This window comes from Echiichthys vipera (assembly GCF_963691815.1).
Source record: "Echiichthys vipera genome assembly, chromosome: 10".
NCBI classification, from domain to species: Eukaryota; Metazoa; Chordata; class Actinopteri; order Perciformes; family Trachinidae; genus Echiichthys; species Echiichthys vipera.
The window spans coordinates 19,120,402-19,264,580 of NC_139835.1; the positions used below are offsets into that span (position 1 = coordinate 19,120,402).

General features: G+C 39.3%; 6 protein-coding genes across 8 annotated transcripts in view; 1 reads left to right on the forward strand and 5 right to left on the reverse strand.

Moving 5' to 3' along the window:
• Positions 1 to 3,918: 3,918 nt before the first annotated feature.
• On the reverse strand, positions 3,919 to 43,644 carry pde11a (phosphodiesterase 11a; the record flags this gene model as incomplete). Its single annotated transcript, XM_083921045.1, has 20 exons — positions 3,919 to 4,128; positions 9,142 to 9,225; positions 10,123 to 10,197; positions 10,516 to 10,579; positions 10,665 to 10,742; positions 10,964 to 11,064; positions 14,416 to 14,506; positions 15,326 to 15,435; positions 16,884 to 16,991; positions 17,127 to 17,273; positions 19,823 to 19,873; positions 21,146 to 21,238; positions 21,342 to 21,409; positions 27,197 to 27,272; positions 28,974 to 29,106; positions 30,814 to 30,878; positions 31,043 to 31,183; positions 31,792 to 31,881; positions 42,000 to 42,158; positions 42,856 to 43,644. 20 exons carry the CDS (start codon positions 43,642 to 43,644, stop codon positions 3,919 to 3,921), a joined length of 2,733 nt encoding a protein of 910 aa, XP_083777171.1.
• A 1,544-nt stretch (positions 43,645 to 45,188) lies between these two features.
• On the reverse strand, positions 45,189 to 47,029 carry LOC310952720 (cytochrome c-b-like). The gene is made up of 3 exons (XM_083921403.1): positions 46,922 to 47,029; positions 45,903 to 46,079; positions 45,189 to 45,803 (listed from the first exon to the last, which is right to left on the reverse strand). Exons 2-3 carry the CDS (start codon positions 46,072 to 46,074, stop codon positions 45,658 to 45,660), a joined length of 318 nt encoding a protein of 105 aa, XP_083777529.1. The 5' UTR covers positions 46,075 to 46,079; positions 46,922 to 47,029; the 3' UTR covers positions 45,189 to 45,657.
• Positions 47,030 to 54,755: 7,726 nt separating this feature from the next.
• On the forward strand, positions 54,756 to 94,058 carry osbpl6 (oxysterol binding protein-like 6). Of its 2 annotated transcripts, XM_083922246.1 has the most exons (23): positions 54,756 to 54,848; positions 63,886 to 64,120; positions 73,256 to 73,378; positions 73,930 to 73,983; positions 74,911 to 75,024; positions 75,108 to 75,278; positions 77,863 to 78,007; positions 78,184 to 78,287; positions 78,736 to 78,828; positions 79,717 to 79,885; positions 81,177 to 81,307; positions 83,195 to 83,302; positions 83,721 to 83,852; positions 84,666 to 84,753; positions 86,005 to 86,258; positions 87,258 to 87,395; positions 88,741 to 88,804; positions 88,925 to 89,003; positions 89,639 to 89,783; positions 89,947 to 90,091; positions 90,265 to 90,391; positions 90,620 to 90,742; positions 91,031 to 94,058. In XM_083922246.1, exons 2-23 carry the CDS (start codon positions 63,974 to 63,976, stop codon positions 91,137 to 91,139), a joined length of 2,763 nt encoding a protein of 920 aa, XP_083778372.1. In that variant the 5' UTR covers positions 54,756 to 54,848; positions 63,886 to 63,973; the 3' UTR covers positions 91,140 to 94,058. The 2 variants fall into 2 exon arrangements, with proteins under 2 accessions (XP_083778372.1, XP_083778371.1); XM_083922245.1 differs by lacking the exon at positions 78,736 to 78,828.
• Positions 94,059 to 95,423: 1,365 nt separating this feature from the next.
• Positions 95,424 to 102,663, reverse strand: prkra (protein kinase, interferon-inducible double stranded RNA dependent activator). The gene is made up of 8 exons (XM_083922044.1): positions 102,484 to 102,663; positions 98,908 to 99,083; positions 98,216 to 98,297; positions 97,802 to 97,880; positions 97,444 to 97,561; positions 97,244 to 97,338; positions 96,974 to 97,136; positions 95,424 to 96,327 (listed from the first exon to the last, which is right to left on the reverse strand). Exons 1-8 carry the CDS (start codon positions 102,534 to 102,536, stop codon positions 96,170 to 96,172), a joined length of 924 nt encoding a protein of 307 aa, XP_083778170.1. The 5' UTR covers positions 102,537 to 102,663; the 3' UTR covers positions 95,424 to 96,169.
• A 1,469-nt stretch (positions 102,664 to 104,132) lies between these two features.
• Positions 104,133 to 111,254, reverse strand: casp10 (caspase 10, apoptosis-related cysteine peptidase). Of its 2 annotated transcripts, none has more exons than XM_083922224.1 (13): positions 111,123 to 111,254; positions 109,908 to 110,196; positions 109,374 to 109,479; positions 108,988 to 109,123; positions 107,760 to 107,833; positions 107,560 to 107,608; positions 107,124 to 107,143; positions 107,004 to 107,034; positions 106,809 to 106,904; positions 106,593 to 106,681; positions 106,344 to 106,464; positions 105,759 to 106,254; positions 104,133 to 105,261 (listed from the first exon to the last, which is right to left on the reverse strand). In XM_083922224.1, exons 2-13 carry the CDS (start codon positions 110,186 to 110,188, stop codon positions 105,099 to 105,101), a joined length of 1,662 nt encoding a protein of 553 aa, XP_083778350.1. In that variant the 5' UTR covers positions 110,189 to 110,196; positions 111,123 to 111,254; the 3' UTR covers positions 104,133 to 105,098. The 2 variants fall into 2 exon arrangements, with proteins under 2 accessions (XP_083778350.1, XP_083778349.1); XM_083922223.1 differs by having other exon boundaries at positions 107,124 to 107,146.
• A 7,751-nt stretch (positions 111,255 to 119,005) lies between these two features.
• The window catches only part of adam23b (ADAM metallopeptidase domain 23b), a 27,469-nt gene continuing 2,295 nt past the window's right edge, over positions 119,006 to 144,179 (reverse strand). Inside the window, exons 4-26 of the mRNA XM_083921720.1 lie at positions 138,447 to 138,510; positions 137,297 to 137,379; positions 137,097 to 137,160; positions 136,264 to 136,336; positions 135,567 to 135,637; positions 135,308 to 135,373; positions 135,076 to 135,144; positions 133,358 to 133,524; positions 132,028 to 132,112; positions 131,854 to 131,941; positions 130,598 to 130,649; positions 129,348 to 129,447; positions 129,189 to 129,260; positions 129,008 to 129,094; positions 127,641 to 127,721; positions 127,482 to 127,532; positions 127,329 to 127,392; positions 127,095 to 127,200; positions 125,808 to 125,927; positions 125,512 to 125,680; positions 123,995 to 124,106; positions 122,549 to 122,639; positions 119,006 to 120,692 (exon numbers count right to left, since the gene is read on the reverse strand). Coding sequence (XP_083777846.1) covers positions 120,647 to 120,692; positions 122,549 to 122,639; positions 123,995 to 124,106; positions 125,512 to 125,680; positions 125,808 to 125,927; positions 127,095 to 127,200; positions 127,329 to 127,392; positions 127,482 to 127,532; positions 127,641 to 127,721; positions 129,008 to 129,094; positions 129,189 to 129,260; positions 129,348 to 129,447; positions 130,598 to 130,649; positions 131,854 to 131,941; positions 132,028 to 132,112; positions 133,358 to 133,524; positions 135,076 to 135,144; positions 135,308 to 135,373; positions 135,567 to 135,637; positions 136,264 to 136,336; positions 137,097 to 137,160; positions 137,297 to 137,379; positions 138,447 to 138,510 — 1,981 coding nt within the window. The 3' untranslated portion in view covers positions 119,006 to 120,646. The remainder of the gene's footprint in view (positions 120,693 to 122,548; positions 122,640 to 123,994; positions 124,107 to 125,511; positions 125,681 to 125,807; positions 125,928 to 127,094; positions 127,201 to 127,328; positions 127,393 to 127,481; positions 127,533 to 127,640; positions 127,722 to 129,007; positions 129,095 to 129,188; positions 129,261 to 129,347; positions 129,448 to 130,597; positions 130,650 to 131,853; positions 131,942 to 132,027; positions 132,113 to 133,357; positions 133,525 to 135,075; positions 135,145 to 135,307; positions 135,374 to 135,566; positions 135,638 to 136,263; positions 136,337 to 137,096; positions 137,161 to 137,296; positions 137,380 to 138,446; positions 138,511 to 144,179) is intronic.

The window sequence follows — 144,179 nt, forward strand, 5'->3', positions numbered from 1 at the left end:
GACCTTTCATTTATTGTTATTGTTTAACTGTATTGTTTGCAGTGGCTGCAAAGGACCCTGGGGTTTTGTTCCAGTTGTGTATACTTTTTTATTTAACATCACTACAATGTTGTTGTTGTTGTTATTATTTAATGTTTACTCAGATTACATTTTAACTGTCCTACATTTGACTTTTATCCAAGTACATTTTTACACAAGTCTTCTAAGTAACAGAACTTTTACTTGACAATAATATTCTAGTTCTCTGGTCTCTGGGGTGGGAATCTGAGTAACTCCCGATATGATGACTTACTATCACGATACTTTGCTACAATAATGATGGTATCACAATACAGGGATACATCACAGTGCAATCCTCTACAGTACATCACAATGTCTGTGTAACTGAAGAAGAAGAAATACCCCTAAAAGGCAAAAAGCAGGTATTATTATGTATTTATTCACTGCATTGTGGTGTCAGTTTCACAGAATTTGACAACTGAGATGAAACCATTTACAACAAAGTGCATAGAGTATTAGTATTTGTGCCTCTTTAACATGCACACACACAATCATACAGTTTATCATATGAACGGTGCCCTGCTTCATCCATCTTTTGTTCTACTGTGCTGCAATAATACAATATAATATGTATAATACATATAATATGGTGTGAGTAGTACCGGAGCGTAATTGGAGCAGGAGATATAGTTAAACTTTTTAATAATCGTCTCTGCGTGCTCCGATTCGTTGTGTAGCCCATGTGCTTAACTTTCTCAAGAAGGGGATCCGTTAAAAGTGCCTGCATGTTTTAATGAAAAATATCGATATTTAGCATCAATAACATATTGCAAGAGGAAGCAATACGATATAGTCCCGTCGATATTTTGTCCCACCCCTACTCTAGTGGAGTTGGAGCTGTTGGGAAGTTTAATCTGTATAAAAATTCCTATTTTAAGAGATCATCTAATGATTTGTGAAGTTAATAGTACGCTAACTAACATTACTTCCCTCTGAATTGTAGTGGAGTAGAAGTATAAAGTAGCATGAAATGGAAATACTCAAGTAAAGTACAAGTATCTGAAATACTTAAAAAGTAAATCTATTTTTGTTTCAGAATAAAACAGAAGACATATAGCAGCATATTTTTTTATTTAAACTCTGAACAGAAACATTGCACATTTGCCTTTTCATGCCTTAGCTTTCTTTCCGTTTAGCCCGCCGTAAATAAATCCAGAGTCCAAACTGGGAGAGGAAAGAAGAAGTACAAGAAGCACAATACATTTGCAAAAGGACGAAGTAGAAGTTTCTCCACATTTGGGGACCTAATATAAAAATAGAACAGCGATATTCATAATTCACTTAACATGATGCAATAGAATTTAAATCATGCATTTCTGATGAGATAATGTGTTAACTGATGAAGTTCAAAGTACGAGGTATTTGTTGGCTCACGTTTGCTACATCCTTAGCAAGTGGTTGAATTTAATACTGCATCAAACATGCTATTCAAAATGTTTCTGGTCAATTCTGCTCTCTAACTAAAATACAGCAGAGCACACAGATCCATGCCACACAATGTGCACAGTCACGTTTTAAACTCCAATTAACAAAGCTACAACACAATTCATAAGGTATACCCCCACCTAAAAATTATAATAATAATAATAATAATAATAATAAAAGAATAGCTTTTGGCACTTCAGTACCACAAGTTTCAGTGACGTCTTTTGGAGTTTATAAAAGCTGTTTAAGTAGCATTTGTGAGCTTTGAGGAAGGGACAGAAATCAGATTAAAGCAAAAGTCAGACATTTTAGGAAATACACTTATTCACCTTCTGGCGGCAAATTGGAGAGGGGATACCAATTTCATATTAATCTACTGGTTAGCTTAGCATAAAGACTGAGAAGAGGAAGAGGTTTATGGAATGACAGTCAGGTCCATATGAAATAAATAAATGAGACAACAAACATAAATATATGAACATTTGTCAAATATACAGTATATACAATATACTCTTCCTATTGAACTAAACTTAACTCTATTAAATTAAAAGAGACGCTGCATTGAGGTGATGTATTTTAGTGCACAGCAAGTTGACTCCCCGATGGTCTTAAACAACATGTTTTGTTTTTTTGTTTTTTTACTAAAATGTGTTATAAAAGTAGCGACCTCCTTTAAGGAATAACTCAGTTGGTGCATAACATTAGCAAGTGAGAGAGAAAAAGAGAGCAAGCGTGTGGCAGTGACTATGAAGTTAGTGGTAACACTATAGCTGTGAATGTAGCAGTGCAGTGTGTTTACAGTTTATTTGCCGATGAATAAAGTTCCTGTGTCTTAAAATAAGGCTATTTACAACCTGGTACAAATCTCAATGTATACTATTTGTACCTGGGTGTCGGTAGCCAACAATTCTATTTTCTTCCCTTGTTTTTGCCTAACCATAACCGAGTAGTTTTGTTGTCTAAATCTAACCAAACTGTGAAAATAATAAGTCAACAGAATTTAAAGTTACATCCCAGGATGGATTCAAACCTTGGTCTCATGAGCAAAAGTCTGATGCTTTACCTACTCACCCACAGTCAACTATCACAGTACCAGACTTGATCACTCTTTAAGGTGGAGGATAAGGGGTCGGTATAAAGAGCCGGCTCGTGCAGCAAAGGCTATTTTCACCCAAGTGTAAATAGCCACTCTGTTGACAATGAAGCTCAGGCTCACGTGAAACAAACACACTGTGAAAACTAACTTAAACTAAAATGAAATCAGATGTTCAAAACTATTCTAACCTTGGCTGGTTGCTGGATTTTATAACCATTGGACAGAGCCGGGCACGCTGTTTCCCTGTTTATAGTCTTCGTGTCAAGCTAAGCTAACTGTTGGCTGGCTGTTTATTTAAGAAAAATAACTGAGTAAGTAAGTAAGTGTATTTCTGAAAATATCAAAACTATTCTTTTCAAAGTAGTTTACATAGTTTATAGTCAATGTAACATTAATTTATGTTTCAGCTGTCAGTGGTAAATCAGTAGATGAAATTTCTGCAGAAATTAATGCGATAACAGCTTTGTCAAGGCACATTGTGTGTGTTTGTGAGTGTGACAAGTGAGACCCTGCATTTATAAAATTGGGCAAAATAGATTTCTATATGTGTATATCGTTAATGGTTTGTGGCTAAGATGGGGTCAAGACATAACTGCAGTCATTGGTTTTTTATAAATTATGGCAAACAATATGTCATGGTTCAACACGGATTTCCATACTGTCTAAGAATCTCGGTGAGGAGGCCATGCATTTTTCATTAGGATCTTAAAACAAGGCACAGGAAGGGAGGGAGCAGAGCACTCAATTTGCATTGCAAGCGCTGTCACAGGTCCTGCTTTTCCTGCACCCCTTTATCCTTCAGAAACTCTACAGCCACATTACAATCCAGAGCTTACAGGTTCTTAAACAGCACTTGTAAATAAGTTAATAGCCTATGTACAGATTTACAAAAAAATATCCCTGTTACCCCGGACAAAATGCGAGCAACAAGGAGGTACCAAGAACAAAACGAACCACGGCAGAGACAAACATTCCTCTCTAACATTCTCCATGCCTTGTTGTGCTGAAAATCTGTGCAATGCCCACAATAGGTAGTGTTAGCTCACTGGTTGACATGTGGACACAGTGGTTTCCATTTTAAAGTTGTCATCAGCTGATTTGTAGCTTCGACAAGCTCGCAAAACACAACTCTGTCAGCCTTCAGCACAGGGAGACTGAAGGGAGCAGAAAAACCTCTATGATAGCGCCGGGCTCAAGTCTAAAGCTCATCTCTAGCAGCAAAAGCGAAGAGGAGCAGAGCCCAAGAACCTCTGCATGCACTGCACTGCCTCTGTTGCAGGCTGCATTTAACAAGAAGTAAGCCTAAAGAGAGATCAGCTCGGAGATGGCATCAAAAGCTAACTAACGGGTTTAGACGGTGTGCCGCCAGCATCACTGCTGCAGCATGGCGAGCCGCTTGTTTCGGCGCTGTCTCCACTGCAGGGGCTCGAGGGGGCAGAATCACTCTGGCCACGTTGTCTTTTCTTATTCAGTTCCTCCCAGTTGGCCCTGTTCGCTTTGATCATGTCAACCATCGGCTGAAGTTTGGGATTCAACTTGACAAGAGTCTAGAGGAAGGAGAGAAGGATGAGAATGGAAAAATACACATGAATTAAATATATAAAGACAACAACAAAAACGCCATCTGCATGTTAAGCAGAGGCCCCAGTTTGTGCCCCTTGTTTGCTATCGCTAGAGTTAAGTCACACAGCTATTTGTTTTTCTTTAAAGTAAATACCTACTGATAATTTACAAGTCTAAGGTGATGCAAGCAGTTCTGTGAGGCTGTACATAAGAACAGTGGTGCACAATGATGATGCTAACATGCTGATAACAGTTGCAAATTAGCACAAAGTACAACTGAAGCTGATGGGAATGTCATTAGATTTGCAGGTATTTAGGCAAATTCAAATTTTGGTCTGATGAAGGCGCCAGATGAAAGAATCAAAGTCTGTTTCATCCTTTGAGCACCAAAAGCGTCTGTAGTCAACAACATTTCATGGATATCCATCTGATAGTGAGATGGGTAGCCATAAATGACATAAGTCTTGCTCAATTTGCGCAACGTGAACCAAAATGTAAACATTTTTTTCTTTAATATTTTATCATAACATTTTGCTTGTGATTGACATATTTCATGTCCAGCTACCTTGATTAGAAAATGTAGTTGCAACTTCAGGAAACTAACAAGCAACCAGAACATTTTTTCACCCGGGCAGTTAGACGACTCACCGAGGATTAGTCTTGTTTACTGGATGTACATTGCGGGTATGACATCCAGCGCATCCATCTCCCCTTCCACTATCTTTGTGATACAACTGTGATCGCTTTAAAGAATTACAAACAACCAAGAGGGTTTTCCCCCTATAACAAAATGTTAACCTGTGCAGCCAGGCCATTCTGCAGCGCTGACACAACGCTGTGTGATCTGGGACAGTGAGAGCACTGACGATTATGGAAATTTTGTTAAAATGAATCGAATGGGTATTTCTTTTTTTGGGGAAACTGGAAGCTTAGCTCTGTGACTGTAATGTAAGGATAATACACGAGAGGCGCATACTGAGGCAAGAAAAGCGGCACATTATTCATCAAATGCACTACAAAACAAATGAAACAATACAGAGGACACTGCTACAATAGCAGCAACACATAGTAGCTTGATAGTTTCAGGCAATGAAATGGCTGCTCTTTAGAGATTAGAAGCACATGTATGACTGAGATAAGTTGCCTTTGTTGCTTGTTGAACTGCAAGTGGCAGTCATAGCTGCCATCCACCATTTTAATAAATTACCTGAGAGACAGTCTTCTCTGTTCTCCTCACATTGTCGACTGTGTCTATTGGATTTCCAGGGAAGTCTGTAATTAGTTGTTGTTTCATTAACCCCATCTCATATGGAAATATAACATGTGGGCATGGGTCCCAAAACATTACGCACACATACTGTGTATAAATAGGGGTAAATGGGCTACTTTTGTTATAAAAAAAATGAATTAAATAAATAGGAATGTAAGTAAGTACACCCACACTGAGTATCGTGTATTATTATATGTATGAAAGGGAAATCAAATAGCTGCCAATTAACTGAACTTTAAACACATTTACATTCAGTGGGTGTATTCACTAATTCATACGAACAATTAAAAATCCTTGTGTGGGCGGTCGACCAGAACAAGGCTCTGTAAAGTTCAGACATCAGCACTATTTGCTTTGTTCAAAATCCTTTATTCATTAGGAATTCACAATATGTCCTGAAAGTTTTAAAAGCTGCGTGTGGCTCAGTAATCATTTCTAATCATTACATCTAGTTGTAATTGCTGGAATATGTGTGCTACTGATCACAAAGCAACATTAGAGCACAATACGGATTTCCATTTCTTTCATTTGAGATGAAGTCGATGCCTATTTATGGAATCGGGCTATTTTTGTATTTTCACACACACCCAGTTTTATGTGTTTGTGTGTGTGTGTGTTTGTGTGCGTGTGTTTGTGTGTGTATGTGCGTGTGTGTGTGTGTGTTTGTGTGTAGAGCTGAAACAATTAGCTGATGGTCTAATAATGGTAATTTTAAAAGCATATAGGCCAAACATGCACTGGCTCCAGCTTCTTAAACAGGATGATCTGCTGCTTTTTTGTCTTATGTGATTATAAATCGGTTATTTGGGGGGTGTTGGACTGTTGATCTGACAAAAGAAACATTTGAAGACTTCAACTTGGGCTCCGGGAAACAAGCATTTTCACCATTCCCTGAAGTTTTTTTTAGGAAAGCAGTCTTCTGAGTTGCAGTTTGCAGAGTCATATCGGTGCACAGTCCACATAGAAAAGGAATGTTTTCATTACAGCTCAAAAATGCACCATATACACCCCCATATCGGTTATTGGGGATTTTTTTGCCTCCGAAATTGGTATCTGTATTGGTCTCAAAAACCACATATTGATTTAGCTCTAGTTCATACTGTACACATCTAAGGCCTAGTCCACACAAACACAGGTACTTTTGAAAATCAAACTTTTATGGCCCCGGTTAAAAAAAAAATACCTGTCCACACAACCAGTGTGATAAAAAAAATCTCTGTCCACATGAAACTCCGTCAGCTGGTCATGTCTAGAGTACTCTACAAGTCTCCATGGATACAACTTACAGTTTACCGATGCACACTGTGACTTCAAACAATGTTGACTCCGGTTACAAAAAACTCGGGTTTCAGGAGCCCACAACTGCAGTTTGATGTGGATGAAAGGCCAAACTGTGCAGAGAAATGCACAGTAAAAGTATGCGCATTTGTGTGGACGGCCCCGTGGTGTATTCATATCTACCTGCCACTGTACAATTCATTGCACTGCGCTGCTTTTTGCACTTCTGATTGGATTCTTAACTGCAGTTTGCTGTCTCAGTACTTGCACTTGTATAAAGTTGAGTCTAATCTAATATACTATATATATACATATATATGGTTTGACTTGTGTTTTTACATTCCATTTGTTAAAGCTGCGGTCGGCAACTTTGGCAGATCAAGTCGACTCGTTCAAATTTCCAATGTTTACAACTCTCACGCCCCTCCCCCACTACCACAGAGCTCCTCCGCTCCCTCCCATCGAGTGCTCATCAGTGCGTGTGCACCAGATTCCTGTGAACGTGCCCGTCTCTTCTGTCATCAATAAACGGCGTGGAGTACACATTACACGGAAGTAGGCTGGCTAACTTATAGTTACAAGTTAATATGTTCGTATGTTAACATTTTGCCATGTATATGAATAAAGTAACAAATAACTTTATTTAAGAATATTTAACCTTAATATACAATATATTTCTGCATTATATGTTGTGTTTTCAGTGATCGGTGGACAACATAGAGCCTACGACGATACCGACAGATACTGATCTAGTCTGCTTTAGTATAAACGGTGTGATTTGTTGCTGTACAAATGTCATTTAACAGTCTAATATAAGGTTGTCAAAAGTATCAATACTTCACCAATTCCAGTTTGTGACAGGTTCTTAACTGGAGCCGGTTCATGAGTCTCATTCCTAGTGACAAATAATAGAATTTATTACCTAATTACTCTGTTTTACATGTTTAATGTAGCCAGAACGTTCATGTGAAAGATATCTTTAATCTCTGGTTAGATAAAGTCCTAGATATATTTTATAAACCAAACGATTAACTGAGAGAATTATCTGCAGATTTACTGTTAAGGAAAATAATAGTTTATTTTTTTTATAGTTTTGTCTCGTTCGATGGTTAAAAGAAGAGATTTTTCTAAAAGAGAACAGTTTCCCTCTTTCTCCGTAGTACATATTCACAGTGGGGCATTGTCATTGGTTTGTGCAGCACTATTATTCCGCAGAGGTAGACTCTGAGGAAGAAGACGAGAGAGACTGTCATATGGTGGGGTATAAAAGATGGAAGGTTATATAATGGGGGATTAATATTCCACAAAGTAGCAAGCCACCACCAGGAGAAGGAGATCAACGAGATCAAGAAACGAGATCTCTTCCGCCCACGGACAAAAACCCTGCTGCCTCTGAACTTCCTCTGTTCTCCCCCCTCGCAAGTTTAATTGGCAGCAGCATGATCGTGAGCTCCATATCTGCATTCTCCCAACATCAGCCTTTAACATGAGGTGGAGACAAACCCCCCACGCAGACAACACACACTGCTTTGATGCTTTTTATCTACACTACACAGACTGTAACAATGGTGAAATCAGAGCCGCTAATGGATAAGTCTCCTTTAACTTTTGACACTGATCTTGGGATAATTCAATAGACCAGATGAAGTATTGCTTGTTTTTTACTCATAATGACTGAGAGTGATTTGTTTAATATAACAGTATAAGGGAAGGAGCTTACAATGGGACAAAAGCTGTAAGAATTAATTAACTATTTTATTCTTGACTCCCTTTCGCAACTGTTTTCTTTCATGAATTTAGCTGCAGAACGCCTCATCTCTTAACAGATCTGATCTCCTCAGTAAGTCGGCCTGTGTCTTACTCCCACGCAGCCGCTGCTGCCGGCTGTGGGAGGGGCAGGTAAGTCCCTTTTGACGTCATTCAGAAACACACGCACACACATTACTATACTGGCGAGGACACAGAATAGATTTCCATTAATTCCCTTAAAGATAAACGCTAGCTCTAATTTTGATCCCCTCTGAACATTTGCTACTATAAAATCCGCCTATCTATCTTTGTATCTATCTAAAATGTCTCAAAGCAAAGAGTCTGTCCTTATTTCGTTACTGTGCAGTACACCGTCTCACTGAGGGGATTTAACCCGACTAACATCACAGCTCCAGTCACACTCTGCTACCTCTTTCACAGTCAGAAAGTGCACACTCATTCTGCTATTCTCAACAGAACACGATTCAACCTTGAAGGTGTTTCAGAGCTTTCAATAAAAAAATAAATAAATCTTTTTTCAGTGAGGAATCTGTTGCTGCAAAGAAAAAGTTGAATAGTTGCTGACGTCAGTGAGGGAGACAATAGCTGAGGAAGGACAGCGACTACTGTCAGAGGCGGATGTGAGCGACGAGCATGACGCAATGAAGGCCAGAGAACAGTGAAGGCTCCGAGCATTTACCTCGTACAGCGGCGCACAAATTCCATCAATCCACTCCAGCTGAAGCCCTGGCAACTCATCCTTCCTGTTTCGATCAAAGATGGCCTGAAACACAAAAGTAAGAATTTATATACACCTACGTCTGTGCTGGAGAAGCAAAGGAGGAATGTGCTGCTGTTAGTAAGAAAAGTCTCTCAAGACAGCTGAGTTTATTTCACATATTCTACCTCATTCTTCTGCAGCCTGAACTTAAGAGGCTTCCACTGAGGCTGTGCTTCAGAGATAGTTACTGGGCTACGGCTTAGAAGTTAATATTTAATTTCCGACACCCACACACACACAGAGCGGCAAAGGTTTGACACAAGCGGCAGACCTGAGGCTACCGCATTAGTTATTTCAGAGGGGAGGCAAGGTGGCCTGGCTCGATTAGTCAACAGCCATTAATTGCACACAGAAAGCTGTTGTTTTATTTCCCCTTTAGGAACTTGTAACACAGTTCAGCCTTTAAACCTCAAAAATCAAACACAAAGAGCTCCTCTGTTGTGGTGCTGCTGATTTTCTGAGGACAGTCTGAAAACATTATGAATTGAGATCTTCATTTAGTCTTCCCTGCTATTATTATTGTGCTATTTTTACATTTACACGAGAAAAATGACAGAATTTATTATCTCGGCAAGTCAAAGCTAGTAGAGATCCAATGCACTAGCTGCATGAATAGAAAAGTCAGTGCTTGCTTTGAATGTTGTGTAGGGGTAGTTTTTCTTTTTGAGAATGATTGTTACACGGTCCACAGTTTGCTCTTGGCACAGCAGCCAGGCAGTGGAGCAGTCAAGCTGACATTTCACTTTCCTCACACTACGAGACGCAAGCTCTCATGTTTCCTACACAGTGCGTTTGGGAATGCGGAGAAAATCTTCGGCGTCATCAGCTCAGTGGGGGTCACGGAGGTGAAACCAGCTGCAAAAAAGGCACAAAACACCAGAGTTGGTTGGATGCACTCACAGAGGGTGTGAGCTTCAGCTCTGATCTCTCTCTGTCGCCCTGCTCGAAGAACTCACTGGTGACCAATTCTGCAACCTGGAGTGGGAGAAAAGATAAATGCAGAGATTATTTTCTTTTCTTAATTTATCAGCCAATTCTTTTATTCATCATTTGGTTTTTAAAATGCAAGAAAGTTGTGTGGAAAAAAATGGAAAAAGAAGCAATCCCCTACAATTAAGATGCAGGAACTATGGGATGTTTGGCTTTTTTGCTGGAAAATGGACTTTATTATGCAATCAATTATCAAAATAGTTGCCTGTTATTTTTCTCGAACCATCAGCTACTCAACCAAATTGCAGCTTTAGAAAAGTGTTTTTTTAAAAACAACTTATATATAAAGAGAGTATTTCTTACCTTGCGTGATATTTCCCAAGGTTTAGTGACAGCACCAAGATCGCACGCTGTCATCATCATGGATCTGAGAGGAATCAGACAGATTTATTTGAAATTTCATTAATGATATTAAAGATTTAGAGATAACATGTGTGTATGCAGGGCATTACCTGCACATGTCTCTATGAGCCTTCACGTTCCAGTTGTACTCTTCTTTGCTAACGAGCTCAAAGAAAGTGTTTCTGTTCCTAAAGGGGAAACAAGACATCTGTAAATGTAGTTGTAAGAGAAATAAAACCCACAAGGGGGCGGTATTACCTAAAAGAAACCTGTAGTAAACATTGTACAGAGACAGACAGACTCGACACCCAATGCTTCCTTGTAAATAAGTAGATACAGCTCTGTGGACATCTCAGTATCAGGAGATTTAACAGTTTTAACAAGCAGTGTGGTGTTTAACAGAACATACTCAAAGTAAAGTGTGAGGTCTGTGGCCAGAATCGACTGTTTCAACAGCTGCATAAGGTCGCTGTACTCTGTGGACGAGAGGTTGGAGAAGATATTGTGACCCTGTGGAGAAACATACAGAAATAACACGATAAAGAATTTTCTTACCGCAAACAAAGAACCTAAAATAAAGTACTACTAGTCCCTGGATGAATTATTCATCATGTTTCAGATGGGTACCACTTACTTAACAGAAGGTCCATATTATTTGTTACATGGGTTTATTTAGAGACGTTTTAAATAATTGAATAACAGCTTGACTGTTATATTAGACTGCTGACAATACCAGATGATACAGATCATTGGATGTGGATATTTACTATACAGTATACTGCACAATATGGCAGACATTCAGAGTGCCAAACGTATGCACTAAATAGAAACCTTAAAGGTGATATATTGTGCTTATTTTCAGGTTCATACTTGTGCGTTGGGTTTCTGCTATACTACCCTACTACTATATATCACAGTTGTGACATCACAACTGTGCAGAGGTCCTGACGGCTCATTTAAAGGCACAGTTTTTGAATACAGGCTGTGTGAATTTCTCTGTGGATTGAGTGTGTTGATACTTTTACAGTATTTATATAGCACCTTGACCTGCTTTATAATGAAATAAAAGACATGGAAAATCGCACTTATTACCAAATGGGACCATTAAAGATTCACTTCTTTCTGTTAACAATCCCACAATGCAATGAAAAATGCCTGTTTGCATCACTACTCCGTAATGGTTAAAAGCAAAAACAAAAAAACTAAATAATAGAACTGAATGGATTTGTTTAAGGGAGGACAGACGCCAGCAGCTCTTAATGAGTAACAAGCATCTCTCACTTGAGGCTCTCTATCATTAAAACAGGCCTCTCCCCATCATGTATTATACATTCTTTCACCACTTAGACACCCTCCTCTAGAGGATGGAGTGGTATGTCTGTGGAGAAAAAAGAGAGATGTAGAGTAGGACGTCGAACAGAAAAGGAGCCCAATGAGGAGATGATAATGACCGGCAATAATGAGCAGAGATCTTCAAAACTGGATGTCCTTTTTAAACGCTCAGAAATCCAAGTGCAAAGCGCCCGGTGTTCCCTTCAAGAGCTCATGTGTCCCATGAAATATTGAACTACCTAACAGCAGAAACACAAGGCACTTCTTTCCTTCTGTCTCAATTGGAGCGGATGAAGGAGGGGGGCGAGTAAATTAGGAAGTGAGAAAAACAAGAGGAAATTGATACAAAGGAAGTGAGTGAGTAAAGTTTTAAATGAATGGTTCGTGCGTACTGGTAGATTGAATCGTGATTTTTCTACTTGAATTAGCCACATTATTCATTTATATGCTAATAGGACGGCAGAAGTTCAACCCCAGTATCAACAGACACCATTATGATATCCCAAGCAAACATTTGTCAGCTTACTGTGTTGTCAGCACCACAATAATGAAGCCACTGGATCAAACCTTACTAAGCCTCGTCTCCCTCAAAATGTCTTTAATTACAACTTCATGCAAAGCCAATCACCTGGTAAAATGTCTCTCAACCAATTACCGCCAAATTTATTGCCTCTGTAATTACATTGATTGAGGACAGCATGAACTATTTGCTTACTCGCTCACATACAGAAGACTTTGAGGCATCACATGTTTGCCTCCAGGCACAGTGGGCACAAACTCCCTTAATTCATTCATATTTCAGGGTAAGTAGGGGTTTAGGATTTTGATTTAATTTAGATGGCTAGAAAGTAAAGAGATATTTGCCCCTTTTTGACCGCAGAAACTGTCCCCAGGCAATAGGAACCTTTTAAGAAACGCATTGACTTTTGAAAGGAAGAGAGCAGAGGCAAAGGGCTGTGCATGAGAAAAATAAAACTTTTTTTTTTTGATTGGTTCACGGCAGTTACATTCAAAGCACAAGTAATATTAGCCATCAAACACATGACTTACTGTGGAGACAGATGCTGCATTTATTACTTAGAGCTAGGCTAACTATTACCATGTTTCCAGTCTTTATGCTAAGCTAAGCTAACTGCCTACAGGCTGCAAATAGACATGAGAGTAGTAGCGATCTTCTCATCTAGCTCTTTGCAAGAAAGCCTGTGACTTCCTGCTTGAGTCGAAGATTTTACATTGGGATGACTTCCCAGGTTTTTACATCGTTTTTCTGGCAGAGGAAGGTTTTACAAATGTGAAAACTCCATTGGTTAAACATTCATAATAGAAAGAGTCATAATTGACCTTGTTTGCAGTTCAGAGCGTCCTGTTAACAGTTTTACAGATATCTCTTTTACAATGGTGGCTTATGGGTTCAATGCTTTTTAGGAGAATTTTCGTAGCAGTACCGCAAGTGGCCACTGGAAAAAATTGGCTGCAAGAAGATACCATGATTCATACTGTACACTGATGGCAGAGGGTGCCATGCAAGTGCCAATCTGCTCATCTGGATATAATCTAACTACTCATGCACTGATAGCACAGCCTTTAGGAGCAATTTGGGGTTTACTATTTTTCCCAAGGACACTTCAGGCTCTATCTTCCACCTGGCACAAACAAGCGCACAGCGTGTCTGAAACTAGCAACTGTAATTGCTAGGTGTTGTATTTCCCTATTTTAAAGGCGCAATATTCATAGTAAGATTAGTCATGTGCAGACTCCAGTCATATACGTGGTCCCACAGTTAATTAACGGTGGATGGGTTGCGAGTGGGTGCAATGATAGACCGTTAATGAGCAAAATATTAATTATATTCTCTAAAATGTGGACAGTGTGGAGCTGGAGAGCAATAGCAATTTTTAAAAGCAATAGCCTATAGAGACCGGCAGAGGGAAGGAGATAATAATTAATTTGGTTGGGTAGTAAGAGGATGTTTTAAGGGTACAGGTGGATTCAAGTGGCATCAGAGCTGGTCAGCGCATCATGCTTGTTCACACAGGATGTGCAGCGCTACTCCTCCTAAGTTAAATAAGTTACAGTATCAGTGTATTCGCTCATATGCAGTCAAATAGGGCTGATGGGACTGTGTGATGTGAAGGGTCTGCCGCCTAGGCACAAGCTGATCTGTTTCCTCAACAGAAAACCAATTTCCTGAATCTGCTGATTAAATAGCATTGTGCGAGCTGCAGATTACCATTTCTACTTGCTTATTATAGGTACACCTAGCTTAAACTAATGCAGTCTAATACAACAGTCCTGCAATAACTCCTCCCCTCATGAAGACTGCAGTTTGTGGTACTGTGGAACTGTATTGTGTTATACTGAGATATTTCTATTATTTGTCCACCCCAACTCTCAGCATCTAGTTAAAGATGATAGAGGTGTTTGAAATGACCTGATATGCAGTTGAATGTGTTGCACAGCATGTACAGGTTGGCAATAACAAAACTTTCATGTTGACTGCACTGCAGCAGATATTAGAACATAGTGCACCTCGCTCTGCAGGATCATAACAGCATGGTTGAAGTGGTGGTGCTCCAGCGTAGCAGAGGTCCCATAAAGCAGAGAAAGGGCTGATCCCGTCCTGACACACACACACAAAAACAAAAAAGCACACACAAATACACACAAGGATAAATAAGAGAGATAGCATAATCCGAATTCTGAGAAACAAAGAGAATGCAAAGTGCAGTTGAGTCTGTTGTAATTCCCTTACCAGTCCTCTCTGCACTAGGTTGCCAACTTATGATTCAATACATACAAAAGAAACTGGAGAGCCATAACCTAAACTAGAGCTGAAAATCAACGTCATCTGATCGTCATTTAATGTGAAGGCACAATAACTCAACTACAGTGCACTGCCTGATGGAGACAAAATAACCAAACTAAAGGCTCTCCAACTCTGATGTGTTCAGACGTGTTCCTGTGAAAATAGCCTTATTTGCTACGAGAACTTCAATGCCTCCTTTTGTGGGTTGTAACCCTCAATTCATTTAGCACTAACCGGGTCAACGGTTATTTAAATTCAGACCATTTAGCTTAAATTATTGAAAAAATATAAAACAGACTCAGTATTTTAGACAGTTGATGTGATGACGCTGAGCAGATGAAGATACAAAGAATATGTCCGTCCTCCATCAAGTCTCCCTCTTGGTTTCAGATTCAGTTTACTATAATAAATGAGGTGAGGGCAGAGAATCAATTTAATAATAATTTCAGCCACTGATCTAAATGTGCTCGGTCAGCAGTGTTTACAGTCTCTTCGTTAAGCAGACCCTTATATAAGCCGTATACAATTTGCCACTTGACTCTTGCTGCTCTGTGCTGGACTACTGCAGACTGCTGTAGGTGGTCAAAACACTATAAACGGTGTGTAGGATGGAGAGAAAGCGTGTTCACTTACTTGGCCTGAAAAGCGTTGTTGGTGCCCCTGTGGTCCAAGTCATGGCACACACAACCAACAATGAGCGCTAAGGTCTCCACCTCTGTCAGAGTCTCCTGGAAGCCCGCCGTCTGATTATCACAGAGGAGATGAGGCCAATGAGAAAACAAACACACAATTAAGAGCTGCACCACTTATTCTAGGAAACAGTGAGGATTACACTGAATAAAAATGAAACACCCTCCAATAGTAGAAGCATTCTAAAAAAAAAAAAAACAGTATCTCCCTATAGCCAGCGGGACTGCAGTTACACAGTCACACAGAGAGCTTTATGGGTTGGATGAATGGCTTTTGGCTGAGTGAGTCACTATAGGTCATTGTGGGGATAGTGGTAAAGATAGCATGGCCCTCAACCCCCTCATTAAAACGGCAGGAGAGCAGGAGGGCCCAGAACAGCTTACACACTACTATTTCATCTCCCTCTGCCAATAATCAATTCAGAGAGGACACCATGCATTAATACTGTGCTTGATTAAAGGAACATCACTGTGGTGTTTGTATAAGAGCATCGTGTGTGTGTGTGTGTGTGCGCGTGTGCGTGTGTGTGTGTGTGTGTGTGTGTGTGCGTGTGCGTGCGTGCGTGTGTGTGTTTATGTGTGTGTGTTCCCCTAAGGACCAGATAGAGCAAAGGCTTGCTGAAGTAATTCTCTTGGGGATCTCTATTCAAACATCTGTAGTTTGACTTTTCACAGAAGTGGCTGTTTGTATAGTTAGTAATACCATGAGTCGTCATTTGAATTTCAAGATATGTATCATATTCTAGCCACCATTCTTTTTCAAGGAGCGATTAAATCAGGCTGCATCACTTGATTCATTCATGCTCCACAATCTCATTCATCAGCTGCTCTGCAACCAGCTGACTAGTAACGTCCAATCATAATCATGCATGTGTACGTCTGTTATTATAACCTCCTGACTTTCATTCTGTTTCCTTCATGGCAACACCGTTTGCTGCTGCATCTCCCTCCACCACCCAGCTTCCAGTGGTGGAGGAAGTATTAAGATGCTTTACTTAAAGGCATAATGAATAGGATTTCCTTAAAACAAAAAAAGCAATGTAAAGACTCACACATGCAATCAGCACAATATCAAAATTCATTATTTATTTGATTTGAATGTCATTATATATGTAATTTAAATGTTATTTTATGTGTTTCTTGTCAATGTTTTTAATGTTCTGTGTGAAGCATTTTGAATTGCCCTGCTGTTGAATCGTGCTATATAAATAAACTTGACTTGACTCGACTTGACAAGAAGTGTGTGGGGGTGTCTGTATCTGCGGAGACCCTTGCGGCCTGTCTTTATTTTCTGTGTACATGCGATTCTGGGCGTTAACGTTTTCTAAAAACCTGGCAAACAGGTGCCAGATCTTTGGTACGTATGTAAGCGGAAGCTACGAAAATGCTGGGCACACCACCTAAAAAAACGCAAATATAAAAAAAATAAAAATCCTAAATGAACTGAGAAGTTCTAGACGCCAGACTATGTCATGATCTGCAGTTATAGCAGCATTATTTACCGTTAGCATGGCAAACATGCACTGGCAGACGTTGAAGGCATGTCTCCAGTTGTGATAGAGAACCATTCTGTAATTTTTTCTGACAGTCAGCAGCCATCTGCACAGTGTCTGGAGGGGAAGACACAGAGAGAGAGGGATGAGCACACGGGTCAGCAGTTGTCATGAGGACACATTCGGCGACCAAAGGAACAAAATTCAGTCAAGCATTCAAAGGAAATAGATAAAGGCCGTCAGTTGCCTCACCTCATAGTCAATCTTGAATTTCTGCACCATTCCCAACTCCATAAACATTCTCAGAGCAGCTGTTATCATGGCGTCAACATCCAGGGAGAAGTCGTCAAATGAGAGCTTATCTATGCCCAGCTCGCAAACCAGGGGAATGTTAGCAGCCTGTTTCATCGTGGAAAAGAGACAAAGACATTAAGCAGGCAAGAAAACATGAGAATATGAGTTCAGAGAGCAGAAGAAGAGGATGGAGAGGTCAGAGGATGCTTTGCCACTTTGAGATGGTACATGGAAATATGGAAACCTGCTAATTAAGACTCTGAGGACTCATTTGGAGCGGGTTAAGATTAATGAGGGAGCTTTACCGGAGGATTTCACTGTTGTTTACTTTCAGAGCTCATTGACGAGCGTAGTTGTTGCAGTAGTAATCAACAGCTTTTTTTCCCATTATTATTCAAACAACACGTGTGATTCCAATTAACCCTATTCAGACTGAAGCATCCGTGTCTGCCATCATCGATGTTGTCTAATGCAGCAGATAATATGTTATAATATGACCATTTCATGCTGTCTAACCTGCATTTCCTTCCAGTGAGTCAAAGCTCTCTCTCTCTCTCTCTCTCTCTCTCTCTCTCTCTCTCTCTCTCTCTCTCTCTCTCTCTCTCTCTCTCTCTCTGATCTGTTCTAGTTTCAGTACAGCCATATTTCTCTCCCCCCCTCTCTCCTTTCTAACAGCCGCCAGAGCACCATGTTTCCCTCACAAATGTTTGCCTGTCAGGTCAGCAGGTATTCTCTCTGTTAATTCACAGCCCCAGGTTGCGAAATGTCAGCTGAGTTTGTTTTGCCGCTGCCATTTGCACTCCGGTGGAATCCCAGTCAAGTGTTCTCCGTGAGGCTCCATATGTAGAGCAGTTATGAAAGAAAGTGGGGGAAAGGCAGGAAGCAGAGTGCAGTGCTGGATGAGGGGGCTGAGAGATCACAGAAGCACACTGGGAAGCGGGGTTCCTACTTTGCGGTGATGGCCACAGGGGAAAATCCTACACATGAAAGTGCAGGAAAATAGGTCATATCTATATTTCAGAAGTGTCATGCCAATTAAAAATGTAGATATTTTCATTTTTTTCACTCTTTATAAATAATGCATTGAGGATGATTGCCTATTGATTGGAGTAATCCATTTCAAATACCGCAATTAGTTTATTTTCATTGGGGAATTCTTGGCCCATGGTTATATTTGCATGCTACCGCAGTCTTTGAAGGAAGGGGAAAATGAAGTCTTCAAGACAGGCTGCCAATAATTCCTCTCTGTTGACATATATTTCCTCTTTCCCATTAAAGTTAAAGAGAGATTGCTATTTAATTAGAAAAAGATATCTTAATTAAAGGCCCCTGGAGTAAAATAAATGCATTATGAGCTACATTTCTAAGACTTTACCTTCTTGTAAACAACAGATACCTTTTAGCCATCTGAGAAACCAAAGAGTGTTTTAGTGCTGATGACTGTTATCATACTTTTGTTGAATGGAGGGGTTTAGCAGAGGCATAATGGACCTTTAGTATTGTCATTTTCTTTGTCTTAATTGAACTAAATGAAAAGCAGAGACATTAAGGGACGTATCTACAGAAGTAGGAAAACAATCAAATTATTATATGGCAATTACCTGCACCACCAGAGCAAACGGGATGATCATAAAATTGTAATCCACACCCAGCGTGTGTGTATACACTGCTGCAGTATATAAAGGAGACATTGTGTTCACCAGAAAACGACGGATCAGAAAAAACAAACAACCTGTTTTGGCATTGAGGTATATGACTTGTTGTTGTATTCCAGGTAAAGGGAGGTAAGTAATGACTCCATAACAAATCCCATCCACCTACTTTTTGGAAGATGTAATATGGTGACTCTGAGCTAAAGTGAATTCAATTTGAATATGCGCTCCGTTGATCTTGGTCTTATCTTACAGGTTTCCTTTAAAGAAAAAGGCTGACATTCTAAATTTTTCTTTCTTGTCAATAAACCCCATGAAAAGATCAAAACATACCAATTTAGTCAGTTTCTTACTACTTAACAACAACCCTACTCTGTCTGTGACACTCAAGACTATTCATTCCTACTTGAGATGTAAATCTTTAAAAATGGGTCACAAATATCAGCTTTAATTCATTCACATTTTGTGTAAGTGTTGTGTTTAGGATTGCAGATGTTTGTGGAATGAAGCTTACCTAATGTATTTAGCAGCAGGAGACATTTTGTTTCCTCCGCACAAGTACTGTATAGTGATTTTACAAAACAGTGTTATGTTTTCTCCCCCTTATAGAGGTGCCACTGCTGTTGTAAAATATTACCTGTTTGTAAATTAGAAACCATTCCCTTCAATGGAAGCCAAACTTTATTCCACTTTTATACCATAGACAAAACAAAAAGCAGCAAAGATAATAAAGATCCTACAAAATAGCCTTTGAAGTTGTGTGTGTGTGTATGTGATTCATCCTGGCTTCATATAGAACGTCTCCAGCTTTTTCCATTAACAGTAATGCTACTGTTAAAAGGATGATGCTTTAAGAACAAGGGAGACAGCGTCTTAAGGGAGTTGTGATTTTAATATCTGTGTTGAGCTCAGAGTTTAAAACACGGACTACTACTGTCAGTATTGAGAGAAAGAAATGGGTTTGCCGAGACAAATGTAATGACAACAGTGAACGTCAGTTACCTTGAATTTGTCAACTTCAGTCTTGGAGCAAGTGGCATGGTAAGACAGAACCTGCAAAAATAATGACACTGTGTCACTCAGTGTATTTTTCAAATCATTAAAACAACCAGAAGGGCTTTAAGAGAAGTTACGGCTGAACATACTGCACACTGGTGTTGCAGCATTTCAGTCGATCTTTCAGACGAGGAAGTTAACAATCGCCCCTAGACCAGTACAAGAACAGCCCCGATCTCATCACCATGTTCCCTTAATTTCCTGAAAGAAATACCTCGCGCAGACTTCCAGTTGCTTATTTGATCACAAACACTCAGTTCTGCCAGAGGCAATGCATCTACATATTAGTTAATTCTGTGCTTAGCCTTTAAATGCTCCATCTCTCTGTTCTCTGTGAGTGGTGCTAACTACTATAATGCACCTGAATCTCCCCAGTGTAATGTAGGGATGTACTGTAAAGGCTGAGTATTGCTGAATGTCTACATACTGCAGGGCAGATGAGGGATTGCTTTTCACTGCCTCTCATTAATTTTCAATAAAACCTATGTGAGAAGGTTATCTAAAAAAGAGAGATCAGCACTTTTTTTTCATATGTACATTCATGTGGAAATATGAGATTAAAAAAGGAGCCAAGCACAAAGACCTCTGAAAGAGAATAATAAGAAGAGGTTCTATATTAGCCATGCAGCAGCCGGTGTTTCCAATGAGCATATGTGGACTGGAAAGGGAAATAAAGATATCATTTTAGCAAATGGAATACAAGAACAGGTAGGACGCACAGGGATATATCATGTGAGGGAGGCCATGAAGCTAACAAAGGCATGACAAAAGGAAGCTGGAGAAGGTAGTGTAACATCAACTAAAGTCAACACTGAAGCCGCATTAAAGTTTGCAGTAATGTGAGTAAATGTAAGTGGATAAGAAGAGATCTGGTGCAAAACATGGAAACTACACACTTTAATTTTCAACTAGCGTGCTGCAGAAATGAGTTATCATTTTTGCAATTCCAATTCCCTCTTGTCAGTTTGCTTTTGGTTAGAATCCTGAAATAAGGTCCGTGGTCAACACAAGCTTAAGAGATTTTGTTCTACAACAAAAAGTATGTCAGTAAATAACCATCTCATGAATTTTAAAGCTTTTGCTTGTTTATTTGTATCTTGCTGAACAAAACACATTAAGTATAACCTTGTCTATTTTCTGCAATAATCAAAGATTTTGTCTCTGGAACCAGGGTGGTGCTAACTTTCACGTCAGCCTCCAAAAATATGTCAACCCTGCAGCACTATTGTGACGCGAGGCAGGAAATCGTACGACACAATGTGCTCTTACATCCAAAGCAACAGACTGCTTGGCCCAGGACTTCTTCACCTGGTCGTACATGATGGTGTTGTTGATGCCTAGTCCACAAAAGATCACAAACGCCTGAGAAAAGCACAAAAAGACAGACATAATCAACTACAACAGTGTCTAATACGCCCACAAGCTACTGTGCGTTGAGAAGACATAGAAGAAGCAAGTGTGATACCTCAAAGAGACGCTGATCTGCGTCACCGAACGGTTGTCTATCGAGCCTGTTCAGCACCTGGGCTACACCTGTTACACAAATCATACAATAAGAACATCACAGTGTGAAATGTTTAAAACTTGATGTTTGTATATTTTATTTCATAACCTTCCTCCAATTAAAAGAGGATCAAACCCAGACTCTCCATGTCATCAGCTAACATGCATCATGAATGGAAATTAGACACACAGCATCCTAGCAGTACTCAATACTCTGCCTTCTCAGGACGTCTTTATGCTTTCTGTCCCAAATGTCCATACGGAAATAGACAAGAGGGCTTTTGTGTATTCCTTGGCATGGAATATGTTGCAGAAGGTCTTGAAACTCAATGAATTAATTCCACTAAATGCCTTTAAATCTAAAAGAATTAGAGACTGTTTCATTAAGATGCCAATGTTTTTAATTTACCTAGTTACAAAATGACTGTTTTCATTTCTCTTTCGAAATGTGACGTCCCTATGCTTGATTTTTGGTTTCTTTGTTAATTTTGTCTCCCTTGATAAATGTATTTTTAATAGGATTCGCCTGGTTTAATAGACATTAAATTACAATATAAAGTATTTTTAAAAAGTCAATAAATAATTATATATATTTAAAGAAATATGAGTATGACACATGGTTATACAATATGACAAAAATGTGGCACTGGTGAAACTGGCTTTCAATTCATGTTATCTTTGACAAGACGTCCAGTTATTGTACACAGTGCTGCAGTAGGATTGAAACCTTTTTTTTTTTCATTTGACAGCAGTGTCCCATGTCTAAATGGCTTCTCTCGTCATCTAATTAAAAACAGAGAAAGGCTTTGTTGATTAAAAACATAAACATTTAATTGATGGAGACTGACTTTTACTGTCACTGAGAAATTATGCTAAAAAGTAATTACACAATACATTACCATTTTTATTTATCTCTGGGAGGTCAAACAAACCTGCCAAAGTGACGTTTTAATTTCAAAGCATAGCTGTGAAATCCACAGAGGTGAAACAGGATTAGTACGGTGGCTAAGAACAATTTTCATTATGGTGTCATTAAATCTAAAATACAGGGCTGATCTCAGATCTATTATTGCTCCCTCTGTAATGAGCATGTAATTTGCGATGAGTTGCAGCACAGGTGGCCCCAAGCATAAGTGAACTAAATGACTGCTTAGAGCCCTGTGGCCACCACATAACCTTTAACTACACATTCCTAATGTCACTAGTGTTATTTTTTTGTATGATCACAAGAAAATGTATCTTTTTAAAAAACAAAAGATAAAGATTTTCTGCTGTATTATGAGTTTTTACATAAATGACCCTCGCCTTGTGTGACAGTGTTTGTCCACCAGGGGTTTTGTGATGTGGAAGTGTGTGTGAAATGATGCCAAACAAGCGAGGTAAAGTCAAAGTAATACAGGAGCTGTTAATCATAATGGGACATGGCGCTTTTAGATTAAATGTAATTTCCCGTCTTTAAGGGACCCTCTACTGATTTTATACACGTCAGTCAAAGCTATACACAGGAGATGCCTAAAAACTGCACTGTTAATGTCCTGGAGTGGACGAGTCCAGATCTCCCTAACCAACTAGGGCTCAGTGTCACACATTTACTGAATCAGTCAAGCCCCCTGCAGTCAGGTTTCTCTTATTGCTTATCCATCCATTCATCATCTGTACCTCCAGGTTAGGGCTGTACCGTATACAGTAGTTCCAAGCTTCGAAGCAATCAATAACATTCGATTGTTGCACAGCTGTTTTTTGCATGTCTATTTATACTGTTTGAACCCAGGATTTCTGTACAGTTGCAGATGAAGTTGCACTGATATAATTAGGATTATTCTATTTGTACAGATAGATATCAGTGGTGGCTGTGTAGGATTATTATTATTATTATTATTATTATTGTTATTATTATTATTATTATTATTATTATTATTGTTGTTGTTGTTGTTGTTCATCATTTTACTGGGTTAGTGCAGAAGCCCTGAGAGGCTTTTATTTACAGGTGATCCATTTTTCTTGTTTTCTCTCCTGTGGTAATGAGTGTAAAATCATCCCATGGTCTTTTTCAGCAAATACACTCATCAAATAAGCCATAGAGCCAATTTTTTTGGGGTAACAACTATTAACGGAGAAATCCTGCACAGTCGCTAACAACTGCTAATAGTCGCTAACAATCGCTAACAGCCGAATGCGGCTAACATTGATTAGCTCGGGGCAGCACAGTGAACGCATTAAAATGGCTTTTTAACCACTAATGCTGCTCATGATAACACCAAACCTCTGCAGTAGCATGATAAGACTCCTTACACATTAACCGAAGCATCAATGGGCTCCCTCCTTTTTCATTCTCAAGGCTGACGAGTTATATTCCTTAAAGACAGTTGATTTAATTATTGAATCAAATGAATCGCTCAAATCCATCATTTCAATACACAAATTGTGGATTTTGTTTGAGGATTTTCTTAGGGCGTTGATGTCATAAAATGCTCATTGGAAAACCTCAATAGAAGCTACAAACATAACACTGGTCTGATGCTGAGCCAGCAGGTGAGAAATCTGGATCTTGAGCCCAAATACTACAAGATACTACTATGAGTGATCAGTAAAGGCTTGAAATCATCTGTCCAAACCGAGCTGTAGTGTAATGATGGTGCTTTAGCGTGTAATCATTTGGAAGTTACATAGCTCTGAGGAAATGGATGTTCCTCCACCAACAATCTCCAATTCAGAAATTCAAACAGAATAAAAAGAATAGCAATCAAGGCTACATGTTTTATGATCTTAGGTAACTGAATTTGAAAAAGGAATTATCCAACAAACACCTTGGATTACCAGCTACAAAGAGCTTAATGGCATATTCCTAAAGGAAGTGCTAGTGTGATTTTACTCACGTTTCATATTTAACATTAAACCTAATTGTTGTTGTGGTCACAAGAGTATTTCTTGTGATGGTATTTTTGAAGGATCTGGTTCTAACCTTGGCAGATGACACAAGGACATTAGTTTTCTACCTGAATGTATCCTCGGCTTGAGAATTTCCTCTCCTGCTGCTTTGTTTGTATAATGTTTTTTTTTCACTCCAGATCCTCAGGTGCCACCCACACACACTGCATTTCTTTCTCTCCTCACTCTCTTTCTGTTCTTCCTCTTCCCTCTCCCCTCCCCGACAAATGCACTTACACCTACGCAAAAAAATAAATGTGAGCACACACACACAGACACAAACACACAGGTCTTAACCAACCATCTGCGGCAGATATGCTGATCACTTTGAATTCAAATATGACTTCCTGCGTCAGATCTCAGTGGACTGAGAGGAGCTGCTATCATTGCTCCTCCCTGAAAATATCCGGCAACAAAACCAGACGAGAGATCAATGATTTATCAGCGTGTCAGTGTGGCGTTGGCCCGGGGCTGATCCACATAAACAAAGCACACAGCCAGAAGAAGGGAACTCCACCTCTGAGTGTGGAGTGATGGTGCAGCGTGGATCTAATCACACACATGCAGCCTCAGCTGAACACACGCTCAAGCTCCTCTATTGTCTACTATGCAGCAGAAAGGGAAAAACACATTTGAACGCATTCAGAGTGCTACCTAATGTTAGTGCTGAATATACATCTACCTCATCGATACACTATGTGACCAAATGTATATCAGGTATGTATATCATAATTTCATAACTTTTCCATGAGCCATAATAAAATTTCCATGACCGTTCACAACATGCAAAAATAACCAGCAACCTTCGTCGATGTCTAAAAGTAGGTAACTCTCATATTCACTTAAAATATTTCTGAGCACTTCTGGGGAAATTAACGTATGTACGTTTTTAAAACATTTAAAAAATACATTTGGTGTTATTTTACATTGTGGGGAAGGTTATCCACGGAAGATCACTGTAACAATTAATTTCATTAAACATAACAAAATTTCAAATGACACGGTAGTGTAGTGGTTAGAACTGTCTCCTCACAGGGTTCAGGTTTGAATCCGCCAGCCAGCTCGGGTATTTGTGTGGAGTTTGCATATTCTACATCAACTTGGATTTTCTCTGACTTCCTCCGACGGTCCAAAAACATGCAAGTGTTAGGTTAATTGGTGACTCTAAATTGCCTATAGGTGTGAATGTTGTCTGTCTCTATAGACCTTTTCAACGGAATTCCATTGCTAGGCAACAGCCATGGTCCTTGTTAACTTCCTGTCAGCTGATGTCATTGACATACACTGCAACAGGAAATAAACCAGGGGATATTTAGAATGTTTGTGTTTACATCTTTGAACAGGTCTATACAATCTCGGGACCAATCGGCTATGTGTCCCCTCCAGGGGGACAGGTAACATTTTTGGTCCGATAAGCAACTTAACAACAACAACCAGCTAATGAAAAGCTAAATCTTCGTCAAACAATAGCGGATAGTTTCCATGATTGCATTGCAGCCAATGCGTTGCACTTTGTTTGCTCGCCACACGGAATGTTTACCTGCATGCAACCAAAGCCTGCTGAAATGTGATTGGTCAATACTACTCCGACTACAAGCGAAAACCGGACCACTTCCGCTACCCGAATCGTGTTGCGTTGCCCACAGAGTCTACATTAATATTCAGAATCTGTTTAGAGAGATTACTCTCTATTAGTGATCAGTGATAGTTTGGCATCTTTCCAGTGTGTACTCTGCCTCTCGCCCAATGTCAGTTGGGTCCCGACTGGAATAAGTGGTTACAGATTATGGATAACAAAATTCCATGAATTTTCAAAAACTTTCAAGGATTATCCTAAATCCATTTCTTTGTAATCTATGGACACCTCTGTCGTTTGGTTTGGGGCTGATTTTTATAATTTGAGCTAGTCCCATTAGTTGCGTTTAGGGTAAATCTTAAATCCACATCACACACTGAGGTTTCAGATCATTCTGTGCTTCCAACATTGTGGAAACAGTTTGGGGAAGGCACTTCCTGTTTGAACATAACATTGCTACTGTTTACAGAGCCATCAACATGAAGAAAGATGCTACCGTACTATGAATATCTAGAGTCTGAATGTTTATGTGGATATGAAAACAATGTGGAAAACACTGTCAGGATTGTCACCGTTTCAGGTTAACAATTCTCTCTCTCTCTCTCTTGCTGTCTCTCTCTCTCTCACTCTCTCTCTCTCTCTCTGTCTCTCCCCAAGTCCACTGGTCTGAGCCAAGAAGGATGGAGCTTATGCTGACAAGTTATTCAAAACATTAATATAGCAGCAAACAACAATTTTCTATGTAAAGATATAGTTGAGTAATAACGTCCTGAGCAGAGAATGAAGTCACTCTCCCTCTGTGTGTGTTGTAATCTCAGCTTCTCTGTGGTTTGTTGTGATAGCCGGTCCGGCTGCGCATGCATGTTAATTCATTTAGCCGTTAAAGTACCGTGTGGAGGCACTTTCTTTCAGTCCTTCGAGTAAAGCACTGAAACGGTTCATTCTGCACACTAAGTGAAGAACTTGTACTGACCTCGACCTGCAAAACCTTTGGCATGAACTAAGCACCAACCACAAGTCAGACCGTATTGCCCAACATCAGTGCCTGACCTCACTTACGCTCTTGTGGAGAGCCATCCCTGTAGGGGGAAATCTGTTATTTCAGCATATTAATAGCTACAGGCTTTGAATTAGATAACAAATGGGTGTATTAGTCAGGGGTACACATACTGTTGGCCACATACTATATAATACCTTCTTTTTTTATAAACCCATGCAAAGTAAAGTAGTTTTATAATTGATGTATTCAATGAAAAACTTCAAGTACAAACATCAAACAAGTTTAAGAGAAAAGGAATCTCCTGTTAACTTACCAATGATTTGGTGGTTGCTATTCCATATGGGAACACAAAGCACAGAGCGGATGTGGAAGTCTGAAAACTGGTCTGCCTAAAAAGAGTGGAAGAACGAGTCGTAAAATGAGGATTTCTATCCATCTGCATCCAGCCATAGAACCAATAATGACATATACAAATAGAATGACATTGAACAGAAATAGGACAAATAGCAGCAGTAAAAACAGAGTTTAGTGTTGACATGTGTATGTATTTATCATCCATTGTTTTAGTTGTCTGATGGGAATTGGACTTTTATATCTCATACTACTTTTATGCAACGGAATTGAACTCTTCCACTACAACGTAACAACATACGGGTATGGTGGAGTGCTCTTTTTACTATGACTGTAACATTATAAAAAATATATATCATGATGCACATTGTATCACCGGAGTCTTGCCAATACACAGCCCTAGTTGGAACCTCAAAACTTTTTTATTAGGAAATGTATCCATATGACCAAACCGGCAAATATATATAGTTCTCTTTAGTGCAGCCTTACTAGTTTGCTTCCTCTTTAAATTTCATAACTAAATCATGACTGTACTGACATAGCAGAACCATTTGAGAGACATATACAAATATATATATATATATATATATATATATATATATATATATATATTCTTCAACATAAGGTGATGTAAAGTAAAGTATTGAAATAACGTGGCCATTCTAGTATTATTGGAAATTATAAAGTGATATCCAGCTCTCTAGCACATTATATTTTCATCACTCGAGTATTAAGTATGCACACATGCCTCACCTCTAATGGAAGAGCATGGCTACATGGAAGTATAGTAACAACCCTTGAAAAGAAGTAGCAAGTATTCATTTCAGAGAGAGCCTGCTGGTAGCTTTTCCAGCCTAGTACACACTTTCCATTTTTCTGTCACTGCTGCTTAAGGTTGACCATATCAAACGCTTGCTGCTTGTAGCTGGATGCAGAGCGGACTGCTGTGCTAGATGTTGTGGGATTCTGTTTGGATCTATCCGGCCAGTGCGGTTGGTTGGTTGGTTTGAAAGGTCCTTTTTTATCCTATGGAGATCAATTAACAGCTAACAAAATGGAAAAATGGGTAGTGTGGAAATCCTCACCATGTGGTGCCAATATAGCAAGAAAAAAATGTCAAAGACAACTGAACCGGTTTGGAAGACATTTCCAAGAGGCTTCATCACTTCTGTTGGCGAGCTATTTTTATCTTCACACCCGGATGAGTCTTTCAGGCCATGTGTGAGTCGACAATCACATAAGAGATCACAGTCCAGTTAATTAACCTGTGAATTGTTCTGATGACATCTTGAATGTTAAGACAGCCACATAAACTGATAAACAGCTCAGGAACGGATGTCGTAGTTTGACATTAATGTTATCCTACATTACTGTTTCAAACCATCTGTCCCCTGATCAAAATGCGTACTTACAATGCCATCCTGACATCCGTCCGCAGGCGGTTTGACAGCCATTAATGAATTCCATGTGACCTCATTGACTAAAATGTGACATCGACGTGTTAACATCCCATAGAGGATTAAAATGCCTGGGACTCCACACTCGTTAGTGGAACTGAAGATGCCTCTTGGATGAGCGGTGGAACATCTTCAAAACCAAGGCTTCATTTGATTAAGCGCTTCTAGAAATACTATGACCTGCATCATAATTGTCACGGGCACAGTTTATACTGATTTGTCTGATCTGTTAGTCATTTTACTTGGATGTCAAATTCTAAAGAAATGTTATTGTGTGTTTACCTCAGCATCAAAGCGAGGATCCTGATAGGCATCGCTAATGTTCACGGGGAGTCCTGTGGATGCGACCAGCTCTGCTATACTGTTGTTGATGAGCCAGTCTGAGTAAGAAGATTTATCCATGCTGTCTTTGAAACTGGGGTTAAAAAGGAACAGAACGGATCAAAAAGAACATACTGGCTCCAATTTTCCCACTTGCCTTTTCTCAGGAGATGCTTTATGCTAGAAACACACCCCTTTAGCTGATAACTTTATCATAACAACTATAAAAAACCTTTTGTTTGTTGTATTCAAGTAAAAAAAAAAAATTAGATTGTATTCTCTTTCACACCTGAATTGCAAGCTTGCAAAAGACCAATCTTATTTTTCCTTGTGGACCCTTTTTTGCATTGACTTGCATTTAATGAACTTATCATACAATAGAGTAGATATCAGTTTGCCTCTCCTGCAGACCTACAAACCTCATGGGTGTGGTGGCGAGATGCCTTGCCTTACTTTCTCTTGTCTCATGTCTGTCATTTAACCGCCACAGACACACTAGCAGCACTGTACAATTGTGCAACATTATCCTCCCCATGGGGGCAACTGGGGATCGGATATACTTACATATACATACAGTACAGTAATGACATACCGTACATACATTTAGTGTTATCCTACCAAACCGAACCTTCATCACAGCCCTTCCTCCTTCTACCTCTGGAAAACAATCCCCCTGTACATCCTCTTGAACTGAGTAATGTTTCTGCTTTACTTGAGCTCCACTTTCAAATTATTCCACAGTTTTACCCCACGGATTGAAATACACATACTCTTCATAGTTGTACGAACACAACTTTTCTTTAAATTAATCTTTAAACTATACCCACACTCTCTGTCAAACCTCAGTTTGGATTGACCGTTGTTTAGTTTTCTTACTTCAAATCACACATTTGTTTAATATGTCACACATGAAACTAGTGTCTAGTTGTCAAAGTACAGATAATTTTTCACGTTTTTCAAACAGAAGCTATATAAAGAAGCAAATCCACACTCAGATTTTTAGCCCAAGGCTGCACAGATGAAGGGAAGAAAATCAACTGTGTGTTGGTGTGTTTTCAATGACACTTTCTGAACCAGCACAGTGTGCAAAAAATTTAAAAAGTTATTTTGTGTGCCAAGGACTTTTTCTCTCTTTGCCGTGGTATCAAAAGATGTATTGAGTATCATTTTTTTTAATACTACAGTAGTATTGTATCAAAGTTTAAAATGATGGTACTGTGACAACCTTACGAGAAACACAGATCAGTGTGTTGTGTCAGAAAGACTAAGCTGGCCACCCAAGCATATTTATTTGATAACTACTCATTTCTAACTATTGATATTTCTTGTGTTAGGTTTATTTTTTAAATGACTGTGGTTACTGTATCTCTTCTGCCTTGAAGTGACCGTACCAGCTATGGCAAGTGCAGGACTTGGGGAATAATGTTTCTTCCTTTCAGCGTTGTTTTTTTATCCATAAACATCCCACACAATATTAAGCCTCTCTTTCTCCACTCAGCCATTCCTAGCAGCGGAGAGTAGCAGCCAAACCCAATTAAGTAGGGCTCCTACAGTATGCCTTCTATTCAGCATCAGCATAATACTCCCACAGCACTGCAGAAAACTTCACTTTTATACTTCCCTTATTGTTTGTCCTTACGGATACAAACAGGGCTCTGTTACAGGTGTCAAATGCAAACAAAGATGGGAAGTATGACCAGTTAAAAAGTCACTGGTGTGAGAAAAGGAGGGTAAAGCTACGTTTTTCATTAGATGTTATTGAGACCCAAAGTAGATTTAAACACTGAATCACCATACATACCTGCTATCCGTGTCTGCACTACACTTAGGGGACAGCAGCTCAAACGATTTGGTGAACTTCACCACCTGAAAGATTTTAAAAAGGGAAGAAATCACTCAAACTCCTGGACAATCTGCATGGCGGTACACAGTACTCACTGATGAAAATTGAGGCAGACAGAGACAACAGAAATGCGTCTGCACAAATGTACAGACAGACACATACACAGCAGAAAAAGAAAAAAAAGTACCGGTGACTCAATGTCCTCCAGCAACTGAACAGAGCAGCGCTCGCACTTTAGCAATGTCTGGGCACGGTGCATGATCTTCCTGACTATCTTCTCCAGGTCAGTCTGCTCTTCAAACAGGTCATTGACTACCTCCAACAGTGCCTGAACACCAGTGACAGAAAAATAAACCACTGCCATTATTCCAAACAATCTGAACCACGCGCTGCTGTAAGACCATCTTTAGATGAATATGTTTTGCCTCGCTCAGCTGTTAGAGCGCGATTATTATTATCATCCCCAAACAATAAACCAACCGGATGATATAACATGATCAGTTCCCCCAATAAAAGTAAATTAGGCCCTTTATCTAAGGCAGTGTCGATCCATTTTCATACACAAACACATAAAAATCATACGGTGCAAAGGGAGCACTCTTCATTTCTCTTCCATTCATTCACTGAGCTGTGTTCTAATTATGTTCTTTTCCATCACAGATCAATGTGTGACATGAATTAGTGCATCTCTTAACATTCCCCAGGAGATTTAGATCATGGACCAGGCACAGTTTGCATACAGGCCCATCCCCCACCACAGAGCCACAGAAAATGTCCATGCAGGGCTGCATGCTGCTCTGCAGTGGGAGCAAGTGGGCTGCTGCTGATCGATACTCAGCCTCAATGTCAAAGTCGGGGGGGGGGGGGGGGGGGAAGTAATGCTGATCCCAGGGATGGGGGGTCAAGGGGGGGGGGGGGGGGGGGGGGCATCTTTACCCGACTCCTGTCATACTCCTTCCTTGAGGCCGCGAAGAGTTGGGCATTAGAGATCGCAATACCACAGAAAGGCAGGTACATCTGCAGCACCTGTGGACACATTGAACAAGCTTCTGTCATCACTGAGCTACATACAGACAAACAGGATTATTTACCAAAAATATTATAAATATACATACGTGCGTTTCTTATGAGCTGCTCAAAAACCTACAACTTTATGGTTTTGGTCACTTTATTTTTCAATGTAGTTATGAAACGAAATTGAAAATGTGACCTTCCTATCTTTATCTTTAGAGGTTCCCTGTAGTGTCAGCTGTTTTTATAAGTCGGTCACTGTTTTTTCTGTATTGTGAACACCAATGGTTTCATGACACCTACAGATGTCAGCACCACACAAGGACGCACAGAAATTAGCCAAAGAAGGCAGAAGCGATTCTAGAGTCTGTCTTGGGGCCCAAGGCAAAGATTCATAGGGGGCCCCTCGAACCAGCGTTCATCACCATTATAGGTATGCTTCAACTGAAAAAAACTTGCAACCAGAGCGGGTGGAGTCATGTCTCAACTGTCATTGCAAACTTTGAGCATTGTCACTCCTATAGTTCAAAGTTTGTCAGTCCTTGGGGGGTTACTGGCCAGGGGCCCCAAGCAGTTGCCTGCCTTGCCTCTGGATAAATGTAGTGAAGAAGAAGGTTGCAGGCTGGTAAACATGACTGTAAACAATGTAGGATTAAAAAAACAGCTTTTTAAAATATTTTATGAGGAGGGAAAACATTCAACATATTTTGTTTAGTCAATTTTAGAACTGGCTATAATATTAAAGCTATCTGTAAAAGAAAGCAAATAAAAAGTGATATTTTCATCTAATAAAAACTCTGATTTCAAATTGGAACAAATAAGAAATGGCCTTTCATTGGCATCATTACCTGCTAGGACGAATAAATCAATTCAACTGACATTTTACCATTTGACTGAAGAGTCTGACTTTCTGTGCCTTGGGCTGATGACATACATTCCTTATTTCATTCATATTTTCTTCACATAAATAATGTAATCACTTGATGTGGCCTAATGACTTTATGTAATATGTATCCTGAAATCGAATCAACGTCTTACTAGTTTGGAATCGAACTGCATTTATTTTTACCTCCCCACTGCTGAATCTAAATGAAGACCAATATGCAGGAAACAAAGAAGTGGCTGCAACCGCGTACTGTTAAGACAGCTGCGATGTGAATGCACGATGAATTCTATTCAACTACAATTAGCCTTATCTGAGAGACCCTCGGCCCCCTGTAACATGGAATCAATACAATTTAGGGTGTGTGCTTCCTTACTCTGCCTCTTTGTTTAGTTATCTATCTGTAGCATCTGGCTGCTGTGTAAACCATACAATCAGTACAACAAACCCACTAATATTTACCAGCCTTCAGCGAGACCTGGGGGTACGGACACTACAACAATACATGAATGGGAAGTTACTCAGCTGTGTCCGCTGATACAGCCATATCTCTTTCACCTTTTAGAGAAAATAATACATCAGTTACTCATCAGCCACGCATGAACATGTAAAGAACAGAACCCTATAGCGTTGTGTTGATAACTGGGAAGCTGGGGACTCCATGTGGAGAGACGTAACATGTAGGAAATTAATACAAAATTGACTAAATATTTGTCTGATGTGCTTTAGTGGAATAGATATAACATGTATTTTAAAGACATACTATAAATTTCAAGCTTCTTCACTGCGCTTACAATTGATCACATGACACCTTGACAGCTCTAATTGCTGGGGTCATGATAATTGTAGGCCTAAAAATGGCATCGCAGACTGGAAAAGGTTGAGAAACCCTGCTCTAATTGCTACTATTTCTCTTTACAATCATACAGCTCTCTTGGGTTAGCGACATATCTTTACTTCTCAGTCTATATTTTAATGATAGTAAGGCCATCTGAATTTAAAGAGCATTTTGGCTACGGCGAAAATGGATAGTTTATACTAAAAAGACACTAGAATGAGGGAACATGCACATACAACAGTGGAGTGGGAAAGCGTACATGTTCATACATATAAACCCAGCTACACGTCCTCATCCACCAGAGCTTATAAATAGCGCTTGAAACATACAAGCACTCTTCTGTTGAATGTATGTGTTTTTTGTAGTTTTATGTTTGTTGTATTTGACCACAATGGGGCCAGCTATTGTGTTTTAATCCTGACTGATGTGAAGTTATATTGTGCTTGTAGTAGTTCATTTTGAATCACCCAATAAATTAAATCAATCAATACAGTGACAGATAGCATTCTCCTACTCTCTAGCACTGATGTGCATATTATGATACCCTTTCTGCTAAGTGTAAATTAAATCACTAAATTAAAAAACGATTCTAATCATAATACAGCATGAAATATTACTCTGTCATGCTAATGAGTACACATGCACTTCATTTAGTCACTTACACATAATCATGCACCTCATGCAATTGTTTTCAGACACGGAAAATAGAGGAAGCTCAGCAATAAGCTCATACATAATACTATTTCAGCTGTCCTATGGAATTCTCTCATAATGATCTTCCAGAAAGGCAGCGGCCATCAATAGCCCCAGCAGGAGCAGATTCATTAGTGAGCAGGACTTTGGGGATCTAACTATGGATCTACAGGCAAACCCAAGAAAAGCACTGCTCTCTCTAATTACGTTCTGTCAGGCAGGCCATTATACAAGGTTGCATTACAAACAAGACGTTTTTGCCCAGAGACCTGTGGACTGACCAGTAAAGAGCGGTTTAATAACGAAACTAAATAACGTACAGTCAGTCCCTCTAACCTCAATGACTTCCGCTTCCACTGCTGGAATTCCATACGATGCAAGCCAGCGCTGTTTTTCTGCACTCTCCGTAACAACTAATGCTGTGTTCCTGTGTTCACTTTGCATGTGTGGTAAAATGAAGCCATAGTTGTTTTGCCAAGAATTGTACTCAGGAATAGAACTGGAGTGCTCCATTTTCTCTGAACTCATATGGGACTCCCTAGCTCGTGGCAAAGCGTTTTGCAAATATATAGTTTTGCAAATATAATAAGCAATGATTGCTTTTTTTGAAGGTGATATAAACTATTTATGCAACAGGAATCTACACCCCAATATTTTTTACAAAGCAAGTCACTGCTATACATCATCATTATTTACATAAATAATAGAAATGATTACCATGTAATAAAAGACACTTGATGATTCTGTTTCCTCCATTTATGCCACCATATAGATTTACAAATTAACATTTCATACAACCAAAAATATAAATATACTGAACTGACTGGCTGTAATTTATGTGCACTGAAACAACACAGCTAATAAACACTGTACCTCACATGAGTGCTGCTCAATACCTATTACCCATAAATAATTAAATTGTTCTACACATTGCTAGTACATGGAAAAACGCCAGGAGCAAAGCGAGGTCACAATAACCACGCTGCAGATATTGCATGAGCCAGATCAAATCTTTGTAAACATGTATTGCTCCTCAGACAGATATTCTTTTGAACATTATAAATGTATGAAACTGGACAGATGGAACCTTTCTGACCTCCTTTACTCACTACTCTTTTGAGGTTTTAAATGTCCTTCTTTCAAAAGATGAACTATAATTGATGATGCGGGACAAGCGTGAAAACCAAGCCTAACATGTCAATAATTTACAACAAAGTCTACAAATTCAGTATAATCTATATGGGTACATTTAAAATAATAGCACAATGTCACAAAGCAACACGGAGTCACATTCCAAGCTACGAAAATAGTTTGATTTCAGTCTAATGTCTTTATCTTGTGTTAAAACCAGACTTTGGGAAGGTTGATTTAGAGCATCAGTGGTATCACATTAACATCAATGTACTGCCATCAAATTTGGCAGTGTTACAAGGTTGTTTACACACACTGGGTTGGGTTGTTTCCCAACTGAGAAAATGAGTGTAATCAATTTCCATGAATAATTGTGAATGAATTTACTAATTGAGTGTAGTGCCAGTGTGCTTATTGTGACAGTTATTGACTTATTTGCACGTTAAAGATGTAGAAATTTAATCAATGAGGGTAACTTTATATTCCATTCAGAAATTTGAGAAGCTAAATCTGGTCTGTGTTAGATATAAAGATAGTAATTGAAACAAGCTGTACTCAAAATACTGGGGGGGGGGGGGGAGTGCCTCCACAGGGCTCTCAAGAGCGTTCCCAGAGAAGGAGTGACTTCATTCTCTGTTTCTTCTCTATACAGTTCCTAATCAAGTAGCATATTGTATTACTTTGTTTATGGAATATTAATGTATGTAGGGTTATATACAGTTTCTCCTATATGGAGACAATTATGTTTTACTTGGAAGAACTGGAGCTAACAGGAGAAAATGCAAAACTTAAACTTTAGTTAGCAATTTGTAATGATTTGACATTACCTCTAGATTTCACATAGATGTTTTTTGTGTGATTATGGCAGTCAAAATTAACATAAGCCATCATGATTTTCCTAATATATTTATGTGATGATTTTTATTTTATTCTGCTGTCATTTGTAGAGATATTTATAAAGGTCATGTTAATTAAACAATCATTATCATCATCATTATCATCAAGAAGTTACAATGAGAGTGAAAACAGTTTAGAGTTTCATGGGCATTTACGTCACCATTAACTTGTACATTTAGCTAGCAATGAAGTTATATGTGTTTCTTACGTGACTTATGTTCAGAGTGTTATTTCTTAAGATTTCTTATTGCATTTAAGGGAACTAAACTGAAATGAACTGTAGAATTTCCTCACTGATGTAGAGTCAAAGAGCTGGGAAAGAAGGCCACAGCCAATTGTAAAATACTAAAATCTTCATTGGGAACATTTGCACTGTTGGTTGAATGGTTACATACCTTACCCCTTATAATGATCATCACATCAAGCCCAAACTGGCAGTAAGTACTTGTTTTTCCCAAGTAGCTGCTCCATGGGCAGTGAGCCACAGTCACAGCCACTATATTATGAAGGAGTAGCCCAGATAGCTCCTATGACGTCTTTCAGACACTCCAACCAGGTTATTAATCCCTACTCTTGGGTCGTACTTTTTTTATATACACCACAGCTTTGAGGTGTTCATAAAGTAAATAAAGTAAATTTCAGTTTCATTTAGATTTCATTCACAGTGAGGAAATTCAGTCAATACTGGATTTTTACAGCTGCTACAAACAGATAAAAGTAAGAAAAATAATCATGCTTAGTAATGTATTGTAATCTGTCAAGCTTTCATTCAGAAGCTCAACTTGGCAATGACACAACACAGTTAGGATCAGATCTAAGTGGGTCAAAGTTTGGTGTTCTCGTTTTAGGAGTGTATTTGAAATGGTTTGTACCTTTGTGTGAATATCAGTGTTCTAAGATAAGGTCAGTGGTGGTGAACCACACTGGTATGAATCACTGCATTTTAACACTCGCTTATACTGTAATACACATTTTTTTCTGTTGGACACACATACTTCTGTTAATTCAAAGGGCCAAACATCCAAGCTATCCTATATGTATTGAAATGGCTTTGGTAGAGGCAACCATAGCTCTCTGTGTCTGCTTTTGTCTTGCGTCAGTTAGTATTAACTTGTTTCGAGAGTTATCCACTCAGATATCACAGTTTGTTGCAGTGGGTGTAAATATCTTATTTTTGCATCCCCCAAGGAAAATTTTTAGATCCTCTTATTATTTTTTGAACAAGGTCCTCTTTCTATTATTTGCATATACTAAAAACTGATGTTGCATATTGCATCAGACTGCAAATAACCCAAGTAAACTATGCAGTTAAATTGCTTACTGGTTGTGCACCTGCTCCAAATCAAAGAATCCAAAGTAGCATAAAGGCACCCATCTAATTTCTTCAAATATCAAAAACAGGATAAGGGACAAGGAGTCAGGATTGAAAGTTGTACTCCATAAAATTTGAGATACATTGTTTCTAGTAGCCTCTTTGGCAGTAAGCTGTAACTGTAGGCGAGCATGTTCTTTCAAATCCCTCCATCTTGTCATGTTCACGATCACTACAGTATGTGTGACTTTCACTACTAAAAAGTCACTACGGTCACTATTTTCTTTTTTTTGCTCACCTCTCTACTTCCAGTCTTTCCCCTATATGTCACCCTCTTAAATCCATACACACACACATTACACTTCTGGCCTTACTACAAGCCTGACTCAGAAGTTGGAAGTTCCCTATTTACGATTACAGGTGAATGCAGCATTTGTGATGAGCTGGGCCGGCAGACAAACCGCTGTCAGCTGCGTCACTGACATGGCTGCCTATTTACATCTAGCGAGGGAATGTCGCCACAGACACACCGATTGTAATTCTCAGTAAAAAGGCAAGTAGAAGTGCTTTCATTAGTGGGTCATATGAACACTCCCCATTGTGTTAACTCACTCTTTGATAGAGAGGAACTTAAAAGACATTTAAATAGAGGAAAATCTTACGGAGTACAACTTGAAGTTCAGACTCACTTAACAAGCATAGAGTTCAAGTCAAGCCCTTAATCACCCCATCATGCCCTCTGTCTGTTCCTCTTTGGGATGCAGGGTCTGCCTTTATAGTCCGGGGTCCCCTAGTATCTTTCATATTACCCATATTGAAAATGTTGTTTGCCTTGATTTATGTGGACTTTTGTGACTTTTTATATGAGGAGTAAGGAACCAGTTTGGTATGATGCACTGTATAAGTTCGATTTGATCTGATATCCTGCAGGAATGTATTAAAACATGCGGCTCCAAGCAGAAATTGTGTTCTCTCTTCTTTAGCTGTTGAGTTACATCGGGAAATTGTGTGAACGTGGTTATTACAGTATGGCTTTGAGCCAATTTGACAGGGACTTTGGCAGTCAGAGGGAGCACAGCGGTGAGGTTAGAATGATATTTGACAATCAACACACAGATGAAAAAACTATATTGGCAAACAGAACCTACGTGGTGGGACATGAATCTTATTAAGAGAATCCTAATGAAAATATACACCTGAATAATACATTTCATGTAAAATGTATTAGAAACATACAAAATGAAAGAATCAAGAAAATTAAGCAAGATGTAGAGATAGTAGGATGAGGTTAGACCATACGCTTAAATTAAGTCAATAGCAATATTCCTCTACAGAAGATAATGACACAATGCAATTATTCACGGGTTGAACCATTATCCAAGCTCCCAAAAGGACTCCCATCATGCAGGGTATCAACACAACACAATTAAGGCAGCGTGGGATTTAAAACCAGCCTCATAATGTCTTTAAATATCTTTCAGGAGAGAGAGAACGACATTTGTTGTATTAAAGTTTCTAATGACATCTACTGCAGTATTATCTCATGCTTTGAAAGTGTGATACATTTTCTTATTACAAGGTCTTCCATAAAAGCAGAGCTGCAGCTGTGCTGTGCAGGGAGTGTACTGTGTTCTCTGACGCTAGCGTTGCATTTCATTACTAATTCAGCTGTAGCCATCCCGGGCATTAGTGTGACGTTAATGCAATGTGAAACGAACTCAAAACATCAGATAGAAAAAAAAAGAATTCGTAATCTGCATTTATTATGAACAATGGATGTTATTTTTATGACAATAGAGCTCCAATGGAGAAAAAAACATATATAAAAAAACTATAGTCTTTTGCAGGGAAACCTAATCCTAAAACAAAAGCACGGCTAGCTTTGTGCTTTCATGTTTCATCTATTCTCCCATTTAGGGGCTCACAGCTGCAATAAGAGAAGAAGCAAGTGGGTCGGCTTGTCACCGCCTTTCAGTTACATCTATTCATGTGTCTCTGTTGACGGTAATAAGTCAAATAAACATTCAATTGGAAACAGAAGATCTATCTGGATCGGTGATATAACACCCCCACCTTCTGCTTTGATATATTATTTGTGCATAATATATTCATTCACTAACGTCTCTGAGTTTGTTGTAACTGCCAACTGATCTGGTTACGACTGAACTGATCCACAATGGGGTAAAATACTAAATAGTAGTTATCCAAGAGCATGCTTCAGTACTCTTAGATCATATGTCTAATACAAAAGAAAAGATGTGGATAATTCATGACAACCCTCTCCATTTTTACCTTGTACACACAGGTACACACATTCACACCAGGGTGACCTAGTACCAGTCTGATCTGTTGGCCATTGGGCAGCTCCAGTTGAGATACCCTTAACTCCAACCAACGCCCTATTTTGCTGGTATTAAGTCAACTTAAGTCAAAATCATCTCAGTTATGGTAGTGGTAAATCTAAATGGTGACAGTAAAAGAAAGACTGACTGGATGTCTGACTAGGCACAAAAGTAAAGCACTAACTAATTGGGAATTCTGAGCAGCTTATATAAAGTTGTTGTTCTTGATGACACTACATCAAGGTCCTGGCCCTTTGGAAGATACTGCCTCAGGAAAATGTAATGATGCTGAGAGACGAGCTATGACCTCGCTAGAAACTGAGCGCTGGGACTCCAGGCAAGCTTCACGTCAGACTGAGCTGGAGGAGTTCTTTAAATAATAAATATTGGCTGAATTCAGCTTGGACACAGAAACAACCAGATAAAGTGAAACATTACTGGCTGTTCATCAGACAAAAAGATACGCAGTTAGTGTTGCTTGGGAAATATTGAGAAAGGATGCAAGAGGAAACGATGTAAAAGCACAGCATAAGCTATGTTCAAACTCTTCAGACAATATCTGATGTGGGTAGCACTGACGTCTCCAATTTGTAAAATGTAAAGTCAGTCTGAGCATCAGGTCAGAAAACGAATCCCCCAACAATGCATGAAATCTTCCATAACATGTTCCATGCTTTATGAGAAGAATCCCCTTTATACTTGTAAGCCATCTTGTTTATAATATATCTGAAATTTTATTGTATAACATATCACACATAATCAAATAAGACACCACTAGAGCCCTGCTATGCTTGTGTACCACTAACACCACATGCCTTAAACAAACAGAGCGGCTTCCCTTAAATGCCACAAAATGAATCACGGAGCCTATGAGCATTTTACTTCAGGCTTATTCATCCTTCCACACTACACTTCACTGTGCTGCAAAAATAACAAGACTACGAGTCTGAAGCTAGGGTAAAGGTCAGCTCTGCCAAACAAGATGATTACAATGACCATGTTCACAGTCTCAGTTTAGTGTGTTAGCATGCTGACATATGCTAGTAAGGTCTTTAGTTTTGTAGAGATTTGTTCATAAACAACTTGAAACTTTGACCTGATGACGGCACTAAAGGAAAAGTCAGGGTATCTCCAAAGTTCTTCCATGTCATCCAGTGAGGAAACTTAATGTCTGTACCAAATTTGATTGCAATTCTTCCAACACTTGTCAAAACATTTTACTCTTAACCAAAAATGTTAAGTTAGTCAGAGGCTCAATAAAGTGATAAGGAGGATACATTATCCGGGCACTGTGAAATGTCTGTACCATATATTGTGCCAATCACAGAGGGATATGCAGAGACTGAAAAACAGACATTTTGCGTACAAAAATGTCATCCTTGTGGTGGTACTAGAGGAAAGTTCAACCTCTGGGTAGCATGTCTCTACACAATGTCTTTGCTCTGTGGACCAACCAACCACCATTGCCATCCCTAGTGCCCTGTTGCAAATGTAGTAAAGAAATTGTGACCAAACTACAAAATTGCTATGGACCCATGTGGCGGTTTGGTTATTGGTCTCTTTAAATAAATCACTATTATGTAAGCATTATTAATGTGTGAGTGCATCCCTCTTTTCATTCATTTATTCAAATAAGTAAACATAAAAATACATTGCTGAGCTAAAATGCCTGATATAACTTACTACCCCTTTAATAAGTATACATTGTTCACACAAATGAGAAATGAACGACCCTTACTTTTTTAACGGTTTTGTGCTTGATAGAGTTGTTTGATTCAGACATACAAAAACTCTATGGGTTTTGTGTTTTTGTGAAGATGAATAGTCTACCCTCTACATGTGCAGAAAACAGTGGTGGGCTGAACTGATATTAACTGGTTGTAATTCAAGACATCATATTAGAATCAAACAAAGAAAGAATAAAACAATTATCTTTAATCTATTCTGCATATGCCAAGTACGCAGCAGGATACTGCGTTTTGACAGCAGGCAACCTTCACTCTTCATTTATATGCACAACTATGATAATGGAATTACCTTTTCATCATCTTCAGTAAAGAGTTCTCCACTTGAAGTCTTGTTGATGGCCTGAGCAACTCCAATGATCTCTCCATCGCTGCTGCGAATGGGCATGCACAAGAGTGACTTGGTTTTGTACCCTGTCAGCTTGTCAATTTCATCACTGAACCGACGATCCTGCAATCCATAGGGACAGTGCACAATTAAGACACAATGTAAGCACTTATCTTAAAAAAGAAGCAAAAAGGAATTGCAGTTTTCCCTTTTCACTTTTAGATGACGGTGCAGTAAAATGTACAACTCACCAGGACTCCATGTCTCATAAAACAAAAAGGTCTAATAAAGGCAAAATGATAGACAAATGTGAGACTTTAAAAAGTGGTGTTTATGAACATTGAAGCAACATAACTCCTCATTTAGATTACTAATTTCTACTGTAAACGTTTGGTCTACCCTCCTAGACCTTTCTTCTACATTGACAAAAAGCAACTGGCACCATTCAGCAAATTGGTGTCCTTGCAGCTTTAATGTAATCTAGTAAGCTCTTACTTTCTTAAAACAAAGCCAAAAAAAACAAAGTGGAGTTTGAAAAAACTACAACAGGGAGAGAATGGGACCTCTCCTTCATTGCCTTATTTGTGTTACTCTGTATGTTTTTTGGTGAATCTGTGGTTTGACACAAGCTTTGTCCACAGGAGTGTTGCTGCGGGTGTCCAGGCTCTCAGCTGTGTTACACAGTTTGATCGATGATCAATTAACTGTGTCAGCTACAATGACAGAGTGAAAGCAAATGATCTGTCTCCCTATCCGACTCTCTCTTCCTGTGAGTCATGCAAACGCACACACGCATGCATGCACAAAGAGGAGCAGGCACCTGATAAGCGTCAGAAATGTTCACTGTCTCTCCGTGTTCAGCCACATATCCAATGATTCCTTTCCCCCATGGCACTTGAACTTCATCTAAATTCTTTGAGGGTAAAATGGTGGTACCTGCGTGCACGTCAAAGAATTTTGACACTAGTGTCTGCTTGTTGCCCGTCCCCTCCACTAAAAACAAGGAGCACCGGTCCGCGTCGACCATTATGCAAACAAACACAAGAATTTTGTAGCTAAGACTCGTTAGATCCAAGTCGTTAGAGATGTCTTTCACGAGCTCCAGGAAAAACTCTCTTTCGTTGTGTTCTTTGAGGTAATATTTAAAATCCACGGCTGTGGACGGGTACTGGGGGATGTTGACTCTGGACTCCAGCAGCGCGCTCAGTATGTGCGCAGTGGTCGGGGGCAGAGAGCTCGCTTTCCTCAGCAGAGCTCTTCTCCTCATGCTCGTCAGGGGCTCCTGGGCCCTGGAGTTAACGTGTTCATCGTATGTCCTGTTGACATTGATGACCTTTGATCTGGCGAAAGTTTTGCGCAGCTCCCTCTGCGAGACTCTCCTTTGCAGACCATCGCATTTGCTTGCCCAGCTGTTCTTACACGCGTTGCTCTTCTCCTCTCTGGGCTCGGATGGAGCCGCGGCAGCCGGGCTTTTGCTCGCCTGGTGATTCTTGAGCCATTTCTCCACCATGCTATAATTCCCCTTTCTGTTAAGGTAGTCCTCGAATAACTCGGGATGCGAGTCCAGAAAACTTTCCACGTCGGAGAACACCATAGTTGGCACTGCCATGTCTGTTCTTCAGAGGGTCCCCGGTGAACCAAAGCAGTGCAATCGGGCAGAGTAATATCATCTATGAGGCTTTACAGGGAGTTAGATTGGAGAATCATTTCAATACCATAACTTCCAAGATGCATTATGCTGGGAACACCCCTGGAGCTCTTGCTACATATCCAGTTTCCACTGTGTGAAGGATGGAGACTCCCTTTGCGCACCAGCATAATTCCTCCACAGCATCTCCGCGCCGCTCACATAATTTAAGGGCATTAAAAGCAGATCCAAGCAGGAGGAAATTGAGGCTCGCGTTGACTTATCACAGGAGTTGGAAATCTCACAGCTCACAGAGAGCCACTATGCCGAGCATCACCGTCGTATGTGCAAATGACGCCCGGCTGTGGTTGGCTCGGTCCCGCTGACGCTCACCTCGTCACACAGACAGGAGCTCAGGGTTGCTTCAGCAGTCAGCCCTCAGGCCATTTAGACCGCTTTCCCCAAGTACGACGATGAAGGTGGTGATGATAATTAGAGTGGATTAATCTATAATCGTCTCAGCATGCATTATACAAAGAAGTAAGAATGGTCTATTACAGTGGATCTTTTATCACTTTCAGGCATTTTCAGCCCCTGACCACCACTTGTGGGTGGATTATAATTTAATGAAATTATGCTTCAGTAGCGTCAAACGTAATGGATTCCTATGCAATCCCTGAAAGACTTTGGTGAAGGCTCTGCTTTCTGACAAGTGTAATCCAATTGACTGACTGTCGCCTAAAGAACAATGTATATAATAATATAAAATACTGCAACTCTACAATATACATCTATTTCACAAGCCACAGAATTGGAAAAATGTGGAATCTGCAGTGGTTGTAGATGCATTATAATTTTGTAACAGTGGCTTTTATTGGCAGGAGGAGGGCGGGATGTAAGAAAATCTAATTCCTTTACAACATTATTAGTGAATCTGCGTGCAGATGCCACAGCAGAACGCTAGAGGGAGTTAGACTCCACAGTTTGGACCGGGAATACACAGACCAACAGTCAATGGACACGCCTTGTCCAATGATCTCTCAACATTTGAATTTCAACATAACATTTTGAAAAAGTAAAGATGCATTCATCATTTAGATTCACTACTAGCCCCTGACTATTTTGGGCTGTGAACTTGTGTTTACCTGCAGTTTCCCCGACAAATGCACTCAGTAACCATCAGCCAGTAAACATCTGTAATCCAACACCTTCAACTTTTACTGAGACAAACCAACCTCCAAGCATTAACGCCATGCAGCATTACATGTGACTTACAGATCAGCTTGCATATTCAAATAGACTCAAGCTATAAATTGCTTAATTTGTAGGGATAACCTTATCTGTTCTCCTCTGGCATATAGGAAAATAGTGTTGCATGTATCGCTCTGATTTGGTTTATAAATCTACATGAGCCAAAACAGTTGAAACGATCATCCCCACCTTGTATTTAGTCACGATTTTAAAGGAAAATAAACACACTGACCACATATTTACTTCTAGGAATATATTCAGTCAAACAAATAACAAAATAATGTTTAGTGTTAGTTTTATTAATTTAGCAAATTTAAAAATACCATACTAGAAGATTATTGAAGTATCAAATTGGGAGCAGATAAGGCATTTTCTTTCTTGGAACAGAAAATTAAGACGACTTGATTATACAGAAAGCACTTTGGAAAAAAAAACATCTGGATGACAATCAGCAAACATTACACACAGCTTTCAGCACCTACATTCTGAATAGCCTACACAGTATATGGTTTAATAATTTATGCTAGAAAAATAACCTGTTAAAACCAGGGGATATCATTTACTCCGCCATAAAAGGAGGATTACATCAGAAACAGAGGTAGCCTACAGCTGTGGCAACTTATGTCAATACCAGACAGAGATTGCTTGCCGTTGTGCCCAATTTTGAAAGAGAGACAAGTCCCGGCCTTTTTACCGGTATGTCAGAACACAAAAACTGGCAAAGATGCACAGATGAAGAGTTCTTTATGAAGTTGAAGACTTCAGATATGCGATGAGGTCAGCTCGTTCATTCTTCTTCTTGATGCCAGCAAAGATCATCTTCGTTCCTGGAATGTATTTCTTTGGGTTCTCCAAATAGACCATCAGGGTGTCGTCATTCCAGATAATGCCTGAAATCAAAGTGAGCACACAGTGGGAAATAATGTTTTAGCAATACAGCAGGATTGCTCGGACTGTTCAAATACTGTAAACGGGTGTACGGTACTTACCCTTGCTTTTGTTGGCATCACTATAGGAGTAGCCCTCTGCCTTGCCAGTTGAACGTCCGAACAGGCCCCAAAGGTTAGGCCCAACTTTGTGTTTTCCATTTTGTTCCACAGTATGGCACTGGGCACACTTCTGGACAAAGGCCTTCTTTCCTTTATTAATGTCTACAGGCATGGTTTCTATGAAGGAAAGAATACACACAGGACAATTTAACTGCATTGCTTTATTAGCTTTACATTATTGATTTATTCAATTATGTAAAAAAGAAAACACAAAAGACCATATAGAAAATACTGCACATTTTTTTTATATTATTATTTTTTGTATCAATCATTTTTTTCTTAAACTGAGTATCTTAAAAAAACATGTATAATATATTCCTATTAAATATTATAGTTTCTTGCATATTTATTTAATTTGACAAAAAAATTACAAACGTATTGATACATTTGTGTATCCACAATATACATCCATCCTAAATAAATAAATATTTATGTTAAATTACTCATGCAAAATTATGTTTCTTCTTGGCTGTTTTTAATTAATAAAGTGAAAAAATCTCCTCAATCGGCCACAAGGGGGTGTTCACTTGAAAGTTGCGCAACTAATGTCACCCTGTTACAAAACGGGCTTAAGTAACTTACCTGAAACACCCTTGAATTTGATGGGGGGGGGGGGGCAGTAGGCCTTCCTGTGTACTTAATTTGTGATATGATAAAAAAAAATATCACATACGGTAGTCTATCTTTTCGACAGGCCTACTACTATGACATAATTTGGCTTTAAAACACGAGGGAAATACTAGTGTGCGATATGTCAAATTAAAAAAATGTAAATACGATGGGAGACATTGTACATTAACAATGTTACGCGCATGTTGGATAATAAAGTAAAGGCTTTCCCCGGCGGGACCACGTTGCACAAGAGCGGAACCGGCAGATAGCGTTTCAAGGAAAAAACGTTTTTTTTTAAAAAAAAACAACGATCAGAAAAGCTCAAGGTGTAAAGATCAGCTTCTTACCTTTTCTTGATGTGTATCGAACAGATCTATCGAGACTTAATTCTTCAGCTTTTGTCCTCCTGCCGGCTCGAGCTCCAGTGATTCACACACGCGTGCCTCTCAGTGAAGTTACTCCCGGTGAGACGTCATCAGTCAGCTGACCTGTTTCATCATCCTCGTCGCGACACAGTTGTCCAGTGACTTCTGTTATCAAATTGAATTACGCAATGTAAAACCTTCACATTATGAAGCACTAAACATGACTTACGTCCATTTACGTCTCTATAGATACATCCGTGCTGAAATAGATAAACCCATTAATGAATGGGACCTTCTACCTCATTAAGATATGGACACGGAAATACCGAATTCTTTTTTTTATCTTGCCTTTATTAAGTTCAGTTCATTTTTCAGTCTTTTTGCAGCATATTCCAGGTTGAAGGAGCAGCTCTGTGCGGGCAAATGGAACAGACAGCAACAACTGATTGAATAATATATATTTATATTTATATTCTATATATATATATATATATATATATATATATATATATATATATATATATATATATATATATATATATATATATAGAAAAATAAAATTTATTATTATATATTTATATAAATAAATAAATCTGAACAAAAATGTAGAAATAACTAAGAAGCATTCATTATTTTTTTAAATAAAAGTTGCGCAACTAATGTCGCCCTGTTGCAAAACGGACTTAAGTAACTTACCTGAAACACCCTTGAATTTGATGGGGGGGCAGTAGGCCTTCCTGTGTACTTAATTTGTGATATGATAAAAAAAAAAAACATAACTTACGTCCATTTACGTCTCTATAGATACATCCATGCTGAAATAGATACAGCAATTAAAACAATGCTGAAATAAATAAGCCCTTTAATGAATGGGACCTTCTACCTCATTAACACATGGACACGGAAATACAGAATTCTTTTTTTTATTTTTCCTTTATTTCACCAGGAAAGTCTCATTGAGATTAAAAACTTCCTTTTTGATGGAGTCCTGGACAAGAGGCAGCAAAAGTTACACAGTTACAACATACAGACAACAAATACAATTATAAAACACAGTTACATGTAAAGGAGGTCGACTCAAGTGCCCTCAGCCTGGATTTAAAAGCATTCAAAGATATAAGTTCAGTTAATTTTTCAGTCTTTTTGCAGCATATTCCAGGTTGAAGGAGCAGTTCTTTGCGGGCAAATGGAACAGACAGCAACAACTGATTGAATAATATATATTTATATTTATATTCTATATAAATATGATATTTATTATTTTATGTTTATATAAATAAATAAATGTGAACATAAATGTAGAAATAACTAAAAAGCATTCATTATTTTTTTTAAATAAAAGTTGCGCAACTAATGTCGCCCTGTTACAAAACGGACTTAAGTAACTTACCTGAAACACCCTTGAATTTGATGGGGGGGCAGTGGGCCTTCCTGTGTACTTAATTTGTGATATGATAAAATAAAAACATGACTTACGTCCATTCACGCCTCTATAGATACATCCATGCTGAAAAAGATACAGCAATTAAAACAATGCTGAAATAAATAAGCCTATTAATGAATGGGGCCTTCTACCTCATTAACACATGGACACGGAAATACAGAATTCTTTTTTTTTATTTTTCCTTTATTTCACCAGGAAAGTCTCATTGAGATTAAAAACCTCCTTTTCGAGGGAGTCCTGGACAAGAGGCAGCAAAAGTTACAAAGTTACACCATACTGACAACAAATATAATTATAAAACACAGTTACATGTAAAGGAGGTCGACTCAAGTGCTCTCAGCCTGGATTTAAAAGCATTCAAAGATATCAGTTCAGTTCATTTTTCAGTCTTTTTGCAGCATATTCCAGGTTGAAGGAGCAGTTCTGTGCGGGCAAATGGAACAGACAGCAACAACTGATTGAATAATATATATTTATATTTATATTCTATATATCAAAATATAATATTTATTTTTATATGTTTATATATATAAATAAATGTGAACAACAATGTAGAAATAACTAAAAAGCATTCATTATTTTTTTAAAATAAAAGTTGCGCAACTAATGTCGCCCTGTTACAAAACGGACTTAAGTAACTTACCTGAAACACCCTTGAATTTGAAGTATATGGGGGGGGGGGGGGGGCAGTAGGCCTTCCTGTGTACTTAATTTGTGATATGATAAAAAAAACATGACTTACGTCCATTTACGTCTCTATAGATACATCCATGCTGAAATAGATACAGCAATTAAAACAATGCTGAAATAAATAAGCCCATGAATGAATGGGACCTTCTACCTCATTAACACATGGACACGGAAATACAGAATTATTTTTTTTATTTTGCCTTTATTTCACCAGGAAAGTCTCATTGAGATTAAAAACCTCCTTTTCGAGGGAGTCCTGGACAAGAGGCAGCAAAAGTTACACAGTTACAACATACAGACAACAAATACAATTATAAAACACAGTTACATGTAAAGGAGGTCGTCTCAAGTGCTCTCAGCCTGGATTTAAAAGCAGCATATTCCAGGTTGAAGGAGCAGCTCTGTGCGGGCAAATGGAACAGACAGCAACAACTGATTGAATAATATATATTTATATTTATATTCTATATATATATATATATAGAAAAATATAATATGTATTATTATATATTTATATAAATAAATACATGTGAACAAAAATGTAGAAATAACTAAAGCATTTACTATTTTTGTATTGTTTTATTTACAAATGTATTTATGCATTTTGATGTATTTATGTATTCATATATTCATTTATTCATCTAGGGTTGAATATGTAGAATCTTTATTGACTGCTCTTTTTTAAATTTAAAAAAAGAATACACCCACTGGGCGTTTTGAGGGGTACAGAATTAGGATTGTAGTATTAGTATTGCTTTTCGATAAAAAATATATTTAGTCTGAATTATTATTTTGTATTTTTTTGATGGGTTTGACAGTGACTTTCTGTCACATTTACATTGTACCAGCCAATAGCGGCCGGCATTGCGGGTTGCCAGGGTTTGTCTGTTGCTAAGCTACAAAAACAAGGAATCATTTTGAGTTGAGAGCAAGCTAGTTGATTACACACCACTCAAAGAAAGACTTCCAGTTAAAAACTTGCTAACGTTAAATAGTGTTGGAAAATTAATCGATTAGTTGAAATAAGTCGTTGCCCTGTATGAGTCTTCACTTGACATGGCGCAGGCTGATCGCTTGACACACCTTGGCAACCCGACTGCTGGAATTATTGTTTGTCAAAGATCTTGAGACACTAGATGGTGGTGTTCTGCTCATTCTCCATATTCAACCTTTGAGTCATGTTTAGTCCTCCATACCACATAGCCTACGAACTGCTTTTTTCTGATACCATTACCATCAACAATAAATATTGTATGTAATAGTTATATACACATACGTAGATCATTTCCAATGGAAAGAAAGAGCCGCATAATCTGGATAAACGTGATCTTAAAAACATGACTTGATTCATGTTAAAGGCTGAAATTAACAAACTCTCTACAGGTGTAATGTAGCCTAGCATTTAATATGTTTTAATCTGCACTTTTATGGCCATACAGCAGGTGCGTTGTCACCTTCAGATATTACCTTAAACACCACTTACCACTTTTTTCCACCCAGTATTCACACACCAATAACCATTGTTTCTACAGTAGAAAGCCCTAACATTAACATTTTCAAACACGACAAGGTATATTTTGGCCATAATAAGTTATGAGACCCGAGGAGAAGCCTAATTTGGAGCATGTCTGAGTTCTGCTTGGGTAGCCATGAAATCTGAAACCCAACCATTTCCGAGACAGACACAGACAGATGAGAAGAGTTAATGGTCACCGTTGCCCATATAGGCCGCCTCTCAAGTTACTTTTGTACATAGAGGTTTTCCACTGTGTGTGAGATTAATGTAAAAAGAGGGCACCACCTTCAGAGATACCATGGCACTGAAGTAATTGAATCTGCCTGTTCCTACATTCAAACAACGGTGACAATAATGTATAATGTGTTCAGTGATACCGGTCACCTTACATTACCAGGGTGCTTTTTCTTTCTGCGGCTGATTCTGAACATTTTTAACAAATTTTACCCATAAAAATTGCGGGGAGTGGGTACAAAATTGTCCATTTCAAAAAGTGGTGGCTGGCGACATGTCCCCCAGCATCCCCAGTGTAAATGGCGTCAATGCAGGGGTGGCATGTAGTTTGTGCGTGTGCACACGAGTTGGAAGAATATTAAACTCTTAATGTTCCAACTGGCTGCTGGCGGGCTCACGGACTATTTGTCTTTCAGAGGCTGAAGTGAGCTAAGTTGTGAATCAAGAGTGAAGATGTTTGTTGATAGGTCAAGGGCTTACTTTGGAGCGTTATTTCAATCCCTTCCTGACAAGTTAGCATGAGGTGGTTGGTACCGATGGACTCTTTAGATCATTTTGTTTATTATGATACCAATATCTGCCCTCTAACTTGAAGCTAGACCCTGTAAGAGCCTCTTAAAGGCGACCCCACTGGTCTCTGACTGGGGTGGCCCCTTGGTTGTCCAATCAGATTTCAGAATTGCCCCTGTAAGGTGGAGGAGGCGGCCGAGCAGACCTGTGCTGGTCGTAGGTTTCTTGCCAAATCTTTCCCTGGGCGGCGTTGTCGGCTGCCCTGCTGCTGATGGTGAGGGTGGTGGTATGGGGCCAACTGTTCCTCACGATCTCTTAACGGTCAATCAGGGCTTTAATGTCTGAACAACGACTCTGCAGAGGCAGGACTCAACACTAACTTTTAAAAGTGGTCGACAAGCTGACAACCAGGCATCAGCATCTGATTACCAAAGCTGAAAACATGGATGTCATTTTAGTCACTTATATTTTCAGTTATTACAAAAACCATATGTCAGCTTAATATTGAAAATGTGACATAAAAGAAGAAAAGCTTCATTTCAGTAACCATACCAGCTTATTTTCTTTAAGTTGTTTCCACAGTCATACATGCTTCACCATCATCTCTAAAACGAATGCCTGTGTGTACGTGAATAAAAGCACCAAGGCATGTGCAGTGTCCAGCTCTGACTGTAACAGTAACAATTTAAGGCATGAACGCAGTATCCAGTCCTCTTTAACCTATATATCCACTCCTTCTAAGATGTCTCTGATGAGAACTGCCCATTTGTTTTATGGGTAGGTGAGAGCCATTGCCAGGCAAACCTACAGTCAAGATAAGGTTAAAACGTCCACTTATACTTTTGAAGGACTCAGACACATGTTAAATTTAGTTTTGTACAATCAAAAATATCTTGAAATGCAATTTATTCCTGTAAGATTGTTTTTTGTGGATATCTTAATAATAGTCTGACTATTAATACTAACATGTAATTACAATTCGATTAAAAGTTAAGACGGCTTGCCATATACAGTGGCACCCTTTCCCCATGTTTGACATCAGAGTACTTTAGTTAATTATATTTTCTGATCAGGAAATGAATCTAATAGTCTAGGAGTAGAAACCCTAAAAGAATGTGTCATAGCCCACCCTCCACATAATTTGTCTAGCCCCATAAAATGATTGCCTGATGTCTGTAGATCATTTGAGGTATGTAGTCTGGGTGGGACATCATGGTCCCATAGGGCTGAAATATAAAGAGTTATATGATGGTCACCAAAAATCTTGCTAACATGTCCTCAACAGTAAAATAAAATATCATTACTCTTGTTTTTACTCGGAATAGTGGTAACATCTTTATTTCCTGATCGTTGCCAGTAAGTTCTATGTTTCTATGACAACTGTTGCTAAGGAAACCTGGCACCTCTATTGAAAGGAAATTTGACTTATTTTTGCATAATTTTGAAGTTTATACACATGGTTTAATAATGTTCATCTACAGTGAAGTAAAGTACAATCATTAAAATGTCATTTGCACTCCTTACAGATTTTAATACATTTATCTGACACATGAAAATAACCCATAAACAGTGATGTAGTGGAGGGTATACTCAGTTATTCTGGCAGTTTACAGTATACCCACCTATCAGCCAAAATATAGTATATAGAGGAGTAGGTGTATAGTATCTTTTTTTTTTTCAAAATATTTATCAATAGTTGTGCTAGATATATTGTTTTTGCATGACACAATAAAAAAAAGGAAGTTTACCCACTCCCTTCATGGTAACAAACTCATTTACCTAGCAGTACCCCCACCTCACGGACTACTTGTATTTTATTATCATTTTGTTTTCCAACCTGCAAAAATAATCATAATCAAATAATATTTTAAAAGAATGATCTCCCACCTGGATTATAGTACACCACACCTTAAAATGATCCATAGACATTATGCTATCATTTTATAGTACTAGACAAATTTTGTGGAGGGTGGGCTACATTTCTCATTTTCTAGGCCCCTTCTAAGAATCTCCTCCAAGACTATAATAAGCGCAATGGAGGTAAAGGGAGAGCTACATTATGGCAAGTAGTTAACATTTCATCAAATTACACTCCTATCTGTAATTACATTTTAGATATCCATAACACCATTTATCCTAGTCAAAATTCAATTCAATTAAATTTTATTTATAGTGCCAAATCATAACAAAAGTTATCTCAGGACACTTTACAGAGCAGGTATAAACCACACTCTATGACTTATTTATGATTTACATAGAGCCAACAATTCCCCCGTAGAGTACGTTGGCAACGAAAACCTTCCCTATAACAGACAGGAACGTCAGAGTTCTTACTCGTCAGAATGATGATTTAAGACATCCACAGTGACATTCTTCCTATCTACAATTGTCATTTCAGATATCCACAACATCATTCTGACTGGTACAATGACGTCACATTTGTCATTCATGTGTATCAGGCTTTAAAATGTGGATATCCACAATTACATTTAAGATATCTAGAATGAACATTCTGGATATCTGTAGTGTAATTCTCACTAGTACAGTTGCAGTTGTACATATCTGTAATGACCCCTTCATTCTCACTCACCTCAATGGGCGATTGAGTTTCTTTCTCTCTCTATAAAGCATCGGGTATGCCTAATAAAGTGGCCAGTGAGTGTATATAGGACCTGTTTGTGCATGTTTGCGGCCTGTGTGTGTGTTCAAAACGACAACAAAAAAGAGTGAAAAGTGAATTTCCCCTTACGAGACTAATAAAGGCATGCTTTCTTTCTTTCTACAGATATCCAGAATTTTCATTCTAGATATCTAAAATGTAATTGTGGATATCTACAATTTAAAGCCCAATACACATGCATGGCAAAAGTGATTTGCGTCATTTGTACCAGTCAGAATGATGTTGTGGGTATCTGAAATGTCAATTGTTGATAGGAAATATGTAATTGTGGATAAATTATCATTCTAACTAGTAGGAATTCAGTTTTGACGAGGAGAAATGGTATAAAATGTAATTACAGATAGGAGTGTGGTTCGATTAAGTGTTAAAACCACTTGCCATATTATATAATAAGCATTATGGAGGGAAGGGAAAGGGTCAAATAATTGGCTAAAAAAGTCCAAGTCCGAGGTTTGCGCGGGCCTTTTTCCGTGTTTTGTGACCAGCCTCCTGTCCACCAGAGTCGGGTCCACTCCGGTGATTTCTTCCCGCTCAAAGCCGTTCTTGCTGCAGGGAGGAGCGACCGTTGAGGGCAGTTGAGCCGAGCCGAGCATCACAAGCCCCGCATTCAAGGAAACGGGCAAACACAGCACTTTTTTTTTTTGGGACTTTCCATAATGTTCCAGCCTGTATACAGCACACGTGTTTAATAATTAGAAATATAGACATTTCGACGTTATGGAAGCCGTTTGTCTTTGAGAAGCCGGGGAAAACCTCAGTGAAGGGGAGAGGAGACCCCCCCAATTGTTTCCTGCGCCAAGAACTGTAAAGACATGGTCATTACACCGCGTCTGTGGTAAGCTTTTCTCGCTCTCTTTACACGGCAATATCAATGTCAGTCGGGTTTATATAGAGGAAACAACCGTGTCACAACAACGCTACGTCGAATTAAGGTGTACATGCTTTGTTTTGGTGCTCTGTTATTCAACCGCTGAGACCTCCAGCATCCCATCCTTTTGTATTTGCATCCCGAGTGAATCACCGAGGAGGACCAGTCAGACATTACTACCTAGCTGCTGCCAATGTGACACAGCGGATGAGGTGACCGTGTATCGAAATATGCGTGTCCCAATATCACGAGGCCGTTATGACGATTTGAGCACCCCTCAATAAAGCACGGGGGCATGTTGTGGAGTAATAAAACAGCCATGCAGCCAACTCTGTAACGGACTTTGATGATGTAATGCGTCACTGACATGTTCACCTTTTTAACAGAGCTGCATGGCTTCTCCTAACGTCCCATAAGACAGCTGCCTCTTCATGTGTGTGAGTATTGTCGGTGCACATGATCCCCTCCTCATAATCCTTTTATGTCCCACTCATTATGTATGTGTCAGGGATGTAAGGTGCCAAGTCAATTGAAAGTTAGCCAACTTCTGACACTTTGCAGAATAGCTCCCACAATATCAACTCTGCATCCTTTTTTCTTTTTTTTTCCAATTGAAGGTCAGCCCAGTGACTTTGCAGTTGTTTAAAATAGCCCCCCGAATCACATAAATTAAAGAACAGCAGCAGCAGAGGAGGGAAAGCTGCTGGATGCATTTATAGTTTGTCACAGGCTACGCTTTAATGAATAGATGTTGCTTTGATCAGCAGTGATGATTGATTTTGTGATATATTTCTTGGCTCTCGGCCTGAAGAACCCTTCCTTAGCTGAAGGTGTCCCCAATCCTATTTGAAATGCAATCTTTGCAGAGCTTTATGTGCCTTATCCTCTGATAGAGGGAGAGGGGATGAAGCTGAGGCCGACCTCACTTTGGTGTTCACCTATATTGGATTCAGATGGTCTTTTTTGCCACATACTTAATATTGACAGTATGGAGTGAATCAGATAATTGCTCCCTTGTTAGTTATTTAATTAGCTGGCATTTAAGCACAACGTTTATTACACATTTAAGCAGTTACCAGACCCATACATTTCAGGCTTTCTAGGCTCATGTCTAATGCTATTTGCTTTAGTGATTTGTATTTGATAGTCTTGTTTGTTCTCTGTTATGTTTTTGGTTATTTTGTTTTCTTTTATGTGAGTGCAGTGAAAAATATGCAGATACAACTGTCATCATGATCTTAAGTTCTAATACCAACACTGTACTTTCTGTAATAACTTAATTTGCTGAGTTCAAACAGGTTTTTATACAAAAACAAAACAAAAAGTAAGCGAAAATGCATCAGTCTAATACTGGAAATATGAATGCTTCCTGTGTAAAACTGTCGAATGACTTTGTCTAAATAAGACGCTGGTTAAAGTTAACACATTACACTGACAGAGTTCTGGACAAGACTTCAGTGCCAACGTTAACAGTTCATAACAGTTCCCAATATGGGCACAAGTCAGTCAGTACTTCAAAAGTATAGCAGTGTGATACCCAGCTCTACCTAGATGATGTAATGTGTGCAGTGCAGGATAAACTGGCTCTGTCCAGTTAGTGTTGTTTAAAAAAATAAATAAAAGGCAAAGCGATGTGCTGCTCACTGCTTCTAGATGTCACATAAGAACTGCATCCTTTTAGCCTGCTATTGAACACCCAGGTAAATGATCAAAACACTGTTGCGCTGATCGATCTGCATTATTAGCTAGTTGTAAATTCAGCAAATAGTTGTCCTCAAAGACCCTGTAATGTAATCTTGAGACACACACAGGTCTGCTTTTGTTGGGTACTTTAATTATGCAACAAAGAGGGGAGACACCAGAAAACTTGGTTCGCTTCAGAGTGCTGGTCGATATTGTGGGTGGCTTGGATGTGGTGACAGCACAAACATGCCTTTCCAACCCCTATTAAGGCACAGTTAACATCATGCGTCATCGTATTACATGTTTGTGATGCCAATAACGTTTGTGTGGCTTTACGCGAACCAGCAGCATCCAAATCCACAGTAGGGATCTCTGATGGTTTTCTCCAGCTTCTTTGTTATTTGTCATTGGCTTGTTTGGTTCCTGCAGTCCTGGTTGACATATTGAGTGTCTAAATCTCAAGTTTATTTTTTTCATCCCTCTCAGATCTTACAGATCAGGGAACACAGATAGTGGGATTACTGCGGTCTTTTAAACCTCTCTCCAGACAGCTCTGTGTTTCACTCCCTGGCATGACCCACATCAGGACAGATGATAGTCACTGCTGTATTCGTGATACTCTATTGATCCCTCCAGGAGAAATTTGACTTCTCACTTGCCGCCACCCCCTTAAGGTCACAGCACATATTCCACTACAAAAAGCCCCAAAGCCCGTAGGAATTTAGCATGTTGTTCAAAGACATTTCAGTGGGGCGGATTGTTGTTATTGCAGATGACTGAAACCAAAGCAGGTGACTGTCTCTATGCCTGCTCAAACTTCATAAAGGTTCTCTCAGCTTTATTCTTTTAAATTAAGAGGGGCTAATGAAAGTTAGATAATTCATTCATCCAGTATTTTTCATATGACCACATGAACTGTCATTGCAAATGGACCTCAACATCCTGTTGGTCCCTAGGTTTTTGTGCTCAAACCATGAAATATGAACTATTTATTGGAAATATATATGTGGGGTGTATCTAATTCCAGATTAAAGCAGTATGCAATCATGCTACACAGCCTTTTTTATTTGGTACTTGGGTATTTGTATTTACTCAACTGCCAAATCAGTCTGCCAGAGCATGAACTAAATAAATAAATGGATCAACTCTAGGGCTGCAACTAACGATTATTTTCTATTCGAAAATAGTGAAAAATGCTCCTTACTATTTCCTCAACTCAAGGTGATGTGGTCAGGTTGCTTGTTTTTTTTTGCAATCATATGTGAAAAATACAAGCATCAAGCATGATCTTTGGAGACAAATGTCAAAAACATCATTATTTTTCCCATTACAAAGTTCTACAAATAGGAAATCCCCCTTATTATCTTGTTCTCTAAACTTGGTATAGGTTGGAAATATGCTGTAGACAACAGAATTGTCACAAATGAAGCTTGCCTCCTGTTTACACCCAGTCATCAGCGTTGTTACTCAGAGACTAATAAAGTGGCAGTCTAGATTAATGAATCTTGAATGAACATGTGGCCCTGAATCTTTAAATTAAGCACAAAATGAATTCCGTAGTAAATAACCAGTTGGTGGCACTGGTCAGAGGTGAGATTATTTTCTCCCTCCAAAACATCTATCTGACAGTTTCACCATTACTTTTGAGTCTGGAGCATGAAATTAGAAAGACAGAACTTATTTATGTGTGTGGTTGAGCCGAGAGCACATTTTGGATAAAAAAGACACACGGGAAAGGGAAGAGAAAGTGTTTTCTTGCTGATGACGTTTCATGCATCTGGGGCCAAATAACTAAGAAGAAATTAGGCAGAGCATTGACTAATTTCCTTCAAGAATTAGTGTAATGCATCAGCACAAACAAAAAGGCTACATGTTGCAAAAATGCATTTTTCTAAATGAATCAACAGTATGTTGCGTAGAGGATTTTACACACTCCTTCCTCTATTTGATCTATACATTACCATTTTCTTTTGCGTACCTTTAATCCATCCCCACACACGAAATCATGTAATGATCTGTCAATGCATGATTTTTTGTCAACTTTTGTACAAATAAAAAAACTGAAATATGCTATTCATACATTCTGTATGTTTATTACAACATCTCACGTTTGTTTTGTTTTTTTGCTATACCACACTTCCCCATACATTCTCAGTAGTTGTTGTAACCCTGGTGTATGCAACAGTTAAAGGTATTTGAGAATTACATTGCTCATCCTGCTTTCTCTGAAAAGAATCACTCATCTACTTCAAACAGATCAGATTTTTTAGATTTTAATTATGGTTTAATCACATTTTACTATGGATGATATGATCAGTTGGATCTGGTCTAAACAGGTTGGATCTTCATGTCAGGCCGTAGAAGATATAAGCAGCAGTAGCACTGAGTGTGAGGAAGTTGTTAACGTTTGGTGACATTTTACTTCAACTTGAGGCATTGAAAGAATGTCGACAGAAGGGTCTTTTCCCAAAACTGCAGCATACTAGTGCCATTGTCGCTTTATGTGACTGAAGGCTCCCATTTGTCCAGCAGGGTCTTGAAACATCCCAAACACATTCTGTCTTCTATTCATATCTGAAGCTCAGAATCAGACTTTCAGAAAAGGAGTTTGAGCATGAAGTTACGTACACCAATACAAAATAACCCATTCGTTTTGTGCATGACTCCAATTATGTTTGGTTCGAACTAATCATTGTTTGAATAATTTGTTCTCTAGACAGAATTTGAGGGCCCAGATTTCTGTCAAACTGTATTACTTTTGCATAACGCATCATGCAAGATTACTTTAAAATAAGAAATGAGTCAAAACGGCTCCCTGTGGAGTCCTTTTCTGTCTCCATAGTCCCACATGGGAGAATTTGTTGGCAGCACAGCAAAAGCAGACACATCAAAACAGACTCATCCATAAATAAAGAGAATAAAAAATATCAATTAGAAAAGGTATCATGCAATTGCAGTAAAACACAAGTGATAGCAATACATAATACATACACTGAAACAAGGCAAAATCAATGAATGATAGCAATCTATTTGTTTTTTTAATAACCTGTACTTATTTTCAACTAAACCCACCATACCTTTGTTTGCAGCTTGTATTGGAAATGAAAACGTATACAACCTCATTTACAGTTGTTGTACATATACACATCCTCCCACCCCCTTCCTGCACTAGTACAGTATGTTAACCACATTAAGCATAATTTAACAAACACAAATGTGTGAGGTTAGGCGTATTTTGTCTGACTTTGTTCTTAAGGTCTTGACCAGGAGTTTAAGAAGTGCCGTAGTGTCCACATGGCAGGGCCTGCCTTGTCCTCCTGCTTAAAGGACCATAATCATGGTGACTGGATTTAGAAGATTAAGCTCATGACTCATCAAGCCCTGACTGGACATTCCCTAACATGGTACCTGGCTTCGTACGGAGCAACACTGCTGTCAATCTAAACAGGAGACAAAGACACACCCACCATTGGTGTCATTACATCAGTGTCTGCACTGAGATTTCCTTGTCCGGCGAATGTTTACAATGGCTGGCCAAGCTTGGTACTACTGGTTTACTACACTACAAAACTTGGCCGATCAATGAACAGTTTAGTTAAAGCTATGTGGAAAAGTAATTCATGGCCGTAGTGGCCGACGCTGACTGCTGTCTTCTCTCACATCTCGGCGCGTGAAATACCGTCGCACTGGGAGACTTGACACAGACGCTCCTCACACTCCCGCTATTTCTGCATTGCTCCTCTCTGTGCCTGTTGTTGTTCTTGCAATCCTTTCAGTCTGGTTAAATCCATGGTTAAATCACCACCACAATGTTGCTTTCTACTTTGAAAAAACTAAAGGTTGGCACAGAAAACCAGCAATTCAACAGCCTATGGCCTTTTTGTTACTGTACTGACTACTAACTGTCACTGTAAAGCCTGTACGTTTACTCTGCCACATATCTGTGTGAAGCAAAAATCTGATTTGGTAAACTAACTAGTTACTTAACCCATGTATGGCTTTCACTTTTAAGACCCTCTGGTATACCTCAGGTCAAATTGACCGGGTACATATTTGGGGTTGTAAAATCAAGTCTGAAATAAAATTTTAATTCATAAACCAATAACATATATTATCTTTTTCATATATTGTTTTCATTTTTCAAGCACAGGTATACTTGAGTTTTGGACTATTGGTCAATAAAACAAAACACTTGATGCATTCACCCTTGGGCTCTACTACAAAGTGCACTTTTTAACATTTTATAGATCAAATGATTAATTGATTAGTGAAGAAGATAATGGCAGATTAATCGATCACAAAAATCATTGTTAATTGCAGCCCTGCACTAAACCATGGACTTATTTTGTAGCATGCATGTACAGCGTAACAGTCATGTAAACAGTCGTGAAGTTATATATTATGCAAAAGTGAACAGTCACAAGGTCACAAGTTTTCACTTTTATTTACAGCAGCTTTATATCTGTTTTCCATCCTTTTCACATGGTGATAAAGAACTTCTCTAATTTCCAGTAAATTTTACTGACTCCAAATTCAAGCTAACAAACTGGATTAAAATAGTAAAGGTTACAATTACAGTACTTCTCCCTTCTGCTTCCTTATTAGGTCAAGGAGAGTGGATCTATTAAATAGGCTAAGTGGAATATTCTATCTGAATGGATTTAGCGCCTTGTCTTACAGTAGCTTAGATCCTAGTTGGCTTAAGACAGGGCAGGGATGATGACGTTGTAAAAGGATCTGAATTATAGATTATAGTGTGTGTGAGTATACTGCACAGTTGCATGCGAGAGTGCATACTGCTGAAGTGTGCAGAGCTGCTCACTGGTCTCGGGGAGTTCCCCTGACACATGGGAAAGTCTAATATACACATCCTGTAGTTAAAACCACAGGCTACTCCAGAGTTGTATACGATGCCTGTTAACACAAACATGTGTATCACTGCCTGATGATATAATCCTGCACTGATTTGCACACAGTTTTCAGTCTTGGTGTCATGATAATCATATGAGACTTATCCAGGACTGCAACTAACAATTGTTTTTGTTAATCATCTGGTGGTCAAAATAAAATGTCAGAAAATGACGAAAACATCCACCATCATTTCCTAAAACCTAAAGTAATGTCATCAAAGTGCATTCTTTTTCTAAAATGTCCAGAACCCAAAGATATTTAGTTTACCATCACAAAAGACAAATCAGAAGATTTTCACATTGAATAGTAAATAGTAAATGGACTTGTACTTATATAGCGCCTTTCTAGTCTTCTGACTACTCAAGGCGCTTTCACAGTGTTTGTCACATTCACCCATTCACACAGACATTCACACAGATGGCAGTGGACATCTACAGACCATCTAATCTAATCTAATCATTCACACCACATTTACACACCCATGCGCAGCACGGGGAGCAATTCGGGGTTCAGTGTCTTGCCCAAGGACACTTCGCCATGTGGACCGGGGAAGGTGGGGATCGAACCGCCAATCTCTCGAATGGAGGACGACCACTAAGCCACAGTCGCCCACAGCGATATTTTGAGAAGCTATAACCTGGGTATGTTTAGCATATCTGCCTTAAAAATTATTTATCATTTAACCGTAATAGTCAATGGATTTATTTTCTGTTAATCAACTATTTGATTATAAACAAATAGTTTTTCAGATTTGAGCATAATGTTGTATTATTGTGGAGCTGCTGTTCATTGTGAAAATAAACAATGAATGCCTTCACATTACTTATATCTACTTCTCAACCTGTTCTTCTGTGTAAAGACTACCTCTCCTGAATGTTATCCCCCAAAGTCACCTTATCAACATTGAGGTATTTGATCAAAAATATTGTGCTATTTGTCCTTGTGAAGGTCCAATAGCGTCCTCCGTATCTCACCAAGTGTCTCAGTTTCTAAATTAAACAGGGTTTGTTTATCTGTTTGTTTCCCAGTATCTTGCAATCGATGTATGTTTTATCAGTGCTGAGACCTCCTGAGCGGTAAAACAATTACACAGCACCACCTCAGGCAGTATTGTGAGTGTCAGCGTGGAGCAACACGGTCCCATGACTTATGTTCCCCGTTACTATCTGAAGATTAAGTGAACCAGACTTTCCAGAATGTCTTGTGTATTTACTATGGCTGGACCTGAATATTCAACTATTCAGATCATCTTTCTTTTTCTTTTTTTATAACAGTCCTTAAAAAATAATGCCTTTAATTAGACCAAAACATACAGTGTTTGCATTTCAGCTCAGTGTGAGAGTCTTTGCTGTGTTTTGCTGTCATTTACAGTTGCTTTTCTCTCCTCCCCTCTTTGTTCTCCTCTTTTCTCTCCTCACACTAGGGCTGGGTGCACAAAATGTGCTGCTCTGTTTCAACAATGTTAGGCTTAAAAAACATGCACGCGGGCTGAAATTCACCACAGTGTTTGGAACAATTACAACTAGCAGCTAATTAATAATTCCAATGAAAAACTGCAGCGCTGTGTCATCCAAATCTGGAAATGTCTTCCGAATCACGTTATAACCTAGTGATAGACCGATATAGTGGCCGGTCGATATTATCAGTTGATATTTGTGTTTTTTACGCGAATCGGCATTGGCCGAGGCAAGCTGCTACGTTCACCGATACTTTTTCCCGGCATTATTTACAGACAGGCTTCCACAGGCAGCTCCGTGTTGCTGGAGACACCTTTTTTAAGTGCAATAAATGTTTTTGTTTTTTGTTAAATAGAGACTTGTAACATTTGTTATCATTGTGTAATTTTTATGATGTAAATTGAGGGAGCAGAAGTAGTATCGGCTCCAAATATCCGCTCAAGAAAGTCAGCAGTCCGTAGTTGGTTATTGGTTGATATATTTTTAACGTATGTAATAGATTGGTACTTGGTATCGGCCGATACAAAGGTTTTGCTATCGGTATCAGTATTGAAAAGCAAAAAAGCAAAGTCTTTTGAAATGATCTCAGTCTTATAGTCAAATTGAAACCATGAGTTGATTACTCAATTCGTCCATCAAAAAACTACAATTTAACCGGCTCCAGCTTCTCAAATGGGAATATTTCCTGCACCAATCTTATAGCGAACAGTAATGTAATGAGGAGAATCTTAAAACCCACGCTTCAAAGAATAGCCCAGGGCGTTTCGACTGAGCATCTGTGACTTAGATTAACATATTGAAATTGATGGAGGACAGCTCTGAAAGTCCAGGAGTAAACTCGACCATGTGAATGACAGTGTGGCTCTGTGTCTGGTATAAACAAACGCACTGCGATGAAATGAGGAAGGCGAAATAGATGCAAAAGTATAACTTTAACTTTTTTTTGTTTTCAGATGAACAACAAGCAGTGAGTGTGAGGAAGTGTCAGAGGATGCTCCTGATCTCCGTGGCCCAGTGCTGAGGGAGGTCCACAGAGCCATCATGTCTCACCACCAACACTACCATCGAGGCCCCCACAGCCGCACCATGAGCTCTGAGGAGAGGAGCTCCACGCCAGTTACCAAGACCTCCACACCGGTTCACAAGAGCGCCTCTTCCTCTTCTTCTTCCCAGCGCGACAGCCGGCAGGTAATTACCAGGCTATGTTAGGAATCCATATAGGAATAGTATCCAGAGATAGAAGCACATTCAATTAATGTAACTTGAGCAGGGGTGATAGACGGATATTATTTGGGTTCCTGCTGTCTTCTGTAAGTGCCAGGAAAACAGGCAGATAGACAGGAACTGCCAGGAAATAATCAAGTATGAAATATTTATTCAGCAGTTTTAGTGTGCGAAACAAAAACTATTATGTGATGACTTAGTCAGTTTTTTACAAAATCAGCGCCCCCCAAAGTTTCACTGCAAATGTTTTATGTGAGCAATTTAGTGTTTTTCTTGTAGGGCTGTCCACAATTTACCCTGTTTTTTATTCTACTAGAAATTGTGTTTTGTGGAAAAAAATCCCAAAGAAAAAAAACCCAAAAAAGTGCATGTGTTCCTTAAACTGAGATAAGTTAATCTGTCTTTCGGCCAGAACGTACGACCTCTATGCTCACACCGTACAGATCAACTCCCCAGTCACAGCATGGGTGCTCACACTGAACATAACCAGCGTTTTGTCCAGTAATCTTTATTTAAAGATGAATGCATGCAAAATGCTGACATAAACAGAAGGGCATTGTTCATGCAACTCTACTGTTGACTCAAAGCAGGAAGAAATGGACAAATATTGACACATGGCTGAGAAGATGCAGACAATATTTATAATATAAGTTCTGCAGTTTTATTTCCATCACAGTAAAGTCTCATCCAAGACTACAGCGGCCACAGCAGCAATAGTGCTGCCAGAGATCCATCGATTCATTCCAACAACCAGATTATTGATTTGGACAAATAGTCGGTGTTATGACCCGCCTGAAACTGAACACCAAACAACAACAGATCTAGAAGAAATTGGTTAGAGCTGTCAAATTGTTTCTCTATTTTTGCCTCTGCAGATTAATTTAGGCATGCAGAACATTCTCCTCTGATAATGACTAATGATTAATAGTTTATTTCCTTCGAAAAGTCCATTAAAAATACGATGTACTGACTATTAACCCTACAAGACCTTATCAGCTGTCTAATCAGCTAAGATAGAGCAGCCCTAATTCCCTGGTTCCTGTAAAGTAAGTAAACCTCGCAGAGACACAGTAAACAATATAGATAAGATACACTCTTATTTCACAGTTCACAGGACAAGTGCTTTAACTTAACCCCTGCAGTAAGCCATCTGAAGCCCCCCTCGCTCTCTACCTCACCGAGCTGCTGTGTCACTGTGGCCGCGCAGAAACCGGACACCGAAAGTGGAATCTCTGACATCACAGCTTCTCCGTCGGCACTGGGTGATGAATGTTTCATGAGGGACAGGCGGAGACTTGGTGCTCCACTGAACATGTGGCACGCTCTGGTATGTTCTGTTGGAGCCCAGCTTGTGTCCGTGGGAGATGGCTCTTTGACGGGAAAAGGGCAGTCGGTTTGAGAAATGGGGCCTGTAGCACACAGTTGAAGGCCTGCTGCTTGATGAGGCAGACAGTTAACCCTTCTGTTCATTGTTCCTTTCTTTTATATCTTGCTTGCTTTGGATAACAAGGCCTTCATGGGTGACAAAGTTCAGCATTTAATTTCCCAGACGCTAAAAGGCAGCTAAATCTGAGATCAAGGTTATCAGCAAGCACTTATTTTCTTATTCATCTCTTTAAATGTGTTTAATGAAGTCAGGTACAATCCGAAGAGGCAGCCGCTAAGATAGCAGTAAAGTTTTTGTCAAGTAGAGAGCCTTTCATTTTGCACACCTGCTTGAATAAGAACTCAAGATAGTCAGCTCTGTATTAGAGGAATGAGCAGCACATCATGAGTTTAATTGTGAATTAGATCTTGATTTTTGCTGGTGTTTTGTGTTATGATGTAGCAGTGTTTGCTAAGTGATGCAGCAATGTACCTGTGGGCGATCCAGACACTTGATCTATCAACTCAGAAACACAGTTAGAGTTACAAATCCTCTTTGTTCAAGGAAAGACATTTTTTTCCACATTTTAAGAGACTTTAAAGTAAATCTAAGACTTTTCACAATTAAACGGAAGTAAAGTGGTAACCACCGTTACATCACATCACGGTCTCATAACCATAAGAACTGTAGAAGCTAAGATATCCATGGTGTCTTGATTTCTGCATTGTTGCCCTCTGAAAATGACTCTTCCAAGTCACATAACGTGTGTGTGTGTGTGTGTGTGTGTGTGTGTGTGTGTTTGTGTGTGTGTGTGTGTGTGTGTGTGTGTGTGTCAGTTTGTTTTGTGGGTGAGAGAGTAGCGCCGCTCACCTGAAGCATTCAGAGAGATATGAAGTTCCAGCTGTGTATTGCCTAAAATTGGCAGCTTGGGAGCATTGTGTATATCTACAAAATGACCAGGGAGTTGTTGTAGAGGATTGATATCCATTTTGCAAAGTGTGCAACAAAGTGACTGCAAAGGGTGCAACACTTTGAATATGTTCCAGTATCTTTGTGATAATCATCCACTCCTTTACTCAAATCAAAGTAAATACAAAACAAAACGTAACTAGCCAATGTAACGTTACTAAGCTGGACCCAAAACGGTTCAAACTCGTAGTGACTTCCCTAAACTTGACGTACTTTGAGTATGTGTAGAAAAGTTTAGTGTGTGAATGCAGCATAATACGCAGCTGCACAGACCTGTTCCCCTCACCCATACCTCTCACCTCTCAAGTTCAAATTGCTATCCCTCCATTTTGGTGAAAGGTGTTCAAGAAAAGGTTTTGTCTGTATGTGCAACCCCAAAGGAAAGCCAATAATAGACTATTATTAGAAAGAAAAAAATGAATAGATTATTATTATAATCACTGACAAAACAGTCTGGACATGAGGGCATTTTAAGTTGTTTTTCTGTTTTTATGCTGGAGCTTTCAACTGTATTACATGGTCTTACTCAGCAGAGGAAGTTTTTTGTCCAGTTCAAGCTCAAATTTCTCATGGCCATGATGACTTAACAGGGAAAATTGTAACCTGTAATTTACAAGAAAAAAAATCTTTCCATATTTAGTAGATCTGTTCAGTTCTGGAGCTTTTCATGACAACTGAAGCTCTATAACAGCCACTAAATGGACCTTATGATGCGACTGAACTACTGTCCTCAAGGTCAAAAATGGACTTTTATAGATTATTATTATTTCACAAGTCACTCTGAAAACAATGCTGCGTTATTTGCAAATGCATCTCCAGCATAGACAAGTGTCTCAACAATATTGTGTCGGTGGACCACTGTAGAGACTATGCAGTAAAGAGCATCCTCCCTAGAGACCCCATGAGGAAGCAAAGTAGACACGGAGAAAACACCTTAGCTGACTTGACTGAGCCTCAGTCTTAGAGGAAAAATGAGAGTGGGGCATTTTGTTGAGGGGAAAGCCTTAATGAGATCCAGCCCCAATTTTCTAATCCATACATCTCACTTTCCCCTCTGCTGACGACTTGTGTTCACTATGGAGACCCTCAGGAGAGCAATTAGAGGCACCACCTGGAGTAAGCTCAGACTCTCTTTCTTTCTCTAACACACACACACACACACACAAACACACACACACACACACACACACACACACACACACACACACACACACACTTACAGTTTGTGGATCAAGACACATTGATTCAGGATGTCGCTGCAACTATCCACTTTTTTTCTCTAGCTGCTTGTCATTTTCTGGTAAGATAACATGTTCTCAACTCGGTGATGGTAAGAGGAATCACAAACTGTGTTTAAGGCTAATATTAAAGAAAGGTCCCTTTTAATGTAGGTTTTGAGAGTTTATAAATAAATGATTATCAGTTGTTTTGAGGTCAGATGGTGGCTGTTGTCATGGTAATGAACAGAGCATACTAATGTTACTGAAAGAATGATGAAGCACTTGCACTGACAACTACATAAATCACTATCTTTCCTCTCCTGTACAGACTTATTTATTTATTTATTTATTTATTCTATTGCCAGGCATGAAGTCTTATGTGTTGGTTGGAATTTATATTATTATTAGACATAGTCAAGTCTAATAATAATATAATTTCCAACTGAAAAACAGAACACAAATAAACTGGAATATGAAATGTGCTAAAAAACAACAACAAACACCGGCGGCTTAAATCTTGGATAGGTTTGGCACAGTCTGAATCTTTCCATGAGAATGTTATGGTTTCAAGGGAAGGATTGGGAGATAAAAGTTCCTGGATTCAGAGTCAGATTGCTAACCCAAGTCACAAGAAAGTTTTCCATAGGGATCATTATAAATAAATAAGACACGGTCAGGCCCCTCTCATCATAAGAAAGGCTTGCTAAATGATATTTTAAATCTTTTTAAGTGTACGTATGATTATGTTATGAAAAAAAAACATAAAAATATAGATGAATAATTTTACGTTATATAAATATTGCTGGCCTTAACCTGGAACAGACATTCAACCAGACATAATTAAAAAAAAAAATCTGTCTACCTATTGTTTTCAAGGTCAAGACTGAACTGAAAAACTATTTAAGTAAATCATTCAACACATCCACTTCCTCTGTTATCCAAATGTGCTTTCATTGAATCAGCCTCAGTATCACTCCATTGAGACGGCAGGTCACATGCGGACTATAGGTGTGTGTAACCGAATCTTCAGGGTTTACACAGAGCATAAGCCTGTGCTTATACACAGTCACTGGGGGTGTTAACTTCTCATCAGTGTGGGAACCCACCCGTCGTACTCTACGCTTTACTACTGAGCCTGTCAGACACTGCTGTCAAATCCATCCTCACAACAATTCCTCTGTGGTTATTAATTGCTGAAACATCATTGTTCAGCGGTGATTGTGGAAGACGAGGAGGGAACAAGCTGCAGTTATCCATTCAAGGTGTACAGTATATTCTTACACAAGGACAACAGGAGACCACAAACCGTAAGTTGTGATTTGAATTATTTAGTATTCAGTATTTTTTATAGAGAACTCAGCTACAAGGTGGGAAGGCCTTTTACTTAAAAAATACACACATACTGTGAAAACTCTATTCCGAGAGAATGAAAAACAAACATCCAGGCATAACAAAAGCACAAAAACATACAAAGAAATTGCCAGACATAATTAATTCCATTCATAGCAAAGTAGTGAAAGGTCTTCCCAAGTTCAGTATTTACCCAGAGGGTAACTAGAGTGAAACAGCGCTGATATACTGAGGCAGCCTGTACACACTCTGCAAGTTTGGCAGACAGCTGAGTCTATATAAAACAAACAGGTTGGTTAAAGCCATCACGGTTGCTCATGGATGCTGTTAAAAGAGCCATCAAGGTTGTATGCACTATGTTTGTGTCACTGTTAGTTGTTGATCAAACTTCAGCCTCACATAAATAAGAAATGTAGACTTGTGAGTCTCTGCCAGTTACGGAAGCAGAGAAAGGCCGTAGTTGCAATAGTTTTATTTTTTCTGTAATCTTGAAATCACAAGTTAATTACTTCCTTATCTCAAACGAACAAAGTTGTTTTCTAGCAACTAATTTGGTTATTTTAACCATCACTTAATCTTTTCTTCATTACTTAAATGAATACTGTGGTCTGTGATCCTCAATGTTGGAGGAGCTTAAACCAAAAAAAATATCAGTTTATCGACTATTTGTTGCAGTTCTTCTCGTAACTGATCTTTGAAAATAACAGGTTGTTTCCTCAAGATTGGGGAGTTATTGACCCGTTAACTTGCAGCCTTGTGTTTTTTTGTGTGTGAAAGCGAGATATTTATTCTTCTATTTCAAGGAAACATCCTTAACGAGTCATCTCAACATAACTTCATATAAGAAAGTGATTGCAGTTAAACCTATTCTTAATGGAACAACTTTGGCCTTTATTTGGTTCATTTTGGTTTATCAATGGTTCTGTGAACCCCTTAGATTTATAACTCCAATTAAAAATAAAACATATTGATTTGTTTCATTATTTCATCACTCTCGTATTGCACTCTGAGCACACCACAGGTTTAGTAGGAAATAAACTGAAGCGAACTTCTCATTCGATTGTGTTGTGTTTATGCAGTGCAGCACTTAGTTAGTCCCACAGTATTTTGGCAGTCAGCAACAGTGGAGAGTTAGACAGTTACTCTACGTCATCAGAAGTGGGCTCTTGTACTGATATTAGTGCTGATTTAGCCCGAGGTGTCCTCAAGGAGTGTGTATACTTTCTTCTGCTCAGGGAGACCTTAACTGTAATAGTTTGATTCATTGCAGCATTAAAAAAAAGTCTACAGTGTCACTGCAGTTGGTGGATACCAGAAGACTGATATTGATTTATTTGATGATTGGGATCATAAAAGTTACTTTACTCTTCCGGCATCATCTGAATTATTTATTATCAGTGTATCGTTCCATGAGTCTTTTTCAAAGAAGAAGAAAGAAAGAAAGACAAAAAGCTAAATCAAGTCAGAGTTATCCGGTATCAAACGAACAATTTCATGGAGCAAACCCTTTTTAAGTCTTGACACAAAAAAAGTAGACAGTCTCTTGCTGAGTCTGCCTCAAGAGCCTTCATTAAGGGGGTAAATTCACCCGTTCACTCATTCAGCTTTAAATTATTCTGCAGCTAGATCAATGAAGGTGAGCAGAGTGCAGGAAGTCTTTTTGGCTTAATTCAGTTTTGTTTTTGGGTTACATAACAAAAGCAAATCCACTGACTGTAGCAGTCATTTCCATATAAACTGACTCTTGGCGTATACTTTGGTATTCACATGGAGCCAGAGGTTGAGTGAACTGTTGCTCATGAGGCATTTTTTGATTTATATTGTTGATGGTTCGGATCTTAAAACGATGCCCAGGAAAGTGCATTGAGTTACAGTATTTGCAGCACAGGCCATTCTTTAAGTATTGATTTAACAATTTAGAACCAGTTGAAAGTCTGTTTCTAATGCTGCAGATAACACACAGGTAATTTATCTGAAGGTCTTCTCACAGACTTCTGCCTGTTATTGCCTCTTAGAAAGGGGGCTCACAACGTGTAATTCTGTTATGATCTAAATACAGAAGCGTTCAGGTATCGATCATTTCACATTATACAGTTAGGTTCAACCGTTAAAGACCTAATCGCTTTGAGCGTAATGAGTAGACCACTACATTTTACGATATGATTGCTTTAAATGCTGATGTACATTTTGCTAATGAAGTTGAGCTCCTCCGTCTTCTCAGTTGCACAGGTTCACTGAAGGGAGGGGCTGTCGGCGGCGGAGAAACATGACCTCATTACCAAACAGATCTGTTCGCCCGGTCATTAGATTAAACAAGCTGTTGTCTCCTTTTGTTAAATGTCCTGCAAGGGAAGGTCGGTTGTCGTAACACACGCTCAACGAGCTGTTTTGAAAGTCGCAACATCACGACGAGCAGTGAAGAGCCACATGCTATTATTTAGTTTTCTGCAGATGCTTTGTGCATGTTAAGTGTGCGTTAAAGGCTGATTAAAAAAATCTGACCTACTTTACCATTATTACATTCCGTTTCATTAATATCTTAATCTGATGAATAACAATATCTCTACACGTTTTGGGTAACAGAACATCCCAAATAGTTCTTTTTTAAAGAGTTTAACACCACTAAATCGGCTAATTTGCTCGCCTTTTCTAATTGAGTCCTGCCCATTTCAAATCAGTAACACTTGTAGTATAACACACTATAATGTAGCAGCATGCGGCTATAAGGACACGGTATTACAACTTTTTGTATTAAGACACATTTTATGTTACAACTGTGTTTACTATATTGTCAGTCATTATCTGTTTTTGGACAAGACAGATTCTTCAGACTTCATTAATTAACACTAATGTCTGCTTATAAACATAGACTGTATGAAATATGGAGCTAGTCACCCACAGGTTTCTGAAGAGCAGATGTGAAGCTCAATGTGGGCGCTCCAGTTTCCCCTATCTTGGCAGTGCCTGACACCACCTAACTCCTAGGCTAATCCAGAAATGGGCAAAGAGGTGGGGGGTCGATCCAGCCGAGGTGGGCAGAATGAAGCCTACAGTCTATGCTAGTCAGCTGGGATGACACCCACCTGTCACTCAAAGTGGTCGGTCAGCTCTTAATTATGCAGAACTTTAAGCCTTAATATAATTTAAACGGGCCATACAGTTGTAATGAATGGAAACATTATTTATTTCCACTAGGCACTTTAACATGAGGGTCTAAATGGATTGACTTTTGGAGTCAGCCCAAAGTGTCAATTCTGCAATTACAGGTTTTGGCACTTCAGCGTTGTTCTGGAGGTTACTGCTTGGTTATAAACCATTGGTTAAAAATAAATACACTGCTTATAAATTCTAAATGCTACTAAATTGGCATTTTAACTAATTACAGTCAACCAATACCAATTTAAAAACAAATTCCCAGCAAATGAATACCCCAGAAAATGTTTTTCTGTTATCCAAAAATGTAAAAAAAAAAGATTACCCCTACCAACCAATTAGTCAACTAACTGATTAAGGAGGAGCGTCCCTGCTAATGTAGACGAGACACATATAGGGAATGTCAGCATGTCAGTCAACACACAAAATAACTTGTGCAATACGCCAAATGGACCAGTGCAGTCGGATGGTGATAATACTTTTTTTATTTGCATTTGATTTTTGTATTTGTTTTAAATTGAAGAATGCGTGTTTAACAGACATTTTCAAGGCCGAATATTTTATTGTGAAAGAATGGTTCACCATAGTGACGATCCTTATCTTTTCCTGGACATTTTTCTGCCATCAAAGCTGTGACCCCCCCATGTGATCCCTATGCCCCCCCCCTCCCCCCACAATGGGACGACTGCGTGATGCTTTACCTGTGCCTGCCTGACTTCGTTGTCCCTCCACTCCAGAGGCGTCACTTTGATCTACAGACCCACTATCAGCGGGAAGAGCACAGTCAGGAGAAAGCTAATGGAGTAAAAATGCTGAGAGCAGGAGGAATTTGAATGGGGCAGTATTTCTTTAAATGTATAGTACAAAGGGAATGAAAAGGTGTTAAGTGTAATCCTTTGGTTTTCTTTCTTCAGACTGTGGGCATGACGGGGGCATCTTTTATTTTTATTACAGCAAGTGTATCTCCTGCTTTTCTTCTTTTTTCTGGAGGAGTGAGTAGATTCATTCTGACATTGCCTTGTTTTTTTTATTGCTCTCTAGGAGGCAGACAGCTGGGAAATCATTGAGGGGCTAAAAATTGGCCAGAGCAACGTCCAAAGGCCTGATAAACACGAGGGTTTTATGTTAAAGAAGCGGAAATGGCCCCTGAAAGGCTGGCACAAGGTAAGATCTACAAGCAAAGCGAGACACGAAAGCTTTGTTGACTTTCAAAAACAGTCACTCCTCGAATGTTAAACAGTTTGCTGTCTAGTAAAGAAATAACTTCCCCTTTTCATGCACCTTGCTTTACCCTCTCTGGGCCTCTTCCGCAAGCGAATTTTCCATACCACCACCTTCAGCATCAACTATTGTTTTCTCAAAACACATGAATACCAGTGAAAACCAGTCTCTGTTGTCAGCATATTTAAACTTACAACACCACAGAACACACAGAGCCTACAGCTAATTATAAGAGAATAAGTGCTAGATGACTTTTGCAGTCTTTGAAATTCTGAGGCACCATCCCTGATTTCAAGCATAGAGCAGTTTTAAATTCATATCATGCTTATTTCAAAACATTGTACACATTTCCTCCTGGACAAATCATTTCTTGTTTTAACTCTGCTTTTGTACTAAATCCACAATTTAAACAGGTCTAATTGTGATCTATATTAAATGTCTGCCCTTCCTCTTATTTAACCAACGCATTATTTTTATGCTTATATTCTCTGCAGCGATTTTTCGTTCTGGACAATGGTATCCTGAAGTATTCCAAGTCCCCAATTGATGTAAGTAACACTGACTATAACCCACAGGCAGAAACAGGGCGGCCTGGCCTGGCATCAGCTTGGCTTGGCAATGAGTCAGCAGAAACATCTGCAGCACGGGTCATGATGTTCACTGTGTTTCAGCACGCCTTGTCACTTTGCAGAAAATCTAGAATTTTCAGACAAAATGGGGAGAATCATACTCGCTGTGGATCACTTGCTCTCACTTTCTGAATAATGTTTCTGACCTCGTCCGGTTCAGAAGTGCCAGTGTTGTTTCAACTTACAGTAACTGACATTGATTAAATTAGCAGATTATTTTATTTGAATAGCCAATTAATCCTTCGGGGCTATTCAACTGGCAACGCTCCTGGTGCAATTCTACAAGGAAGTCATACCTCCCTCTTTGTCCCCTTGTTTCCTGTCTGCATCTCTATTGTCGACTAAAGGGGGAAAATGCCCCCCAATTTTTTTTTAATTTTTACTAAAATGAAAATCCTGAAGCATCTTCCCATGTTTTGTCCAACTAACAGTCAAAAATATATAAGGCAAATATTTACAGGTCAGTTGGCAGAATCAGCAAATTATTGTCATTTCTGCTCCATCAGCATCGCACCAATTTGTAATCTTGTGTGTTTATTTTAACGTTTTTTTATTTCATTTTTTTAATTAGCTAAGATGCTGTACTCCAGAACCTGCAGAATAAGCTCCTTTGGTGTACATTTACTTGACTTAAATGATTTATTGATTTTCAAAATTGTTGCACATCAAATTTCTGATGAGACTGAACCATAAAGTGAATGCAAGTGATTCTTTGGTTTCTTCAGGCTTTGAAATCTGTTGTGTATGTAATTACAGGTTAAAATCACATGTGCACAAAATGTACAAAGTATTTGACAAACTAAACTCTTCAGTCAACTGAACACATGCATCTGTCACTTGCCTTAGATCCAAAAAGGCAAACTTCATGGCAGCATCGACGTCGGCCTCTCAGTCATGTCCATCAAGAAGAAAGCCCGTCGCATCGACCTGGACACAGAGGAGCATATCTATCACCTGAAGGTAAAACTGATGGGATGAGTCAATATTGTCATTTCTACATTGATGAACAGGAGGACGGAGTTGAAAGCTGTCTTCCTCTTCAGGTCAAATCTCAAGACATCTTTGATGCCTGGGTGTCCAAGCTGCGCCATCACCGGCTTTACCGGCAGAATGAGATTGTGCGATCCCCCCGAGAGGCCACAATGCGAACCTTTCCTCCCCCAGCGGTCATGGAGTCGCCCAAACCCGCCTCGAGTGTTGTACGTGAAGCCAAGGTGAGCCCCTCCCCCCAGTGAATCTTACGAATGAATCCTATTGTTTTTAAAATGTAAGAAAACAGTGAAAAATGTCTATGGCAGGTTCTCTTTAAATGTCTTGTTTTGCCTGACTAACAGTCCAAAGAATTTGGTTTACAATGTTTGAAAACAGAGAAAAGCCCCAAATCCTCACATTTGAGAATAGAACCAAAGACTATTTTGTATTTGTCCGGGATTTTTTTATGGTTAATTATTGCAGATTGATTTCTATTTATAGAGATCAGCTGAAAACCAAAACATAACTTTATAGATTTGAACCTCTCATCAAAGTAGACTGAACACTTTTCATACTTCTACTGTGTATCTAGCAGTCTCTGTCTCTGAGCTGAGTGCAATTACTTATTCAAGAATAGTATGTGGGGAATGGGAGATCCCCTAGTTCTGTTTTTAGGGGAAACTGGGATAGTGTACCAAAATATCATCCGGAAGAGAGGAAGTAAAACTCATCGACCGTTCACAGTAACGACAGGAAGACATAATGTTCAGGCAGGACTGTATCTGCCTCTGTTGTGGTAGCTCACCTGATAATGTTGTAGTGTGCAATGCTATCCTTTCTTGAAAACTTGAAAGTTATTCACAGTTTCTATGTATGGGCGTTGCTGTTGTACTAAATGTGATCTTACCATTTGTTCCACATTGTTGTTGTAACCACGGCCCAGATCTGTCCCTGTAGCCTGATTGGACAGGTAATTGTCTACAGATAATTAGTATCATAAAACAGGCTGTTTGTCCCGACTGTTCTCAGTTTCTGAGTCCTTGTTGACGTTTCTGAACTGTGTAAGTGCAAGGATGCACCCAGAGCAGGTTCTCCTGGGAGTGTGGCTCTGTGCCTCATGCAGCCCACGAGAGGTGATCAGCAGGACCTGGATTCAGAGAAGAAAGCTGCAGCCAATTAACTGATACATCAAAGTGCTTTAAAAGGAGGACTATTTAACTTGCGTGTCAGTTGGATTCTCAGGAGATCACTGACGGATCACCTGTCATATGGCAATCCCTCTCATCAGGCTCCAAGTAATACGTTTTTGTTTAGCGTCCTGTGAGGAGCTCCTGGAAGTTGAGGCGAAGGCAGGAGCATTGAAAGAAAGACGAGAAGAACGGCACTGAAAGCTTTTCTAGGTAGAAAAGATGTTATCACTTTTCTCCAGACTGACTTTGGCAGACTGTGATAGACAGATGGTTAATCAGATCACCTGCCAGCTATGTTTTGAAAGTGCCTGCCATTTTCCAAACAGTTTACAATAACGTCAGATGGTTCTGTGTAACAAACCATCTGACAAGCCAGGTTAGAGTATATGGACTCCTTTTATACTTATACTATACTCAAGAAATCTTCAGCATGGAAGCATATGGGCTCTTAAAACAGCTAATACAACACAATATTCATGTCATGGTTTTATTCAACCTGCTGTTTTAATAGGTTTGTATTTACACCTCCGTGCCAGTGACATCCGTGGTCAGAGGCATTATGTTTACGCGTTGCCGGTCCCATTCTTGTGAATGCAAAATCTCAGGGACCTCAAGGATCAGCAATTCCATTTTTGAGGTCAACTCACAAAACATGTTTTGGGCCATAACTCCTATGCTAATTATGACATTTCATATATTCATATATACATATAACATTTCACACAAATGCCTAAGAGGATAACATGATGAAGTGATGACATTTTATATCCCAGAGGTCAACGTCGGTGTGGCATCATGATGTTCTGCAAAAACACTTTTCTGCTCATTGTTCAACACCATAACTCAGGAACAGAAGGGGAGACATCTTTAGCCAGATACTGAATTGGTGACACTTATCTTGAAACTGGTGATTGTAAAGATATTCTGTTCATCGACGTCATATATATTAATTAGGTCTGGACAAACATAAATGTAAACCGCAACTTCACTGGTTTGCGAAGGTATACAACCGGAAGGCGGTGATTCTAGTTTTAGTCCTCAGAGATCAAAGAGTCCTACACTGTAGGCTCCTGAATCCGATTCACTGCAGCTGTTGGAGGTGGTTGGAAGATAGCTGCTTCGGTGATGCGCTCTCTTGTGTTTCTATATATATTGACAGCGACAAAAAGCCAGAGTCAAATTCCTTGTATGTGTTCACACTTACTTGGCCATTAAAGCTGATTCTGATTCTGATATAGTATTGTATAAGGGACCCATCAAAATACCAGTGATATCTTTGTATCCAGAATAATTCTGAAACGATCAGTCAGATGACAGAAAATTATATCAAGTTTGAATAAGGCATTTATTAAGAAAAAAAACCCTGAATATTTACGGTTACAAGCTTTTCAAATGTGAGGATTTGTTCTTACCTGTGATGGATATATACGTTTCTGGCATTTTTAAGAACTTTTAAGTTTGCATACCCCAGACTCCATTATTTAATATGTCCTTTCACAATGTCACTGCCACTTGAAAGTGTGGCCATGCACTTATAGCATGACCAAAAACAAGTTGAACCACGCGTTACAACTGTGTAACACGGTACAGTAAACTCTGACCACGTCTCTGTGTCTGTTGCCATTGCACCCTTCAGCAGGCCAAGCCAAGCAGCTTGCCGTGGCAGCCGGTGGCCCCAAGTAGCAACAGTAACAGCAGCCTGCCTGCCTCATACAGTAACGGCCAGAGCAAGGTGGTTGCCTGGCTGCAGGAATCGGAGGAGATGGACAAATGCGCAGAGGGTGAGTGCAGTTTTCTTCCTCATGCTGGAAGTAAATCTGATTTTATAAAGAAGTAGATTAAATCATACCTCAGACCTTACGGTAAGTCTTTTGAACCCTGATAGGATTGATGACCATTTCATGACACATAACACTGAATGTGTTTGCGTGCATGTGGGTGTGAATTTTATTTTCAGAACTCGCACGATGCCAGTCCAACCTGACTGAGCTGAGCCGGCTTTTGCAGAGTTTGGAGATTCTACAAAGGACACAGTCAGCGCCCAACTTCACAGATATGCAGGTAAAAAAGAAACACAGACATGCATGCACACTCAAGGGGGAAGGGAAATAATTGAGTTAGACTCTAATTTAGAGATGTATGTGTGAGTGTAATGATGGAGCTGTGTCGGTGTAAGAAAGGTACAGTTTTTTTTAAAACCTATCACCTTCACTTACTGTCTAAACAGACAGGATTCAGCTGTGCTCACAGAACACCTGCTAGCGTCTCTAACTAATCAGTATCTATTAAATTTCATTTATTTGTTACTTTTTACGTTTTTTTTGGCTGAAATGCTTTTTTTTTTTTAACCCCAAACACAAACTCAATATTTTTTGTTTGCAAATCATTCGTAGGAATGTTCTCTTGTTTTGCCATTTCACTGCAATCAATGTGTGTTTAAGCTTTTGCTTTATTTTTGATGTGCTTATTAACCACACTTTGCATATTTTAATCCACGTGTGCCACAAAGACCAATTGTGTAGAATTGTCAAAGAAAGAAAAACGCTTGAACAGAAGATGGAGAACAAAAAGTGTCGGCAAAGATGCAAAATTCCAGCTTCAGGTACCTCTTTTCAGATTTTTGCTCTGCCACATAAAGACACAAACACACTCACACACATACACACTCACACACACACACAGTACTCAGTGACACATTCAGGTATGCTTTGTCTTTGTAATTAAAACATTTCCTGGGACTTCCTTAATGCTATAAGTTGGGTTCCGTTAATTAAGACAAAAGCTAAATCATTGTTTTAGAATGTGTTTATGATTTAATTATAACACACTTCACCACTGCTCTGTTTGTAAGGGAGGAAACGTTTAAAGCAGCTTTGTTTTGTTCTTGATCTTTTTTTCTTTAATCAGTCTGCACTGCAACTGGCACTCATTTACACAGTCTTTAATTGGCCTGAGTAATGATTTTCTAAATCTGCTTTCTTACAATGATACTTTTCTCTTTAACCTTTGATTTCATCTCATGAATATATCACATAATCTACAAGCTCCTCAAAAGTACTACCATAGAGATTTTGAGATGTATCAAGTCAAAGACGGCTGGATTTGCTTTTCATCTATAAAAGCAAAGTAATGCAGCGTCTGTCACATTTCCACCGCCAAACAGCACAGGCATCTTTACTAGTTCTTGATATCTAATTACCTTCATGAGTGAGAATCTTTGTAAATTTGACTTCAAAGAGAATTTCACTAGTAGGTGCAGAAGAATGAGAATGCAGTTATTTTGGTATTTTCCTTCTGAATAATATCAGGACAGTAATGAGAAAAGCCTGTAACTGCTCCTTAGTGTGGCGTAGTTAGATGGAATAAATACTGACATTATACTGTGCATCCAAGAGTCTTGCTCTTTACAGTAAGTCCTGTCAGACACACAGCATGTTATTGTGCCTCTCAGATGATTGACAGTTGTCCTCTGTGGTCGTCATCTCTCCAGGTCCCTTTATCTGCCAGTATGTCCCCCATCCGCCTCCACTCATCCAACCCCAACCTGTGTGCTGAGCTGGTGGACTTTCAACCCCCTGTCTCCCGGCTGACAGACAGTGTGGAGTGTGCCAGTGACTACATTAAACTTCAGGAGGAATTCTGCACCATCGCCCAGAAAGGTGGGTAGGCAGTATGCATGGCTGCAGGGTCATTGGGTGAGATATATGTCCATGTGTTTTTCAGTTAGTATGTAAATCTTTTTCTGGTTTGTTACAACCTTGATCAAATTTTCAAACAGTAATGTCAAACCATCATTTCTGTTGGTTTTGATATCATTGTACTTATAAAGTAAGTTGCTGAGATCTTGGAACAATAAAAATAAGTCTCAGAATAGCCACATTTATTTAGAAGGTGAAGTTGAAATTAGGAAACAAAATTTCCCTTAACTTCCTGCTTCAACTTCGACCTCCCGTACTTGCCATAGTGGTGTGCAAACACTGATCTTCTGTGCAGTGAGGGATTAGTAGCTACATTACGGATATGGTCATTATATGCAGATATATGTTTATAGAGACGCCATCTTGCAACTCCAACTCCATTCTCGAGTCTCAAGTTGCCAATCGGACAGTAAATGATGAAGAAGAAGAAGTCTTGGCCTGGATATTGTGAGAAATAACCAAAGATTGACCTACCTTATTTATCTATGATTGTAAATCCTTGATTAGCATAACAGTCAAGCTGAGAATGAGTGCTGGGGGATTGTGGATAGGAGTCACATGGGGATTGCAAATGGTGACAAAAGGGGAGTTGTAAAACTGATAACACCCACTGGGGTCATTGTGTTTGTAAAATGCTTTGATGTGACTTGTATATCTGCTGAAGAAATTTGGAGACAGGTAGAGATGGTAGGACACCCGGCTGTTGGTATGACCTCTCTCCTGTCTGCAGCAGTATTTAGTAAAGATATGATTTGAGAAACACTGAGGACTCCAGAGAATTTCTTTCACATTATCCACTGGCTACACTGGAAAGTCCAAAATATTAGTTATCTACCTCAGAGGCTAAATTATTATCAGACAGATAACTGTGGAGATTGCCCTCCGCTCAAATGTCCGACCCTGGCTATATTGTATCTGTGCAAAGCTTGTCACTAGAGTCTTTTTCACATTTCTCTCCTGAAGAAGGAGACATTTCCCTGAAATGGGCAAATAACTTCCCAACATCAAAAGCCAATAAAAGCTGTAAAAAAATGTGAAACCTCCATTGCAGAGTGGACTTTTTAATCAAACATTTAAAGCAGTTTGTTTTTTTTAATTTTGTGCTAAAATAACAAGAAATGCATGCATCATTTGAGACTTTCACACAGTGTTTTATGTATAATGTTTTCCATTCGAGGATTATGGCGAAGCAGCAGAGAAAAACTGTACAGCGTAAATTATACTAATTTCCTTTAATTCTGTCTCTGTGCAGTCCATTCTCTGCTGAAGTCGGCCTTCAACACAGTGGCCATAGAGAAAGAAAAGATCAAACAGATTCTGTCTGACCAGGAGCAGTCAGACCAGTCAGCCCAGATCAACTCCCTCAGAAAGTCTCTGTCACAGGTAATGAGCCATTTTCAACCATTACCCATGATGCCTCTGTCTTTCTACTATTAGCTAGGGGTAGTTAAACTGAGCCCGTTTGTCTGACATTTTTGGCTCCTTCACATTCATATTGCAAAGTATGATGCTGCTCTAACATGTCATAGCCCAGAGTGATCAGGACATTACTGGGGAAATTATCTCAATAATTTGAGCCACTTGTCCTCGGTGTCTTGAAGCTTAAACACATTTTGTAGTTGTCATGTTGTAAGATGCGCACACTATGGCGGGCTGTCAGAAAAAAACATACAAGCTACAGTTTATCCCGAGCAGTCATTGTAATCACATCCGAAACAGATGATGTGTGGAGATGAGGGCACAGGCAAGGGAGTAGTGAAAGTTCAATCATCTTTTCTCGTATTAATTGGTGAGAGAGAAAACTGTGCTGTGCAGTTCATTAACTTGGCTCCTTAGGGCTGTCTGTCTACCCCAGTGATTTAATTGGACTGTTTCTCTGCTAACAGTCGACATTATTTCAGTGAAATGCTTCTGCTGCTTTATCTCTGCTTTGTTCCTAATTGGATGCTTGTGTGACAATGTTGGTATAGGCTGGAGGTCAGTTTTTTATGGCAAAGCTCTGTAGGAAGTTGATAATCAGGATTAATGGTCGTTACAGCTCCAGCTTCCGACGGACATTACTGAGTTTATTTGATCTTTTTGACGTTTTATACGGCATGTACACATTTACTGAAAGCGGTTGTAATTATTATTTTTGTAATAAAAATGGATCATACGACTCCTTGCATGTGAAGGGGTGGACTGCAGTGATGATCCCGCAGAGATTCTGCATTCCCTTAGGCTCTACTGTGATGGATTCAAAGTCTGCCTCTTTACTGTTTTGGTTTCCCTCTCACCGCTCTCATCAGCAATGAGTGTTGCACACGCAGCAGGCAGCTGGAAAAAGCTCTGATAAACCCACAGTTCTCTGCTGAGAGAACTCGAAGCGAGTCGGATATTTCCTCAGGGATAAGTAGAGACCAAAAACAAAGCTACATATCTGTCATGTTTTAGCATCTATCAACTCTTTTGTTTGGGCTGTTTTTGTCAGCAGCAATCAGCTGTTTTCAGAAAACAACAGCTCGGATGAACCCACTGTACGTTACCTGCCCAGCACCAAACAACAGTTTGGTTGAGACCAAAAACAGAGCTTATAGAAGACTGAATACTGGACTTACAATAATCAGGCGGACAGAAACATAACCCAAAATAAATGCTAATGTTGCTCCCTGCTGGATGTCTAAATAGGCAACTGTTCACCATATCACAGCTGGTTTCTGATATCCCCCAAGTGGCCATAAAATCAGTTAATCCCTTTTAAAATAATTTATCTTAATACAATACTCACATGCCCATAAGCATGTCGAGAGAACTATTCATTGTTGTAATTACTTCTCCTGTTCAAACTGGCAGTGAATAGATAACCTCTTAAAGATGACAGTCAAAAACCCCATTCCTCATTCTGTGCAATAACCTGTTTAAAAGTTTAGAAGATACTCACATGATACTGGAGTAGCCATCCCATAGTTCTGAAGCCATACTGTGTTAGCTGCACCTGTTAGCAGGACTGTGGCTTTTGACCTCCATCTTTTACAGTGTAAGGGATCTCGTCGCTGGCAGTATGGAAAGGAGAAATGGCAGCAACTAATCACGTTAGAGTATTAAAATAGCCTTGAAGAAAGTCCAAACCCAATTCTTCTTTCTTTTCCTTTTTTTTTTTAACAATTTAAACCTTTCAACGTTTCTACATCCAGTGCATCAAACACTAAATCTTCTCTCCACTCCTGCCCAACAAAAACAGAAAAAAACAACAAAGCACGTGGAAAGTAAACCACACTTTTCATTATTCAGGCCCTGTCCCAAAATGCAGAACTTCGAACTCGACTCAACCGCATCCACTCTGAATCTGTCCTGACTGAACAAGTCGTCAGTGTGAACATCATCTCCACGCCTGATGAGGTAGGTCGCTGTAGTCAGTCTATCACTGACAGAGCTCATTTCTGACACTTACATTGATGAAACAACAACAAGGCTGACTGGGGAGTTGTAGTGTTTGCATCATGCATTCGTTAGCGGCATTATTGATTCCTGTCCCTATAGATTGATGATTTTTCCGGTACACCCTGCCAACTTAAAGCTTAAAGGATCATTATTTTATGCAGAACCTGACAACAAGGTTAATGGAAAAAAATGACTAATTTGAAACGGATGGGAGCTTGCCCTCTGGCAAGGATACACATGCTGCAAAATGAACTCTGTGTTGTCTTGAAATGGTGTTTGTGTTTGTGTTTGTTCAGGTCTGTTTCGGTTCTTAAACCTGTCATCATAGCAAGAAACAGTGAACATCTCGTGTGTTTGCATGTGTTTTTTCCTGCAGGCTGGAGAACAGATGGGGATCCCTCTGACTCAGCAGGCCTCTAATGAGAGCCGACTCTCCATGTCGGAGTCTGTCTCTGAGTTCTTTGATGCCCAGGAAGTGCTTCTGTCAGCCAGCTCGTCGGAGAATGAGGTATAACAGAGGACAGCTGAAGGCAGTTTAAGAAAGGATGAGCGGGTTGTAGAGGAAGGATGGGGTTAAACTAGCCCTGCTGCTGGGAAGCCAGATAAAACATCACTGACCGCTGTGTGTGAAGCTGGAGTTAGTCAGCAATTAATGATGGCAGCATGAAAAGCAGAGATAGCGTATGAAACTCAAAACAAAAGTCGGGGAAACACAGGAGAGCTTCTTTTCAATCTGCACCAAGGCTTCATCATCTCAGAATCATAGCACTCCTCTTTTATCAGTTCCACTTGATTTGTACCTTCTAGCTTTGTTTAAAAAGACAGCTTGTAGTATCATTTCTTACCTCTCCCCTTTAAACTCCAACTCCAAATATATGTGGTCTCTGAAGAGCCATTAAGCATTGTAGCTCCCCAGGCATGCATTGAGCCGTGTTGAGGGATTACTCACCAAGGAAATGCATCAACCCTCCCATCCTCCAGCTCCAACAGCAGACCCATTTCTGCGTTACATCGTTTGCTGAACCATCCTCAGCAGCAGGCGACTGTATTAGAGGTTATTACAACAAGTTGCTACAATATGCTTCTCTTTGGTGGCGACAGGGGCCTCGTGTTTGCTACATAAAAATTCTGCAGCGTCTCATCAGTGCAGGACAGATAGCCGACGACTGCTGCGATATGTTAGCCGCTGGCAAACTGCAGTAACTGTGTGTGTGTGTGCGTGTGTGTGTGTGTTAGGCTACAACCGTGTGCTGTCTGATCAGAGTTTGTGTTGTACTCTACTGTGCTGACTCACTCCACTTTGTACCTGTTCCCCTCGCAGGGCTCAGATGATGAGTCATATGTCAGCGATGTGAGCGATAACATTTCCGAGGACAACGCCAGTGTGACTGATAATGTCTCCAGACAAAGTAGGTCCAAATCTGCATCATCATGAGCCCTACATGTTTTTACCTTATTATGTGGGGGGTGGGGGGAGGAATCATTTTTCAATATGGCAGAGGCAGTTGACTTAGCCGGGTTGCTCTGTGCCAAGGGCTTGTCTTAGCGATGGAATCCTCTTCCTCCATCTTTGTCTCATATCACACAGTGACATATAGTATCTCATGATGATGAAAACGAAAATGAAAGCTGAGGAAATTGCTGGTATTGGTAATTCAATTTAAAGGTGATTTACATATAAAAGGATGTTGTGAAAAAGTAAATGAAGGAAAGTACAAAAACGATAAAGGATTTTTTTTGAAGTGAGGTTGTATGAGGTACTTATCCATAGTCAGTGACTACATCCCCCCGTTTTAGAAGAAAGAAGAAGTAGAAGAATTCCTTTATTAGTCCCGCGAATGGGGAAATTAAATTTTCACTCTATTATATTTTAATTTTACACACACACAGGCCCGAAATACACACACATGCTCAGACAGGACCTATATACATGCAACCAATGGAGAGATGTTAGAGCGAGGGGGCTGCCAGTGACCGGCGCCCCGAGCAGTTGGGGGTTCGGTGTTTAGTTTCCTTACTGACTCACAGTAGGTTTTAAGATGGTTAGATCTTATTGATGACTTTAAAGGCTTTTTGGTCTGGTCCTTCGCTATATTTCTGTCATTTTCATCTCATACAAGCCTGTATGAGGCTCAAGATCCTCAGGCAGAAGAATGTTATATGTGTATCTGGTAACTTTGAAATCTCTTCTTCAAACCTAGATCGCAGAGCTCAGCCTAATTTTACTTGGATTATGTGTGTTATCTATTTGCTTAATGTACTTTATTCTAATCCAGTTAATGTCCACTGTGTCCTCTGAAGGGGATGGCTTCAAATGTCTTGTCCAATAAACAGTATTCAGTTCACATAAGACAAATAAAAACCTCACAATTTAGAAGTCGGAACTTGAGTATCTTCGGATTGGTGGATTAATAGTTGCGGATTAATTTTCTGTTCTGATAGTCTCCCCATTTAACTTGATTTTATATTTTATCATGACAACATTATGAGATTTATTGATTCATCGATGCTGCAATGTGTGAAGCACTTTGTAACCTGAACTTTAAAAAGCTTGATAAACAAAGATTTTTATTATTATTATTATTATTATTATTATTATTATTATTATTATTATTATTATTATTATATAATTAAGTATTAAGTATTCTTCCTTTTCCCAGTGGCCAATGGAGACTTTGCTGGCAGTGCCTTCCGTAACGGGCGGCGCAGCTGCCTGCCGGCGCCGTGTCCCGACACCAGCAACATCAACCTCTGGAACATCTTGAGAAACAACATCGGAAAGGACTTGTCCAAAGTGTCCATGCCTGTGGAGCTCAACGAGCCCCTCAACACCCTGCAGCGTATGTGTGAAGAGCTGGAGTACAGCGAGCTGCTGGACAAAGCTGCTGAGACTGAGGATCCCTTTGAACGCATGGTAAAGAAGTTGTCACAAAGTTGTGTTACGGTCACTGTCAAATTAAATCTTTATCAGGTTAGATCTTGAGTCTAAAGAACATGGTGACCTGTTCATAATGCTTCAATGTTTGCTTGGGTTTTCAAGGTCCATTATTGGAAAAAGTAAGGGTTTGCATGTCTTTTTTTAAAGAAAGTCAAGGTGCTGTACGAATCTGTTGAAGTATCAACACTCCTACTCCTTCCGTAGGGTTGTGATTTCACAACTCTACTATAAATACATATAAAGTGCTGCTACAGTGCCGTTACAGTCATTCTCTGGCTGCAAAGGCGGTGTAGAGAGGCAGGGAGCGCAGAAGTGGAATACCCTGAAACTTTGACCAATCTTTTCCGGAGGGGGTATTAAAGTGACAGGTGCTAAAAGGAGCTTTTCAGACACAGGTATATTCAGACAGACGTTATGAAAAAAATATATTGGGATGAATATGAACATTAAGGCCCAGATCAGACGTGTTTCAGGCGCACAGGTTGAAAATGTGAGGTGCACCTCACCTCTCACTACTCTGTCCAGCCCCTCATATCACACGAGCACAGGCTTCATACAGTAACCAGTGCGAATACTAGTTAATACTAACACTTGAATTACAAAAGGATGAAAGATTACGATGGAATTTTTGCCCAGCAACAGCAAAAATAAACTACCCACACAAGCTTTAAAGCATGAAAACATGTTAGTGTGAGCCTGGAAATAAGCACAATATGGGACCTTTTAATTCCTGCTGTATTTTTGTGTCCATCATCATTTGCAAGTTACAACAAACATAAATAGTCTCCCTGCAAGGCGGTGGTATGCTCCGACGCGGCTGTTGACCTTGGATCCTCCTATTCTTATCTGCCTTCTGTCCTTTTGATAGCGCCATGTGCATGCTAATGTTTGGCTTATTTGTGACACAGCCTGCTAATGTGAAACGATTAATCCCCTCTTGTTTATATTGGCTGTCTTGTTTTGATCCTCTGACAGGCTCTTGTCGCTGCTTTTGCCGTCTCAGGCTACTCATCCACTTACTACAGAGCAGGAAGTAAGCCATTCAACCCGTTACTGGGAGAGAGTTATGAATGTATTCGGGAAGACAAGGGCTTCTGTTTTTTCTCTGAACAGGTGAGTCTGTTTTGTTTGATGAAATAAATGTTTACTAGCCTGGCTAACGTGATCAAATCTCAAGAAAATTTGGTCTCAGAACCACACATTAATTTTCTGGTATTTTAGGCGTGGTTTATTATTGTGCACTATAAATGTCTATCAAATGCGTCTGTACGTAACTCATTGCCCATTGTATCAATTATACCAGATGATGTTTGTAGACAAACTACAAGCTTCGTTTGTCACATAGACATCGTCATCATCTTGCCGTCCCTACGCGTTCTGGGATTGGTTGCCTTGCTTGACGCGAAAGTCAGATCCATGGAATCCAGGCTGCCGAGCAGGGGGAAATGAAATTGCGTTCGGGGCAGCATGAGTTGACCAAGGCTGTTGTTGATGTTTAAAGATATAAGGCACATTTTGAATAGGAGCATTATATTAAATATATATCCCCATTTTCTCTCTAAGATCTAAGATCATTATAAGCACTTCTGCAGCTTATTTGTTGGCCTGGAATAAAACGGTGGTTCCCAAACTTGTGACCGCATAGAACAATTAAATCTCTACTGTAACGTCTCGTAGTCCCCCCCAAAGAATGTTTTTTTGTTTTTCTTCGTGTTACAATAATAGTCCTGGAATAAAACATCCCAGCGATTAAGCTTCAAAGTTTATTCTTGACCTTGAAAACTGCAGCTGACAAAATCTTACCTGCATTGAGTAGCTGTTTTGGAGCTTTCACATTATCTTTATCAGGAGATTGTCCTGATGGAAATTGCAGATGTTTCCATTTTCAACACTTTAAGGACTTAGAGGTTGATGGTCAAAGTTCACTCTATTTACCAATATTTGTTTTTTTTATGAAGGAATAACTGCAGTATTGTATTTGGTAACCAATTGACTTCTCGCATAAAATACTATACTTCTACTGCGACAAGGAGCTCCATCGATTTGAATTCAGCCACACAAATCATGACACTCTTAATTTGAAATGCATTTGTACATCTTTTCCACACATTTCACTGAACTTTTAAAGGGAGCATTCTTGATAGCTTTAGTGTACAGCAAACGGTAATTATTGTAATTATTGAGTAGTTTGCAGATTACCTTCTTGACAAATTAATCAAGTGCATGTTTGGTGGAAAAATATTGCCATTTTTTTAAGCTGGAACCTGAAAAGTCTCTTGCTTGTATAATGACGGTTAATTTGATTATCAAAATAGATTAATTCATTCATTTTCTGTTAATAAACTAAGTGTTTCAGCTCTCCACTGAAGTCACAATGTGTGCGTGTGTAGTAGTCCATCCTGTGTCCTCTATGTGGAGACTGACAGAGATGTTTATAATGTGTTTATTTGTCTCACAGGTGAGCCACCACCCTCCCATCTCCGCCTGCCACTGTGAGTCCAAGAACTTCACCTTCTGGCAAGGTAGGTGACATACTAATTAGTGAGGGGTTTCTGTGGCTGAACAGCGTCACATTTAGCCTCTTGTGAGTGACCAGTACATTCTTTTTCATTTCTGATGTTTTTCACGGATTTGTCTTTCAGACGTGAGATGGAAAAACAAGTTCTGGGGAAAATCGATGGAGATTTTACCGATCGGGACCGTGAATCTCATGATTCCCAGGTAACTTTTATGTAGCTGCTCTGTGTAGGGAACAATTAAACCTAAAACCACAGATTTCATCTCTACTATCAAGAAATTAAAGTAATTATCTCTATGCTATGCCTTTTTTTATGACATACCATAGATACTAAACAATACAAAACTTTTTTCATCAAACTATACTATGACTTGTTTTACGACATACTATACTTTGAATTTTTTTCACGCTTGTTTTTGGACTCGCTTTTCTATGAATTTTCCTTAGTTTTTTTCAAGAAATAATGTCAGACAGGCCATCCTATGACTGATTTAAGCATATTTTGGACATATTATATTTTGACTTTTTTTCCTTGCTTATTTCTTTTCCTTACTTTTTTAAGTAATTATGCCATGACTGGCTATCCTATTACTGATTTAAGCAATTTTGGACATATTATTTATTATTTTATTTATTACATATTATACTTTTTAAAAACATTTTTACAACATACTATACTATGACTTTTTTTCAAGATACTATACTAATATATATTCTTTTAAACTTTTTTACGAAATACTATACTATACGTTTCGTTCCTCAATTGCTTTTATCATCACGGGATCATGTCCTCCCAGCAGCACATCAAGCCGATTTGCTTTAATTGTGTATTTCTTAGGTTTGGAGATCAGTATGAATGGAACAAAGTCACCACCTGTGTGCACAACATCCTCAGTGGACGACGGTGGATCGAACACTACGGGGAGATCACTATCAGAAACACAAAGAGCAGCGCTTGCCTCTGTAAACTTACCTTCGTCAAGGTAAAACATCCTCAACAATCAGTGATAACAGCGTTGAAGGGGTAGTTTTTGGAATTTGGCTTGAATTGGTACTTATCCACAGTCAGTGTATCACTAACGGTAGATGGCGGTCAGCACCACCCAGTTTGGAAGGGAAGCTCCCAACATGGCGTTTGTCTTTCAGGGAAACTATTGGAGTTCTAATGTGAATGAAGTTCAAGGATTTGTGATGGATCAAGAAGGGAAAGTGATCCACAGGCTTTTTGGAAAATGGCACGAGGGCCTCTACTGTGGTGTCCCACCTTCTGCCAAATGCATCTGGAGGCCAGGTAGGCACCTGTTCACTGGGCTTCATAGGACTCCTGGTGTTACATGTCAATGCTACAAATAATATATTTTGTTCCTTGACACATTTCAGTGGATGGGGTGGACAGGAAAGTTAATGCTGATATAATTGATTTGAAGATTTTTGTTTGTGTTGTTTCTTCTCCTTTCCCACCAGGCTCCATGCCCACAGACTATGAGCTGTACTACGGCTTCACCAGGTTCGCCATTGAACTGAATGAGCTTTGCCCCGAGTTAAAAGATGCTCTGCCCCGTACAGACGCCCGATTCAGGCCCGATCAAAGGTACAGATTCACATCCTGTGTGAAATAAAATGCCACTAATGTCCCACAAACAAGATAGCAAAGGGAGTTCATCTACTCGTAATATTGTTTTTGTCTGATCAGTGCAGACTGGATGTCCTGCAGCTCAGTGAATATATTTGAGTTTTGTAATGCATGCGTTGTTGTAGTTGTTCTTTGTATGACCATGTGATTTACTCTTTACTGAAAAGTGATGTTTGGGTCACACAGGCATCTTGAGGAGGGGAACTTGGAGATGGCATCTTCAGAAAAGCAGCGCATCGAAGACCTGCAGAGAGTCAGGAAGAAGTGGAACGAGGAGAACGACATCAAACTGGAGCCACGCTTCTTTAAGTAAGTACAAAGACCAGAAACTAAATGTATAAAACTCTGGTTGTCAACAGTTGTCACGGTACTAGAATTTCATACTTGACACTGGTATCAAAGAAAATCAGCTGTTGGATTTTCTTCCCCATTGTTTGATTCGTGCAGCATTGGTTTGAAAATCTACTCACAGATTGGCGTTATTTACAGCTTCAATACTTTTGATACTGCTGACTGTGGACATTGTGTTGAAACACGTGGCATTGGAAAGTATCAAAGCATCAATACAACAGTAACAACTCCCATCTTTTATTCCAGGAAAGTGGTTGCCCATCACAAGGAGAGGTGGGTCTCCAACAACACGTACTGGGAGCTCCGCAAAAACCCCGGCTTCATCAATATGGAATCTACAGTGAACCTGTGGTAGCACACGGATTGCCGTTGTCCCATCATATCGTCATCGCAGACAAGACGGCTGTTACCTATGCACAATAAGGTGTTAAGAAGAGAAACATGTTAATGATGAAACATCCATGTGCAGGAATACGATCCACTGCAGAGCTGAGGGGATGGCCTGATGCCCAGCGACCCTTTCCAGGTTCTGTGGCACTGCCACATGGTCGTCCATCCATGGAAACATCCCGTAGGATCACCCTCATTGTGCTTGTGGAAGCTGCGTTGTCAGGGCAACAATCTTACCACTCCTATGTAGATCTTTCCTCAGCTCCTTTGACTTCTGAGTATGTCCTTGCCTTAAAAAGACGCCCATACAAGTCACAGCGCTTTTTCGTCGAAGCCATTTGATTTCTGACAGCAGTGTGGGTTAGACTAGTCCATGAAGTAGACCTTTTGATTACCTACGATACCTATGTGCATGTTTAGAGAGCAGCTTTCACCGGCATAAAGCCACATTTATTATATCATTAATTATTGTAGGGAAAAAAAGGTATTTTTATAAAATATCTTGGGACTCAGAACTTAGTGAAATAGTATAATGTGATTTGGCAGATTTTTATTTATTTTTGCCTTTGAATACTGTTGAATCTGTGTGATAGCAGTAGTCTCTCTCGGGAAACGATTCATTTAAAATTAATCTCGACAGCAGCAGAGGAAGCACGGCGTCCATACATGGAATTTTTTTTTTTTTTTTTTCGGCTCTCAAAGATGATCACAGTGTGGAAAGTAGAATGTAGGTATTAAAATGTTCTGGTGTTTTGGACACATGATGCAGTGAACACCTACATCCTTTACAGATGTTTTCTTTTTTGAAACACAGACCGGTCATGGAGTCCAATATCTCCTCACAGTAGAGAATCTGTGCAAATAGAGGGACAACCTCACAACTCCAACCCTGCCCCCACCACCCCCCCAATGTCTAATTTTAAACATCGTTACATGAAACCAACTCATATGATTCACATGGTTACATAAATACACACATATCTTCCTCCATATATTGTTGGCCTACCATATACTCACTTGTCTGAATCACAGGTCGCAGAAAAGCAGGTTTAGTAGGTTGTACAGACTGAAGCCCTGAGATACTGTGACTTGGGCGTTTATAAACTCACCTGACAGTAAAACATGAGGAAAACAGTTACATATTTCCAGAATAAGGCTAAACCCTCATCTACATCCTCCTGCACAAGTCTTGCTATTATTTTTTTAGATTAACAAAAGTAATTTATTTAACCATTAATCATTTTCTGCCAAAATAATAATTTCCCAAAGCGATTTCTTAAAATTTACATCCTTTTCTCAACAACCAAAAATTATATAAAACAAAGAAAAGAAAAAACCAATTAGCAACTGTTTTTTTTTTTAAATAAAAAAGGAATAGATTTTCTTCTTTAACTAATTAATTAGTTAAGCATGTCAGCACTCCTATGACTCATGCAGCCCACAGCAAGGTCCAATATGAAACACCAGAGCCACCTACAGGTCGTCCCATGAAAATGCAGTTTCAGGATACAGGAGGTCAATGATATAAATAGGTTAAAGCCAATCAAGTTTGTACAGTAACAATTACACTGTTCAAGAATCAAAATGTGTTTGATTCCCCAGAGACCTTACTGCTATGATCTGGGCTTCTGCAAAGCACCAGTTACCTATTTGCAGTTTGTGTATTTATTGCAAAGCAGATTAGCTTTAATGTTTGAAACAGTGTCCCCTCCCCTTTTGTGTTACGGAGTAAGAAAATAAAACAGGGGACCTTTGATTGCGCGCACACGCACACACGCACACACGCACACACGCACACACGCACACACGCACACACGCACACACGCACACACACACACACACACACACACACACACACACACACACACACACTGAAGGAAGAAAGAGTGGATATAAATATGTAGAATGAAAACTATGTGAAGCAAATCCATCCTGTGTGCACCGTTCATATGGTACTGTAGATTACAAACCAAAAAGGTAGTACTGCTTTGCATCCATATCCGGGTTTTTCATTTTTGTTTTTAATGTACTTAATGTGCTTTTTAATTTGATCCCCGGTCACAGACTCAATGCTACAACTCGTCAGTTTCACTTGCTGTGCCTTAACGCATTTATTAATGCCTCACAAACACACTACTGATAAGAATACCCATGCCAAGAAGGTATGCCATTCACAAACTCCGCGCATTATCCAGTCTCCACCTGCAAACAGAGTGTGTTGAGGGTTTAGCTGTGGACAAAATGTCTCTTCTTAATTGGATGAGAGGGGGAAAAAAGGTCGGACTGTAAAATGCTTGCAGTGTTAAAAGACGTTCCGCACTGCTCTGCTACTCCAACATGTAACCAATACATTTTTGGGGATCACTGTAAATACAACACATTTAGAAGATGGGTCACTACTGCAAAAGCTCATTCCTTTGTCCTCCATCGGATTTTTTTGCTGTCTTTTTTTTTTTTTTTTAAACAAGACTGAATTACAGCAGTTGTGTGTGTGGAGGCAGGAGCGATGCTTTGCGTAGTGTTTAGTATCAGAGTCAGACTAGTGAAAAAATAATAAATCATGAAACCCTTTCATGCTTTCTTCATCCACTGTTCGACCTGCATGTCTAGAAAATTTAGCCTGCCAATGAATGTTGCAGATGCCTTACAAAAAAAGAATTAAAAAAAAAAAAAGGTTTTTGTTTTCTCAATCAGACTCATGTTTCGGTTTTGGTTTTGGACTGACATGTATCACAAAGCACTGTGTCAGCTCAGTTTCTTCCAAATCTATTTCCTGATGGGTACCTTCTAAAGTGCAATTTTAACAAAGTACATATCTTTCCATGAACACTGTACACTGCTGCTACATAGTGCTTGTTCTAATAAAACTGTAAAACTCAACTGATGGAAGAGTTTGTGGTTTCTGTGTAAAAGACAATGCGATACAAGTTAATGAATAAAAAACAACAACATCTATTGCAGGTTTTACATTCAGGGTTCGTACAGGTGCTTGAAATCCTTGAAATTCCTTGAATTTTAATGTTGTGAAAGGTGCTTGAATTTTGGATAAAGTACTTGAAAATCCTTAAAATTGTATCCACATTTCTTTCACAACAAATAGCAATAGGATAGAAATATAATTAAAAAAATTTATCCTTCTGGTATTGCGAAACATTTAACACATATAACATACCATCTCTTTTAACGTGATTTTAATGAAAAAAATAAAAAGGAAATAATAATTTTCAACATCTATATGTTTTCATAGAAATATGTAATTTACCACAACTGTAAGGTGCTGGGAAAGCTAGAAAATGGACCTTGAAAGTGCTTGAATTTGACCTTGGAAAAGGTGTACGAACCCTAAACATTGTCAAAACTCACTTTTACAGCAGTTTGTCGCTGTTACCATAAAAGGGCCAACTTTGTAGCTGTTACCAACGAATGTAACAACATTAATAAAAATAAATAAATCCCAACATTCAGAAGTGGGAAGTACACAGGGCTCAAAATTAGCACCATCCAACAGCCAAATGCTGATAAAATATGCAGTTGGCTGGTAGATTTGCTTCAGTTACACCGGCCTTAAAAACAATGCTCATCTATTGAGCGGGTGGTAAAAATTACAACATTCACTAATGTTTTGGCTGGTGGATGAAAAAAGTTCATTTTGAACCCTGGAAATACACCACTAATGTGATATAATAAATACGGGTTAAACTGGTTAAAGTTTCTATTGAAAATCAGGCAAGTTAACTTTAAATTTGAATTTTTTTCTTCAAGAAAATAAAATTAAAAAGACTGCTTCAACAATCTGCAATATTAGCCACAAAAATATTAACTGGACATTTTCCTAAAAATGTTAAGCCATAAAAAAGCTTTCCCAAATCACAAAAAAGCAAATGTTTAGTTATTTAAAATAATAAACCCAGTGACAAACAACAATAAAATCCATTCATATATATATATATATATGGACATGAGTGAAGGATTACCTCAGTGCAAAGGCCCTGGTGTAATTACCTTTGTACTAATGCAACATGACGTGAAGCCTCATATATTGATGGCCGTCAAGTGGTCCGCTCCCACAAGGGATGTTAAATTCAATAACACTGCACACGGCTCCTGAAGGCACCGCAGCAATCTGTTCTCCCAATACCGTCTTATTTGTACCACCATTGACAGAAACGGACACTTGTTAACATTTAGTGTTTGGGTTTATTTTCTGGATTCATAGACGTTGCTGCTCTGTGCCGCTCGTATAGCAGAGGACAGTAAATGTATTAAATATATATATCACAAGGTAGTAGGAAGCACACTGCAAAAAAAAAAAAAAGACCAGCAGGATGGGAATATGAAGTTATGTTGTATCTAATTTGCGAAAACCACATACAGAAAGCAGGGGTTGTACTGTACATGAATGCAATCCTTCCTTTCAAATATGAGTAAAAAATAATTTCAAAGTTTAACAGAAAGGTAGGCATCTCTGTAGCAATATATATTCTATTGCTACAGGGGAAAAAGTGTGGAATAACAAAAAAAAGAATAAAACTGGAACCTTAAAACATCTGCACCCTGACTTAAAAAACAAAAGGCAAAACAAGCCCAACTAAAGCAACACAGAATGTGGATAAATACAACTTAAACTAAACATGTAATAAGGTCATGAGGAAGTGCTTCATATTATTCACTGTCCCTACTTCATTTACACACATTTGCTTAAATAAAGTATGGTGGACAGCTCAAGTAAAACATGAGGATACTCAATCAACCTGAAGACAACAAATCATTTATATCTGGTTCTATCGTCTCCTTAAAAATACTGCTCTCAAGTTGCCTGATTCAAGTCAATTCATGTTGAAATATTGGGGATCATGATCTGCTTTGTGATACGCATAAATATATCGTCCACAGGCGGAAGACTAGTGGCAAGAAACGATCTACAGCCTCATTGTGACTGGACGTCAGCTGATGTGTGTGACGGGAGGTGAAGCGGGTGGAGGCCTGTGGTGGGTTTTACTTGGTGGAGGCCATGATCTTGATGTACTGGAGCGCGCTGTGAGCTGCATCGTTGTGAGCGTTGCTACAGGAAATGCCGGTGCCGTGGCACACGGTGACCGGGGAGGTGGACAGCTCTGCCAGACACTGGTACTGGCCGTTCACCGTCAGCTCATCTGCAAAACACAGACGCGCGCTTTACAAAACAGAGTTCCCGTCACTTCTTAAAACAACAAATTCAAGAACTTTTCCAGGCTCGATTTCCTCAAATTCAACGACCCAAGACGGTATAGTTTGAGACACAGATTAAGGTTAATTACTGTTACGACATTGACATTTTTTAAAGAGTTTACTATTGTTAAGTTACTAACGTTAAGTAAAAAAAAAATCTAAAAAACTTCAATTTCTATTCTTGCACAAAATATACTATAAGTTCAAATACTTTCAATGACCCATGCCTATTTATATCTATTTTCAAAAGCGTTAGAGATCTTGATATTTTCCCACAAATTCAAGATCCTGTGGGAACCATGACAACATTACACGACATGCAATAAATAGTTTGGGGTCTTTCCATTCAGCTAATTATGCTGCCTCTCATCCTCTAGCCCAGAAATCGATCCAAGATCTGCCATCATTGAGGATGTTCCAAACCACATCTCTGATACTATTTATGGTCAGCATTTTATTTATTTAATATTTTATTTTCTCTATTAATTAATTTATTTATTTATAGCTTTTTTTCTTTTTTTTAATAAACTTATTCTAACTGTCTTCTGGTGTTTTGCTTTTTTTTTTTATCAGTAGTGTGTGTTTTCTTACCAATGTCGAAGTACGTGACCTCAAAGCCCTGCTCTTTGGACAGCTCCAACATCATCTGAATATAATCTGTGTTGGGAATGCTCAGCGGGTTTCGTCTCAGTAAAGATATATTCTCCGCTAACGAGTTCCTTAAGTTCTCAAATCGGACGCTTGGCGTAGGAGTCTGGGGAAAAAAAGGTAAACACACAAAAAAAATTCACAACTCTGAAAAATGTTTTGCAGCGGCCTCCAGCGGTCACTTCAGAAAAGGCGGGGAGGTATTAGACGCACCCATGTGATTTCAGAGCAGCCTGACAGGCTTTGAAGCTTTGACACCATTTTCTCTGCGGCGGCCATTTTCGCTGCCTTTTTTGAGTTTCCTACACCTGTCGAAACGCAAGACAAAGAGATTAAGAACAGAAAGAACAGCGACAGGAAATTGCAGTCATTTTAAAAAGATTTTGACATGACAGTCTCAAAAACAGCCCCACCCTTCTCTGACAGGGACTCCATTCGACAAGTGACGGTGAATTCTCTCTTGTGTGGCGGACCAGCCTCCATTAAAACTGTGTATTCAGGAAGACGCCATCCTCTCTGCAGCGCTAACTCCTGAAATGGAAAATAAAGAGTAGTAATGAGGATAACAAAGAAAAAAAATGCACGCCATTTTCATTATAATTTAGTGAAAGGGACGCAAGTTTGGATCTCTGGAAATAAAAACTTTTATCAAGCTTGCCCTACTTATGATTTTGACTTTTTTAACTGACAAATATACACGAAAATGTGCTCATACACATCACAGACAACACATACACAGAAAGAAACAACATACAGTCGTGACTTACTCACCTGCAGTTTCCCCACTGAGTTTGGATGGTTGTTTGTTTCTGCTACAACACCGTTACTCTCAGACTTCATAGGAACATTCCTGTGGGGAATCACATCAAAGCAGTTACCACAGCGGTCCGTGAAGCACTTTCTCACTAAAAAGGCTAATAAGAGACAATGTTTTGGCAAAATCAATTTAGGCTACAGCAATTTTCATTACATCTTTATACAATACAATATCTGCAAATAACTTCCTCAAGTAATTATCTTGGAATGTTGTAAAAAATGACATTAGAATTTACCAAGTCTAACTCAAAGTCTAAAAACTAAATGAAATCAGTTTACCATCATGAAAATATTCAAATTTAAGATTTGTTTTTAAATTTTATTGCAAATCAAATGTTTTTCAATAATAATAATGTCTGCTCTACTCACACTGTCCCTGCGTCTATCTGCAGAATATTCAGGGCAGCCTCGGCCGCCTGGTGTTTTGCAGCCTTTTTACTGGGACCTTGACCTGAAACAAAAAACAATCAATCAATCAATCAATCAATCAATCAATCAAACACACACAAACTAAGAATCAGGGAAAAATCCTTGCCAACAAAGTAATAACTAATAAACCCACTACAGTTACTGAACTGTGGAAGAGACTGCAAGAAGAATGGACCAAGATCAAACCAGAGCAGTGTGAGAAACTAGTGATGTCCTCTGGGTGCAGATGTTCTGAAGTCATTCAAAGTAAGGGCCTCTACACTTCCTGTTCATTTTTGAATCCTATAACCCTAGGAAAACATTGTTGAAATCTTCTCTTCTGGCAAAATGTTTACTGTTCTCTAACTTTGTTCACTGCTTTTTCACAAAATGAAGGTTTTTTCGGCCTTGGTTAGTTAAAGAACACGCTGGTACAGCAGAGGTATAGCCACAGCGGATATTCTATCAAATTCTGAACAATAAAAATTGCAGCAACACCCACAAATGACAACAAAGCAGACGTGACAAATAACATGTTGCAGACTCGAAGTGCTCTTTCAGATTGTTCAGCGTATGATTTTCAACGGAAATAAAAAGGCTTCATCCAGTGACAGGCAGCTATCAGCACAGCAGGAGGTGAGACTGTTACTTACCTGTGCAGCTAACATCACCGATTTTCACGCTGAAGACAAAGCTGGGCTGGTGAGCCTCTCCTTCAGCCTTCTCCATCAAGTAAACGGGCAGGTTGCCAGTTTTGGTGCCGTATTCATGCAGGATTTGTATAGGTGTTTTCCTGGGGCTCGTCTTCTGCGGTTCATGTGCATTCAAGCTGTGTTGAACAAGCATCCACAAACGGTTAAAATGTGGAAGAAAGCAAGGCTTTATCATAAGAAAAGTGTGTGTGAATAACAGGAAATAGAGGCCAATAAGATGGCAGGCCAAGTGAATAACAGGACTATTTATGAGCCAGTTTTGATGACGTTCTGGACACACAAACACACTAGGAGAGCCTAGGAGGTGATGGCCAGTAATAGGTGTATATATGGAATCATGGGGCGTGTAAACTTTGACGAACATCAGTATAAAGTGAGAGACTGGAAGGAGACATTTTGGGACTTGCGTGACGAAGGTGTAGTGAGAGCTTCTGTCAATTTGTGTTGATAAAATTCCCCCTTGATGGCTGAGGCGATCTCTGCTGACTCATTTGTAGATCTTTCTGTTTTTATAATACATCATTCTGCAATAAAATCAGACTAGATGGCTGCAGTTTATTGCCAATATACACTCAAAAAATATATAGCGGCTGTTTGTATAATGTTATGCAAATTAACCCATTAATGAATTTGGAAATGCCAGTCTTGTTAATTAAAGGCAACATACTTCTACAAACATCTTTAAATATTACACGAATCAATACAACCTGATAAGAAATACATTCAATAGTGATTAATAGAGTAATCTTGCAGGATTGTTGTACTGAATTCCACAAAGTTTTCTATTTTACTTTTAAAAAAAAGATGTTTACGCTGCACATCTTCTATTTTAAATCACTAAAGTCCAGTCTCAAGGGCTTAAAGTTGGCCCGCTATGAAATCGACAAATACTAAAGGTCTCAGCCTCTTCGAGTCTTCTCTATACGTTTTTTGTATGTCTGTAACACTGCAGACTTTTTCATAATATGCAGTGCCCTAATGTTAAAAACAGTGATGACATGGTAGGTCTATAAGCAATGAAAAACATAAAGCAAGTTTACATGTAGCAGCGAACACTGTGGCTGGTTCTTTGGTCTGTAAAGCATGATCACGTTGATTGGATCAGATGTTTTATTGAGGCTATTATAGGGGTTTATTATAAGCACAAAATCTGCAACCACCATTTAATTCCATTAAACTGCGTATGAGATGTGAGCCTTGCACTGTATGATGGTATTTATTCTGTATGATGGATAAATACCATCATACAGCGATCAGAATATGCAAAATATATATTTTTTAAAAGGAGCACTTAACACAAAATGTTGATGATTGCAGGTGTTTAAGTTTGCGTCATACGGCAACTGATGGAAAGCCAACTTGTGACAAAACATGTTAAAATGGGTGGACTGAAACTCGATGTTATGGAAAGTGAACTGGAGTGTCCTGCTGCCGCCCCAGTCCTCCTGCATATTTTCACTGTACACTCACTATAATGCTGATGTTTAATTCATTGGTTTAATTCACTGAGGTCTGTGTGTGGTTACTGCAGGGTGGACGATGGGATGCAGCCTCAAATGGGTTTTAACTATCTAGGAAAGAACCGCTAAAAGCAAAGCTCTTTTTTTCCCCAGAAGCTGCTCGGTGGACCACTTGCTCTCAGACAATGTTCATTTTTGTAAATAATAATTTTGAGAGGGGGATTAATCAGACACATAAATAGAAAAGGGGAAATAATCAATCCAATTCAGATATCAAAAAGCGAGAGGGAAGTTTAGACTGTTTTATGACGCAGCCAGTAGACAATTAAACACTGAAGTGCAGTTTTGGGCTGACGCGAGAATTTGCTATATAACTTTAATATGGTAGTTTCCAAAAATCGAGTAAGTATATGAACGTGTTATGACCCCAAACACGACTTTGAAATCATCAGATAAACTTCCGCTTTCACATCAGTATATAATGCCCCCACTGTAGGGGCAGGGGCTCGAGCCAGAATGGCAACGTCTTCAACTGACACATCATGGCTAAGGCTGTAATGTTAATATTATATTAATTAATATGCCATTTATTATGATTCTGCTTAACCAGGATCTCTTTAACTACGCATGGGAGTGACTAATTATTATTCAGCAAACTGAGCTCTAGAATTAACATTACCTATAAATGGACAAGGAGTATCTGTTCATCCAATGTAACATAGGTTAGCCTATGGCCAGCTGTTTAACATTTAATCGATTCACACTCCTATCTGTTATTACATTTTAGATATCCATAACACCATTTCTCCTAGTTGAAATTGAATTCTTACTTGTCAAAATGATAATTTTAAATATCCACAATAACATTCTTCCTATCAGCAACTGTCATTTCAGATATCCAAAACATCAGTCTGACTAGAACAAATAACGTCACTTTTGTCATTTATGTGTATCAGGCTTTCAATTCCAGATATCCACAATTACATTTTAGATATCAAGAATTTACATTATTCTGGATATCTGTAATTGTAATTCTCATGGGGGAAATTGCAGTTGTACATATCCGTAATGACATTTTTACTAGTCAGAAATCCAATGCATTTTGGATAATCAAAATTACATTATGGATACAGCGACAGTTAGTGTAAGTGTGTGGGTGTGTGGGTGGGTGAGTGTATGTTTGTGTGTGTGTCTGTGTGTATATTTGTGGGGGTGGGATGTTTGGGTTTCTGTGTTGTTCATGTTTTATTTTGTTTTGCTTTTATTTCTGTGAGGCACTTTGTGCTACTGTAAAGTATGAAAAGTGCCTTTCAAATAAAGTTGATTTGATCTGATATCTGTAAAGTTTGTTACATTCTGGATATCTGAAATTAAAATTAGGACTAGTAACAATTGCATTGTAAATATCTGAAATGGGAGTTTTCGCAGGTAAGAGTTACATGACAGATATCCAGAATATTCATTAAAGATATCTAAAATTGTGGATATCTAGAATCAAAAAGCCCAATACACATGAATGGGGGAAGTGGTGTGATGTTTTCTGGTAAGAATGTCATTGTGGATAATTAAACTAATTAAATTATCATTCTGACTAGGAAGAATTGAAATACAGATATCTGCAATACATATCCACTTTCGATATTAAACGTTAAACTGCTCACCATAGTGTAACTGTTAACGTTGACGCAGACGCAGTTGGCCCCTGTCCTTCAATTTAAAGTACTTCTTCTCTGAGTAGCATTGCGACCCATTTCAACAAACGTTAATATATTAAGTCATCAGTTGACGTTAATTAGTTAACTTTAACCAACGAAAAATAACAGAAAGACCTGTCAAGCAGCTGAGTTCCTGTATTTCAGCAGAACCAGTGCTGTAATTGGTCTGAATGAGCGCGTATTGACTGTTTTATCACCATGTCGACTGACGTTAGCTCCCCGACGTTAACATTATAACGCCTTGCTAACACCAGCTGCTACAAGTTTAGCATTGTATTAGCTTCAGTTCTCTGAAGTTCAAACCGTTAAACACGTTGAAATAAAGTAATAAATGAACCAACCTCGTGTCTGTGTCGGTGTTCGCTGCTGCTGACTGAAATCCTTCCTGAGACATGTTTACTAGTGTGTGTTGTTTTGTTCGCGGTGCTGACTTAAGACTCTATTGTGGGTAAATGGAAAGAATCTCAGACACCACTTTAAGGTATTTTCCTCGGCATGAAGTTTCGTTATGATGAAGTATATGAAAATGCTAACAATTCTTCATTGTAACCTGGCCGGGGGGAAAAAACTAATATAACGTCATATAAACATCCGGGTCACCAGCGGGTCAACCGACGCCAGCGTGCCGATGACGTTTACAGCGCCCCCTGTCGGTGAAGGTGCTCAAGTGTCTGCAGCATGGTAACAACATTTATGTTACTATTATTATAGTACATTTATAGAGGACGCAACATGACTGAAGTCTCAATAAATAAATAAACACAACGTAAATTAAGGTTTAAATATATACAGGAATAAATAAATGCAGAAATATATAAATAAATAAATGAATGCATGAATAAATGGAACATACTACCTCATTAAGATATGGGCACAGAAATACAGAAATAAACAAATGTAGGTAAACAAAAATGTAGAAATAAATTTATATTTTATATATTTATGCATTTGTTAATGTATTCATTTATTTATGCATTTATGTATACATTTATTTGTGCATTTTCTTATCTATTTTGACATTTTTTATTCATTTATTTTGTATTTATTTATGCATTATTTATTTATTCCTGTATTTATTTCTACATGTCTGCATTTATTTATACATTTTTGCTTTTACTTACTTATTTCAGCATTTATTTATTCATTCATTTTTGTACTTCTGTATTTATTAATTTATTGCTGCATTGGGGTTTTTTTTATTGAGACTTGCATCATGTTACATTCTCCATAAATGTACTTTTATTTACCTATTTACTTAAAAGTACGTATTCCAATACTGGGAGGTATTTGAATAGTGAGATCAGAAACACTTACTAAACACTAACAATTATTAAAGTACATTTATATGGATGACTAAACATGAAGTTTCAATAAATTAATAAATGCATAAAATAATGTTAAAATAAATACAGGACTACATAAATAAATGCAGAAATAAGTAAGTAAATTAATAAATGAATGCATGAATAAATGGGACCCACTACTTCATTAAGATATGGACACGGAAATACATAAATAAATAAATAAATAAATAAATAAATAAATAAATGTAGGTGAAAAAAATGCAGTTTAAAATTTATTTATACATTTATTTATGCATTTCTGTATTATATACATTAATCGTACATTTACTTATTTATTCATTTATTTTTGTATTTATTTATAAATTTATTTATGCATTTATTTATATATTGAGACTTAAGTCATGTTAAGTGCTCCATAAATGTACTTTTATTTACCTATTTACTTAAAAGGATGCATTCCAATACTTGGAGGTATTTGGAAAGTGAGATCAGAAACACTTACTGAACACTAACAGCGGCTGTAATGCAGTTTCCTGCTGATGCTTTACCATAACTTTAATAGTGCTGCTTTTCGACTGTTGACTTCTAAATAACTCTCACACTTTCTTACTAACAGTAGCAAAAATATGGATATCATTTATTCAGAACAAAGGGCAAGCAGAGTGTACGTTTATTAAAATGTGTGGATATGTATGTACTATATTTGTATGAACATTTGTATATGCATACACTTGCCTTTATACTGTATGTACTCTTTAAATACAGTAAAAACAAAAATAAAAATAGTAAGACTGCAGGTAACAATTATTTGCATTATTTATTCATCTGTCAATTATTTTAGTTGATTAATCAGAAAAATCATTTCATGTAAAAAATGTAGAATATTGTAAAAAATATCCAGAAAAAGATCTGAGTTTGGGAAAACCGCAAGTATTTGGTATTTGTTTTGGTATTTTGATTGGTGGGTTATTTTTGCAGTGATTGACTACTGAATTAATCAGCTAATTATTTTGTCACTATTTGGTGAATTGACATTTATAGCATTGATGCAAATTTGTGGCATTATCACATCATCATTTAGAAGAGTTGCATTGAAAACGCTGCAGGTTGTGAATGTAATAGACTGTAATGTGTAATAGACTCTATTTACATGTTAATAATCAGAAAGAATAGAAATTACAAAATATTTTCACAGTGACGCTGCATATACAATTTTTTGGATTCATTGATAGAAAATTGCTGTCAAACTGCTTAAAAGATTTCTGATGTGTGGTAACTATATGTATGTAAACAGTCACGTTAAATGACAATTGCAACGATTATACATTGCTCATATTTGGGAGAAAATAATTGGGTATGGTGGTTGTACCAGGAGTATCTGGCTATTATTATGGCATGTTATTCATTATCCATGTCTAAAAGTACTTTTAAAATAAAATGTTGTTGTAGGTTGTTGCATTTCCTCCTGGATTGATGTGCATGATTTGTTTTCTGAGCTTTTAACCCAGGCTCATACTCAGCTGTTGTTATGAAAATATTGTTAAAACTCATTTGGATAATACTTTATAAAAATGTCGATTTAGCCGATAAAAACACTTTCTCAGGGATCATCTCATGAGCGAGTCGATCAAACAGCTGGTAGATTATTGTCGTCAGTGCGACAGGCTGGGAGGAGGGGCTGGGGGGAGCGGAAACACCACTTTCTTCCTGAGTGAGAAGGCTGGTTGAGGCATCTGCTTTTTTACACCAGTGGAATCAGTCCTCTGGCTAACATCTGCATTCACTTTTGTCAGAATGGACACAAGGTCATAACCCCTGGAAAAAAACAGAAAACAAAAGATGAGACCATGAAAGACAACAGAAGTTATTATCCACTTTCAAACTATCACATATCACAGAAGTTACTTAACACAACACAATAACACACAATAAAAAAATATTCTATTACAAGATTTAGTCCTGCATTCAACATTTAGTTTAAGTATAGTATGGAAGTATTAGCAACAAAATGTACTTGAAGTATCAAAAGTGAATGGCCCCTGTCAGTGAATGGCCTCTGTCAATGCATATTATTATATCATTAGATTATTATCATTGATGTGTTAATACATAAGTGTTACTTTAATTTAACAGTTTTACCATTTCAGACACTGTTAGGTAGTCAAATCTATCAATTATCTGTCTATCTCTGTAAAATCTGTCAAATGGATGAAGTAAAGTACTCAGGACCTGAAAAATCGTGATTAAATGCACTTTTCACCATTGTTAAAAATCACATTATCCAACAATATCGGACATTTTGTTTCACTAACCGTGGCACCATCTGGACAAGGTTTTGGCACAGTGACTGAATGAACCACGTGCCATTTTTCCTCTCTCTGAAAGAGACAAAAGAAGGAACGGTGGCCATTCCAAGCAGGAAATCGGCATCACAGGGGATGGACTCAGCTTTAACGGAATCGCTGCAAACAGAATTGCGTGTGTGACTATCAGACTCGATGTAGACAGGCTTCTGCTCGCTGTTGCCCTGGCAGGCCTGGATGAAAAAGAGCTTGGGCTTTTCTGCCAAAGAAGCACAGTTAGATCCATTGACAGGTTCCATCAGCTCCTTAATCTTCACTTTTTGGCCGTCCACACCGTACACACATTCCTCTACGCCGTGGCTGAGAACACAGCACACCAGACAGTCAGTCTGACTGTGGTTCCTGCAGCTGAGCTCCCGTAGCACAGACAGGATCTCCTCCCTCGTACAGTCCGTCTTTATCTCTACCTCAAAGCCAAGCCACTCAAACACTTTGTGCAGACACTCTGGAAATCACACAGATATATATAATATGCAGCAACATGCCTGAATACAGATGGACCACTTTTCATTTGAGAATTCAACACAAGCTTACCTTCATCAAACTCGGTCCCCTGCCGCTTCTTCAGACCGTTTATGGATTTAGAGAAGTCGTAGTTGTTTACTATCAAACAGATACCTCTCTTTGCTGCTGTCATGGGATATGTTCCCAAAACCTACAGAGATGAATCAGTAAGAAATCCAGACTGGACACGGTGTTGAAACAATAGCTTAAGTCAGCACATGCAGTGCCACGTTACTCCTTATTTCAGCACATGTACTTGTAGAAGAAATCATCACGCACCTCAGGGTCTTTGTTTGCAGTTTCAGATGTCTGCTTTTCAGAGCAGGCCTTGTTTTCTTGAGACGGCATTTCCACAGCACGAGTCTTCACTATGGGACAGAAGATTGCAGGGTGGAGAGTCAATCATTTTAGGCAAAAATAAAGAGACAAAAATGATATTTGGATAATCAAAATGTCCGACAGGTCGTTTCACCACAGATTAACACAGAAACTTACCTTTCAAGGAGGCAGAGTTGCTTGTTTCAGTGTTCAAACTACTCAGTCTACGTGACAGGGCCTCACATTCATCTCCACCTAACACATTTGGCAAATCTAAGGAAGTAATACAGGAGAATACAGAATGAATCCATCCACGGCACTGCGCGTAAACAGGATTCAACCGTGACACATACAACACAACACATGACTCACCCATAGAGGTGTTGGAAGTATTCATGCTAGACTGTGCGGGAAAGAGAGGGAATTATCTTTAAAGACACTAAGAAATGTCATAATTTATTTGTCATATAACTTTAAACAACAGATTCTCACCTCGACCAATGGTCTGAATTCTACTGAGAAGAAGGAAAAAGGTTATTAGGATTATAATTCTCAAGAAAATGGTTAAAAAAAATGTATAACATTATAATTGAAATGTTTGGGGGTAGGAAAAAAATGACGATATCTAAAGTAGGTTTGGGAAAAAAAAAAAAACATCAACTATGTTTTTTGTTTGTTTAATAATTTAGCATCTCACAATTATGAGACACTGTATCATATTTCTGATTTTTTTTAAATACTAAAAAAGAAACGTTGAAAAAAAATGGCTTTCTCAATAGAAAGATATTGATTTTTTGAAAAATAAATGTATACCCACTCTTACGGAGGTATTGCTGTCACACAGCAAAGCACACTTTAATTCACTTATTTAACTATTGGAGATACAGATATACCATACTTCTGTGATCCAAAATAATCTTTTTTTTACCTTGCATTTCACATGAGGCAGTCCTCTCAAGATCTAAAGATTTAGGGCCCTGGTAACACAAAAAAGACGTTGTAGTTAATGACCACTGCACAAAGAATAGTGTTGGTGACTTAGTGTGTGACAAAGATGTGGAAATTACATCATAATAGAAATCTGTCACTGAAACTCAGACGGATTCGAAGCAGTATCAAAGAACGTACCTGGTTTGGGTCAGGAGGGAGCGATACGGACCTTAGCCGACCTGTTTCTTGAGCTCCAGGGCTGGTGTGAGTGACTGTAGTAACAGCAGTAACATTATTTACAGACAGATCAATCAGAAAATAAATAATAAGATTGAAATTATATATATTGTAATTATATAAATGCAGCAACACAGATGAACTGCTACAGAATCATCGTGTTCCCCTCTTTTGCCTTCTGCCTCAGTCGCTGCTTCCCCGCCTCCTTGGTCTTCATGTGCATGTGTGCCTTTCTGTGAGCTTGAATGTTTCATGTTGTTGTTACATGTTGTGGGACATAAATCTATTCACACACTCACAATATGGGGACTCATCTGCCTTTTCGGTACAAAATTCAAGTCCCCACAATGTAAATGATCTAAGCTGAACACCAGAATCTGAAAATACAGTATAGCACTGGGTTGAGTGAAACAGACCGAAGAGGACGTTGATGAAGGAAGAATAGGAAAGAGTGACCGAGCTAGAGGCCCCTAAACAAGAGTAAATCTCAGGCTGGCTGTTAAAGTTTAATCCTGCGCAAAATCATCCCATGGCCTTTTTCAGCACTAACAAATATCAAATAAACTCTGGGTTCAATCACTTGTTTTCCGTGTAGGGACTCTTATCGTGTTACTGCAGAGGTTTGGTGTTATTTTGAGTCGTATTGGTGGTTAAAAAAGCTGTTTTAATGCCTTCACTGTACTGCCCCGAGCTAATCAGTGTTAGCCACATCAGGCTGTTAGCGACTCTACCTGATTTCTCCGTTAATAGTTGTTACACGAAAAAAACTGCCTTGTTGGCTTATTTGATGTATTTAAGTGCCGAAAAAGCCCATGGGATGATTTTGTGCTGGAATTACACATGAATTGTTGGCAAGAGCTTTGCAAACTAAAAACACTGCAGGACAGACACCAGGCTGGCATCTCGCTATTGGACGAGTCGTATTAGCTGGCTGGCTATGTATTGTGTTGTTGCATTTGCAAGATGTTTTGCTGTGTAATCAAAGTGCAATCATGTTTACAACAGCGAGCAATGTTGCTTTAGGTGACTTCTCGGAGACCCTGATGTTTCCTGCGCATCCTCATCTCTCAAATTCTAAAGTAAACTCTTTCAAAGTAAAGCTGCTGTCTCCAGTGTCTGCTTTTGTGTCATCTTTCCCGCATTTATCATTACAAGTAGCATTTGCAAAGAGAAATGTTGTGTAGCTTACCCTGCAGTGCTTTAAAGTGGTTGATTTTGTCTTTCAACACGGGACACACTGACTGAATTATGGACTCCAGTAAACTTAGATTATTGTCACTGATGAGGTCCATGTGCTCCATCTCCAGGAAGATCTCCAGTGTCGACTGAAACGTTAAGCAGATTTACGGTTATACTTGACCCTGAGGTAATACGATGCATACGTTGTAGCAGAAGCAGTATGCAGAATAAGATATAATTAACTCCATAAATGATTTTTAAAATGTCTGTTTAAGAAAGATTAAACATGCTACTTTGTGGTACTATTTATAAAAAAAAAAGATGTGTATGTTTATGATTAAAGCTGCCCATCTAACGTGTGGGCTTCAAACACTAACACCCTGAAGATGCACTCACAAACTTTTTCTCCAGTTTACTACGTGGAAGCGACTGGCTTAACAAGAACTTCACAAGTTTCAAGTCATCATCAGTAATCCCCTCAGACAGGTTGTAAAGCAGCTTCCTGGAATTACAGAACAATTATTAAAAGTTAGTACAAAGGAAGCCTGGTGCTGGACTGGACAAACAGTCGGCCACTATAATCTCTGGATACATTTAGGACGCACGTCTGATTCGGATCTTTTTCTACGTAGAGCAAAATACTTTGATTTGCCTGATCGTCATCGTTAAAGCCATATTTTAAGCAAAAATGCACCAAAAGAAATCAGTGTTTCTAGCCTCTCAAATGTGAATATTTTCTGTTTTTCTCATGCAAACTATTTTCTATATCAATATACAACTACAATCTTTAAAATGATTTCTACACATCATTTCACAAGCTCAAAATCCATACATGCTTCATTTCACCAGTTGTTGTATATCAGATTGATGCTTCTCAACTCATGCCTAAAGAGTTGCTTAATGCACAACAGTGAAACGCAGGCAGTCCACCTGAAAGGAGAGATGAGGCTCTTTGTTATAGATGTCTGATCAGGGAGCCCGAGTTCACGATTCAGACGGGTACGTTGGATGATGATGAGGAGCTCCGTCAGCAGGTGTGGTCGCTCTGCAGAGAGGTGGTCTTGATCCGACAGACGAGAGAAGAGGTCACTGGCCGACACCACGGAGGTCGGGTTTCGGCCCAGGAGGTCAGTGCAAAGATATGCTAAAGCTTTTACCTCGTCCTTACTCAGGGCCCTCCCTGTGTTTAAGAGGAGCCTCTGGAAATCCATTTTGTGTTCTACAAAATAGATACAAGATAGATTCACTTGCCTTGTCTTATATTTAGACCTGAAAATCAACAGAATATCACACATTATATGGGCCAAATCACAACCTTCATTAGGCTGTTATATCTCATTTTAAACTAAATTAACAAAACATTGTCAAGACTAATTATGCCCATTCTACACCGTTTCCTACACCATAAACAAGGAGACTCAGTTCTAGTACAGCTGATCATTATCTGATTAATCACAACAGATGCAAAAATAACTGATATTATATCAATTCATGAGTCAGATGAAAAGACGGAAATCCCTGCAATGTGTAAGCAAATTGTGAGTCATTTGAAAAACCCTTTTGTTTAAATGTCTTTCCTGACCCTAAACACATGAATCATCTCTACAGTTGGCCTGGCCATAGGTCTATTGTTTACTACCATTTTCTTGCCCGTTTTATGTATATATTTGAACATACACACACACACACACACACACACACACACACATATATATATATATATATATATATATATATATATATATATATATATTAAAGAATGTTTAAATAAAGCATCCTAAACTGAAAAAATAAGTATGTGTGTGTGTGTGTGTGTGAGAGAGAGAGAGAGAGAGAGAGAGAGAGAGAGAGAGAGAGAGAGAGAGAGAGAGAGGGAGAGGGAGAGAGAGAGAGAGAGAGAGAGAGAGAGAGAGAGAGCTTGACCAAACAAATCACAAAAACATGAAATAACCAAGTCTTAGCTCAAACAGTAGCACAGCAGCCTGGCAAAGTTCATTATTAATTAAGAAAGCGACCCTGTACAAGCCACCATGATGATATTACGGCAACACCGTCGCTATACAACGTCCAAAAACTCTGATTAGACTTTATTTTCAGCTTGATTTAACCATTAAACCACATGTATCTACTTTCAAAGTGTGTTACCTGTTACACATGTGTTGTCCACTTCAACATACTCGAAGCACCACTCCTATGGCATATACAGGCTGCGGAGGGATATTTTGACAGCAGCTCAAACGGAGACCTCGTAGTTCGGACTGTTTCTTTCAAAACAAGTCCACGGAAGTAGGAAGTAGAAATCGAAAGTAAAAGAGAGACGGAACCAGTCACTGAGCCCCTGTTGACTCATGTTGCACCAGTGCAGACATCTACCTGTGTGACGCACATGTCCTTATATGGATACCACTCCGGGTACAGATTGAGTTCATACCAGCAGGTCATAAAAGCATCTTAATAATTTAACTTTGTATTTTTTTATTACACACTCGTGGTTTTGTTACTTCCTTATTTATTCATAGAATTTTACTAACTCCCACTGCAGTCAAAATCTGACTTGAATAAAGGTGCAAAAGCATTTGCATTGAAATATACTTAACGTACCAAAAGTAAGTGTAGCCTAAGAATGAAGAATGGCCCATTTTAATTTCATATATCACTGTATGTTAATTGGTAATGCATTAATGTGTCCATCGCTTTGATGTTGCAACTGGTAAAGGTGGAGATCATTTGAATTAGCTACTTTTTACACTGGTGGATAGCTTATTCTATAATAAAACATAATCATTTATATCAATATTGTATTGATAATCTGAAAGTGCAAAAGTAACACAACTAGAGCTATCAAATACATGCAGTGAAGTAAAACGTTTTACATCTGAGATGAGTTGCAAGAAAAGGAAATACTCAAAAAATATGTAAGTCCAGTATAGCCTACTTGAGTACTGCTCATAGTGTATATTTGCTTAGTCAAGGATACAACTTACAGCCATGATATATGAATTTATTATACTTAAAATTAACAAACAAACAGTTCATCCTACTGTACATCATCACATAAAAAACATTACTTTTAAGGGGGGACATCACAGAGGAACATATGATAGCAAAATGGAGGTTTGATCATTATGTAAGGGTATTAAACTGCAGGTCACTACCAACAATACAGCTCTTCGTGCAGTGTTGCCAGTTAACGCTCAGGGGTGAAAAATAGATAACAATTTCCTTTTCTGTCAACTTATATGATTGTATAATAGGCTGCTCTTCAAGGTGTCTTAATATAGATTATAATGAGGCCTCCAACCTGTTTTATTTGTTTTTTTTTATCAGGTCACCTTATTCTCCACTAATACAGTATGTCTATGAAAATCGCTGTTGAGAGTCACCTATACCCTTTAAGGCATGGGTGTCAAACTGATCCAGTAAAGGGCCGTGTGGCTGCAGGTTTTCATTCCAACCAATCAAAAACACACCTGGTCCAACAAATAAACTGTGTGAAGACAGTTCAGGTGATTGAGTAAGTCGAGTCAGGTGTGGTCTTGCTTGGTTGGAATGAAAACCTGCAGCCACACGGCCCTTTACTAGATCAGTTTGACACCCATGCTTTAAGGGATTATATTATTATAATGAAATAATCTAGGGTTTTTTGAGAAATTGTTGATAATATTGGAAATAATATGAATTATTTGTGGGAGTGTGTGTTTGATTTGGGCTTGGTCCTCGGGGTCTTGATGCGTCCTCTGGGTCTCACTCTGACACTGAGCCACGCCCGGGAGTTCGCTCCTGAGCTGTTGAATCTGAAGGACTCTATAAAGACACACACACACACACACACACACACACACACACACACACACACACACACACACACACACACACACACACACACACACACAAAGCAATGTCTACCTCAGCGGTGGAAGAAGTGCTCTGATATTTTACTTCAAAGTAAATGTAGCAGTAAAACCATGTAGAAATACTCTACTCTTTATGTAATATTACATTATCATTTAATTGTTGATTATATTTTGTATTATTCATCTATGTATAACCAGTAACGTATGTTGAATTTAGTCAAATGTGCAGTTAAATGTAGTGGAGAGTGGAAAGTAAATACATTTACTCAAGTAGTGTACTTAAGTACAATTTCTAGGTACTTGAACTTCATTTTATTTTATACTACTTTATACTTATAGTCCACTACATTTCAGAGGAAATGTTTTACCTTTTACTCCACTACATTTATTTGGATACTTTAGTTACTTTCCAGATTCAGATTATTAATGCAAAATATTATCAACAATTGAAAAAACATATATTGTTTTAGATTAAGCCACGCAACAGTGTGTAAAACGTAAATCAAATTAGCTCCATCTTTACCAGCTGCAACATTAAAGTGATATTACATTCATCTAACAATAATCATAATCTAATAATCTAATATTCTGAAACGGGCAATTCTGCATAATGACTACATTTTGATGCTTTGTACTTTTATTTAAGTAACACTTTGAATGCAGAACTTTTTCTTGTCACAGATTATTTCTACAGTGTGGAATTAATACTTGTACTTAAATAAAAGCTCTGGGTACTTATTTCACCACAATATACAAATTAATAAATTATGATTATTGATGCAGTAATGCGTAAACATCACTGATGTTGCAGCCGGTAAAGGTGGAGCTATTTTCAACTACTTTAAATATTGCTGGGTAGCTCAATCTATTAGGCTATAATATATAATTATATGATTCATACTTTGTATTTAGTAACTAACAAGAATTTGAAGTCGTCTCTGAAACTGGAGCAGAATTATATAAAGTAGCATAAAATGGAAATAATAGAGTCAATCTGTAAAAGTAGACTGCAAATGAATTTAGTTACATTCTGAAACAAACCTCCTTTAGCTGTCTACTTTATACTCATAACAGTTCATTCTTAAAAAAGTGACTAAAACATGTAAACACTATAATAATGTGTAATAATAGCCTTATAATAAAGCAAATATACAGCAGCAGTGATATATGAGCTACATCAATATGAATATGGACGCTTACTGTCAGTGATGAGATGGTGCACAGCGCTGATGTATCTCCGCCCCATGCCGTGACTTTTGGACAGGACGCAGTCCAGATAGAGGTCCCAGAAGACCCGGGCAAGGTCCCAGAACAGCGCCGTGTGTTTGCCGTTGTCTGACGACCTGAGGAACACCATCAGGTCCCAGAAGGCGGGCACCGTGTCAGCGATCCTCGGGGAGCGCATCTCCAGCAACAGAGCCGAGGAGGAGTCCCAGCACTGCGGGTTGGAGCGGTGGGCCGTCAGGGGGTCGATGTGAGCCGGCTTCTGGCCCTGCAGCGGCACGGCACACATGCAGCTCAGCACAAACACTGTGGCCACAAGTATGTTCAGGAGCACTGGGACCATCTGCAGGGGACCAGACAGGTCACCTGTCATCGGTAAAGTTTACCAACAATACTGAGGAAGCCACATTATGAATTTAGCTTTTTTTAGTAGTCCAGTTTAACACATAAAAACACACTTTTCTCTCAAAACATTTTTAAGGCTAACCTTTTTTGATTATGCCATGTTGATGCTATAAAGTAACTACATTTTGGAGGGCTACATCTGCAAAAATATGTGCGTTATACTATGTCCAAGATATTTAATTAAATGGTAATAACTCGTCCTAAATTCAACGGTAACAATAATCATCTGCTCTGCAAATTCAAATGTGCAGATTTGCCCCGTATTTAAGCAGAAAACGGAATATAGCTCAAAATATAAATACTAATAATGTAAAAGTAGCCTAAACAAAGAGCATAAATGAAATAAAATGTACCTACCACCAAAGCTGGGCCGACTGGAGCAAGACTATAGTGTTGATTGGAGTTTGGTAAATATCAGCTGGGTCTTAATTGACGTCAGTGCCTCCCTCCTTTGCAGGCAGTGTTAGCTACATGATGTGTCTACATGTCTGTTTGTTCATCCTCATTTGTAGCCTAAATTTAAGTTGAAAAACATTTTAGTCATTATTGATATTTCGTTTGATAAACTTCTGTTCGACTCTTTTTGTTACATTTTTTGTTGTTGTTGTTGCAATGATTCATTCAATCTGCCTCACGGTGGGAAAATATCAGAACTAACTGCTGAGTTTGCCCCTTCAAAGGTACAAAATTATTATCATTTAATGTTTTTTTTCTGCATGTTGTAAAAGAAAGGACATGTTTGATCTTAACATTAAACAGCATCAGGAGTGAATCCATCTTCCAACCAATAAATTATCAATACTTTTAGGTTAAGTCTCTCCAGTGGGAGTTCCCCTGCTATCATAATATCCCTAAACAAGAAGATTTGAGTAAAAATTCTTGTGCAGATCAGGGTTCCTGTCCAACAGAGACACACTGGCTTTTCTGTATGATTGGTCCATTTGATTAAAGGCAACGTTAATATTTTCTGTTGTATAAATTTGAAAAAAGTGAAAAATGATTCAATTTTTTCTAAAACCCAAGTTAATGTCCTAAAATGACTATTTATGACTTTTCAACAGTCTAAATTTACTTTAAAGTCCATAAGCATGCAACTATTGGTACTTTTAATATTTGTATTGAAAATGTCAGTTATTAAATCATTCATTATTAAAGGTTCTGTGTTACTTTTACATGTATTTATATATTTTTTAATTACCAATGGTTGTCATAGTTTAAAGTAGCCTAGTTATGAATTCATTCACTGTTGACTTATTGATTAATCGACTAATCGTTATAACTTTGCATGCCTGTATGCACTTTTGGCATAAATGGTTGCAGTCATCATTCCTCCTCTCCGTACTGGCCATAAAGAGGTCTATTCCTTCTCCACTGATATGGGAGACAAAATCCACAGTCCTCATTCACACAAGTTCAATTGAAGCCGAGAGGTTATTTCTGTGCATTAAGAAATTCAAGAAACTTTTTTTTTTTTTTTTTTGCGGCCATATTCACATTCCGAGCTTTAAGGCAGAATGACATATTCTGCTTAATGTATACCCATGACGTCAATTCATAAAAAATCTCAGAACCATGGGTGGTTCTATCGGTAAAAACAAGCGCAGTCATGAACGGTGTTCCAGAAAGTGGTGCACAAGTTGCGTTTCTATGCTTTTACTGAAATGTCACATGCATACTCAAGTGCAATTACCTTCTCAGTGAGAGGTCAACACTAAATGTACTGGGAAGGTTTCTTACCCACTCATTCATTCTTCTGATGATGCAAAGAAACAGACTTTACGACAATTCCAGCTGCAAGGCTTAAATTATAACGTTTAAATGAATACCATTTTTATGTTCAGATTGAAAGAAAAAATGTGATGTTAGGGTGTTTCTAGGCTGGATACAAGGCTGGAAGGTACAATTTATAATGGTTAAATGAAAAATGAATATTTAGAGAGCATGCATTATGAAGATATAACATTTTGGAGGCAGGAGATTCTCTTTTTTCTCAACACACTGATCATCCTGCTCATAAAGATCAGTGATTCCCGACCAAAGACACATGTACCCCAGGGGGGACTTGGGGTGTGCTCCGATCAACTGATAGTTCCCCGTAAAGTGGACTCACACCATTCAAAGAGTAGGGAATAAACATTTATCCAGGTATTTATGGTAGGTCCAACAGGCATTATCCATCTTCAGGTCAGGGCCTTTTCCCCTGCTGCCAGTAATATACCCAATAAGTATTTGTCAATACCTTTTGCTTCTGGGGGGATGTAGGCGAAGTATATGGTTCTGAAATCTAGTGTGTTCAGTGTTAAAGTTAGAGTGTTAAAGGTGGCCTACATTACCTCTTTTCATTAAATCTTCATTCATCATTAAAGACTTGACTTCAAGATGTATCAAGGACATTTATTGATATGGTTAACCACAAAGTAAAACAATGGGAAGAGCCTTTCATCCCCATCGTGACGTCCTCATTTTAGGTGTAAGTGATGCGATGAAGTGTGAACAGATATTTCCCCAGATGGTGGAGATGTGGAGCCGGGCTTCTGATGAGCTCAGTGGAAGGAACTCTGATGAGTCCTGGAGGTGAAGGAGATGGAGGAGGGTCGCGTCGACTTTGCACTGAAATGACAACTTACAGCAGCAGAGAAGGGAGCAGATTTAAAGAAACGATATGATTGGTTCAGGGAGTTTGTGGCAAAATCTAAATGGTTTAACTAAAAGACTGAACTCCCACAGTCAGCTGATTGAGTAGAAGTCGGAGAGAGACAGAGAATGGAACGAACAAGAGTATAAAGAGTCTTCCTGACTGAACCTCTGCTCAGTCATTGAACAACAGAAGTTGACTTTAAATCTAGAAAACACACTTAAGTGATCTTACCCTGCTATATATATATTTTTTTGTTTTATCAAGACATTCAAGGAGAGATTAGTCAATCTTAAATTATGGTCACAAAAAACAACCTGAGACTAACATAGACTTAACAGCAGTAAAAGTCAAAATAGACTTCAAAGTTCCAGGTCATATTGGTGGAGTTTGGTGCATGTATCTTACCACAGCATCCTACATCAGATACACCGGAAGTCTGAAGTCAATATTGCATTGCGGCTGGTGTGTTCACAACATAATGCGTTTTTTTATGGCATACCATACTTTAACTTCTTTTATTGCTTTTTTTTTGGGACCTCTGACCTATAGTGTCGATATCCATCCATCCATCTTCAACCGCTTGTCCCTATCAGGGTCGCGGGGGGCTGGAGCCGAGCCGAACTGACATTGGGCGTGAGGCGGGGTACATCCTGGACAGGACGCGGGTATATTCATCCAGTCCCCCAACACTACTGCCTACAGTACAATGCAGTTGCATGCTGTGTGGACATGAGGGCTCAGTTTAGATACTAAATGATGTGTCTCTTCTCCTTTAACAAAACAAAAAAGGAATGTATGTCATATGATTATAAGCCTCAAAGCCTTAAAGTTATACTGGTAAGATGTTCATCTCTTTGATTGTCTTTTAATTTACTATCTATCAAAGAGTGAGTTAAAACAATGTTGACTGAGCATATGTCCCACTAATGAAAGCACTTGTACTTGCCTTTTTGCTATGTCCATGCAATATCCCTGTCTGTAACGACATTTGCGGGCTAAATGTAAACATGCCGCCATATATAATTCAAGTTTACAAATAAGAAAAAAATAAAAAATAACACACAACAACAAACATAGTGGCCATGAACGTGACAAGATGGAGGGCTCTGGAAAGGACAGACTCGCCACTGCCAAACAAGGTAGAAACAAGGAATCTCAATTTTTATGGAGTACAAGTATAGACAGTCTGAGTACAAAAAAAGAAACAGGCAGGATTCAAACCTGAGTTTGGTGCCTTGATGCTATCATTCTAATGCACATTTTCAACCTTTCTTTGTCCATTCACCTCATTTTGGGTGTTTAACCTCTATCAGCCTGACCAATCTGATCTGAGACACAAGAATACTGCTTCTTTGTGAATTACACTTCTTCACTTTGGACATTAGACTCCTCTAATACACTACACCCATTCTTTCTACTTACTGTGCTTTATAAAATTACTTGTTTAATTGTAAAAATAACACCCTAAAAGGAATAAAGGCTTGTAAGTAATGGTGTCAACTCAAACCATGAATAATGTTGAAGCGCAATTAAACAGTATATGTAGTAGTTAAATACATATGTAAGTCTTCTACACTATTTCATAAAGTTAATAGGTAATTTTGCATTTTTCTCAGCAGAGAATATCAACATTAATAAAACAGTCAGCTCCACTGAGTTTATGTCTTAAATTTTCAGTCAAATTCAGTCATGCAGCTGTGATCTTAAAGGATAATAAATCAATTCAGTGATGATTCGGCAGGGAAAAACAGAGACCCTCGGATAAAATTTGTCAGTAGTTTATTCGTCGGTCCAACTGTACATGATGCAGTGAGAGAGGGACACCAGATGATGACTAACATGGAGGATTACAACGATGCCAGTGCTATGGCAGCACCTGGAACACACCAACTATCAGCTGGACTGGAAATAATAGCCCTGCACAAGGAAACCGCTCAGGCCTCGACATGTACAGGCACCATACAGTGTGTTTGTGTACGTGTGTGTGTGTGTGTGCATGTGTGAGATTAAAAATATCAGACCGGATGAAAAACACACAAAAATGATTTTCAGTTCCATAAATGTAAAAGGGTGCTCTCTCGATTTTCATTGGAAATGTTAATAATAATCTTTTTTTCTATTCGTCCATTCATAGTTTGAGCACGTTGAAGCGAAGTGAAACAAGATGTGGTAGTGGCCAAATACAAAAGATTAGCTGATTAGCAGAAGGTTTTTGTAATTCCATGTCTACATAGATATCATTATTCCCCATACGATTGTGCAATATCTCTCTTTGCATAGTAAATAAAAGTTAAATGTTTCTGTTGTTGACATGCACCTATCTTTTGTAGCATATTTTTCTTGCTGATCTTGGGGACTCCCATATAGAATTATAAGCCCACTATAGTGATTGCATGCAGCGTTGCCAGTAGAGCTGAACTTGATTTCTACTAAGAGTTTATGAGAGCAAAAAGGTAAAGCCAGTATAGTGGGTGTTGATGAGGACTGTTACGTGAGACCTGGATGGACAGGTGAGCGCCTGCATGGACAGACGTCTTCATGCCCTCAGCAGTAGGAGAGGCACCACTGGCTGCAGACAGAGGGGAAAGTGCTCTGTGTGCAACAACATCCATATGTTCAGGTGATTAGTTCTTTGGCTTTTGAGTCACTGTTGAAGATACTCCGGAGGGGAGGGGAGAGAGGGGGGTATTGTGACGTTAATCTGACGTGATATCAGTCTGAATCCCTCTAGAACTGACATGCTTCTCCTCGACCACCGTGGCTACCCTGTCTGCTGAACCTTTGACCTCCGCCAAGACAGTCGCAGGAGGCTGTGCAGCGTGCAATTACAATTTGAGCCCAGTTTTTTTTCAATAACATTACCAAAAACACCCGCTATACAGTATGCTGAGATAAAAAAGAAAAGCAACTGATGTCTGTAAAATATGCTGTTAAATCCGAACCTGAACTTCTTATTTATGTACAATTTTGTGTGTGCACTCACTATGTGGTCTGCACTGCCCTTATAGGTCCTCACATGCAGCCTCCTTAATCATCTACAGCACCTAAAACGTGAACTATAGGAGCTTTAACCTGCTTTCCACTGGGTTTTTAACAAGGCCTATCTCCTGCATTTGATAGATAATTCTGTGTTTTTTTTTCTCTTTGTATGTTTTTTTTGCGGTATATTCGTAGCTTTCGTAGCCATGCAGAGCCCCGCAGAGAGGGCTCTTCATGCCAGGGGGCCAGCAAGCAGCACGCTTTTGTGCGGATAATCATGCCAGGTGAGAGAGTGGTGTGGATTCCGCCTTAACGCCTGTGCACTGGCACTAAAGGATGGAAGAGGAGCTCTGTCACTCTAGGGTTCAGGGTGTGGGGTGTGGGTTTGTTATATGGCTGAGGTGGAGTTGAAAAGGCTGCATTTCTAACGTCACTACGATGGAATTTGTTAAAACGTCCACTATGTCTTTTTCAAGTAAATCTAATGCCAAAGATCAGCAGCAATAAGTGCAGTCCAGCTGTAAGGAAGCCTTGAAGGAGTCCGTCTGTGATTGCCATCTCTCCCTGGGTTAAATGGCTGAGGCGTTGGGGTCGTATCGTCGTTTCTTCACATTTCTTACATGGAGACAAGAAACAGGAGTCAGTGTATGCTAGAATCGCGTCTGTAACACAGCTAGTGCAACCTGGACAAGCAACCACACTCATCTCTTCAGTTTACATTAAGTAAAATGCCACAAACAATTCTTTAACTATATATAAATATCCAAGAGCGAAAAATAAAAATGATCTCCATGGTTATATATCATTATTTGAGGACCTCACGATCAAAATGCTGAAGACATTGAAGTGAGGAAAGGCTGGTCCACGTCAAGCCAGTTTGGCCTTGACTGCAAAGAAGCAGTCAGAGGTATTTATATTCACAAACCTTTTCATCCCAGTCCATGATGGTTTGGTAAATATACTGAAGACCATTTTTTATTCAGGATCCATTCCACTTTGGAATCGCATAGAAGAAGTGACCACCCTTTTTATTGAGCAAAAGACCAATTAAGTCTTCTTTCAAACGATTATTATTAATTAATTTGGATGGTCTTGGAATATAAATGTCCTCTGTTGTTCTCTTGCTGGCCGGCTTGTGCGTGCAACATCCGTTTACAAGGTGACGAAGTGTAATAGACATGTCTCGTTACCAGTTTGAAAGGAAAGACATTAGTTTCACTCAATACATAACCATCTGGGAGGAAAGAACTAACATAAAATATATTCTATAGAGGGAAAGAGTAGACAACCACATAAACAACAACCACAGCAGCAGCAGCGACAATAACCACTACCACAACAGTGGGACAACAACAAAGACGACAACAGGAGTTATGCATAACCTCCCCGTACTGTGGCTTGTTGTGGGGCTTCTATCACTCTGTCATGCACCTGTTCCAATAGTAGGCCAGTTGAGGGTGGCACTATTGCTGTGCGTGGTTCATGCAGTGCAATGCGCCGTGTCTGTACCAGGTCTGTGAAGCAGGCAGCAATGGGCAGCTGGTGTGGGCGGGGTCCGAGAGTCCTGCTCTGCTCTAGGGCGGAGCCTGGCCATCTTAGGTAGGTGTGGCCAGCCATGACACAAAGGCTGCAGCCAACAAAAAGGGTCCTGGCTTCTGTGTGTGTGTGTCTCTCTCTCTCTGTCGCTCTCATCACTCCATTTAAAGTCTCACCCTCAAACAGTAGCGGACTGAGAAAAAGATCATGGAGGTGATGAGAGCACGGCAACCCTGGATCAAATCACTCTGGGTTTGGCTCAGCCTTTGTGCAATGAACTGACCTCCTCCAAATCAACAAGTCAACATGCAAATATGCGTCTTTTTTGATTTTCTTTCTTTCATTTGTTATTGTTTTGGTGACAACCATGATGCTGTGCTACCTGGCATGCTTTGGTGGCTACAGGATTATATTTCTCAGTTATTTCTTAGGCTTTTTTATATTATGTGTCACACCCCTGTTGCTCAAGACAGCAGGCTAATCAGCGGTAGATTATTGATCTATTGTACAGTTAAGTACTTTTCACGACTACACAGATACATTATAGGTCTCTCTTTGGATTTCAGAGGGGAAATACGATTTCAACTCAAGCTCTTTTATTATTATTATTATTATTAATCTATTTAAAGTATTTTTTCCCCTTTGTTATCAGGACTGTACATGCATGTCAAGCATTGAGCTCTGTCCGTCCAATCAGTTTGAGGTTCTGCTACAGATCAACAGACAACCTCCACCCTTTACACATTTATCCTCTTCTATAACAACCGGGACTGCACACATGATGAATTCAAGCAGTTCAGATACGTGTTAAGCATGCGTTTGTGTATAGTCCACCCTGGGGTCTTATATTCTGTAGCAGGAGCTCAAACCCTGGTGTCTAGAAGCAGCAGGGATGCTAGAGTTACAGCAGGAGAGGCATGCGGCGTGTTGCTTACTTAAAGCCCCATCCAGTCCCCCCCAGCACTATGGCAGCCACAAGGATGGCTCCGGCGATGGAGCCTATTATTAGATTGGTGGCACTAGGACCTGTGAAGGGTTATGGGGAAAAAGACATGAGTTTCTATACTCACTTACTGTATAAGTAACACGTAACTATACAATGACGATTTCACATTGAACAGAAAACATAACCATAAGTACTGTTACAGTAAATGACTGAATCTGAGAATGTATTTTGCATGCCCCCTTTAGTGTGTAACATGAAGCAAATGAGGCCCTGGAATTTTTTTTTTTTACATGTATCTGGTGTCAGTTGAGGTAGTGATTGTCAGTGGTTTGTCTGTTAAGGTTGTGCAGAAGACTAGACCCTGGGAATCCATCACTATAAAGGTTTAATTATACAGAGATTGACAGGTGATGAGATGTATATGTGGTCTGCGGTATGAGCAGGAGAAAATGTTTTTAGGGGTCCCAGTCACCACACAGCCTACCACTGACTGACAAGCCAGGTCACTAACTGGACACTTCTCAGGACTGTTTTCCGTCTAAATGCCCCACATGCCCCAGAAAGGAGAGGATCACAGGAGCAACCACATAACGACTAAGAATAAGAGAAGGAAAAGGGACAAGAAGAAGAAGAAGAAGAAGAGGAAGGATGAAGAAAGAGGCTTGTAGTAATGGGGAACAACAGGAAGTGGCAGGAGAGGAGGAGGAGGAGGAGGAGGAGGAAGGGGAATCCATCAATCAATCACACAACACTGAAAACATCCAATCACATGACAATTATATGGTCATCACCAACACACAAGAAAACACAAAGCCACCGGGACGCACACACGGGCTCAGGCCGGCTCACGAGACCGCCCGCACACTGAGGCACCACTATGAGAGGAAGAGCTGTGAAAGGGTTAAAGATGCTTACTCTATTCCCCACCCTGTGCCTCCAAAAATCACCCCCAGGGCCAGAATGGTCCCTGCTACTGCCCCTATCAGCCTGTTAGTGGCCACGCTCACTGTGCAGAGGGAAAAGGAGCATTATTACCACCCTGTCAAAAACAAACAGCAGGCTTCTGCTTCAGAGTCATGGATGAAGAAGTGACACGGTTCCACCACCACCTTGTCCCCCTGTGGTAAAAGTATCAGGTGTACAGCTGAACTGTGAGTTCATTTCATCTTCTGAAACTAAACAAATGTCACACTGCTTTTATATTATCCTTCAGTCGCCATTTTACATGGAAAGTCTTTACGACCCTCGTACACCTGTGAAACTGTTTGCTGACTCAGATCTAACAGTGTGACAGAGAATGACATTGCGATATTGCAGAACAATGTATACAGTATATAAGTCAGAGTGAAATTTGGTTCAATTAAAATCAGTGCACATAAACGTGTGTGCTATTTATTCTATCGGACGCCAGAGTTTGAAAGAGGTAGAAACCGACCCTTGGGTCCTTCGTCCTGAGTGGCCTCAGGCTCTTTAGGCGGGTCAGGCATGCTACAGTCTGTCCCCGCCCAGGTGGTGTCGCAGGTGCATGTGGCTTCATTGTTGCACACCTGTACAGATCAGACAGAAATAGATGAGTTGCAGAGGGAAACGTAAGAACTGTAAATAAAGTCGCTGACACACTGCGATACCTTTTGGGGAACTATTGTTCATCCACAGTTCACAGGCTCCCACATACACACATGCTACACTGTAAAAGGTGGACAAAGATAAAGACATTTCTGGATCTAGATTATTCTATCACAGCTCTACAGTGGCATATTAGTCAGGTCAGCTCTGTAAAGATGGATGTAATTTTGCAAACAATAGCCGTACACAACTTAATCTAATTGACTGAATTTCTATGAACCACAACGTGCTGGAATCTTCTCACAGCAGACAATTTGACTTGTGATAGCAGCAAAAAGTACAATAACATTAACAATACCAATGACTCTTTAAGATTTATTCTTGGTATTCCACCTTGTTTGATTGCATTTCATGTCAGCGTGACAGTGCTAAGGTGCTGGTATTGAGCTTGATGGCTCACAACAACAAAAAACATTTATGTTACAGTGAGTGGGCTAGATTTACCCAGTGATTCCAATATTTTGAAGTGGGGTTGTATAAGATACTTATCCAGAGTCTGTATTACCTACACTAGATGGTTGTCAGAACGCCCCCACTTTAGAGAAGCACGGAGGAGGATAGGCATGGAAGCTGTGTAATATGCAATGTACCGCTGTGGATGGGGGCAGCAGCTAAATGTATTTTAGCCACCTAAAAAAAGACCCACAAAAAAATCAATATCAGTTTAAGTTTACTTTATATTTAGACTGTTTTCACCGCTTTACCTTGCCATCAGACAGCCCTTTCCCGACACGGAAGTGAAGCTGTAATCTATGCTCTCTGAATAGCCACAGGACTCCTTTAACAAAAAGGTTATTTCACCTTGCAGAACAGTTAGTTAGTTAGTTTGTTTGCGTTATTTATTTATGTGTTATGATTTCTGAAAGTTTTTATCTACCACAAAAAATGTAATTTACCAATCTAATATGCACAACTGATGCAACAGTGAATACAAGAGGCAAGTGAAATAGAAACTGTAGTCACACAACACACCTTATACCAGCGTGACTGGTGTTTTAAAGCTTTAGTTTGGATTCATCAAAGTCACACAATAACGCAAACTAACCGATCGAGGCAGTGTTAGACCAGCCACTCCCTGTGAGGTACAATTGCTGTTTTTGTCAGGAGTATTTGCTGGTCCTCCTGCCTGCTTCTCATAACTGGGAACATGTCGACTGCCATCTACAGTAGGTAATAATACACTAACTATGGATAAGTTCCACATACAACCCCAAATCAAGAAATCTGAACCGTCCCTTTAAATGATGTCTGTATAACAAATGCTATTAAGCCCTTGCTGCACCAGAAAGAGCAAATTGTAAATTGTTAGTTTACACAAGGACTCACCCCATGGGCAGAGCACACCTGTCCATTAGGTCCACTAGGGCAATTGCTCATGTTGAGTGACTGGATGGGCAGACACTTGCGGTCAAGGCACATCATTGACGGCCCACAGGGAGTCCCATCCTCCACGTAGCCTAAATCAGTCTCATCGTCCAATAGGACATGGCCACCACTGTGTGGAGAGGATGAAAGGGAAGGAAAGGGAGAGAAATATAGGTTAAGAGGGAAGGTGAGGTACAGATGATGGTAAAAAGTTTCCAGGACATGAACCAATCTTATTATATAGTACATGTGTTTACCTGCAGTCTACCAGTCTGCCTTGATGGTTGAAGGAGGCTGGGGTGACATCTCCTTTCATCATGCCGATGCGTGGGTTGCGGCCGATGTTGGAACACAAAAGGTAACCGCAGAACACATCACTGAAAAACACAACGAGAGAAGAGTGTACAGATGCCCGTTGTCCACTTAATTTAAACATTTTGACCTGTCATGTCTTGCTCTTTGATCAATATGACGAGATGATTGCTTTAACTTAGTCTCTTACAGTTTAATTATTTAAATGTATTTTAAATTGCTCATAAAGTACTATGGAGAACGTTTTTAAATGCGCTCTATAAATAAATGTACTTTATCACATCACAATAAGCCATTGCATTCTCATGTTTAAAAGTAGCCATAGTTTTCAACATGGGTGTATTTAAAGAACCTAGCTGACAAAACACAATACTGCAAAAAAAAAAACTGTTGAGAAGAAAGCTCCAACTACAAGTTTATGGTCTGGGGTTGTAAACTCAAGGAAAGGCACTGATTTTGAGAAGGTCGCATCAGCATTAAGTGGGATTTATGTGTTCCTTTCGCATGTGGGTGGTGCGGACTGTCCACGTGCAGCTTAAAAAAACTGACAAAGTCGATTGTACACATAGCAAACACGCCTACTGCGCATGCTCCAGTTGTTCCACACTCTGGTCCACAAGGCAATGCACCTCTAGATGGTTTGCCAAGTCGAAAGAGAGGGAGATGGAAAAGAAGAAGAAGATAACAAAATGAACACTTCTGAGAGAAGTTGCGCAAGGAACCCCCCCCCCGCCCTTTACTCACATTTATATCATTTGTATTTAAAGGAATATGAATACCGCCAACTGGAATAGAGTGTTGAGTGTGGATCAAGAAATGCACATGCACTGAAGGACAGACCAACGTGGACCCTCAATAAGGTATGAAGGGATGAGTACATGTGACTGGTACAAGTCTGCAGCCGTCCACGGACGCTGTACACCTAACGTATGTGCAAGCCTTAAAGCAAACCTGGAGGAGAAAAGCTGCCATCGTGTGCCATCCAGTATCTTGTTCTGTATCTCGTTCTGAAAATATCTGAAAGGCATTTTTTTAAGGACAAAGCTCCTGTGAACAATGTGCCCTCGGTTGCCTTCTATTGGTTGGCTTCAAAACATCATGGATCTCCACCATTGTCAGTAATAAAAGCAAAGATGGTAAAAGGTAAACCCTTTCTCTATGTAGACGTACTGTGTCATGTAAAGAGAAAAAATTGCCATTGTTAATTTAATTTGTCCTCCTTTGTAACTCACTGTTTGCTACACTGGATCCATTTGTCTCCATTCTTTCCACAGTTGCCCTTCTCTGTGCCCTCCGTGTTCAGCTTCTCATAGCAGAACTTCTCAGAGCCTCCAGCCTCTAAGAGAAAGAGAGGAACTGTGAACTGCACAGCACTGACTGCAGCAAGTCTCTTTTCATACTGTATGATGATACTCTGACACTCCACTAATACGAGCTAATGTGAGCCAAAGGAATTTTAATCTTACTTGACCCCCAGATGTATTTACACTGGTTTTCTCGGGTCTTGCACTCTCCATTGTAGCAGCGTCCCTTCAGACAGGGGAAGAACAAGATGGTAAGTACATTTACCGTCAGCTGCTACCAAACGGCTTCTTTCCTAATGTCACCGGTCTGCGTACCTGGTTTACCTGGCAGACATAACCATCTTGTTTATGAAGATTGGGAGGGCACTGCAAATAAACAGAATACTTTTTCTTAACCATGTGTGCTATCTTAAACATGTGAGGAATAAACAGTTTGCAGCCAAAACAAATATTAACAGGGCAACAAAAGAGCACCTGTCCAGAGTCCCCAGAGCAGGTCTCTGAGATATCACAGTCGTTCACAGCGTAGCGGCAACTGTAACCTCGAGGATAAAACTGGAAGAAAAGGAGAGAAGATAAAAGTCAGAGGTAAATAAATATCTTGTGCTTCGAACCTTAAAAGGTTTAAACGCGGCCAGAGCTTCGAATAATGAGGTAAATGTGTGTAAAAATAAACCCTGTGAGCAAAGACATCAAATTTCAGACACTCCTGAATGCTCTGTTTCCAAGATTTTTCTACTCTTGGCTTGAGGTGCCATCAATCTGTGCCGCATTTACACATATGGTCATCTCCGCTTGCACGTTACGTTACGAGTGTTTAAATTATATACACTCAGGTCCCTAGGACAGGCGCTCTCATCATATGCCACCATTGGCTTAGTGGCCAAGCGCGGTACTGCAGCACTCGCCTGTTTAAGTGGCGATCCTATACCTGGAAGCACATTCGCCCATTCACTCCCATACATGTGGGGAAGATAAAAAAAAATTTGGATAATAATAGAAAGGCTCATAACTATCTTCAGACCCTCTATTAAAAAATATAAGTGGGTTTAATTTTAGACCCTAACAAAATCAAAATATGGAGGGTGTCCGGCAAAAAAGCGCCATAGTGAAAAACCTCCAGCAGCTTAGGTCCGGTCTCCGTAAAGGCCCAACTCTGCTGCTCAAACTTTTTGTGCATTGGGTCGGATGTTTTTTCTATAGTTTTCGTTTTTTTGTGTTGTTTCATGCTTGACGCTAGGGCATGGACATGGGAATGCAAAGATTTCTACATCCACTAAGTTCTCCCGCGTTCACAAGAACCAAAAATGGCGGCGGCCTTAAGGGAGATTGCGCCACTGAGCGGCTTTCCATAGGAATGAATGGCCGCCATTTTTAGGTCTGGTGTCCATTCTTTTTTCTATGTCCATGTATACACTGCTACATGTAGCTACTTGCTCACGGCAGGTAAAGATTTAACCTAGGATGGTAATGTTGTTGATTTTCCCTAATTCTGGGTCACATTCCTGCAGGAACATTTTCAATTGTATAGGTTTTTGGTTTTGAAGCTTTTACTGGTGTTTTTTTCAAGGTAGAAAGTGAGGCTATAGTCTGCTACAGTCAGTCCCCAGTGAGAGCACTGATGCGGAGACCCAGAGACCTGGAGACCCAGAAACCCGGAAACGGGAAATCTAGAGATGGACTTTAAGAGACAGGTGCTAAAACGTAGCGTGTCAACCAGAGGTCAAATGCAGGTTTAACAGCCATGGGAAGATTGAGAAAAGTAGAAGTGTAGTTTAACATTCAAGCATTTGAACCAAAAATACAAGTAATAACCTTTGAGAATAGACTCAAACTCATACCAGACATGTGTTATTGCAGCACGGGCCATCGCTGCAGTGCGCACCATTGGCGAGGGAGCACTTCTTGCAGCATTCCTTGTAGCACTCCTGAAAATAAACAGGGAAAAAAGAGCTTTATCCGATCTGAGCAAACAGACAACAACAAACAGACCCGACATCTTCAAGTAAAAAAGAAACTCACTGCTCTTGCTCCGCAGTCACACTCCTCTCCCACCTCCACAAACCCATTACCACATTCTGTTGCCTCGAACAGCTAACAGAAGAAGACAGAAGGGGGGTAAGGGTTGGAGCAGACATGTGTGATTCAAGACAGCTGGGGGCAAAGTTGTGAGCGTCTAACCTTGGTTGGCCTGTTAAACAGACACGAGCCTCCACCTTTCAACAGGAACTCCTTGTAGTCTGAGATGCTGCATTTAGAGAATCTCCGTGGGTGTTGCACCCTGAAGAGAAAGAATACCAGTTGATAATTAAGTGTCGACACATGAGGATGGCAGGCAGCATGGTTCAAATTGCCGTCGGGTGCCATGTCTGTGATGAGCCGCTTTCCTAATGAGACAGTGGAGCATCTTTTGCATGCACACACTGCTTACCTTTGTTAGGCTAATTATTACAGACTCCTCTCACTGATATCTATTAATGTGTACTGTACACAGTATGTGCTCAAATTCATCACACTAATGAGGGTTCAGTTCAAGAGCTTTTTGCACGGAATAACATTTTTTTTAATTATATTTAATTCCCATTTGACAAAAAAGTGGCATCTACAAACAAACTTACAAACATAACCCACGGGGAAAAATGACAACAACTACAAATAGCAAGGCTAGACAGAGATGAATACAACGATGGTTCACCCTTTATCATAAAGAGAAAAACACAGGATATGGCTAAAGTCAGTGTTTTTTTCCCTGAGGACCATGTGTGCTGCTTTGAAGCCAAAAGGAAATACCTTTATGTACAGGGCCTGTGAAAGTTACTGGTGCTCTTTTTTTTTTTAGGTTATTTTTTGGCAGTTTTTCAAGCATTTATTAGATAGGACAGACAGGAAATCGGGTGTGAGAGAGAGAGAGGGGGGGGGATGCAGAAACGGGCCACAGGTCGGAGTCAAACCCACAGCCACTGCCTCGAGGACCTTCAGCCTCTTTACATGGGGCAACTGCTCTAACCACTCAGCCACCAGCCGCCCCTAGTGGTGCTCTTTTGAGTATAAAACGCTGCAGTGCCCTTTGTTAATTTCTTCCCATAACAGCCGTTGAATGAAGATCCCCATTTATGCCTGGTGTTAACATGCAATCCGTATCTACCGGGGGCAAATGGGCTCATAGATTCTATTCTTTTACTAACTGAACGTTTGGTTATAAATTGCAAAACAAAAGGGTTAACACTGGACAGAGATTCTGAATCATCAGTAAAGTCAAAACCGAACATTTATCTACAGTTGCATTCTTGCATGCATTCATACCCACACTCCCAGAGCGGTGACCTCATTATTGGGTGACCATAAACAAGCATCCGTAATTCTTCCACTATCCCTCTCTTCTGTGTATGTGTGTGTGTGTGTGTGTGTCTCAGGGGTGTGTTGGACATTACCCTGTGTCCTCCATTATGCAGCCAGTCCATGAGTCAACACAACCACATTCCTCTGCAAAACAGGAAAGAGACGACAGAAAAGGCACAGAAACAGACAGTGTGAGAGATACACAGAAAGAAATAGACACAAAAACAATTACGTGAACATGACCGTATTTCTACTTTATCATCTCAAAGAGAACTGGCATTAATCAGTAGATTTAGCACCTGATTCCCAAAGCTTTCGGCTGAATAATTATATTTTTAGCTCACATATTCACATGACCTGCACACATCCCTTTTAATCTGTTGCACTTAATCTATTTATTTGGAGCATTTTATATCTATTTATTCAGTGCATTCTACTTCCATTATGTCATGGTAATTCAGCTATCCAGCTACATCTATTGGATTCTTCCGTGGGATGTATGAATAAATGTGACTGACTTGATCCTGAGCCTTGAGAAACGCCTTCTCGTTTTGCTGTTACTTGTAACGAACAGATTGACAATAAATCTCAATTTGATTTGAATTTGACTTTGCCTCATTGAGCACTGAGATCTTAAAACTAATGGCATAAATCCAACTTTTGTGGTGAAACTAAATCAAATTTTAGACCATATTTCCAAGACAATCGGTGCATCTCTCCATCTGTCTCCTCTAGTACAGATAAGAGTTGACATGAGACAGTTTGTTCCAGTCAAAAGGCATCTTTTTGTTTCATAGGCGACTTCTGCCTCTTTTTCTATGCTATGTAGATAATAGAAAAATGTACTGTCTTACATTCAGGTCATTTAAGTACTTGGACACAACACAAAACAACACATTATCCTTCTTAAGCCTAGAGGTATCTAGCCATGTCGACAAGTTTATCCATTTAAGGTTTTAAGATAACTGCTATTATGCCAATGCAATGGAGGGGAATTGAATTTTAGATGCTCACAAAATTCAGCGGCAATGTGCCTTTTTAACAACCATGAACCACAGACTTCTCTGTGGACAGTTTCATTAAAAAAAAAAAAACCTAACCTAAAATAGAAGATGTGCGTCTGTCTGTTCCATTTGAAAATGGCCCTGCACTACTTAACAAATGGGGGAAAGAATGGCCAAAGTCTCAGTGCATGGTATCTCAAAGCCTGAGCACATTACATAACACTGATTTGGAACTTACAATAAAACTAAAACAATCTGCACGGAAAGTTGTGATTTTGTCTCTGAATAGCCTGCCCTCTCTAAGTTCACTAGCTGAGAGACAGCAACGTGTGTTTCATGTGTACTTCTCTTGGATGCCGGGTCCCATTGGATGCCAAGGTTCTGAGCCAGGCTCTGGGAGAGAGACCCTGCCATGGACCAGCTGGTGCCGTACTGTGGACACAGCAGAGACTGGGGGTTATTCACCTGCAGTCACTCTTTGTGATACAGAGTGATGCTACGGTGAGTGCAAATCTGACCTCGTTGACACCTACTCCTCGGCTGACAGAACACATGCCTCCGAAGTAGGCTGCACTGCTCCTTCGGTAGTGGAAGGTTACATTTCTACAAGAATGATGGAAGACGAAGCAGATGTGAACAACAGATAAAAGATAAAAATATCACAGAGGATTAGACTCATCTAATCAAGAAGTTAGCCTAATCCAATACTTCACACACAGTGCTGTTCAAAGGTGAGCATAAAGAGATAATACTATGAGTACAGGGTCAAAGCATGGATCAGGCTGCATAGAAATGATGTCAAACTAAGATGTTAGTTAGTTATTTCATGCTGGAGGTATCCAGCCGACACACTTTGGATCTCAGAAGTGGTAACAGGTTCAGGTTCAGGTTCATATTTTTATTGACTCCAGATGATTGTTACAATAAGAACAGTAATACAAATAGCACCCGATAAGAATGAAGAGAAACAAAAGGGAAAAAAAACCTCACCAATTTTTTACTGTGCTATGTATCTGTTCATATATTCTTACGATTTTGATGTATCTTTACTGGGGTTTGTTTTGTTTGTTTTTTTCCCTGTTGGATTTCTTGTCTGCATTTCTATTGCACTTTGATTGTAAACTGTTTTAACTTTACCGTTTTTTTGTATTATTGTTCTGTGAAGCACTTTGAAATGCCTTGGTGTATGAAAGATGCTATGCAAATAACTTTTGGGTTATGTGACGAGTAATAAAATTATTTAAATATATATGGACTGGTTGTATAGTACTTTAGCAAGGACTTTTTCATGTTATTTGTTATGCTTGCACTTTAATATTCAAACAAAATACACATCCATCAGAGCAAAATGAATGCCATAAATGGAATTTTATCAAAATCTCCGTACTAGTGCAATATCTGTAAGGCAAAATACAGTGTGTGTTGAAATACCATTCTGATTTAAGCATTGTGATGCTGCAGAGCTTTACCCGCCTACAAATTGAATTCTTCAGACTTCGGAAATCTTTATTTAGTAAAGATCCTTGAAAAAAAATCCTGCCATGATCATTTGAATATGTTTTTAAATAAAGATGAAAATAATGATGCAGAAAAAGATCCCTCAAAACAACCATGTTTTCTTACAAGTTGTTCAGCACTAATGGGAACTGTCCCATAATAAGTTTACATTCATCTGTTTAATGCACATTTTTAAATAGCACATAAAAAAATCAAGAAGAACGAGAAAATGCTGGAAATCCTCAGAATCCCTAAATAATGCAAACAAACCTTAAATCTCCAAAAGAAAAAAAAATTCCATATGCAAAAAGCAGATTCACCGATGAAAACGCATTTTGTTAAATAACTTACGAGAAGAGGTGCACAGCGTCGGCATGGTGCTTTATGCTCTGCTGCCGGTACTTGGAGAAATCCCGCAGCATCTCCAGAGGCCTCACACTGATAGGGATCTGATCCTTGTCTGTCCAGATCTCCACAGCAACGAGCACCACGCGTGTATGTAGTTGCTCTTTGAAGATCTGCCATTGAAGCACGCAGTGAATGGGGGGAATAAAGAGAGGCAGAAAGAGAGAGCGAGAGAGCGGCAACAGCACAGGGAGAGGAGAACAACACTGGGTGTGAATTTGGATCTGTAATGTCTGAGGAGGACAGATGAGGGGATGCAGCACACTAGGAGCAAGGAGGAACAGGGGAGTGTTAATGCACAACACAAAGCAAACACCTGCACGGTTACAGTAACGACCAACAACTACGGTTCCGACTAGGGGTTAGAGAGATTTAGTTCATGAGGCACACACTGTAAGGACATGTTTGGCAGTTTTCATTGTCTCAATGCCCCTGTGTTGTACTCTATGGACTTATGCAATATAAAGCCTTCCTTATCATGGGTGAAATGTTATATTCTGCTGTACTCACACAACAAGAACCCAGACTAAAGAGCCGTCCACACCAAGAACAATAACTATAACGATAGCCACAGCGATATCGATGAGAGGGAGAGCGAGTAAGTACAGTAAAGTACAGTAAATTCAGATGGATTTTGATTTGCTGTCAGTGTTTATGGCACTTCAAACTGCTCTGAAAGCGATCCCACTATCCCGCTGTTGTTGTAGTTACAGTTGTGGTGTGGTCTCCGCCATCCACTTGAGATAAAATGATTTTTAAAACGATGTATTTAGAGTTATCATTATAGTTATTGTTCTTGGTGTGAGACGGCCCTTAAGAGTCTACAGCCGTACGTCTGTGTGAGGCTGCGGGGGTAGAAAGTAACTGAGCACATTTACTCAAGCACTGTACTTAAATACAATTTTGACAGAAAATACTTTACTACATTGGTTGTTTCAATGTTATTCTACATTATACTTCTACGCCAATGTTTTACTTTTTACTTCACTGCATTAATCTGACAGCTGTAGTTGCTTTGCATATTAAGATTTACAAACAAAACATATTACTAATTTATAAAATATGGTATTGCACTTAAGCTCTTTGGATTGCCCCAGTGTATGAAATGAAAGCTTTACAAATAAAGCTGCAATGCCTTTCCAATAAAGAAGTTAAAATGTGCTTCGCCTCCACCAGTTGCAAAATTAAAATGCTGCTTACGTATTAGAAAATCAGCAATAATATTCCAATAATATGATATATATATATATATATATATATATATATAATAATAATAATAATATGACTCTCTCAGTGAGACTGCTTTTACGTTTATATGAGTACTTCTTCCAGCACTGCTAGCTTTGAGCTAAGTGCTAACTTCAGCATGCTAACGTGCTCATAATCACAATAACAATGCAAACACCCTAGTATGGTTACTGTGTTCACCATATTAGTATGTTAGCATGCCAACATTTGCAAGTTAGCGCTACAGAAAACAAACAAACAACTCAGTGTTGTCTTGTTGCTGCTGCAAAGTTGTGTCGGTCCATCTGATAGATGTAGAGATATTTTACAGGACGAGTGAAAAATGTGACCTGCTGGTGGTGCCATTACGATTCATCATCAAATTCTGAATTATATCTATATAAAACATACACAAGGTAACTGAAGACTTTACTCACAGCATCCACAAAATTCACCACTGACTTGGCAAAATTCCTTGTATGCTGCTTGGTCTTGTGTCGTTTATACTGCAGGAACAGAGACAAAACAACAAATAAATAAGCTGCAGTCATTTGATGCTGCTCATTATAACTAACTCAATAAAGTACATTTACTGCTCCCTCTTGTGGAAAAAAGCAGGGCGAGTCTAAAATATGAATGACTTTTTATGACAAACTATCAGTTACATACCATACTGTGATCACTGACAATCATGATTTCCAAATACTTCATCTCCTCAAATATACTGCGAGGCATCTGAAAAAATAAAAAAACGCCAGCAATTATTGGGAAGTGGAGCGTTTTCTTCATAGTTTCAATGCGACCGCAAGGAAGCAATTTGACAATGTTCTTTAATGCAACGTCATTAAAATAATTGCATAACAATTCGAGGGTGGCTGAACTAAAGTTTGTTGCTTTACTTTAAAGAGATGTGAGATCAGAAACTTACTGCTCGCTTTTTCCTACGCTTCAGCCAGGACAAGTCATCTAGCTCTGAGAAGAGCTGCTCCTCCTCCTCCACTACAAACATACACAAGGAAACAGTGACACTTCAAGTCACATATTTACCATTGTGTACACCTCTTTTGTGAGTTTAAGCCCACACAAATTTTATTTTCTTATGGGTTTTCCCTAGAAAATCCATGTTAAATTGTTAAATTATAATAAGTATGGTCTATTAATACAACCCCAGGAATCACTACTTGTGGCCTACTTGTGTGCTTTGTGGTGAACACACATAAGAGGAAGGTAATGTCAGGGTCAAGAGAGGTGTTACTGAAAGGGTGTACCGGGCACAGGCCCAGGGGCCCAAAGTGTCAGGGGCAAAAATGACAACAACTACAAAGCAACTGCAAAGAGACAAAAAATGACCACGCACAAAGAGATGCAAAATGACCACAGAGACACAAACCCACAAAAAGATACAGGACGACTAAAAAGAGACTCAAAACAACAAAACAAGGAGCAAAAACATCACAAAGTTTGTGTCTTACTCCTGTGTAGGAAAGATGGTGGGGCTTTTTGAATGTCTGTGCCCAGAGGCCCACTGTCTCCCAATCCACCCATGGGTGTGGCAACGGTCGGAGGTGGAGGACTGATGGAGAAGGTTATGTAAGATGATGAACGATGATGAAGGAAACACTTACCCTGTTCCTCTGAATCATTGTTCCACTGAAGGGAGGCAGTTCGTCTTAGTTTATGAGGCCGTGCAGCTGTATCCTGCAGGGGTGAGGCCAACAAGTGTTAACAGATTGTTTAGGTTGATACCACTCTCATGTCTGTCTGCTGAACATGGAGCTACAGTCAGCAGTCAGTTAGTTTATCTTAGCATAAAGACTGGAAACACTTTCTCTCCTACTTTCCTTCTTAATGCTAAGCTAAGCGAGCTAGCTCCTGGCTATACGGTAGCTTCATATTTATCCAGTCCAGGAAAGAAAGTAGGCTTGGAGTGTATTCCCCAAAATGTCAAATTATTCCTTTAACAACTTTTGGTAGAGTAGTAATGTGATGACATGATAAATTGACATTGGATAAATGTCCGTAGGGTACAAATAAAGTATTTTATGAAAGTTGAAATCAATAACAAGCAGATTCCTGCTGGGGATCAATAAAGGTGTATCTTATCTTATCTTAATACAAATGAAGACAAAGCATCACATGACCACTTATCTAATACAGCTTAACAAACTGGAATTAACATGATTATTGTAAATAGAATTTAAAGTCGTATAAGGCCAAGTAAACCTTTAAATAATCAACAAAATTGAGTATACTAGAACACAGGTTAATGTATTTGATTACTTTGCTGGACAGTGCTTCATTGTCTCTTTAAAACCAGGAATGTGATTAAGATATCCTCAGCTGAAAACCTTAAAAAGCAGTAACCAGCAGAGGCTTTTATGCATGTGAAGTAGAGGTGAGTGGGTTAAAAACCTTTTTGAGATACATATTTTGGTTCTCTGCGACAGGAATAACTTACGATTGAATGAGTCTGTTGTAGGGGCTCAATTAGATACACGAAGACTCCATCGTCAAACATCCCGCTGCCGGGCAGAGAGAGTAGAAAAGAGAGAGATGGCAGTCGATACTGAGTCAATAGGAGCTGAGGAGCAGAGATTAGTGTATCCAGAAATATTCACATCACGGCGAGGATTACACACAACTCTGCTGTTCACTTACTGCAGCCCGTTGCAGGTAGATAAGGCCACGTGGGAGTTATCGTTCCCTCTCACCTGGCCGTGGTAGTAACAGTGCTCACCGCCCTGAGGGAAGAAGACACAGTGCTAATGCAGCATCACAGCAAACTCCAGCCGTAACTAAAGCGACATTACTGGCAGCACAACACAGAACTGTGCACAGTTTGACAGATGATGACTCAGATTCGCCATTTCATGGTAAATCTACCACTTTTTAAAAAAACTTAATTTTCATGTGTTGGACTTTTTCTAACACCTCAGAGGAGGTAACAGCGTGTCTCATAGAGGCTGGTTTGGTACATTTGCTCTTAGGGGTCTTTGCTTGTTTAGGTGTTAAAAAAACATTGCAAAGTGGATCGCGGCACTATCTGTGACTCAGCTGTCAGATCCAGGGTGAGCAGAGGACGTCCTCCACCCCCCACCCCCCTCTCTCTCTATCACGCACACACTCTCTTTCCCTCTCCCTCACTTCACCCATCCCACGCTGCACTGATACTGCAGAGGGCTTTCTCTCCCTGGTCACGTGACCAGAGCTCCAGGAGGCTGCAGGAGAGCAAAACCCTGCTGATTCAGCTACAGTATGCCCAGCCCAGCCCTGTGCCTGAATCAGCAGCAGCAGCAGCAGCAGCAGGAACCAGCTCTCATTCCCAACCTGTTTTCTCTCCCTCTCTCTATCTCCTCTTTCCTTCTGTTCTATGAAAATCATGCACTTTCACATCTAAATCTACCTATGCAAGACTATCTATCTATCTATAAATCTATCTATCTATCTATCTGTACAATTTATTATTATTTTTAGTCTGTAAAGAAGACCTTGGATGTAACTGGATGTAAATTTGGATGCATTGCGTGACAGTTGCAGGTTTAATTTGATCACCAATTTGCCAAACGTTTGACGATAAAAGACGTCACGCAAAGTGATTTACAGGAAATCAAGGCTCATATCTATTCCTGGCTTTTGTTTCAAATCCTATTTCCTAAAGTTGACACAAAGCACATTGTGCCTCTGCTTCACAGACAATGTTCGTGACTGTACAAAACAGCTGCTGAAGGAAACGTAGAAAAACAGGCTCCGCTAAAACAAGAAAGATGTGCCCTGCAACATTTTAGTCTCAATTGGAAGAAGACGTTACCTTTGACAGAACAGGTTTGCCCGCCTCATAGTGGATCTCAACGTAATCTGAAGACAGCAAGTCACTGTGAAAATAGAGAATGTAGTTTGGTTAAGATGGACGGATGTGATGCACTGACAATAAAAAAACACACAAGAGTCTGTCTGCCTTTGCTTTCTCTGACTCACATATTGTGGTTAACTAGCGGTGAGTAGTGCTTTGGTTGGCATTTAAACAAGGACACTCATCACCACCGTGCCTGGATTAGCCTGCACAAACACTCCCATGACATCTCAAAAGTGCAGCGGATATGTTAAATGTTGCCTGCCCTCAGGAAAAATAATGACACATTTACTTCAATAAATACTGTCGTAACAAGACGCACAGTCACTCACAAAGTTAGCAAAGTGGTCTTAAAGGTACTATTTAAATACTGTGAAATTATAAAAACACTCCACAGAGAAAAATGCAGACAGCCCGTATTCAGAAACTGTGCCTTTAAATGAGCCGTCAGGACTTCTGCACGGTTGTGATGTCACAACTCTACTATATATAGGTAGAAATTGACGCTATAGTGCCATTTTCAGTCATTTCACTTTTTGGGAGGTTAAAGAGACAGGCGCTAAAACGGAGCGTTTCAGACAGAAGGTGAATACAGGTTTAGTCAACAGGGTATCAAAAATAATGTGCTTTTTTTAACATTGAAGCATGTAAACATGTTCTAGTCGAGACCCTTAACATAGTATAAACCTGAAAATTAGCATTATAAGAGATCATTAAGTTACGAAATTGAAACAGAGGACCTAAAATAATCATTACAAAACTACATTTTACAAAATACGCAAGTTCATGTACAGAGTTCACGTACAGAACATAGTTCTTCCTCAAATCTCCCAAACGTTAGATTGCTGATTGAGAAACAGAACACATAAGAGGAACAGAAACAAGTAACGTTATCTGAAAGCTTCCAATGAAGCCTAATGTGATAAATGATTGCGAGGCCTCAGCTTCACCTTGAACACAACGGTTCTCCCGGCAGTTCCCGCTATCTGAGTCAGCGTCCCTTACCATTTCACACACTCAATCTGTCAGCTGGCAGCTGACTTCAAGAGAGTGATTTCTGCCACAATGGCGCTTTTTTCCGAGTAACCTTGCAAATAATAATAATAAAAAACATCCTCCTCTCCGCAGACACGTAGTGGCGCCGCAGCAGGAAAAAAAAAAGAAAATAGATGAAAGTGTTAGATGTGACATTTTTGAGTGATGCTCAGCGGCATAAGAGCAGGAAGTGCACCATTATGGGAGGATAGTCCAGGCATGAGGGGCGTCTGTGAGAGATTCCTGAGTGAGGGGCTATTAATAGCGTCACAGATGAGGCAGGGCGAGGAGAGTGGGCCCCGCTAAGAGTGTATCGGTGTTTGTATAAGTGTGTGTGAGAGCGTGTGTGTGGGCAGCACTGCAGAGCATGGAGGGGCAAAGTCACTGTGAGCGTATCGATGTGTATGTTTGAAATGTCTGTGAGAGCTGTGAAAGTGTGTGGACACCATGAGAATGGTGTCCTGCCCTGAGCCTGAGGTCTCTAAGTTCACAGGACTGAGAGCCACAATGCAGCAGCAGCAGCAGCGGGGAAGTGAGACAGAGAGGCAGAGGCAGAGAGGGAAGAAGAAAGTAACTGCAGGGGGTTTTCACGTCTGGCACCATAGTAAATGCAGCTCTGAATCCTGTAGTGACACTTGTAATTACTGCTCCTACCTCTAACACATGGAAGTAATGAGTCTAGATAAATGAAGATGCTCTGAAGAAGCAGCACTATTCACTTTTCTCTTTCACGTTTCATCTTTTCAGTGGCAAACAAACCTGCTCCCTCGGTTTGCAGTTTGAGGTATGGTAGGAGGTGAGCAGATAAAGTAGCACCCATTGGCAGGTTGCAGACCTCTAAATCTATATTTAGATCAGTACTGTCGCAGCTACAACACCAAGCAGAATTCAAACCCCTGTTCTCACACAAAACAAAAGGCGCACGCTGAAGTTAGCTCATGTATCTCACCGATAACCTACAGCACAAGCAAACAGCTACGAATCAAGGTCACGCCGTGCTGCCGTTAAGAACTCCTGCTGTACTATAGGGTGATTCCTGAAAGTCTGATAATCTAATGTACAGGACAACATCTTTCAAACATGATGTTTGATTGCGTGAGCTCGGGATGACTGGACGGGCCGTCTCTATGCTACTGAACATATTCTGCAAACGATACATGCGAACAAAAAACATAAGTGTGGCAGTACTTCACCTCTGCGTTTTTTTCATCTCCATAAAATCTCACTGAATATATTCAATTTCAAACAGAGTGACGAAAGACAGAAACACCGATGATATCATGGCGGAGAGTGACTGTCCCACTGGCCTTCCTGATACATCAGTATCAACTCTTCAGGAAACAGACATGCGGTCTCCTCACAACATAAAGCTTAATAGTAAATTACTAATTACTGGAGTCTCTCCTATATGATCTTACCTTGTACAGTTTAACAATGAGACAAACAATTCACTGCAGATAGCTGCTGAAATCATCCAGAGTTATTTAATTTCAATACTGTCTACAGCTATGAAAGTAAATAAAAAACGTCCTCAGTCAAACTTTTTTTTGCTAAAGTGATGGAATTACCCTCTAAAGTAACCACAGACTGAATACCAGCACAGAGATTCAAATCAAAATGTGGGAATCTTCAAATCTAACAGCATTCAGCCATGCATACAATATAAAATGACAATATTTGATTATGAATCCAGGTTTAAATCACTTTAAAGGACCTGAATTCATTTCAATCAGCCTTTAAAGCCCTTGTACATATGCAGATTACGCCTTCACACATGTAGACCGGCTACTTTGTGAAGGCATTAAATCAATATCAGTGTCTGGAGCCTCGTGTCTCCGGATGGGACAGTGATCTCAGAGGACAGAGTATCAGTCTCTCTGCTGATTTTGATGCAAACCCATTAAATCTCATTAAAGATAGAGAGTTTGGATTTCCAAATCATTTTCTTAATCTGTCTAGCAGCTGAACTAAGATTGCTATTAGCACTCTGAGCATTCTGGAAACTAGCGCACTGACCTATTCAATTACAGTTTCCCTGATTCCATTATCGTTGACTGACGCTACATTAATCACTGATCTGACATATAATAGTACATATCATTTACAAACAACAGTCATCTACGGGGATGGGAATCACAAGTGTTGGCAATTCGGTCTCAGCTATCACACATATTGCTTGCCCAAAGTCAGTTTCTCATTGCGATGCCCTAAGCCAGACTTCCACTGTTGTCTATGAGGGTGTTGATCTTTTCACAGTCAAACTATTTAATGATGTTTTAGTGATGTTATATGTGATGTATGATGTTGGTCTTACTTACTTAGCATGTTTTTTGTGTCTTTCTCCAATCAAGTCCCATATCATGCTCATGTTCAGGTTCATGTTTGTATTTCGGGTTTCTACTACAAAATGTTTAAAGTTAAAAAACATTTTTTTTCTCATACTGTCCGTCTAAATATAGCTGTGTTTACTCTCTGTCTGAATCGCTCCGTTTTAGTGCCTTTCTCTTTAAAAGCCCAGTCTTCTTTGATTGATCAGGGTTTCTGGGTCTTTGGTATCTGCGCTCTGGGGGTCTTTACACCGTCATTGCAGCCGGAGAATGACTGTAACGGCACTGCAGTGGCACTTTCTACCTACAGTATATACAGTATAGTTGTAACATCACAACTGTACAGAAGTCCTCACGGCTCGTTTAAAGACGCAGTTTCTGAATACGGGCTGTGTGCATTTCACTGGGGAGTGTTTTGATACTCACAGTATTTAAAAAGCACCTCAACCTGCTATATGATTAAAAAAAAGACATGGAAATCTCAGATTTTATAATATCGGACCTTTGATTCTATTTTTGTTAACCTTTTTTAACATATAACTGTTTAAAGTGCACAAAGTTTACATTAAGCCTACATTTAAATTAGTCCAATAGCCCTGCATTAAGAAATACAAGCCTTAATCGCAGCTTCTCTTTGATGCTTTCCTATAATATTTTATAAAGTATGCTACAGCATTTTCTGTTATATCCATATAGTGTCAGTGTAGATCTCTTGTGGCAGGAAGGTTTACGTAGCTTCTCTTTGACCTCCAGATGAATAAAAATACTGACGCAATTTTCAACCATCTGCACATTAGTGGCAAAATGACCTTGACAGCTGTTACTGTTGTTGGGAGAGACCGACAAATCCCTCTCACTAGAAGTGAGTCAAGAAGTTTAAGAATAAAGGGAAATTCCGGTTTATTTAAACCTGGTGTACATCTCATAAATGTGGTTATTATGACTCAGAGTTGTGCAAACTTTGCACTTAGTCTCACATTGCCAACACTGCGTGGTCTGGTGGCATGAGTTAACATTCTGATACAGGGGGAAATGGGTTGTTTGTATTTCTTTAAACCTATCACAGTCATCTTGGGTGGAGCTAAACCCCGAATGCAGCGATGGTGCCCTTACAAAATAGATAGTGGAGATGTATTGCCTATCATTGATGCCTAAGCACATCACAGTTGTTGTTTTTCAGGGCAATAGTTATCATTTTATTTATGCTAATTAACTGGTCTGCCTGGAAAGAACGAGCCGCTGATCCGTCGAGTCGGACAGCTGCTCATCAAGCAGCGGGGGAAAAACAGCACAATATTTTCACATCCTACACTGTAAATTAAGGATTTATTTCAACCAAACCAGAGTTGGTGATAGTTGGAACAGTGGAAAGACTAACTAAGACAGTTTGGTGAGTTTTATTTGAGTTTGAATGAAGTGTTAACAAGGCAATTAAGCTAACACATTACTTCTGTAAAAGAGAGAAATGAATACAGAATGTGTACGGGTGTATTTTTCTGTTTAATAAGGAAAAGAAGTGAAGGACTATATATTTACAGTCTGTTTGTTTATTTTGTCTATTCTGTTTATTAGTTCCCACTGGAAGCGAGACATGAGCGTTGTGTCATCCTATTGAAAACTCTTCCTCCGTACAGCCGTCTGTCAGCAGCTGACTGACAGCGGTTACTAACCTGCCTTCACCAGGCTGACTGACAGCAGACATTTACTGAACCAAAATAGTTTTCCTGACGGCTTCATCTGAAGAAATCCACCGTGTTTATGTAATTGATTCATTGATTTAATTTCCCCACCCACCGTGAGTGAATCAGCCTGCAGTGACACAGACACGTCTCACAGCACAGACTGTGAGCTGATCAATCAATGTAGAAACGCTTAATAAGTTTAAAACGGCGGGATATCTGAGATTTAAACAACTGTCAGTGCAGATTGTGCTTAGATAAACGGCACAAATAATAAGTGTAAAATAAGAAAACGTGGGAGGTCTTAGTGAGACTCAGGGGTTAATGTGGGGGGGGGGGGGGGAGGGGGTTGCCACTGCTGCTTCTAACATATCGCCCAACCCTAGTGGAGCTAGTGGAAGGGGAGGGGAAACATCCGGCAAGACGGGCCGGATGTCTGGTTTTATCACAGCACAGTACATCCAGTAAGACTACTTTGCACTTGCCACCTCTGTTGTATAGTTTCAGGGAATTAATAATTTCACAGTGTTGTCTCTGAGTCTGACTGAAGAAACACAGAATGTACCCCCCCCTCCGGAACTGCATAGAGATCAACATCTGTGCTGACTTCAACAAAATCTCTCAAAATCCACTCTAAAATCAATTGTTTT

Bases quoted from the DNA above. Each gene is read 5' to 3' on its own strand.
- osbpl6 (XM_083922246.1), top strand. From the start codon at position 63,974: ATGTCTCACCACCAACACTACCATCGAGGCCCCCACAGCCGCACCATG. The intron at 83,303-83,720 runs GTAGGTCGCTGT...TTTTTCCTGCAG, and splicing joins TCATCTCCACGCCTGATGAG to GCTGGAGAACAGATGGGGAT. The intron at 90,743-91,030 runs GTAAGTACAAAG...CTTTTATTCCAG, and splicing joins CTGGAGCCACGCTTCTTTAA to GAAAGTGGTTGCCCATCACA.
- prkra (XM_083922044.1), bottom strand. From the start codon at position 102,536: ATGTCTCAGGAAGGATTTCAGTCAGCAGCAGCGAACACCGACACAGAC. The intron at 99,084-102,483 runs GTTGGTTCATTT...TGTTCAACACAG, and splicing joins AACACCGACACAGACACGAG to CTTGAATGCACATGAACCGC. The intron at 97,137-97,243 runs GTGCGTCTAATA...TTTTTTCCCCAG, and splicing joins GCTGCTCTGAAATCACATGG to ACTCCTACGCCAAGCGTCCG.
- casp10 (XM_083922223.1), bottom strand. From the start codon at position 110,188: ATGGATTTCCAGAGGCTCCTCTTAAACACAGGGAGGGCCCTGAGTAAG. The intron at 106,255-106,343 runs GTAAGCTTGTGT...TGTGATTTCCAG, and splicing joins GGGGACCGAGTTTGATGAAG to AGTGTCTGCACAAAGTGTTT. The intron at 105,262-105,758 runs GTTAGTGAAACA...GTTTTTTTCCAG, and splicing joins CTTGTCCAGATGGTGCCACG to GGGTTATGACCTTGTGTCCA.
- LOC310952720 (XM_083921403.1), bottom strand. From the start codon at position 46,074: ATGCCTGTAGACATTAATAAAGGAAAGAAGGCCTTTGTCCAGAAGTGT. The intron at 45,804-45,902 runs GTAAGTACCGTA...CTTTGATTTCAG, and splicing joins TGATGCCAACAAAAGCAAGG to GCATTATCTGGAATGACGAC.